The 123,899-nt window shown below is 48.2% G+C and overlaps 1 protein-coding gene across 2 annotated transcripts; it reads left to right on the forward strand.

Annotated features, from left to right (window-relative positions):
• Positions 1–29,676: 29,676 nt before the first annotated feature.
• LOC127585189 (nuclear receptor ROR-alpha A-like) lies at positions 29,677–121,675 on the forward strand. 2 transcript variants are annotated; one of them, XM_052042420.1, is made up of 11 exons: positions 29,683–29,824; positions 37,823–37,940; positions 91,792–91,877; positions 99,247–99,388; positions 101,889–102,275; positions 105,305–105,426; positions 105,508–105,640; positions 109,447–109,554; positions 111,086–111,196; positions 114,007–114,119; positions 115,955–121,675. In XM_052042420.1, the coding sequence occupies exons 2-11, from the start codon at positions 37,829–37,831 to the stop codon at positions 116,117–116,119; spliced, it is 1,479 nt and encodes a 492-aa protein (XP_051898380.1). In that variant the 5' UTR covers positions 29,683–29,824; positions 37,823–37,828; the 3' UTR covers positions 116,120–121,675. The 2 variants fall into 2 exon arrangements, with proteins under 2 accessions (XP_051898381.1, XP_051898380.1); XM_052042421.1 differs by lacking the exon at positions 37,823–37,940 and having other exon boundaries at positions 29,677–29,824.
• The last annotated feature ends 2,224 nt before the right edge of the window (positions 121,676–123,899 follow it).

Consider the following 123,899-nt stretch of genomic DNA (forward strand, 5'->3'; position numbering starts at 1 on the left):
TTCTGTGATATTCTTGGGCCGTCTTGCATGCACTGCTCTTTTGAGGTCTATCCACAGACTTTCGATGATGTATAGGTCTGGGGACTGTGAGGGCCATGGCAAAACCTTCAGCTTGTGTCTCTTGAGGTACTCCATTGTGGATTTTGAGGTGCGTTTAGGATCGTTATCCTGTTGTAGAAGCCATCCTCTTTTCATCTTCAGCTTTTTTACAGACGGTGTGATGTTTGCTTCCAGAATTTGCTGGTATTTAATTGGATTCATTCTTCCCTCTACCAGTGAAATGTTCCCCATGCCACTGGTTGCAACACAAGCCCAAAGCATGATCGATCCACCCCCATGCTTAACAGTTGGAGGGATGTTCTTTTCATGAAATTCTGCACCCTTTTTTCTCCAAACATACCTTTGCTCATTGCGGCCACAAAGTTCTATTTTAACTTCATCAGTCCACAGGACTTGTTTCCAAAATGCATCAGGCTTGTTTTGATGTTCCTTTGCAAACTTCTGATGCTGAATTTTGTGGTGAGGACGCAGGAAAGGTTTTCTTCTGATGACTCTTCCATGAAGGTCATATTTGTGCAGGTGTCGTGCACAGTGGAACAGTGCTCCACCGCTCCAGAGTCTGCTAAATCTTCCCGAAGGTCTTTTGCAGTCAAACAGGGGTTTTGATTTGCTTTTCTAACAACCCTACGAGCAGTTCTCTCAGAAAGTTTTCTTGGTCTTCCAGACCTCAACTTGACCTCCACCATTCCTGTTAACTGCCATTTCTTAATTACATTACGAACTGAGGAAACGGCTACCTGAAGACACTTTGCTATCTTCTTATAGCCTTCTCCTGCTTTGTGGACATCATTTATTTTAACTTTCAGAGTGCTAGGCAGCTGCTTAGAGGAGCCCATGGCTGCTGATTGTTGGGACAAGGTTTGAGGAGTCAGGGTATTTATAAAGCTTTGAAATTTTCATCACCTGGCCTTTCCTAAGGATGACTGTGAACAAGCCATAGCCCTAACAAGCTAATGAAAGTCTGAGACCTTGGTAAAAGTCATCTGAGAGCTCAAATCTCTTGGGGTGCCCAAACTTTTGCATGGTGCTCCTTTCCTTTTTTCACTCTAAAATTGTACAAAGCAAAAATAATACACTAATCTTGCTTAAAATGTTGAAAAGAATGTTTCATCTTTAACTTTATGACTTTTGGAGATGAGTTCATCTTCTACTCACTTAACTATTCACATTAACAGAAATTTTGACCGGGGTGCCCAAACTTTTGCATGCCACTGTATAATATTTAATCTCTTCTATATTCTGCCTGAATTTGAACCTGAATTTCTACAGCCTCTTGCAGTCAGCAAGAAGACAGCCTGGCACTTTGTCCTCACAACGAATTGTACGTGAAGATGTGCACTGAACTGGTGCTGTGCAGGGGACCTATACCAGCCTGCCCCCCCACCCCCCCCGTCCCTCACACAAACACTTTGTGTATACACCTCTGGCAAGCATGTGTGCAGTTAGGGTGTGCCATTCATGGGTGAGCAGACAGTGACATCTGTACAACGACAGGCTCAGAATAAGGGCTCTGCCATTCAGAACAGAGGCAAGAAGAAATTTCTTCACCCAGAGTCCGGTGAACCTTTGGGATTCTCTACCTAAGAGGGTGAGTTGCTGAATTTATTCAGGACAGCAATCAATAGATTTTGGGATGTTAAAGGAATCGAGGGAAATGGAGTTAGTGCAGGAAAGTGGCGCTGAGATACAACATGTCAGAACCTCACTGACTGGCGGAGCAGGTGAAAAGACCCTCTCTGATTTCTGTCTCTGAAGTGGCTGCCAGTGATTTCACTAGCCCCGTGCCTGCTGCTGTTAACGGGTGGGTGATGTCTGACGTGGACCATCACTCGAGTTCACGGTGCAGCTTGGGGTGTACCATTGCTTGGAAAGGTAAGAGGGACATGGAAGCCCCTCACTCCTCTGATGTCAGTCCTAACCCATTCCCTCAATCTGTCCAAAATCAAGCTGGAGCTTCCCTCCATCCTCCTCAAGGCCCACCCTCCCACCCAGCTTTGTTCCATCTGTAAATCTGGAGATATTGCATTTAATTCCCTCATCTGAACCATTGTGAACAGCTGGGGTGTTAGCACTGATCCTTGTGATACTACCCAGCCATTGCCTGCCACTCGGGAAAAAGGACCCTTTTATTCCTATTGTTTCTTTCCTATTGACCAGCTAGTTCTCTGTCCTTGGTCCCCTGTGCTTTAAATTTGCACACTAATCTCTTACTTGGTACCTTAACAAAAGCCTCCCGGAAGTCCAGATACATCACAACCACTGGCTCTCCTTCATCTGTTAGCTATGATGCTGCGCCTGTGATGCTGCCGCAAGTAAGTTTTTCATTGCACCTGTGCACGCATGGATGTGCAAATGACAATAAACTTTGACTCAGTTACATACTCCAAAAATTTCAGGTGATCTGTCCACCATGATTCACATTGACTTTGCTAATCCTGCCACTTTTTCCAAGTGCTCTGTTATCACATCTTTCATAATATACTCTGGCATTTTCCCCACCACTGACGCCCAGCTAGCCCATGGCTTATGTGTTTTCTTCTGTGAAGACAGACACAAAGTAATCATTTACTTCTTCTGCCATTTGCTTATTCCCCATTATAAATTCTCCTGTCTCTGGTTGTATAAATGACGCACATTAGCCCTTACTCGTCTTTTCTTTTTATGAACATATAAAAGGTCTTACGGTCTTCATGCTTCTTGGAGGCCTGCTCTTGTATTCCATCCTGGCTTCCTTGATCAGTTTCTTGGTCGTCCTTGACTGAAATGCTTTCAGTTCTGCTGCTATTTCTGGTAAATGGATTTGCCTCTTCCTTGGATTTAGCTCTAACATGAACTTCTCTCATCAGCAACAGATGGATTCTTTTGTGTTTTTGTGCCTTAAAGGATTTTTTGTGTATAATTCCTTTAATGCTAACCATTGCCTGTCCCCAGTCATACCCTTCAATGTGCTCCCCCAATCAACTGCAGCCAGCTCCTCTCATACCTCCAGAGTTTCACATATTTAGATTTAAGACCTTTGTTTCTTTTTGGACCACATCATATGAGCAATGAGATCATAAACATTTAACTCAATTTGTTCCATTAATTCACTTACCTTACAGAGGAGGCATCTCTTACAGTGGAGCAGCACGCAGTGAGTGGCCACACACAGTGAGACAGGACTCGCAGGGAAAAGCAGTGGGGGTGGTGTAACCTCTGATTGAGGTGTGATTCCAGGACGGTGGCTGCTTCCCTAATGCCAGGGTCAAGAATGTCACCGAACTGCTGTTGAGGGGGACGGTGAACAGCCAGGGGCTGTGGTCCATATCAGTACCAATAACATGCCTCAGGAAAGGGATGAGGCCCTGCAGGCAGATTTTAAAGAGGCTGGAAGGAGATTAAAACTAGACCTCAAAAGAAGTAATCCCCAGATTACTGCCAGTGCCACAAACCAGTGAGTATAGAGATAGGAGAATACAGCAGATAAAAATGTGGTAGCTGGAAGGAGATTAAAACTAGACCTCAAAAGAAGTAATCCCCAGATTACTGCCAGTGCCACAAACCAGTGAGTATAGAGATAGGAGAATACAGCAGCTAAAAATGTGGTGGATTTAGATTCCTGGGCATTGGGACTGGTTCTGGGAGAGGTGGGACCTGCACCTCAGTAACACTCAGTGTCCTCGCTGGAAGGTGAAGGTTTGTGAGTGGGATGGAGGTGGTGGACGGTGGGGAGGAGGGGGTGGACACTGAGAAGCAGCACTGAAAAGGGGAAAAGGGGCTGAGAGAGATAAATAGTGTCAGAACAAGAAACAGAAAGTTTGTAGACAGGACCAGGCACAGAGAGGGAGCAAAAGGCGGCCTACAGCAAGTATACAGTGCATGCACATAAACACAAGTTATCATAGAATTGTACAGCATAGAAATGGGCCCTTTCGGCCCACCTCATCCATGCTGACCGTGATGCCCATTGATGCTAATCCCACGTGCCCGCATTAGGCCCGTATCCCTCTATTCCTTTCCTAACCATCTGCCTGTCCAAATGTCTTTTAAATGTTATTGTATCTGCCTCCACCGCTTCCTCTGGCAGCTTGTTCCAGATATTCTCCACCCTCTGTGTGGAAAAACCTGCCTGTACGTTCCAGTGAACCCAGTCGATCCAATCGCTCCTTATAACCACAGCCCGCCATTCCAGGCAATGTCCTGGTGGATTTCTTCTGCACTTTCTCTATTGCTACTACATCCTGTAGTGCGGTGACCCAAACTGTGCACTGTACTTGAACTGTGGTCTGATCAATGTGTTGTGCAGCTGCAACATGATGTCCCAATGCCTTGGTCTATGAAGGCAAACATACCAGATGCCTCCTTCATTATCCTACTCACCCGTGTTCCCATTTTCAGTGAGCTAGGGACTTGTACCCCAAGGTCTCTCTGCACAGTGGCATTCCTAATGTCCCCATCATTTACTCGATATGTCCAACTAGAATTTGATTTCCCAAAGTGCATTACCTCCCTTGTCTGGATTAAATTCCATTGGCCACCACTCCACCCAACTGTCCACCTGTTCTATGTACCGCTGTATCCTAAGACAACTCTATCCACTGTCTACGGCTCCACCAATTTTTGCGTCGTCTGCAGACTTACTAATCAGACCCCCTACATTCTCATCCACATCATTTATATATATTGCAAACAACAAAGGTCCCAGTCCTGATCCCTGCAGTACACCACTGGTTACAGCCTTCCAGTCAGTAAAACACCCATTCACCATTACCTTCTGCCTCCTACCATCAAGCCAACTTTGGATCCAGTTTGCTAACACTCCTCAGATCCCTTGTGCCTTTATGTTTTGGACCAGCCGACCATGCAGGACCTTGTCAGGATCTGGTGACTGTAGGGACAGAGAACCACAGTTTTGTGGCAATAACAGAGACCCAGACACAAAATGGGGCAGGAATGAGCTCTAAATATTCCTGGATTGAAGGGATTATTCAGGAACGATGAGGAAAGGAAGAAAGGAAGGGAAGAGCCGGTATTGATCCTGGAGAATATTGAAGTGCTGGAGAGAGGATGTCCTGCAATGACCTAGGACACATTCTACAGGCCACCCACTTTGCATGGAGATTGCAGGCTTGTGCAAAAGCTATAGTGTAGTGAAAACTTAGTATGGACTGGGATAACAATAACATAAGAGGCAAAGAGGGTGGTTTCTGAAACGTGTTGATCAGTATGTTTCTGGCCCAATGTATTGCTGGACTTGGTTCCGGGAAATGAACCAGAGATAAATATATTAAGTATTACTTACTAGAGTCTTTGGATGAAGTAACGGAGAGGGTTGATAAGAAAATGCTGGTTGCATCATAGCCTGGTACGGCAATTCCAACACACAGGAACACAAGAGGCTACAGAGAGCAGTGGACACAGCCCGGTCCATCACGGGCACAGCCCTCTCCACCACTGGCAGCAGCTACAGGAGGCACTACCTCAAGAAGGCAACATCTATCATCGAGGATCCCCACCATCTGGGTCAGGCCCTCTTCTCACTGCTACAGTCAGGCAGGAGGTACAGCAGCCTGAAGTCCCACACCAGCAGGTTCAGGAACAGCTACTTTCCTACAACCATCAGGTTCTTGCACTGACCTGCACACCCCTAACCCTACCTCAGCAACGGAACACTACGGACCACCTCTTGCACTACCACGGACTTGTCTCTGATTGGGTCTTGTTTTTGTACACTTTTTTCTCTCGTTCTTCACTACCTTGTATAACTTATATTCTGTGTGTTGTCTGTACCTATGTGCCTGTGATGCTTCTGCAAGTCTTTCATTGTACATGTACTTCACTGTACTTGTGCACATGACAATAAACTCAACTTGACTTGACAGGTAGAATTCCAAAAGCAGTTGATAAGTAGTTATAGAATGGGAGTGTCCTTGAGATTGCAGGAGCTGTGGCAGTGGCAGCATGGACAAAAAATGTTGAAGTCACAGAGAAGTGGTGAAAGGTTGCGATTCAGACTGTAGGGCAGTGTACGGACGTTTGAATTGGGACTACTGCTTTTGTTAATGTATGGACTTGGATGTGGTTGTGCAGTACACAATTTCCAAATTTGTAGATGACACAAAACCTGATGTGGTGAATTAAGGATTAATAAAGACTTCAAGGCAGATAGAGAGGCTAATGGAACAGGAAGGTGGCAGGTCAAGTTCAATGCTGAGAAGTGTGAAGGATTATGTTTCAGTGGGAAGACTGAGAAGAGGCAGTATAAACCAGAGGGCATGATTCTAAAGGAGGTGCACGAACAGAAAGATCTGGGGGTATACGTGGATAGTTGAAAGCAATGGGCAGGTGGGGGGAGTGGTTGAGAAAAAAGCATCTGGGATCCTGGGGTTTATAACCAGAGGCACTGAGTACAGGAGCCATGGTTACGTTCAAGAATCAAGGGCCTGGTGAGAATGAGGATCTGAAAGAAGTAACTACTAGTTGGAAAAATATACAAGAAAAATTGGTGAGCTTGAAAGCTGATAAATCCTAAGGACCTGATGATCTATATCCCAGGGTTTGAATGAAGTGGCTTTACATACACAGAACATAGATCCAAATCCCTCCATTTTCTGCAGATTCATGCATCTATCTAATTAGATCAGACTAAACTCCATCTGCCATTTCTTCGGCCATACCTGTAAATGATCTATATTCTGTTGTGACAACTTTCCACACACCACCAATCTTTGTGTCATCAGCAAATTTACTAACCCACCCATCCACATTTTCATCAAGTCATTTATATACATCACATACAGAGGTCTCAGCATGGATCATTGTGGAACACCCCTGGTCACAGGCCTCCAGCCAGCATAACACCCTTCTACCACTACCCTCTGTCTTCCATGGGCAAGCCAATTCTGAATCCAAACCACCAAGTCACCATATATACTTTTGGATCAGCCCACCATGAGGAACCTTGTCAAATGCCTTACTAAAATCCACGAGGACAACATCCACTGCCCTAACCTCATCAATCACCTTCATGACCTCCTCAAAAAACTCATCTGTTTGTAAGACATGACCTGCCCTGCTGACTGTCCCAAATTATCCCATGTCTTTCCAAATGTATGTAAAAGCTACCTTCTCCAATAGCTTCCCTACTAACCTGAGGCTCAGCGGTCTATAATTTCCTGAATTATCCCTATTTCTGTTCTTGAACAAAGGAACAACATTGGCTATTCTCCAGTCCTCTGGGACCTCACTTGTGGCTAGTGATGATACACAGATCTTCGTCAAGGCCCCAGCAATCTTGTCTCTTGGCTCTTTCAGTAACCTGTGATAGATTCCATCAGGCCCTGGGGTCTTACCCACCTTGATGCTCTTCAAGAGACCCAGCACCACCTCCTTCTTGATCTCAAAATGCCCCAGCACATTAGCATGCCCCACACTGCTCTCACTATCCTCCATGTCTTTCTCCTTGGTGAATACTGATGCTAAGTGCTCATTTAGAACCTCACCCACATCCTCTGACTCCAAGCATAAATTCCCTCCTTAATCATTGATTGGTCCTACTCTCTCCTTAGTTCTTCTCTTGTTTTTAATGTAAGTATAAAATACTTTGGGATTCTCTTTAATCCGATTTGCCAAGGACATTTCATAGCCCCGCTTGGCCTTCCTAATCCCCTGGTTGACCTCTTTACTGCTATCTTTATATTCCTTAAGGGCCCTGTTTGATTTTAGCTTCCTAAATCTTATATATGCTTCCTTTTTCATTTTGACTAAATTCACAACCTTTCTCATCATCCAATGTCCCCTTCCTTACCACCCTTGTCCTTCCTCCTTACTGGAACATGCCGGTCCTGAGCTCTGATCAGCTGGTCTTCAGACAACTCCCACATGTCAGATGTGGACTTGCCCAATAACAGCTGCTCCCAATTAATTCCTCCCCCTCCATCTCCTGTCTAATAATGTAATTTGCCCTCCCCCGATTTCCCACAAGGTCCAGACTTATCCTTATTCATAAGTATCTTAAAACTTAATGAGTTGTGATCACTGTTCCCAAACTGCTGTCCCACTGAAAGGTCAATCACCTGTCCGGGCTCATCTCCTAAAACAAGGTCCAGCATGATCCCTCCTCCACTTGGACAATCTACACATGCTTTCAAGAAACTCTCTTGGATGCACCCAAGAAATTCTGCCCCATCTGAGCTTTTTGCAATAAGGAAATCCCAATCAATTTTGGAGAAGTTAAAGTCACCCACGATGTCAAACCTGTTGCTTTTATATCTTTCCATAATCTGTCTACATATCTGGCTGTTGGGAAGTCTACAGTATAACCCCATCAGAGTGACTGCACCTTTATTATTTTTGGACTCAACCCACATTGCCTCAGTGGATGAGCCCTCCCGGATGTCCTCTCTGAGTGCAGTGACATTCTCCCTGATTATTAATGCAGCTCCTCCGCCTTTCCCCCCCATCTCATCTAAAACCTACATCAAAACCCAGGAATGGGGAGCTGCCAGTCCTGTTCCTCTCACAAACAAGTCTCTGTAATGGCCACAACATCATAATTCCATGTACTGATCCAGGCTCTAAGTTCATCTGCCTTCCCCATAATACTCCTTGCATTGAAATAAACCTACTTCAGCCCATCAGTCCCACCGTGTTCATTTCCCTGGCTCTGCCTGTCCTTCCTTTCAAACTTACTGGTCATAACCTTCCCCTCCACCCCTCCACTTGTTGCCCTGCTGCCCTGGTGACCATTCTCCTGCCACTCAAGTAGCACCAGCACTGTAAGGATAATGGTTCCCCACCAGTTAAGGTGCAACTCGTCCATTTTGTACAGGTCCCACCTGCCCTGGAAAAGAGCCCAAGGATCCACGTATCTGAAGCCCTCCCTCCTGCACCAGCTCCTTAACCATGCATTGAACTGCACTATCTACCTACTTCTTGCCTCACTAGTGTGTGGCACGGGTAGTAATCCAGAGATTACAACCCTAGAAGTCTTCCTTTTTAACTTACTACCTAGATCCCTAGAATTACTTTGCAGGACCTCATCTACCTTCCTGCTTATGTCTTTGGTTCCAATATAGACCCCAGTCTCTGGCTGCTCACCCTCCCCTCTCAGAATGTCCTGTGCTCGCTCAGAGATATCCTTGACCCTGGTACCAGGGAGGCAACATTCCATGCTGGAGTCTCACTTGGTGTGACAGAAATGCCTGTCTGTGCCTCAAACTATCAAGTCTCCTATCACTGTCTGGCTCCAGCCTTCCCTGCTGAGCCTCAGAGCCAGCCTCGGTGCCACTGATCTGGCTGCTGCCGCTGCCTTCTGAAAGGGTTTATCCAACCGTTGGGGTGGATGGTCTTTCAGAGGGTAGCAGCAGCAGCCCAGTCGCATCCAACTTGGCTTCGTGGCCAAGTTTGCTGATGATACAAAGATAGGTGGAGGGGCGGGTGGTGTTGAGGAAGCAGGGAGTCTGCAGAAGGACTTGGACAGGTTGGGAAAATGGGCAAAGAAGTAGCAGATGGCATACAGCGTAGGGAAGTGTATGGTCATGCACTTTAGTAGAAGCAATAAAGATGTAGACTATTTTCTAAACAGGGAGTGAATTCAGAAAGGGACTTGGGAGTCCTAGTGCAGAATTCCCTAAAGGTTAACTTGCAGGTTGAGTCAGTAGTCAGGAAGGCAAATGCAATGTTAACATTCATTTCGAGAGGACTAGAATATAAAAGGAAGGATGTAATGCTGAGGCTTTATGAGGCATTGGTCAGACCACATTCTGAGTATTGTGAGCAGTTTTGGGCCCCATATCTAAGGAAGGATATGCTGGCATTGGAGAGGGTCCAGAGGAGGTTTACAAGAATGATCCCGGGAATGAAAGGGTTAACACATGAGGAGCATTTGATAGCTCTGTGCCTGTACTCACTGGAGTTTAGAAGGATGAGGGGGAATCTCATTGAAACCTATGGAATATTGGAAGGCCTGGATAGAGTGGACATAGAGAGTATGTTTCCAGTAGTGGGAGAGTCTAGAACCAGAGGATGTCCCTTTAGAACAGAGATGTTGTCTTTAGCCGGAGGGTGGTGAATCTGTGGAATTCATTGCCACAGGCGGCTGTGGAGGCCAAGTCATTGGGTATACTTAAAGCGGAGGTCAATGGATTCTTGATTAGTAAGGGCATCAAAGGTTACAGGGGTTGGGGTTGGGAGGGAAAAATAAATCAGCCATGATCGAATGGCAGAGCAAACTCGAAAGGCCGAATAGTCTAATTCTACTCCTATGTCTTATGGTCAAAGAGGTATACCTGTTGCTGAGGGGAATGGCCACAGGGGACCCTTTACAGTCTGCATACTCCCTTTGTCGTTCCTGGTGGTGATCTAACTACCTGCAGCCTGCACCTTAGGTGTGACCACCTCTGTAAAACTCTCATCTACCATGCTTTCAGCATCCCGGATAATCCTGAGTGCACCCAACTCCAGCTCCACTTCCTTGATAGTCCATCAGGAGCTGCAGCTGGGCGCACTGGAAGTTTCCCTGATCGCCCACATCCTAGGTAGAGGATGTTCTGATTATCAGCTTCCAAATTTCTATAGATTCTGGAATGATGCCTGTGAGTTGGAAGGTAGCAAATGTGACCCCACTGTTTAAGGAAAGAGGGAGACAAATCACAGGGAAGAACGAATCAGGTAGTCTGGCATCAGAGGCAGGGAAAATGCTGGAACCTATGACCGGGTGGTCCGGTTTCCTCCCACATTCCAAAGACATATGGATTAGGAATTTGAAGGCATTCTATGTTGGCACTGGAAGTGTGGCGACACTTGCGGGCTGCCCCCACTCTACGCAAAAGGTGCATTTCACTGTGTGTTTCGATGTGCATGTACTAATAAAGATATCTTATAGGATTGATCAGAGTTAACATAGATGTATTAAAGAAAATCACATTTGACTAATCTTTGAGGATGTGGCTTGAGGAGCAATGTGGGAGTCAATGGATGTGGTATATTTGGATCTTTTGAAGGCTTTTGATCAGGTCTCACACAGAAACATCATGAACAAAGTTAGAGCACATGGAATTAGGGCTAACACACTGAGATGGATTGTGAGTTGGTTATTGGACAGAAAGCAAAGAGCAGGAATAAACAGGTCCTTCAAGGGTTGGCAGACTATGAACAGTGGAGTATCTTGGGGACCAGTGCTTGGGTCCAGTCTGGAACAACAGTTTGGCTGAGGAGACAGAACATCTTGTATCCAAGTTTGGTGATGATACTGACTGGGTGGGAATGGGGCATGGAAGAGGGTGTAAAGAGAGTTTGGGGAATATGGACAAGCTGAGTCAATGGGTGAAAACATAGTGGATGGAATATAATGTGGAGGAACATAAGGTGATGCACTTTGTGCACATAACAGAAAAGCAAAGAACTTGTTAAGTGGTGACAGATTGGGTGGTGCTGATGCTTGAAAGAACCTGGGTCTGCTTTTATGCAAGTCATCTAGCATGCAGGTGAAGTAAGCATTCGGGAGAGAAAATGGTATGTTAACCTTAGGTACAAAAGGTAAGAAACGGAAAATGCTGGACATACTCAGCAGGTCAGGCAGCATCTGTGGAAAGAGAAGCAGTGAACGTTGGACCTGAAACATTAATTGTTTCTTTTTCTACAGATGCAGCCTGACCTGCTGAGAGTTTCCAGGAATTTCTGATTTTATTTCAGATTTCCAGCATCTGCAGCATAATTTGTTCATTTATTACATGAGGGTTTGATTATGGGAGTAAGGACGTCTTATTACAACAGTAAAGGGCCTTAGTGAGACTATGACTGGAGTATTGTGAATGGTTTTGGCCTTAGCTAAGACAGAACGTACTTACCATAGACAGAGTGCAGTGAAGATTCACCAGATGGGTCCCAGAGATGGTGGGTTTGCTGTACGTAGAGAGACTGAGTGGACTCGGATTGGATTCTTTAGAATTCAGAACAAGAGCAGATCAAAATCTACAAAATTCTTTTGGGGCTTTACAGGCTGGATGCGGGATGTTTTCCCTGAGAAATCTAGGACTGGGGGCACACTTTGAGAACAAGGGGTTGGATGTCTAGGACTGAGATCGGGAAAACCTGGGTAGAAAACTCTGCAAGTATTAATGTAGAGGAGTCACCCCCAATCCCGCAGAACCAGAAGGGAAGAAACTCATCTCAATCCCTATGGAACACTGAAGAGGAAGGTGCCTCAGCGTGTGTGTGGTGCCACAGTCATGTGGGGCCACACTGCAAATAGTGCCCCTGCATGTGGAGTCTCATTCTGTGAAGTGCCTGACTGTACCTGCCGTCCCAGTGTGTGTGCTGTCACTGTTTTCCTAGCTGTCCTGGTGTGTGTGTTGTCTGTCACTCAGTGTGGGATCTCACAGTTTGTGGTTTCTCAGTTTGTGAGTGGACCAGTGTGTCTGCTGCCTCCCTGTGTGAGAAATCTCAGCATGCGCTATCGTACTGTGGGTGGTTCCTAATGTGTGTGTGTGGTTGTTGTGTGAGTGGTGTGCTCTGTGTGTGGTTTCTCACTGTGTAGTGTCTCAGTACACATCATGTTGTTCATATTTCCTTGAGATATAAGAGGAGGCCATTCAGCCCATCGCCTGTGCCAGATCTCAGAGCAATCCCATCTGTGCTCAATTTATATCTTTGTAACATATTCTCTCTCACCCCTCCTGATGCTTCCAACACCCAGTTACAGGGGTAGTTTACAGCAGCAATTAACGATCCAACTCATCCTTGGGATGTGGAAGGAAACCAGAGCACCCGGGGCAAACTCACACGGTCACAGGGAGAACCTACCATCTCCACACAGGCAGTCCCAGAGGCCAGGATTGAACCGGGGTCAGTAGTTCTGAGAGCCAGCAGTACTACACGCTGCGGTGTGCCTCAATATAAATGATGCAAGGGAGTGTGGAAAGAGTAAAATTGAACTAGTGTAGGAGTGGTGTAAATGGGTGCTTGGTGATCAACACTTACTCGGTGGACCGAAGGGCCTGTTTCCATGCTATCTGACTCTGGCTATGACTCTACAAGTAGTGTCAGATGATGTGTGGTGTCTATCTCTACACTGTTTCCCACTGGTGGTGGTGTGTAACTAGTGTAGGAGTGGTGTAAATGGGTGCTTGGTGATCAACACTTACTCGGTGGACCGAAGGGCCTGTTTCCATGCTATCTGACTCTGGCTATGACTCTACAAGTAGTGTCAGACGATGTGTGGTGTCTATCTCTACACTGTTTCCCACTGGTGGTGGTGTGTAACTAGTGTAGGAGTGGTGTAAATGGGTGCTTGGTGATCAACACTTACTCGGTGGATCGAAGGGCCTGTTTCCATGCTATCTGACTCTGGCTATGACTCTACAAGTAGTGTCAGACGATGTGTGGTGTCTATCTCTACACTGTTTCCCACTGGTGGTGGTGTCCCACAATGTCTGCTGTCACTGAACCTGTGGCACCTCACCGTGTACACTGTCTCACTGTGTGTGGTGTTTCACTATCTCATAGAACATTAAACAGTACCTAGACCCACGATGCCAGTCTAACTGATCCCATCTGCCTACACAAATAGTCCATATTCCTCTACTCCCTGATTGTTCATGTGTCTGTGTAAATGCCTCTGAAATGTTGCTATTGTATCTGCTTCCACCACCTCCACTGGCAGCACATTCCAGGCACCTATCACCCTTCCTGTAAAAAAAATTGCTTTGTAAATCTCCTTTAAACTTTCCCCCTCTCACCTTAAACCTATGCCCTCCAGTATTTGACATTTCCATCCTGGGAGAAAGACTCTGACTAAATGTCTGCCTCTTATAATTTTATAAACTTCTATCAGGTCATCCTTTAGCCTTCGATGTTCCAGAGAAAACAATCCAAGTTTGTCCAATCTCTCTCAAAGCTAAAACACTCCATCCAGGCAACATCCTAGTGAACCTCTTCTGCGCCTTTTCAAAGACTCCACATCCTTCCTGTAGTGTGGCAACCAGAACGGCATGCAACACTCCAAATGTGGCTGAAGTAAGGTCTTATACAACTGCAACATGATTTCCCGACTTTTATACTCAACACCCCGACCGATAAAGGCAAGTGTGCCAGGAGCATCCGGACAGGAAAGACACCGATGTTAGACTATTGTTTATTGACTACAGCTCCGCCTTCAGTACTATAATTCCAAGCAAACTCATCACCAAACTCCAAGACCTTGGACTCAACATCTCCCTTTGCAATTGGATCCTTGACTTCCTAATCAACAGACCACAATCAGTAAAGATAGGCGCCAACACCTCCACCAAGATTATCCTCAGTACTGGTGCTCCACAAGGCTGTGTCCTCAGCGCCCCACTCTACTCCCTATACACTCAAAAGTGTGTGGCCAGATTCTGCTCTAACTCCATCTACAATTTTGCAGATAACACCACCATAGTGGGCCGTATCTCAAGTAATGCTGAGTCGGAGTACAGGAAGGAGATAGGGAGCTTAGTGACATGGTGTCATGACGACAACCTTTCCCTCAATGTCAGCAAAACAAAAGAGCTGGTCATTGACTTCAGAAAGGGGGAATGGTGAACATGCTCCTGTTTATATCAATGGTGCTGAGGTCAAGAGGATTGAAAGCTTCAAGTTCCAAGGAGTGAACATCCACAATATCCTGCCCTGGTCCAACCACCTCGACACCAGGGCCAAGAAAGGTCACCAGCACCTCTACTTTCTCAGGATGCTAAAGAAATTTGGCATGTCCCCTTTGACCCTCACTAATATTTACCGATGCACCATAGAAAGCATCCTATCTGGATGCTTCGCGGTTTGGTATGGGAAATGCTATGCCCAAGACCGCAAGAAATTGCAAATAGTTGTGGACACAGCTCAGCATGTCACGGAAACCAGCCTCCCCTCTATGGACTCTGTCTACACTTCTCACTGCCTCACTAAAGCAGCCAACATAATCAAAGGTGAAAAACACAATGATGCTGGAGGAACTCAGCAGGCCAGGCAGCACCTGTGGAGAAAAGCAAGCGGTCAACATTTCGGGTCAGGAGCCTGAAGATATGGAAAGGGGAAGACCAATATATAGGAGGGAAAAGCAGAGCAGTGATAGGTGGACAAAAGAGGGGAGGCGGTAGATGCAGGTAAGAGATAGTGATAGGCAGGTGCGGGGGAGGAGGGGAGGGCAGATCCACCAGGGGATGGGTCGAAGGTAAGGAGAGAGAGGAAAAAAAAGAGGCTAGGAAAGGGAGGAAGAGAAGCATGGTGGGGGGGGGGGGAGGTGTGTGGGGAAGTGGGGGGGTGGGGATTACCTAAGGTGGGAGAATTCAATGTTCATGCCGTTAGGCTGCAAGGTTCCAAGACGGAAAATGAGGTGCTGTTCCTCCAGTTTGCACTTTAATTCTCCTGGCAGTGGAGGAGGCCGAGGACTGACATATCAGTGATAGTGTGGGAGGGGGAGTTGAAGTGACTGGCAATGGGGAGATGCAGATCGCGGTTACAGACAGAGCGCAGGTGTTCTGTGAAACGGTCACCTAGTCTGTGTTTGGTCTCGCCAATGTAGAGGAGGCCACAGTTGGAGCACCGAATGCAGTCGATGATATTAAGGGAGGTGCAGGTGAATCTCTGTCTCACCTGAAAGGACTGTTTGTGTCCCTGGATGGAGGTGATGTAGGGGCAGGTGCAGTGGAAAGTTCCCGGGGTGGGAGCACAATGGATTGGGGGAAAAGGAATGAACTCACAAGTTGCGGAGAGAGTGGTCCCTGCAAAAGGCAGACAGGGGTGGGGAGGGGAAGATATGCTTGGTGGTGGGGTCCCTTTAGAGATGGTGAAAGTGGTGGAGAATGATGTGTTGGATACGTGGGCTGGTGGGATGAAACCAAAAACCCCACCCACCCCGGAGATTCTCTCTTTTAAGCAACTCCCCCCCCCCACCCCCACCGCCAACCATTGGGCAGAAGGTACAAAAGCCTGAAAGCACCTACCACCAGGCTCATGGACAGCTTCTACCCTGCTGTTATAAGACTATTGAACTGTCCCCTCATACGATGAGATGGACTCTTGACCTCACAATCTACCTTGTTATGGCCTTGCTCCTTATTGTCTGCCTGCACTGCACTTTCTCTGCAACTGTAACACTATATTCTGCATTCTGTTATTGTTTTCCCTTGTACTGCCTCAATGTACTGATGTGATGAAATGATCTGTATGGATGGCATGCAAAACAAAGTTTTTCACTGTTCCTCGGTACATGTGACAATAATAAACTAATTTATCAATTTACACAATGAACACCACACAACTGTGAACACCACAAACAGTGAACACTACAATGAACATCACACACAGTGCCCACCACATACAGTGAACATCACACACAATGACCACACACAGCAAAGACCACACACTGTGAGACACCACACACAGCAAACACCACACACAGCGAAGACCACACACTGTGAGCACCACACACTGTGAACACACACAGTGAACACCACACACTGTGAGAAAACAACCCCAGTTTGTGCAACCTCTCCAATAGTACCTGCCCTTTAATCCAGGCAGCAACCTGGTAAACCTCTTCTGCCCACTATCCAAAGCTTCCACATCCTTCCTATGAAGGGGCGATTAGAATTGAAAGCAATATTCCAGATGCAGCCGTACCAGAGTTTTATAACTCAGAATTTTATCTGTGGAAGAATCTGTCTCATCAGTCACTTCAGACCCCACAAAGCCCAAGTGGGAGCAAGTCATCCCCAGTATGAGTGACTAGCAATGGTCAAGGGTGTTTGGGCCCCTGGTGGGACAGGAGGCATGCTGTTCATATTTCGGTAACACACTCTTAGATTTGGCCTGGATGAAGTCACCGGCTATGATGAAGAGGGCCTCAGAGTATCCCATTTCAAGGCTGTTGATCATGGAGTATAGTTCATTGAGTGCAGCCATCATATCCGCTTGGGGTGGGACGTAGACTGTCATTAGGATAGCTGAAGTGAACTCCCGCGGCAGGTAGTATGGGCGACACGTCACCATTAGGTATTCCAAGTCTGGTGAGCAGGAACTCACCAGGATCATCACGTCCAAGCACCACGAGGAGTTGATTAGTAAGCAGACAGTGGACACCATACAGTCCATCCAGTGAATTGAGAAGCCCTCAGGTTGTATCGCGCAGTCAGGTGAAGCAGGTGTAAGCCACGTTTCAGTGTGTGGTGTTCAAAGTGTGTGGTGCCTCTCTCTGTGTGGTGTTCACTGTGTGTGGTGTCTCACTGTGTGTAGTGTCTCCCTGTGTGTGGTGTCCACAGTGTGTGGTGTCCACAGTGTGTGGTGTTCATTGTGTGTGGTATCTTACTGTGTGGTGTTCACTGTGTGTGGTGTGCACTGTGTGTGGTATCTCACTATGTGTGGTGTTCACAGTGTGTGGTGTGCACTGTGTGTGGTGTCCACAGTGTGTGGTGTTCATTGTGTGTGGTATCTCACTGTGTGTGGTGTCTCACTGTGAGTGGTGTGCACTGTGTGTGGTGTTCACTGTGTAGTGTTCCAGATACCAACTACTTTTTTGTAAAAAATTCACCCCTCTGATCCCATTTAAACCTTCTCCCTGTCAGCTTAAACCTCTGGCCTCTAGTTTTAGACACCACTACCATGGGAAACAGACTCTGACTATCTACTCTGTCTGTACCTCTCATAATTTTATATACCTCTATCATCTCGCCCTTCAGCCTATGTTCCAGAGCAAATAGGCCCAGCCTATCAAATTTCTCCTCATACCTCAAGCCCTTCAATCCAGGCAATATCCTTATGAATCTTATTGCGCCCTTTCTAGTCTAATCTCATCTTTCCTAGAATGTTGTGACCAGAACTGCCCACAATACTCCAAGTGTTGTCTCACCAATGTCTCATAGAGCAGTAAGATTACGCCCCAGCGCTTTTACTCAATGCCTTGGCTGACGAAGATAAGCGTACCATATACCATTTTCACCACCCTATCTATGAGTATTCCCATCTTCAGGCAATATGAACTTGTACCCGAGGTTGCTCTGTTCTACAACTCTCCCCAGAGCCCTATCATTCCCTGTGTATGTCCTGGCCTGGTTTAATTTCTCAAAATATATCACTTTGCACTTGTCTGACTTAAATTCTATCTACCATCCCTTGGCCCACTTTCCCAATTGATTTGTATCCTGTTGTAACCTCAGACGACCTTCTTCACTGTCCATTACACCCCCAATTTTGGCATCATCCGTAGATTACTAATAATGCCACCTACATTCTCATCCAAGTTGTTACTGTGTATGACAAACAACAGTGGACCCAGCACCAGTCCCTGTGACACACTGCTGGTTAGAGACCTCCACTACCCTCCACTACCACCCTCTGACTCTGACCTTCAATCTTGTATCCAATTTGCTAACTCACCCTGGACTCCAACACCTCCTCCTTCATAACGTTGCTACGTTCCAGGATATCACGTTTCCCTTCCCTGAACTCCCTAGCTTCCATGACCTTCTCCATGGTAAGTACAGATGAGAAGGATTCATTTCAGACTTCTCCCTTCTCCTGTGGCTCCACACATAGATAACCAAACTGGCCCTTAAGGGGACCTACTCTCTCCCTGGTTACCCTTTTGCTCATAATATAGTTGTAGAATCTTATAGGATTCTCCTTATTCTTTTCTGCTATGGATGCCTCATGGCCCCCTTTTGCCCTCTCAATTTCCTTCTTTAATGTACTCCTTCATCACTTATACCTTGCTTGGAACTTGCATGATCCCAGCTGCCCATAAATGACATAAGCCCCCTTTTTTCTGATCAGATCCTAAATATATCTCATTAAATGTTTTGGTGCATGTGCTATTTCAGTCATCAGTGTCTGAGGTGTTTTGATGTTTACTGTGCTTCTCTCTGTGTGTTGTTGCTGTGTTCAGTTTTTCAGGGAGTGTGGTATTTCAGTGCTTATAAAGTTTGTGTACATATTGTTCAGAACGTTCGGGAAGTTGTTTAACATATTGTTTCACAACATAGGTAGGAAGAGGGATGAAGTCCTGAAAAGTGAGTTTAGGGAGCTAGGCAGAAGGCTGAAGAACAGGACCTCAAAGGTAGCAATCTCGGGATTGCTGCCAGTGCCACACGATAGTGAAGGGAGGAATAGGAGGAGATGGCAAATAAATGCATGGCTGAGAGTTGGTGCAGGTTTTAGATTTTTGGATCATTGGGATCTCTTCTGGGGAAGGTGGGACCTGTACAGAGAGGATGGGTTATACCCGAACCTGAGGGGGGCCAATATCCTTGCAGCCAGTTTTGCTAGGGTGGTTCGGGAGGGTTTAAACTAGTTTGCGAGGTGGATGGGAACCGGAGGAGTAGGTCAGAGGAAGAAGGGGATGGGGAAAAGTCAGATCTAACAGGTAGAGAGGCTTTGAGGAAGGAGAAGCAGAGTACAGGCTATAAAAGTAGAAAGGTGGATGGGCTAAAGTGCATTTACTTAAATGCGAGAAGCATCAGGAATAAGGGAGATGAACTGAGAGCTTGGATAAGTACAAGGGACTATGATATTGTGGCTATTACACAGACATGGCTGACACCAGGGCAGGAATGGATATTGAAGATTCCTTGTTTTCAGTGTTTTAAAAGGGATAGGGAGGGGGGGAGAAGAGGAGGGGTGGCGATACTGGTCAGGGACACTATTACAGCTGCAGAAAGGGTGGATAATGTAGGATCCTCTCTAGAGTCAATATGGGTGGAAGTTAGGAACAAGAAAGGAGCAGTTACTCTACTGGGAGTATTCTATAGGCCCCCCGGTAGCAGGAGCGGATTGGGAGGCAGATTTTGGAAAGATGCAAAAATAACAGGGTTGTTATCATGGGAGATTTCAACTTCCCAAATATTGATTGGCACCTACTTAGTGCCAAAGGTTTAGACAGGGCGGAGTTTGTTAAGTGTGTCCAGGACGGATTCCTGTCACAGTATGTTGACAGGCCAACTCGAGGGCATGCCATATTAGATCTAGTTTTAGATAATGAACCGGGTCAGGTGACAGATCTATCGGTGGGTGAGCATCTGGGGGACTGCTCAATAACCTTTAGCATTGTCATCGACAGGGATAGGAGCAAAGAGGACGGGAAGGTATTTAATTGGGGAAAGGCAAATTATGAAGCTATAAGGCGAGAACTTGAGAGTGTAAATTGGGATGACATTTTTGAAGGGAAATGTACTGTGGAGATGTGGTTGATGTTCAGGGATCTCTTGCAGGATGTTAGGGATAAATTTGTCGTAGTGAGGCAGAGAAGGAATGGCAGGGTGAAGGAACCATGGGTTACAAGAGAGGTGGAACAACTAGCTAGGAAGAAGAAGGCAGCATACATAAGGTGTAAGCACCAAAGATCAGATAGGGCTCGTGAGGAATATAGAGTAGCAAGGAAGGAACTTAAGAAGGGGCTGAGGAGATCAAGAAGGGGACATGAAAAAGCTTTGGCGAGCAGGGTTAAGGAGAATCCCAAGGCTTTTTACTCGTACGTGAAGAGCAGAAGGATGGCTAGAGTAAAGGTAGGTCTGATTAAAGACAAAGGTGGGAAGATGTGCCTGGAAGCTGTGGAAGTGGGTGAGGTTCTCAATGAATAATTCTCTTCAGTGTTCACCAAGGAGAGGGGTCTTGATGACACTGAGGACAGTGTTGGTAAGGGTAGATATCGAGAGAGATGTGTTGGAGCCGTTAGAAAATATTAGGACAGATAAGTCCCCAGGGCCTGACGGAATATTCCCCAGGCTGCTTTGTAAGGCAAGGGAGGAGATTGCTGAACCGTTGGCTAGGATCTTTGAGTCCTCGTTGTCCACGGGGATGGTACCGGAGGATTGGAGGGTGGCGAATGTTGTCCCCTTATTCAAAAAAGGTAGTAGGGATAGTCCAGGGAATTACAGACCAGTGAGCCTTATGTCTGTGGTGGGTAAGCTGCTAAAAAGGATTCTAAGAGATAGGATCTATGAGCATTTAGAGAATCATGGACTGATTAGGGACAGCCAGCATGGATTTGTGAAGGGAAGATCTTGCCTCACTAGCCTGATAGGGTTCTTTGAGGAGGTGACCAGGAAGATTGATTAGGGTAGTGCAGTAGATGTGGTCTACATGGATTTTAGTAAGGCGTTTGACAAGGTTCCGCATGGTAGGCTTCTTCAGAAGGTTAGAGGCCATGGGATCCAGGAGGCTTGGCTGTGTGGATTCAGAATTGGCTTGCCTGTAGAAAGCAGAGGGCTGTGGTGGAGGGAGTGCATTCAGATTGGAGGGCTGTGACTAGTGGTGTCCCGCATGGATCGGTTCTGGGACCTCTACTTTTAGTGATATTTATTAATGACTTAGATGAGGGGGTGAAAGGCTGGGTTAGCAAGTTTGCAGATGACACAAAGATCAGTGGTGTTGTGGATAGTGTGGAGGGCTGTTGAAGCTTACAGAGGGATATTGATAGGATGCAGAGCTGGGCTGACAAGTGGCAGATGGAGTTCAATCCAGAGAAGTGTGAGGTGGTACACTTTGGAAGGACAAACTCCAAGGCGGAATACAAGGTAAATGGCAGGATTCTGGGCAGTGTGGAGGAGCAGAGGGATCTGGGGGTTCATATCCACAGATCACTGAAAGTCGCCACACAGGTGGATAGAGTAGTTAAGGAAGTTTATGGGATGTTAGCTTTCATAAGTCGTGGGATAGAGTTTAAGAGCTGCGAAGTAATGATGCAGCTTTACAAAACTGTGGTTAGACCACACTTAGAGTACTGTGTCCAGTTCTGGTTGCCTCATTATAGGAAGGATGTGGAAGCGTTGGAAAGGGTGCAGAGGAGATTTACCAGGATGCTGCCTGGATTAGAGAGTATGGATTGTGAGGAGAGACTAAAGGAGCTAGGGCTTTACTTATTGGAGAGGAGGAGGATGAGGGGAGACATGATAGAGGTATACAAAATATTAAAAGGTTTAGATAGGGTGGACAGCCAGCACCTCTTCCCCAGGGCACCAATGCTCAATACAAAAGGGCATGGCTTTAAGGTAATGGGTGGGAAGTTCAAGGGAGACATCAGAGGGAGGTTTTTCACCCAGAGAGTGGTTGGTGCATGGAATGTGCTGCCTGGGGTGATGGAGGCTGATACGTTGGTCAAGTTCAAGAGATTGTTAGATAAGCATATGGAGGAATTTAAGATAGAGGGATATGTGGGAGGAAGGGGCTAGATAGTCTTAGGAGTGGTTTGAAGGTCAGCACAACATGGTGGGCCGAAGGGCTTGTGTTGTGCTGCATTGTTCTATGGTTCTATGGTTTCATTGTGTGTGTTGCGTCAGTTTTCACTGCGTTTCAGTTCATGTGGTGTTTTACTGTTTACAGTATTTCAGTATGTGATATTTAACTGTCTAGCATGTTTCGGTGTAGGTAGTGGTTTGGTGTTTACAGTGTTGCATTGTCTTGATACACTGTTTCAGGGTGTGAGCTGTATCAGTGTTTACAATATTCATTGTGTGTTGTATTTTATTGTTTGTACTGTTTCAGATTGTGTTGTTTTAATACTGATTTCTTTTCAGTAGGTGTTTATGGTGTTTCAGTATTTCAGTAATCAGATTTTCAGTGTGTTTTTCAGTGATTACGGTGTTCAGTGCTGACAGAGTGTGTGATGATTCAGTAAATACAGTATCTCCTTGTGTGGTGTTAAGGTAAATACCATGTTTCAGTGTTGCCATGTTTCAGTGTGTTTTGTCTTTCAGTGTTTCATGGAGTCCATTGTTTTGCTTGTACTGTTTTGGGGTACGTGCTTACGCTGTTACTATTGTGTGAAACAATGCACTTGTACTCCTAGATCCCCTGTTCCATTACACTCCCCAGTGCCCTACCATTCATAGTATAAGTCCTACGCTGGTTTGACGTTCCAAAATGCATCACCTCACACTTATCTCTTTTGAAACTCATTTGCCACTCCTCGGCCCATTTCCCTAACTGATCAAGATCCCCCTGTAATCTACGATAATCTTCTTCACTATCAATAACCCCTCCTAATTTTGTGTCACCTGCAAACTTACTGATCAAGCCTTGTGCATTTGTATCCAAATCAGTTATATAAATAACGAATAGCAAGGGTCCCAACACTGACCCCTGCGGCAAACCACTAGTCACCAGCCTCCATTCCGAGAAACAACTTTCAACCACCACCCTCTGCTTCCTACCTCTGAGCCAATTTTCAATCCACCTAACTAGGTCTCCCAGGATTTCATGGGACCTAACCTTCTTGGCAGGAACTTGTCGAAGGCCTTGTCCAAGTGTGTGCGTTCTGCTGTTTTCAGTGTTTGAGTTTTGTTGATTTGGTGTTTTCATTGTGTCTACTGCAATGTGTTGACTTTCAGTATTTATAGGTTTTCAATATGTTAGCTGTATCAGATATTAAAGTGTTTCAGTGTGTTTTTATGGTGTGTTATAGCTTTTTGTGTTTCTGTTTACAGTATTTCAGTTGGTGGTGGTTACAGTGTGTTAGTATGTGTGTTGTTTCAGAGTTTGTGGTGTTCCAATGGTCTATAGCAGAGAGATGGAGCACAGAAACAGGGTTATCAGTCCAGAGAACCCACACTGACCATCAACCAGATGGTGTTTAAGTGTTTACAGTATGTGGGCATATCAGTTATTACAGTGTTTTAACGTGTGTAGTGTGTTGGTGTTTACAGTGGTTTTTGAGTGTGTTTGGTGTCTCAATGTTTGCCTTTTGATGCTGCCGGTGCTTCTGTGTGCGTGGCCTTTCCATGTGTGCCGTGTTCAAATGGCTCACAAGGGAATGGAGCCCCGATGGGTTAAAATGAGTGTGAGAATGAGTCCCCTTGACCTTAAGCATGAACTTGTTTGCTTCCTGTGTCCTGGAAAACCACAGATTCAGGTTGTCAGCTGGAGGAGCTCGAGGCCAGGTTTTGGAAAAAGATCTTCTGTCACTGAAGTCCATCCACCTGACAGTGTTCATGGACAGCACCATTCAGGGGCTGTTACCCCTCAGCTCAGCAGAGCACAGGCAGGTGATTGACCAGTGGATAGGCAAAGCAATTGAGTAGTTCAAGAATCTGTAGACTGAGGGGCACAAAGACCTTTCCATGGCGAGGAAGAGATTTCACGATGGTTTCTCTCCCACACACTTTTACTCACTGTGGCTCTATTTCCCATGTCTGTTACAACTCACCAGTGATCTGTATGAAGAATCCAATGTAATATTTCTACTTTTGCTGTTAACACGATCTGGGTGGGATTGTGTACTGTGAGAGAATGGACAGAGGCTTCGAGGCTATTCAAGACAAGTTGAGTGAGTGACAAACATATGGCAGGTGCAGAGTAACATGGTTAATTGTGAATTATCCACCAGTGGGGATAACAAAAAGGCAGGGTTATATTTACATAGTGACTGATTGGGAAATGTTGACGTACAAACAGACCTGGGTTCCTCTGTAGCCACACACTGAAAGCAAATGGACAGGTGCAGCAAGCAGTTAACAATAGAAACAATATTCTGACCTTCATAGTGAAAGGATTTGACAACAGGAGCAGGGATTTTACAGGACCTTGGTGAGACCACACCTGGAGTATTGTATACAGTTCTTGCTATGGAGGGAATTCAGTCATGGTTCACCAGACTGATCCCTGGGATGGAGACACAATAGATTGCAGATACTGGAATCTGCAGCAACAAACAAAATGCTGGAGGAACTCAGTGGGTCGAGCTGCATCTATGGAGGGAAATGGACTGTTGACATTTCAGGTCGAGACCCTTCATCTGGACTGGATGCAGGAAGGATATTCCCCATGACCAGGCAGTTCAGGACCAGAGGTCATGGTCCAGGAGAAGTTTCTTCTCACAGAGAGTGGTGAACATGTGGAATTCTCTCCCATTGAAGCCAAATCATTACATATATTCAAGGAGTTAGTTGTGGATTGTATGTGCTGTTGCACAGTTTGCAGTAGTTCTGTATCCACAGCGAACCTCTGATAATCTGCTATCTGATTGTTCAGAAATCCCAATAGTTCAGCATCTAACTCACCGGGCGTGAATTCCCACTCTCTGTTTAACACACCGGGGTTCAGGTTCCCGCACTCCCATTAAACTCACTGAGCTCCATTTCCCATGTTCCCTTTAAACTCACCACGTTTTGAGAAATTAGATATGCTCCAGTGTATCATCTTAAAAGAAAGTGAATTAAAAGTGTGTTGGGGTGTGAAGTGGAATAACTTCCAATAGTTTGGAAAACCCACTGGTCAGGTCCCTCTACAATCCTGAAAATGACAGATTAATGAAGTTTCACCCTATGGTGTTTCACGGAGTGTTATCATTCACATGTAACATGCCCATGTTATTAGTGTGTGTGGATAAAGTTTCAGTATGTTGTTTCACTGAATGTGATGTCATGGTAAGTGTGATGTCACAGTGTGGGCATGACATTTCAGGTGTGTGTCTGGTGCATGTGGTCTCTCAAACTGTGTGAGAGGTGTCAGTGTGTGTATTCCCTCAGTGCTTGTGGTCACTCAGAGCGTGTGCAGCTTCAGAGATTCATTGCACGGTCTTTCCTACTTCAGTGTGTGAGGTGTTTCACTGAGTGAGAGGATTTACTGTGATGTTTCAGTGCCTGAATTGTTTCAGTGTGTGAAATCTTTTGGTGTGTGCATGGTGTTTCAGTCTGTCTGTGGTGTTTTGCTTCAATATGTGAGATGTTTTAGGTTGCCAGGTGTTTCAGTGTTTCTGGCGTGTTTCAGTGTGTGATGGGTTTCAGTGTGTGTGGCGTGTTTCAGTGTACGTGATGTGTTTCAGTGTGTGTGGCATGTTATGCATGCAGGGTTATAGCACATAAGGGGGCCAGTTAGCCCATTGTGTCCAGGAGCAAGTGTTAGTTACAACGAGTTAGAATTATCCATATTGTGTTCATGTTTGAAGCACCCAGTGTCATTAATCCTGGAGCACACTGAGTGTTAACTGTACCCAATGCTGACTATACCCAGGGGTGTTCTATCTGTTAATCGTACCCAGTCTGACCGATTCTGGAACACAGAATGTTATTCATGGCCAGTGAGATTGAACCAGGAGCTCAGTGAGAATCTAGTGCTGAGTCCAAGAGCACTCCAAGTCTAATTGAGTACATTTGAATGATCCCACAGTACAGGAAGTAATAGTTGTGCCAGATGTTCCTGATTAGCAAAGATGATGTGTTAATCGTAACCGGTATGCATATTTCCAGAGCACAATGTTAGTTGTGCGTTGTGTGAATGCTTCCTGGAGTGCAGTGAATATTAGTCAAAAACATTACGAATGATCCAGAGCATAGATTGTTAATTATTCCCAGTGTGAATGATTTGGGTGCACAGTGATATGAATTGTTCCCAATGTGAATTATACACCTCTATACTGAGTGCTAATCATGTCTCAGGTAAATGACCCAGGAGCATCATGAGTGTTAACTGCATAATGTTAATCATGCCTTTCCTGAATAAGCTGGAGCACAGAGTATGAATCATGTCTGTCATGCATGGCACATGTGTGCAATAAATGTTATTCTTGCTCAGTGAATATTAAATGTGTCCAATGTGAATGATGGAGCACAGGTATTTAAAGTTGATCAGCTGTGAATAAAATGGGAGCATGGTGTAGGAACAGCAGTCCTGATGTAGGGTTTCAACCCAAAACATCAACAATTACTTCCCCCCCCCCCCCCCCCACAGATGATGGTCAACCTGCTGAGGTCCTCCAGCAGATTGTTTGTCAGCACAGTTTGAATGATGCAAGAGCATGGCGAGTTTGATCTCTGCCGGGTTTGAATGATCCTGCCGGACAGTGAGAGGTAGTTGTACCCACTGTGAACGATCTCAGAGCAACAAGTGTGACATTCACTGTGCTCACCCAGAGGCCAGCGTGCATTGGTTGTGCTCGGTATGAATTATCCAGGGACAATTTGAATCCAGGGAAAGTTAACTCTGTCCAGGGGAATGAGGGGGAGGACAGTGAGGGTTAATTTGTTAAACTGTACAAGGTCCAAGAGCAGTGAGTGGAAGTCATGCTCAGTGGAGATGATTGGGGAACTTACATCGAACAGTACAGCACAGGAACAGGCCCTTCGGCCCACAGTGTTGTACTGAACTTCTTGGCTTCATCCCCATACATTGCCATCCTAATGAATTCTGAGCCTGGCATGATGTTGCACTGTTTTTCTGCAGCATTACCTTTTTTCCCCATTTCTTTGGCCAGGAGTCTTCATCCCTAGATAGAGTAGATAATAGGACACCTTTCCCCATAATAGAGGTGTCCATAACCAGAGGGCCCCAGAGAACATATTTCTTCTTGTCTTCATTCTTTCATCCCTTGTCCAGCCCTTTCCCACCACCATCCATGACCTCTGATGCCCTTTGTCACTCTGGCAGTTCCCAGTTTCCAGATCCCAACTAGCTCATTGTCATCAATGGGCACCCAATCCTTCTGCACCTCCATCCTAAACCAGGGGGGCATGAGGGTCCTTCAGTTCTTTGTTGAAAAGAGAACCAACTGGTTCTCCCATTGAGCAACTTTGCCTTGAACACCCCTCACTTGCTCCATACCAGAGGCAAAGCTGTAGGAAGCTGCCTCAGTCCAAGCTATAATGGAAACCAAAAATGCTTGTACACTTTTCCCCAGTTGTCTTCAACTGGAAACGTTAACTGTTTCTCCTTCCACAAATGCTGCCCGACCTGCTGAGTGTTTCCAGCATTTTCTCTTTAACGGTGCCCAGTGTGGATGATGCAGTGGCACAATGATCAAGGTTACAGCACTCTGGTGATTAGGTTCATTTACCAGTGACAAGAGGCCTAGACTGTTGGTCTAGGGTTCAGGAGTTCAAATCCCAGCATGGCAGCTGGGAAGTTTAAATTGAAGTAGTTAAATTAAACTGGGATTTAGGAAGAAGCGTTGCTCTCAGTAACAGTGGCCATGAAATTAATCTCTTTTGGGGAAGGAAAACTGCTGTCTTTCCCTGGTCTGGCCCACTCCTGACCCCTGATCAGCCAATGCGCTTGGTTCTTGGCCTGTTGACTCTGTACTGGCTCAATGCAAGAACAATGCAGTTACTCCCACCGCCCTGCACTCTCCCCAAAGTCCTGCAAACTCTATCCCTTCAGATACTCTTTTGAACACAACAATGGTATCTCCTCCACTCCACCAGACACTTGCTGTGGAAGAACTTGGCTCCTCACCTTAATGAAGTTAAACCCCTCTATCAGATCCCCTCACAACCTCTGCTGTTCCAAGAACAACTCCAGCTTTACAACAAAAAGCAAACTGCTGGAGGAACTCAAGTGGGTCAGGCAGCATCTGTGGAAGGAACTAGGCAGTTGAATAAACAGTGCTCCCATTGTGGCTGTCCAATGTTAGACAATTCTATGACTGAGTCTGGAACAATGTTTTAAATGTGTTCTGTGCAAATGCGAGTTGAGTGCAGAGTGAATCCCCGGGAACACAGTGAACGTCAACCCATGTCCAGTGAGCATCAGCCGGGACATCAAATGAATTACATCTTTCACCTCACTCACCCTGTCAAGCGGTTCCTGCCGTCAGCGATGGTTCTCATTCAAACCACATTAAATGCAGTGCCAGTGAAAGAATTAAATCGGTGTAAATGAACGGATGTTGCCCAGCAATGGGCAGTAAGCAGGGCAAGGGAGGCTTCGCCCGCACCGAGAGAGCGCCGCGTTTATAATTCGGGCTCAGCGATCATCTGACCTTGATGGGTCCGAGCGAGTCTGGGGCTGTCCGGGGGAGGGCGGCGGATGGCGGATCCCCGTCAGCCTGGGAGCGGCGAACGATGAAGCTCGGGAGGAACGGGGGGGGGGGGGCGCCCGGGGGCAGCGGGGAGCCCGGGGGGGGGGGGGGGGGGGGCGGAGGAGGAGCGGCGGAGCCCGGGCGGCTGGGGGTTGGGGGGGGGGTGGAAGCGGCGGAGCCCGGGCTGAGGGGGGGGAGCGGGGAGCCCGGGCGGCTGTAGGGGGAGGGGTGGAAGCGGGGAGCCCGGGCTGGGGTGGGGGAGGGAGCGGGGAGCCCGGGGCGGGGGGGGGGGAGCGGGGAGCCCGGGCTGGGGTGGAGGGGGGTTGGGGGGTGGCGGGGGGTGGGAGCGAGGAGCCCGGGCTGGGGTGGGAGCGGGGAGCCCGGGCTGGGGTGGGGGGGGGAGCGGGGAGCCCGGGCTGGGGTGGGGGGGGGGGAGCGGGGAGCCCGGGCTGGGGTGGGGGGGGGGGAGCGGGGAGCCCGGGCTGGGGTGGGGGGGGGGAGCGGGGAGCCCGGGCTGGGGTGGGGGGGGGGGAGCGGGGAGCCCGGGCTGGGGTGGAGGGGGGTTGGGGGGCGGCGGGGGGGGGAGCGAGGAGCCCGGGCTGGGGGGGGGGTGGAAGCGGGGAGCCCGGGCTGGGGTGGAGGGGGGGTTGGGGGGGCGGCGGGGAGCCCGGGCTGGGGTGGGGGGGGGGGGAGCGGGGAGCCCGGGCTGGGGTGGGGGGGGGGGGGAGCGGGGAGCCCGGGCTGGGGTGGGGGGGGGGAGCGGGGAGCCCGGGCTGGGGTGGGGGGGGGGGGGGGAGCCCGGGCTGGGGTGGGGGGGGGGAGCCCGGGCTGGGGTGGGGGGGGGGGGGAGCGGGGAGCCCGGGCGGCCCGCGAGCTGCCAATCAGACGCGGGGCGGCGGCGGGAGGGTCACGTGCTGCTCAGGGCCGCGCCGTCGGCGGGGCTGCAGCTGCGGGAACGGCGGAAGGAGGGAGGTGCGGGGATGAGCTGAGCCCCCCCCGCCCCGCAGCAGATGATGCATTTTTTGTGCTCAGCGATGAAAGGTATGTCCGGGGCGGGCGGAGGGAGGGAGGGAGGGAGGGAGCGGGCGCTGCGGCGGCGGTGGCGGCGGCCCGGGCTCCTGTCCCGCTGCAGCCGGGCTGCGGCCATGGGGCAAGGTGCAGGCGGGGTGGGGGGAGGGTGTCCGCCGCTGACCAAGTTGCGGTGGGTGACACCGGCCGCGCACCCTGCCGCATTGGGCTGGCGGCTCCCCCGGTGGTCCCAGGCCGGAGATGGGCAATGCTGCGCTGGGGAGGTGCAGTAGCCAGATGTGTGCCTGAGACACACCCACACGGAAGCAGCGTCCCGGGACGGGTTTGTGTCAGGTGCAGAACGCCATGTACTGGGCATCTGATGAGGGAGAGGACAGGCTGACGGCAGGTGCGGGCCGGCCCGGCACACCTGAACTCCTGAAACTCTGGTCTGCACAGGATTTTGGGCGGTGAAGGGGCAGCGTTTCCTTTATCAGTTAAATGAGGGCAAACATCAGGGGTCAGAAACGCCGTGGGCTGAGTGTGGTTTCTGGGATGTGTTGCGTGGGATCTGGGGGAGAAGGTGCAGTACGAAAGGTGCGGGGTGAAGTCTGTGATTTCAAGGATTTCGGGTACTGGGTCTGGAGAGTTTCTAACCGGAGAGCGGCTTTGCCTTTGAACTGTTGATTTGCCATTAAGCCAATAGAACCGTGAACTGTCAACACCATTGTCTGGGTCACCTCCACAGCCCATGTCCTCTGCTTTCCTGGCGCTACACCCCTTCCCCCCCCACCAATTCTTTATAAACCTCTCTTCATCCACAGCCTGCCCCTCAGTGTCCCCATCCCTGGCCTTGTGGGCATATATCATGTCCCCCTCCCCTGCGCTTTACATTCAGGGTTCCCCTCCCCTCCCCTCCCCTCCCCTCCCCTGTAATCTCCAGCCCAGGAGCTCTGCCAACACTGCCATTGCTTGGTCTTCAGAGGCAGCCGTGTTGTCCGCTGCCTTGGGCCTCCTCCTTCCTGAAACGGAGCCTTCGCCCTGCCCTTCTAACGTCTGGCTTGGCACCTCTGGTTTTGGGCCGTTTGGGATCTCAGTGGATTTACACCAAAGTGCTGGACATTTTCCCTCTGCCTTGGGTGCCGCAAAATTGTTCACCTGTTCCTTGCAAATCATTTTTCTGACCTTGGTACAGTTAGCAGAAAAAAGTTCTCCCCACCTGCTGCCCCTGCCTCTCTGTCCCACTCTGACTGCTCTTTTCCTACACACCCTCTCCATCCCATCACCACTCTGCTCTGTACTCTCTCCACCCTTCAACACCTCCCTCTTTTCCCATCACCCACCCCTCCTATCTCTCATCCTCACCTCCTGTTCCTTTGTTGTCCTCTTGCTCCACCCTCTGTCCCCCTCCCCTCTTCCTCTTGTCCCTCCTGCTCCCTTCTGCATTGAGGTCTTCCATTGTGCAATGGATGACTTGCATCCCCTAGCATTGGGCAGTTATGTTAAACATTCACCGAAGTTCCCTCTACTCAGAGCCTCTCCACCTCGACCAAAGGAGAGCTCCTTCCACTGTCCCAGCTTGGCACTGTTCCATTTCCTGCAGCCTCCTTGCCAGCCTAGCCACTTGCTTCAGGACTGGGGGCTGCTTCCACGCTGGATGTCTGGCCTGGATCTGAGAAACAAAAGTCAATGGGGGTGGACCTGTGTGAAGAGGGGTTCTTACTTCAGGTGATGTGATAAACAAATAATACATTGTCAGCCTCTGGTCTGCTTTCAAAGGTGACAATCAGTCGAACATGCATGTCAAAGCTGGGAATATATTCATTAGTTTGACAAAAATGCGTCTGTTATTTCCTTTATATTTTTTGTTCTGAATCCAGAGGAGACTGCCTCTGAAGGCAGGCTCTTTTGTCCATCTTTATTGTTGGATTTTGGCAGACCCTCCGGCTTAGTAGTTGCAAGACTATTCTTGTGCTACACCTGGCTTTAATAAAATATGTGTGTGCTTTGTGCATGGTACAATGATTATATCAGCTCTGATGAATTTAAGCAATGTAATTTGTGTGCTGATGTTGCCCATGAGATCTTTCAGTGCTTCTTCTTTTGGGTTTCGAACACTAATTCTTATATCACAGAACAAAGTGCAAATGCCTATAGTTTCTTGAGTTCAAAATCTTTATTTTAGATGCTAGAGTGTAAAAGAATTGAAGAAGAAAGTTAAATCTTGGAGAAGTAACTACTTTCTGTTTGTGAGGATGTAAATTGATAATTCCATAATGTCCACATCAGGATGTTCCAGAGCTTTTCACATCTAATCATTTGCCTTTGAAGTTTAGTTTACACCTAATCTAATAGACTCTGGGAGAGAGAGAGAGTGTGAAATGTTTTGAAGGGATAGTTAGGGTCTGTTATGGTGTATTGTGATGGCAGAGTTAGGGTACCAGAGAGAAAGGCCACATGGATGAATTGCCTGGCTTACTGAAGTTCTTCACAGTGTTCATTACGCAATCCTGAATTTCAAGCCATTGACCAGAGTTACATCTAATTTTCAATTTAATTCACATTTTCTAAATTTATATCGAATTCATTTTGCAAATGGGGATTGGCATCTGGAATGATACAGTGTGAATCAAGTGCAGACTCTGTCAGTTCATAGTAAATCCCATCAAAGCTCTCCGCCTCTTGCACAGTAATCACGGAAAGATTAAGAGTAATTTCAATGACAAACAAATTACTTAAAAATCTCTGTGTGCTGGGAGTCAAATCAATGTTGAATGTAGTGTGAGTTGAAGGGAGCTTGGAGCCTCTGGTAATCAGGTGCACACCATAATGTTGGCAGTGATTAGAGCACGTTTCATGGCAGATATTATGACTAGCCTTGGCAATAATTGTAGCTGGGTAAATGCTAGCAAGAACTAAAGCAGTTGGCATGGCATTAATCTCAGCAGGATTTGTGGCAAAACTGATAGCAATAATCAACCCAGTTATAAGAGCTTGAGAAATCGGAACAGGAGTTGGCCATCCAGCCCTTTGAGTCTGCTTACCATTCATCAGGGCCATAGCTGATCTACCTCGGTGCTATTTTCCTGCACTATCCCCATATTCCTTGATGTAATTATGCCACAAACTCTCACAGTAGACACTGTGGTTATTGTGGTAGTTGTGGCACTACTCGTGCAGTGACTATCACAACAGCCACAGCTGCAGTAATTTGGCAGAACCGGTGGGCTTTGAACTTCACCATTGATGGCCGTGCCTTCAGCTGCCAAAGTCCTCTGGTCTGTAATTCCCTTCCTTAAACTCTGTCTCCCTGTTTTACAAAATGATCCAGAATCCCCCTCTCTACATCCAGGCTTTTGGAATATATGCCCTGAGATCTACTTCATGTGGCTCATTGCCAGGTTTAGTTTGCTTAACCCCCTGTTAACACACCTCGGACAGTCCTGTTTCATCAGAGGCACTTTGCAGGTGCTGGAAATGTGAAATAAAAACAGAGCACACTGAAAGTACTCAGGTCGGGCAGCACTGAAAAGAGAGAAATGGTTGTGGTTTCAGGTCAGTGACCTTCATGTAAATGGGAGTTGTTATTGTTGAATTGGTGCCATTACTGTGGCACAGACTGGGCTAGAGTTTGTAAGTAATCACACCAGTAATTGTAGCGTGAATCTTGGAGGGAATGATGGGAAGAACATGGGTAAGATTTGGCAGTACCCATGACGGTAAGTGTTTCAGATGCCGTGGTTGTAACTGTGGCAATGAGCAGAGCATCACAGTTAGAACGGCAGTAATTATAGAGGTGAACATGGTGGTAACCTCTGCAGGATTGGAGCAAGAACTGAGGCTATGATTGTACCTGTGATAACAGGTGTGGGGTGGCAGTAACTGGGATATTAATTGTTCTGATTGTACTTGGAATTGAGACAGAAATCCTGGAGGACATGGTGGCAGTAAACCTGGCTGGATCTGCAGCAATGATTCCAGCAGGAGAGATGGAAGGGGTTATTCCAGGAATCTTTGTATCTCCTGCAAACTTATAAGATTTCTTTATTAGTCACATGAATATCGAACACACAGTGAAATGCACCTTTTGCGTAGAGTGTTCTAGGGGCAGCCCGCAAGTGTCACCACGCTTCTAGCGCCAATGTAGCATACCCACAACTTCCTAACCTGTACGTCTTTGGAATGTGGGAGGAAACCGGAGCACCCGGAGGAAACCCATGTAGATGTGGGGAGAACGTACAAACTCTTTACAGACAGTGGCTGGAATTGAACCCGGGTCACTGGCGCTGTAATAGCATTATGCTAACCACTACACTACCGTGCCTGAAGACAAGACTTCATAATCTTGTCCATCGATTGACATTTTGTGAATAATTTACCACAAAAAGCAGTTTGTATTATGTACTGCATGTGCCACATGGTGTGACCTCTACCACCTTGTTGTATCAGCCACTGGTGGTTTTTGCCTTCAGGTGAATGGTCAGAACCTGCAGCTTTATAACTTGCCTCAGTAAGCAGCAGCATAAACAAATCTGTGAGGTTACACTGGCTGTGACTTTGGATCTTGCTGCTGGAGGAAGTGGCAAGGCAATGAATAAATGTGAGGTAACAGGGAGCGGGGCTCTCTCTGCAAGGAGCCAATAGTGGTAGGTGGTGGAGGGGGTAGATATGTTGATCAGAGGTTGCAGCTGTTTGCCCAGTGTGCAGAATGAATGGAGGTAATCCTGAGAGACAGTGATGTTGTTGAGGTGCTGGGGGAGGACACAGAACAGAGGGATGCAGCCCCATGTGGAAATGAGGAAGGCCTTATTCCAGCTGTTCCAAAGCAGAAAGATTCCTACTGTTATTCACAGAAGGTCCAGAGATGCACAAAGCACTAGTTTGCCCGCACCACAAACTCTAAGCAAGGTCTCTTGCAGGGATGTTGTAAAAACATTGAAGAGCCATTTGAATTGAGTTTTTTCCAAGTTGCACATTCCTCCAAGTTATTTGCAACCAGAGAGCTGAAAAAGGGACCACACAGAGGGTGGTCCATATATGGAACGAGCTGGTAGAGGTGGGTACAGGTACATTTAAAGGACTTTTGGACAGGCACAGACAGGGATATGGGCCAAACATGGGCAAATGAGACTAGCTCAGTTAGGCAGCTTGGCCGGCATGGACGAGTTGGGCCGAAGGACCTGGTTTCCGTGCTGTGTGACTCCATGATCATGTGGTCAGGCTGCAAACTGTGGTGAAGATTGTGCACTGTGTGATCAGTTGATGCATGGACTGATTGATGAGAGGGCGCAGGCAGACCTGCAGCTTGGGGGGACAGATGACTGTTCGGGGTGATTCTGTCACCCACCTGGAGGAGTGCTGATGTCTTTGCCCATTGCATCATGTGGAGTTTTGACTGTGTCTTTGGCAGGAAGTCCTTGGGTCACGGCCCAGAGGGAGCTCAGACACAGCCGGCACACGGAGCTCAGTGCAGTGGAGGGACCCCCACCACCAGTCGTTGTAAGATCAGTGGTGTGAGGGTTGGTGAGGATGGTGGGAGGCACATAAATCACCTGAGGATGGGTTGTGATGTATACAAGCTATTGTTCAGTGCAGCTCCAGCGGGAAGCTGTAGTGTTGTTCTCCACAGAACGTGTTCTCCCCAGAAGGACTGGCAACTCAACGTTCCAGGTTACAGAATCTCCAGGCATGATAGGGGAGGGCCAAGACTTACACTGTGAATGACAGGGCCTGGGGAGTGTTGTTGAACAGTGAGATCTTGGGGTAGAAGCACATCATTCTCTGAAAGGTAGACTGATTGGTGATGAAGGTGTACGGTATGCTTGCCTTCATCAGTTGAGGCATTCAGTATAGGAGCTGGGACATCATGATACAGTTGTGTGATCTATTGTTTAGGCTGCACTTGGAGCATTGTGTGCAGTTCTGATTGCTATGCTACAGGAACGATGTGATTAAACTAGAGAGAGTGCAGAATGTTCCCAGGACTGGAGGGCTTGAGTTACAAGGAGAGATGGGAGAGGCTGGGATTGTTTCCCCTGGAGCGAAGGAGGCTGAGGGGTGACTTTATAGAGGTTTGTAAAATCATGAGGGCATAGATAAGGTGGATGATCACAGTATTTGTCCAAGGATAAGGGGGTCTAAAACTAGAGGGCATGAGTTTAAGGTGAGAGGGGAAAGATTTAAAGGGGATCTGAGAGGCAAGTTTTTTAATTCAGAGGGTGGTGGGTTTATGGAACGAGCTGCCCGAGGAAGTGGTTGAGATGGGTATAATTACAACATTTAAGAGACATTTGGACAAGTATATGGATAGGAAAGGTTTAGAAGGATGTGGGTCAAACGCAGGCAAATCAGATTCATGTAGATGAGCACCTCGGTCAGCATGGACAAGTTGGGCTGAAGGGCCTGTTTCCGTGCTGTAGAACTCAATGAAAAAAATCACAGTGAGGTGTAAGAGTAACAGGGTTACAATAGTCGGGATTTCAACTTGCCCAATATTAACTGGGATCACATTATTTTGGAAAGCATGGAGTAGAATTTTTAAAGTACATCAAGAAGAGCTTCTTCACAAGGTCACAAGACAAAGGAGCAGAAGTAGGCCATTCAGCCCATTGACTCTGCTCCATGAGCTAAACTAATACTATTCCTATCTAGCCCCAAATTCCGGCCTTATCCCCCATCCCTTGATACCTTGACTAATTAGATACCTATCTATCTCCACTTTAAACGCCTCCAATGATCGGACCTCCACAGCTGTACGTGGCAAAGAATTCCATAATTTCACTACTCTCTGGCTAAAGAAATTTCTCCTCATCTCTGTTTTAAACCCGTACCCTCTAATTCTAAGATTGTGCCCTCTTGTCCTGGACCCACCCACCAAGGGAAACAGCTTAGCCACATCTAGTCTGTCCAGTCCCTTCAACATTCTAAATGTTTCCATGAGGTCCCCTCTCATTCTTCTGTACTTCAGTGAGTACAGTCCAAGGGCTGACAAATGCTCATCATATGTAAGCCCTTTCATTCCGGGAATCATCCTTGTAAATCTCCTCTGAACCTTCTCCAATATCTTCCCAAGATATGGGGCACAAAACTGCACACAGTATTCCAAGTGAGGCCTCACCAGTGCCCTTGTAGAGTTTCATCAACACTTCCCTACTTTTATACACTATGCCTCTCGAAATGAATGCCAACATAGCATTTGCTTTCCTCACCGCCGAACCGACCTGGTGGTTAATCTTTAGGGTATCCTGCATGAGTACCCCCATGTCCCTTTGTACTTCTGTACTTGGAATTTCCTCCCCTTCTAGATAATAATCTGCCCATTTATTTCTGTTTCCAAAGTGTACAACTGCACATTTCTCAACATTGAATCTCATCTGCCATTTCCTTGCCCATTCTCCTAAACTATCTAAGTCTCTCTGCAACCTTCCTGTTTCTTCAATACTCTCTACTCCTCCACCTATCTTGGTGTCGTCTGCAGACTTAGCTACAAAACCATTTACTCCATCATCCAAATCATTAATGTACAAAGTAAAAAGAAGCGGCCCCAACGCCGACCCCTGCGGAACACCACTAGTAACCGGCAGCCAACCAGAACAGGATCCTTTCATTCCCACCCTCTGCTTTCTGCCAACCAGCCAATGCTCCACCCATTCTATTATCCTACCGGTAACTCCATGAGCTCTCATCTTATTAATCACTCTCTTGTGCGGCACCTTGTCGAAGGCCTTTTGAAAGTCTAAATACACAACATCCACAGCCTCTCCCTTATCCACCCTACCTGAGGTTTCCTCAAAAAAAACTCCAATAGGTTGGCCAGGCAGGATCTTCCCTTCATGAAACCATGCTGGCTTGGACCTATCTTGCCTTGCACCTCTAGGTATTCCATAACCTCCATTGAGCCAGTCCACAGATAGTCCGACAGGAGAAGGGTCAGTACTGAACCTCATTTTAGGGAATGTAGCTGGGCAAGTGATTGAAGAGTGAGTGAAAGAATATTTTGGAGATGGTGACCATAACTTTGTATGTTTCAAGGTGGTAATGGAGAAAGATAAGGATGATCCACAAATTAAGGTCCCGATTTGGGGGAAGGCCAATTTCAATATCGCAGGACAGGACCTGACGAAAGTAGTCTGGGAGCAGCTTCGTGCAGGTAAACTTACATCCCACACGTTGGGAGTCATTTAAAAGTGAAATGGTCGGAGTTCAGGGCCAAGGTGTTCCTGTAAGGATGAACTGTAAGGTGAGCAAGTCCAAGCAATCCTGGATGCTGAGGGATACTGAGGCCTGGATAAAGAGGAAAAGAACTGAAGCACATGGCAAGGATAGAGAAGCAAAGACTCGGGAGTGTAGAAAGTGTTTGGGGACAGGTCGTAAAAAAAGGAAATTTGTTGGGCAGAGAGGCACCATGAAATATCACTGGTGGACAAGGTTAAAGAAAATCCCAAAGCATTTTATAAGAATATTTATAACAACAGAGGGTAAAACAGGAAAGAGTGGAGTCCACTGGGCAATCTGTGTGTGGAGTCAGAGGATGTCGGTGAGGTCTTAAATGAATACTTTTCATCTGTAATCACTGAAGAGAAAGACATTGTAGTTGGAGGATTCAGAAAGGAGACAGGGAAATTCTAAAATGTGCTATCTTTAAAAGGAGAAGGTACTGGATGTCGGTGGGTTTAACGGTGGATAAATGCCCAGGGCCTGATAAGATTTAGCCAGCTGCTCTTGGAAGCAAGTGAGGAGATTGCTGGGGCCCAGATGGAGATTTTTAAATTTTTGCCATGTTTTATAGTTAAAATTATAAGATCAGGGAGGTTTCAGTCCAACTATAAAATATACTGGTTCGTCCACAGCTGGAGTACTGTAAGCGGTTCTGGTCGCCACACCTTATGAAGGATATGACAACATTGGAGAAGGTGCAGAGGAGATTCGCCAGGATGTTGCCTGGGATGGAGCGTTTCACTTTTGTGGAGAGGCTGGGTTTGTTTTCCTTGGGTTGGAGGAGGCTAAGGGGGAACCTCTTAGAGATGTACAAAATTATGAGGGACATGGGTAGGGTAGACAGTGGGAAACTGTTTCCCACATCCGAGGTAGCTAAAACTAGAATGCATAGGTTTAGGGTAAGAACTTTAGAGGGGATCTGAGGAAGAGTGCTTCACCCAGAGGGGGTTTGGAATCTGGAACGCACTTCTGAGGGGGTGGTGGAGGCAGAGAGACTCACAACATCGGGGAATATCCAGGTGAGCACTTGAATCACCAGGCGTCATCAGCTACAGACAAGCGCTGGTAAATGGGGTTAGTGGATGTGGCCACGATGGATGTAGTGGGCTGAAGGGCCTGCTTCTACACTGTATGACTTCATGACTCCAGAGCATCCCTGTGGCTCCTGGGAGTACCATCCTGCACTGTACAGTCCTGGGACATGGCCAGCAATCTGCAAATGATTGTGACTGGTATTTCAGGGGTAGGTGTGGCGTGAGGTGTTCGGTATTCTCTGGGCCTGGTGTTGGCATGGTGTTAGTGGGTCTGCAGAAGCTTTCGGAGCAGTCGCACATCTTGTCAGCCACTCATACAGTATGATCGTTGGACACGAGGCCCACGTGTGTTCATCTGGGGGGCGAGACCCTTTGTCCTTAAAAGCCCCAGGTGGAGGAGGAGCTGCCGATGTTAGAACCGAACTGGTGAAGATCTGACATATTGACCAGGGAACCACATTGGTGGTGGTCTGCTATATAAACAAAGCATGCCTACGGAGGGAACACAAGATCACTGACCCCGTGACTGACGATGAGCAGTGTCCACTGCCCACCCCACCGGCTATGTTAATGGAACTGGTGGGTTAGGGATAAGTCATGAGGCAAGCTACTCTTGCAGCTAAAGGTGGATTCAGAAAGACAGAGACACCTGACATCAATACACGTACCTCTGTGCTTGCACCGAGCTGCCACTTAAGGCTCAGATTGCTCAGTCTACATCTCCACAGTGGGAAGTATTCAAAGGAGAAATGACAAGAGTTCAGGGTCAACCTGTACAAGTACAGGGAAACCTGGGTGTTGAGGGATATTGAGGATTGGATAGAGAGGAAAAAAAAGGAAGCTCGTAACGGGTATGGGGAACGAATGGCAGGGAGGCCCATCAGGATTATAACAAGTGTAGGAAGGTGCTTAGAAAGGAAACTAGGAAGGCAACGAGGGGTAACAAAATATCATTGGCAGACAGGATTAAGGTAAATCAAAAAGCATTTTATAAGTATATTAAGGACAAAAAGAATAGCCAGGGAATGGGTAGGGCCCATTACGGACAACAGGGACAATGTGTTTGTGGAGCCAGGTGGTGTAGGTGAGGTCTGAAATGAATACTTTTCATCGGTATTCACAAAGGAAACAGACTTTGTGGTTGGAGAACTCAGCGAAGGGGAAAATGAAAGTCTAGTGCAAATCTCCATAAACAAAGAGGAGGTATTTGACTCCTTAGTGAGCTTAAAGGTGGATAAGTCCCCAGGACCAGATGGGATTTATCCCAGGCTGCCGAGGGAGGCACTGGCTGAGATTTTTAAATCTTCCCTGCCACAAGTGAGGCACCAGGTGACTGGAGGACAGCAAATGTGGTCCCCCTTTCTCAAGGGGGGCAGCAGGAGAAAGACCTGTGAGCCTAACTTCGGTGGTAGGGATGATTCTGAGGGGGAGATTTAATGATTACTTGTGTCACAAACCAGCAACAAAAGAAACACACTGAGCATGATTTAGTGTCAAAACTATTTTATTAATCACTACTTATGATAATACGTAAAATAAAGGTAAAAATGTTAGTATGTTAGAATTCAAAAATGTTAAACCTCGAACGTTAACCCCAAAACTAAACTCGTCGTGTGTGTGTGTGACAAAGTCCAAAACTCCCAGTTCCGGAATGGTTCTTAAAGTTCAGTTCCGCAAGCCATAAGGTGAAACATGGGCAAGGGCTTCTTCAACAACCACCGTTGTCTGAAGATAAGACGTAGACGTAGAGAAACATAGGGAGAGTAAATACGAAATCCAAATGTTCTATGATGGAACCCAAACGACACTCCAGCGTTTACTCGGTAGTGACTTCCTCACCCCGAAAAGCATCCGAATCGTGGTCGTCCACACACAAATACCTGTTTCCTTCTACAGGTCAGCAACAAAGTGAACTCCACCGGATTACTTCCAACTTCCATACATGGATTTCAGTGGCAAACACAGTTATTGTTTCTCATCCATCGATAGAGAAAACAAGCAGGCTGGTGTCTCTCTCCCTTCTCTCTCCCTCTCCTTCTTCTGACTTCTTCAACAACGTCATTACGTCCTTTATCTTCTATTGACGTAAGCACGCCCCACACACACATACACACACACTCTCTATCTTAAAGGGACTTTCACTGAGTCCGTAACACTTGGAAAGGCATGGGCCAATCAGAGACGGTCAACGTCAAGGGCAGATCCTGTCTGACCAATTTGATTGAATTCTTTGAAAAGGTAAGAAAGTATATGAATGAGGGCAGGGCAGTGATAGAGGTGGCCTTGGACAGGGTCCCACGTGTGAGACTGGTTCAAAATGTCAGGGCGCATGGGATATAGGACAAGTTGGCAAATTGGATCCAAAATTAGCTTAGTGATAGGAGACAGCATGTGATGGTAGAGGGTTGTTTTTGTGATTGAACCCTTGCTGTTCATAAAATATATGAATTACTTTAATGTAGATGTGGGAGGCATGATCAGTGAATTTGCAGATGACACAAAAATCAGCAGAGTTGTTGACAATGTGGTAGATTGTCTCAGACTGCTGACAGATATCGATGTGTTGGTGAAATGTCTTAAAAATGGCTGATGGGTTTAATACTGATAAATGTTAGATGATACATTTTGGGAATACTAATCAGGCTGGGACATGCACAATGTAAGGTCCTAGGAAGTACTGAGGAACAGGGATCTTAGAGAATGTCCATAGATTCTTGAAGGTGGCAACACAGGTAGATAACATGGTTAGGAGGCAGATGGGATACTGGCCTTCATTAGTCGGGGCATCAAATACAGAAGTAGGGAGGTCGTGCTCCAACTCTATAAAACCTTGGGCAGACCACAGCAGGAGTACTGTGTGCAGTTCTGGTCACTGTTATAGGAAGAATGTGAGTGCCTGGAGAGTGCAGAGGAGATTCACCAGGATTTTATCTCGTTCATTTATATAAGGAGAGACTGCAGAAGCTAGGTCTGTGCAGAGTGGAGCAGGTTGATGGGGACATGACTGAGGTATATAAAATTGAGGGATGTAGACAGGACAGACTGCAGGAAACTTTTCTGTATATCAGAAAACTAGAGAACATAGATTTAGGATAAGGTGGAAGAGCTTTAGGGGGGATCTGAGGGGGAATCTCATTCACCGAGAGAGTGGTGAGCACCTGGAATGCACTGCTGGAGAGAGGTTGAAGCTGGGTTGCTGACAGCATTTAAGAAGTGTCTAGATAAGCACTTGAATCGCTTAGGCCTAGAAGGTTGTAGACCAAGTGCTGGGAGATGGGATTAATGTGGAAGGGTGCCTGCTGGTTTGTGTGGACGTTGGGCCAAATGGCCTGTTTCCATGCTGTACAATTTTATGACTTGGGCTATAATGGAGGAAATGCTGCTGGGGAGTCCAGTACATAATCCAGGGTGATGATCTTGTCACAGAGACCCAATGGGAGCACATGCTTCTGGGGAAGGTGCGTGGCAGGTTGCCAAACCACGTGTGGTTGAAACAGCAAGTGTTCTTTGGGAATGACCAGGGTGGGCAAAGCCCAGACTCCGGAGAAGGTGGCAGCAGTTGTGGAGAGCTGACTGATGTTACAAGCTTTGCTGCAGTCTGGTGATGTTTCAGTGCTTCACGGCTCTAACCAGGATTGCCAATCACACTGAGACTCCTTCACAAACTGTTAAACAGACGGAGAGCCAGGTCCCAGGGTGTGCGAGCTGTGTAGGGCAAAGCCTAGCACTGAATCTGTCCGGGTTCATTTTGACGCAGACATCGTGTAATGTCTGCAACCAGGAGGAGGTAATTGATGGGATTTACAGATGCCTGGAATCCTCACCACAGGGAGCTAAAGCATTTCTGCAGGTGAGGGGATTGCAGAGGAAGGAAATCGGAGATAAATTTCTAGCAGTTAATTGAGTATGAGTACGTAAATATCGAACTGATGTACAATCATATGTAAATAGTTTATTGAAGATGTAATGCCATATATGTAGATATCATCAATATGAATTTCGTCTTTTTTAAGGAATAAGCACTGTAGCATGTGAATCTTAAAGAACTGTGTCGAGTGGCATCAATCTTGGTGCATTGTTGTGTCAGCCACTTGTGAGGTGATGGTTCTCTCCATCACACAAAGGACGGCTCGAAGCTCCATCCTTGGTTCCTGCCTTCCTGAGCGGCAATATAGAAACACTATCACCACGGAGCCCATAGAGCTCTGCAGCGCCCTTCTGACACCGCCTCCCTAAATCACCCCATCACTGTCTCCCTTGCCTTCCTCAATAAGATATATTTTATAAATTCCCAAAGAACAAAGGAAAGCTTATGGAGCTTCTGCCTCTCTGCTTCAGTGACCTGGGTTCGATCCTGACCTCTGTCTGTGTGGTGTTTGCATGTTCTCCCCGTGACCACATGGGCATCCCCAGATGCTCCAGTTTCCTCCACATCAGTAGGGTGTGCTGGTAGGTTCATTGGCCTCTGTAAGTTGCCCCCGGTGTAGGTGAGTGGTAGAATCTGGGGGCAGTTGATGGAGATGTGGGGAGAATAAAATGGAATTAGTGTAAAGGGGTGGTTGGTGGACAGTGGGCACTTGAGGGGCCTGTTTCCTTGCTACGTCACCCCATGGCTCTGAGTAACCAGGTGAGAGAGCCTTTGTAACAAGGCTATGGTGAGTTTTCTCCAATCAATATTTGGATACTGGAGAAGATAGATTCCCAGAGTAATAGAGTTATACAGAAGGAAACAGGCCCTTCAGCCCAACTAGTCTGTGCCAACCGAGATGCCTATCTGCACTAATCCCATTTGCCTGCATTTGGCCCATATCTCTCTGTTACCATTCCTATCCATGTAACTGTCCAAATGTCTTTTAAAAGTTGTAATTGTACCCACCTCTACTACTTCATCTGGCAGCTCGTTCCATATACACACCATCCTCTATGTGAAAAACCTGCCCCTCAGATCCCCTTTAAGTATTTCCCCTTTCACCTTAAACCTGTGCCCGTTAGGTTTAGACTCCCCTACCGTGGGGAAAAGACACTGACTATCCACCTTGTCTCATAATTTTATAAACCTCCATAAGGCCACCCCTCGGCCTCCTTTGCTACAGGGAAAACTTGTAGCCTACCCAATCTCTCCTAACTCCAGCCCTCTAGTCCAGGCAATATCCTTGTGAATCCTTTCTGCACCCTTTCTTGCTTAATCACATCCGTCCTATAGCATGGGGACCAGAACTGCACAGAATGCTTCAAGTGCAACCTAACTAATGGTTGGATGAGATGGTTTGAGTGTGCTAACCTGAGCCTACTCTGAATGTCTTCATGATCCTTAAAGCTGAGAGACTCGGATCATGAAGTATAACCTTTTAAAACATTCTCAAAGGATAACCTCCAAGTTTAACAATAAAACCATGGGCAATGGCAAATGCTGACACCACAGTACAGCACTACTTTTTTTTATACAAAATAAACTTTATTCATAATAAAAGACAAACTATATACAATTACAAAACAGTGCAAACCTGTACATTCTTGTACAGATCATTCATTAGTGTTACCTTTTTTTTATATAGAAAACAGCATCGATGCCACACGTGTGGCTCCCTGGAAACTACCCGGTCCCGTATTTACAATATTTAGGGGCTTTCTCGCCTGTCCCCGCCCCTCCCTCTCCAGTGGCAGAAGAACCCTAAACTGTAGTCCTTCCCCAACAAGCCTTTGCGTTGGCTGCACCCAGCTTCAGTGCGTCCCTCAGCACATACTCCTGCAGCCTGGAATGTGCCAGCCAGCAGCATTCCCTACAGCACTACTGGTCCAGGTACTTGGGTTTGTGGAGAGACTTTGGGGAACCATCACTCCAATTCCCCCTCTCCTTACTTCCCGGTGCCCTTATAACTCATGCCCACCAGCTTTCCTTTCCTTTGTTTCTTTTTGCCATTAACCTATACTAAGGGGTAATTTACAGTGATTAACCTACCAGCGCATCTTTGGGATGTGGGAGGAATCCCAAGTAGTCACAGGAGAATGTGAAAGTTCCAAATGGACGGCACCGGAGGTCACCCACCCTCATTGTTCCCTTCCTAAGATATTCAAGCAGATTAGTCACAGCTTTCCCTTAACAAATTCACGCTGTTTGTCCCTGATTTAATCTGTACAGTTTTAAATGGAGGTTTATATTGTTCCTTAGAATTTGTCCTCCATTGAAGATAAACTAACCGGCCTGTAATTATTCGTTTATCTCTTCCTTTCTTAAAAAGCAGTATGTTCGTGGTCTCCCAACCCTTGGGTACTGCACTGTAGCCAGGGTGGATCAGTGATGTCATCTCACCACAGTGAAGATAACAAGGCTAAAGCTGCCTGCAACTTAAACTGGAGAGCAATCTCCAAGACTCACCTGCTGATGGAGCAGGAGTCCAGTTCTCATATTTCATATTTCCTTGTATAAAAGGAGGCCATTCAGCCCATCAAATCAATGCTGGTATACAGAGCAATGCCATCAGTCCACTTATTTCCCTGTGACCTGCTCTCCCTCACATGCTCACCAACTCTCCCTTGGTTCTCCTGCCACCCAGCTACACTGAAGGGTGGGATTTACAGATGTCAGTTATCTACCCACTGCACGTCTTCGGGATGTGTGAGGAAACCGGAGTAGCCGGGGGAAAGCCATGTGTTCACAGGGGGAACGTGCAAACTCCACACAGTCAGCGCCGGAGGTCAGGATCAAATCGGGGTTGCTGGAGCTGTGAGGCAGGGGCCCTATTAGGTGAACCACTGGGAGCTGAGTGATGGCCCTGCTGGTAGTTTGGAGTCATCTGTATTGGAGAATGGAGCGTGAGGGACGAGAGGTGGAGAACCAGCAATGTCATTGATGTCAGAGTCTGGTTGTTGGTTCCCATTGCGATTGGTATTGCCATTAGAGTAAATCTTTCTAATGTCAGCACTTCAGTGCTGGTACAGAGGCAGTGCCTGCAGGCTTCTGAAGATTGGACATACTGAATGGCCCTTATTATTCACATAATAAATTTTCTTGAAGTCACAGGGTTTGGGGGTAGCCCGTTGTTTCAAACTGTGTGAACTCTGAGAGCCTTGCATTCCCCTTCAGCGAGGTGAGGGACCTGTATGGTAATCGGTGGGGTGGGGGTGGGATGGTGGGTGAATGCCAGTTCCCAGGGACCCCGGTGAAGACAGAAGCTATGGTGGTTGTCTCAGCTTACTAGCTGACTTCCTCTCCTTGGTTCTCCGCTCATTTGCACTGCTTGTAGGAATCGCTCACCGTTTTCCCCCAACCCTTAGCCCTGGCCTTGAGAATGTTCTGGAACGTTGTACATTGACAGTAAATGCCTGGAGCTTGAGATGCCCACCCACGGCTGGTGTCGCTCCCTGCCGGATCCCTGTGGCTCTTTCACAAGGCTCCCCCATTCCTGAAGGAGTCGCTGTGGCCCCCGTCCCTGAGCCAGAGTGAGCCGAGAGCAGAGTTAGGGCTTGGGCGACAGCCTGGCACTCAGCCCCACAACGTCCTGTAGACCAGACACCTCACACTGCCAGAGGACTTTCCCACTGTTCCCAGATGTAAATCAATTTAAAACATCAATATGATTTAAGAATAAAACAAATTGCTTCACTTTTCCGGTGGAGCTGACGACCCAGTGAAGTGAAGGGAGCTGGGTCATAGCTCGAGCTGGGTGGTGTGTCCCAGATGGTGCTGAGCCCAGGGCAGGCTGAGTGGTCAGCGGTGCTGGTCTCTGACCTCCAGTGCAGCTGTAGACGTGAATCCGCCAACTTGCACACTGCGGCTCACTGACCAATGGCCAGCCGAGCAGATGTATGCCGGAGGGGACCCAAGCGGACTTCCCTCCACCTCCACCCACCGAGCTCTCCCTCCTCCCTGAGTGGCTGTGCTACCTCTTTCATTGCCACTCCTGCAGGAGCTTGGGGCAGGCTGCCCCCCCCCCCCCCCCCCCCGCCCACTGCTGATGGCGGAAAGTACCAGAGACGAGGCAACGACCGTCTCGAGTCCTGCCTGAGTCACATGGGTGGGATGGTACAGGCACTGCTGCTGCCTCTTGGGGGCCCTGTTGGCATCCTCCTCCAGCCTTTCCTTTTAAGGGCAGGGATTGCATTGGGTGGGGTCAGTGGTATAGCCATCAGTGCCGAGAGTGGACATGTGACCGACAGTGCATATACCCCCTCAGAATAAGCTCTGCAACTCTTGAATAGTGGTGTTGACCATGGGAAGTATCTGCTCCTGCTTTGTACAGGCTGTTTGTAAGGTGAGTGGTAGCCAGTGCTCTGGCTTCTGCAGTGGAGCACTTCTTTCTTATCATATTCATGTTTGCAATCTGGGTCTCACTGCCAAGGCCAGCATGAACTGATTCTCTCTCGGTACCCTTGAGAAGGTGGGGTTGAGATGCCTTCTTGATCCACTGCAGTTCTGGTGAAGTTCAGACCCAGTGATGGCGAAGGCCCACTGGTGTATTTTTTTTCTTTATTAGTCGCACGTACATGGAAACACACAGTGAAAGGCATCTTTTGCGCAGAGTGTTCTTGGGGCGGTCCGCAAGTGTCGCCACGCTTCCGGCGCCAACATAGCACGCCCACAACTTCCTAACCTGTACGTCTTTGGAATGTGGGAGGAAACCGGAGCATCTGGAGGAGACCCACGTAGTCACAGGGAGAACGTACAGACTCCTTACAGACTTGCAAGCCAGCGCAGCGTGGGTACTGGAGGGGAACCTACAGGTGGGGGTGCTCCCCTGTGCCTGCTGCCGCCCTCCTTCTTGCAGATGGAGGTGCAGGCTGGGGAGATGCTGTTGGAGAAGCCTGAATGAGTAAATGTGTATTTTATTGAGGGCGCGCTGCAGCCACAGTGAAGTAGCAATGGAGAGAGTGTTCAGGCTGCCTTTTGGGAGTGCTGATCAAGTGGGCTGCTTTGACCTGGATGGTGTGGAACTTCTTGAGAGTCGTCGGAGCTGAACTCATCCAGGAAGTGTCTTGTAGAGGGTGCAAAGGCCTTGGGGTGTTACGAGCTGGAAAGAGTGTAGGAAAGATTTACAAAAATGTTGCCAGGACTCGAGGGACAGAGTTACAGGGAGAGGTTGGGCAGGTTAGGACTTTATTCCTTTGGGTGTAGGAAACTGAGAGATGATCTATCGAGCTGTATCAAATCATAAGGGGCAGAGATAGGGTGAATGCTCTTTCTCCCATAGTTGGGGAATCAAGAACAAGAGGGCACAGGCTTAAGGCAAGACGGAAAAGATTTCATAGGAGCCTGAGGGGCAACTTCTTTATGCAGAGGGTGAGGCGTGTATGGAACGAGCTGCCAGACGAAGTGGTTGAGGCAGGTACAATAACAATATTTAAAAGACATTTGGACAGGTACATGGATAGGAAAGGTTTAGAGGGAAATGGGCCCAAACACAGGCAAATGAGACTAGCTTAGGTGGGCACTATGGTCAGCATGGACCTGTTGGGCCGAAGGGCCTGTTTCCATGCTGTATGGCTCTATGACTCCGAGGTGAGCCATGTTGCAGAATACCCAACCCCTGACCTGCTGTGTATCCCTGGTGTTTGTGGCTGGCCCAGGTGAATATCTGGTCAATGATGATTTCCCCCAGGACTTTTTGGTGTTGGAGACTCAGCGATGGTGAAGCCATTGAACGTCAAGGGGACGTGGTTAGACCCTTGGAGTGACTGCCAGAGCCAGCATCTCTGTCCAGACAACACTGGGTACCGTCCCTTCTCTTCCAGACTGCCTCAGCTGGAAGGATCCAGATGTAGAAGGGTAGGGTTGATGGTGACCATGAGCCCTGCAGACATATCCCTCAGCATTGCCCTTGGCCTGTGTGGTCCTCGCAGAGATGGGGCCTCCTCCCTCAAGGTCCTGCGCCAGCGGGACCACCACAGAAGCCCCCACCACAGACGGCAGTGTGCAGAATGGTGGTGCCCAGCTGTCAGCCATGGGAGCCCTGCGAGCAGGTGGCGGGGGGGGGGGAGGTTACTATCAGCCGCGGTGGCAGGAGCTGTGGGGCTGGGAACTGTCTGAGGCAGGAATGTCAGACAAATGGCACTCCTGCCCACGCCTTGCTGTTGGACCCATGCTGGCGAGAGGAGACCCTGGAAAACTCTCCGAACTGCATGGCTCTCCAAGATTCACCAGGTCTGTGCAACCTTCGTCAATGCCCTTGACAACAGCGAGACCTGTTTGTAGCTGGGAGTGGTTCAGAGATGGAGATAGGTGAATGAGTGGTGGGGCCTGTACTCAGTGGGGGAGGGGGTGGTGCCAAGGGGCTGCTCTGGCCTTGGACAACGGTGGGAGGGTCACCGGGCCACTGGTGATTCCACTGTCATTCGCATTTTGAGTCACCACTGAACTGGGATTCTGTGTTAACGTCTTTCCTCGGTCTGTCTGTAGTACGTAGCCTCTGACCACAAACCGAGATGGCCTCGGGTCCTCAGCTCCTGCACCGTACTTAATATGCTGGCCTGGTGTTTATATCCAGTGAGCAGCGGAATGTGTTAGCTCATCGTCCCTGGAATACCCCTTGTGTCTGTCTGCTGAAGGACCACGTTCTGTGTCATCTGGAAGCCACCCAGTGGTCTCAGATTGCAGCCGCGGTTGTTTTTCAGCCTGGATGGAGTCTCCCGGGGGAGCTCAATCCTGGGAAGGGGTTTTAAGGATGAAAGAGGGGGCTTTCCAGTGATGTTATATTTCAGTGGGACTCTCAGTGATGGGGTAGACATCTCCGGCCCTACCTTAAACTGTCATTTCTTTGTCTTCCACCTATCACCCACCTGCCTCTGTCCCCCAACTCAACCCTTCCCCTTCCCCCACCTGACTCCATCTGCCCGTCTTCCTTTACCCCTCCTCAGTCCACCTATCACCTACCGACCTTATCTCCTCCTCATCTCTTTATAACTGTTACATTCCCTTTCTTCTCTCAGTCCTGATGCAGTGTCTTGACACTGTACTACAACAGAGGTGTTTGAGAGGCTCTTAGATAGGCACATGAATGTGCAGAGAATGGAGGGATATGGACATTGTGTTGGCAGAAGGGATTAGTTTGGTTAGGCATTTAATGTTATTGGTTTATTATTGTCACTTGTACTGAGGTACAGTGAAAAACTTGTCTTGCATACAGTTTGTACAGATCAATTCATTGCACAGTGCATTGAGGTAGTACAGGGTAAAAACAATAACAGAACATTGTGGGCTGAAAGGCCTGTTCCTGTGCTGCACTGTCCTGTGTTCTAAGACACGAAATGTCAGCAATTGCTTCCCACCCCACAGATGTTGCTCGATCTGCTGAGTTCCTCCAGCAGGCTGTTCTAAGCCTAAGCTATCATTTGTTCTCTTCTGTCAATTCAGTGAAGTAAGTTTAACTTGATCGGCAGATAGCCAGGGACCAGGTGTCTCCCCCAATTTTGAGCGAAGGTGTCTCCCCCACTGTTTCTGGTAGTGTGTGGACACGGATGAAGTCCTGCCCTTTAACCTCGCGCCTTCCCCTCAGTTGCTGAGTAATTATCGGAACCATGTTTGCATTGGAATGGGTAAGGAAAGATTTTTGATTTGTGCTGATGAGGGAACGATGAGGACATCAACAGCTGTGACTACTTTTAATTCCACGCATGGAGCATTTTAAGTGTCCATCACACGTACACAAGCAGCCAGCTGCTGAACTTTGGACCTTCGTCCAATCCAATTCATCACACCAGACTCAAGGGCAGCTTCTATCCCGCTGTTATAAGACTATTGAATGGTCCCCTAGTACTATAAAATGGACTCTTGACCTCACAATCTGCCTCGTTATGGCTTTGCACCTTATTGTCTGCCTGCACTGCACTTTCTCAGTAACTGTAACACTGTATTCTGCATTCTGTATTGATTTCCCTAGTACTACCTCAATGCACAGATGTGATGAAGTGATCTGTATTGGATGGCACGCAAAACAAAGTATTTCACTGTACCTTGGTACATGTGACAATAATAAACTGATCTACCAGTTGGCTCTGCAGGGAAAGGCAGGTCATCTTTACATAGCCGTGCAGCCCCTGAGTTTAATCTCAGCCCTCGATGGCTGGAACGGTTTTGAACTGCAGTTGAAATCTTGCCTTCATTTCCCAGTGCTTGTTGGCAGTGGCCTGTGTAATCCAGTTACTGCCAAGGCGTTGCAGCTGTTATTTGCTTTGTCCAGATGCTGACTGTGATGGACTGCTCTGGCCTGCAGTATCCAGTTGCCACTGTCTCTATTTACTTGTTTTCTGTGCACGGAAGAATGTGCACGACATTTGTCTGTAGAATGCAGCTGTTGCAGCTGCTGTCTGCAGTACTGTAATGTACATTCAGTCGGTTTGTCGTGCTTTGGTTCTCTGATGCTGCCAGGTGTTCCTGAGCAGCCAGGAGCCACGGCCGAATGTTTTGCTCCCGACCACAGACTGGTGTGTCTATCCACACATCCAACCCAGGGCGTCATGTCTGTGTATCAACCCACGCTAACCATGTCTGGTGTTTATTTAAGTAAGGCAACGATTAAAAAGTAAAAAGGCTTCATTTTCCAACAAAATACCTGCTCAATCTTTAGCAATAAAGTTTGACATATGGTGCGATTGAAAGCTTTCTGTTAACAGTATTGGTTTGGTGTGTCTGTGATATCCCTTCTAGAATGCAGTGCAGCATGCCTGGCAGGTAGGGGCTTTTCCCTGCCTCTGTGCATTGTGGGAGCTACAGTACTTCATTGCTGTGTCATTGACTGAGTGAATCCAAACTAGCAGCTGTGTTTGCCGGGAGCTGTCTGCCCTCTCCTGCGTGCATATTGCTGGGTTTCATTACTTCTGTCCTTTGACCTGAATAATGGTGAATTGGTCTGGGCAGCCCCTACTGTGGGGGTGAGTCTGCTGAGGGTCCTGGCCTCCCATCATTCTGTCTTGATGTTGCAGCACTGATGTATTCCCCTTCCCTATAATGGAGGAGCTCACCTTTCACCCATTTTATGCAACGCAGCCAGTTATGGAAGCTTTTCGTGTGTCTTGGTCATAGTTATACAGCATAAAAATAGACTCCTTGGCCCACCTTGTCAATGTCGACCAATTTGCCTACCTGAGCTAGTCCCATTTGCCTGCATTTGGTCCATATCCCCCAAAGTCTTTTCTATCCACGCACTTGTCCAAATGTCTTTAAACATTGTAATTATACCCACCTCTACCACATGCTCTGGAAGTCACTGTTCTGTTGTGTGACATGAGAAGCCTTGCAGTTGGGCCCCCAGCTTGTTGATCCAACCGACAGGCTCCTGAGGTGCTGAGTGGGGAAATGAGACAGTGGATCTCAGTGGCCAGCTTGGTGAGGGTACTTGCATCCACCACCCACTCAGGCGCTGGGGTCCTGATCCCAACCATTTTCCTCTGGGTGAAAAAAATTCTTCCTTGTCCCCTCTAAATCTCCCACCCCTGGCCTTAAATCTGCACTGTCTGGTTATAGAACCTCAGCTAAGGGCGAAAAAAATTCAGATTTATGCCCTTTATAATTTTGTATACCTCAGACAGAACCCCTCTAGGGAAAACAAACCTAGCCTATCCAGTCGCTGCTCGTAACGGAAACGCTCATCCCAGGCAACATCCTGATGAATCTCCTCTGTACCCCCTCCAGCACTATCATGCGGCAACCAGAACTGTACACTTTAATCCAGCTGCGGCCTAACTAATGTTTTGTATGGTTGTAATTTATATAGATGTCTCCTGTGCAATGCTGCAAACATTGCTGTCTCTTGTAGAGATAAATCTGTTCCCATGGTGGTAAATTAAAATGTTTCTAGAATTGATTTTAAAATTTACAGTATTAATCTGCAATGTTTTTAATTTCACACAATATGGAAACATCCATGTGGTGTGTGATTTGGTGGGGAAACTGTAATTGGTGGTGTTATGCATGCCTGCTGCCCTTGATGGTTGATATGACGGATATGGGAGGCGTTGTCAGACTGGTGTGTTTTGTAGGTGGTACACACTTCAGTCACTGTGCACAAGTACTGGAGGGAAGGAATATTCATGGTGTGGTTGGTGGGTGCTAGTTAAGCAGGCTGCTTTGCCCTGGATAGTGTTAAGCTTCTTGTGAGTTGTTGGCTTTGCATTCATCCAGGAAAGGTCCATCACGCTCGGGGCTTGTGCCTTGTAGATGATAGAAATGCCTTGGGCTTATCTTCATTGCAAAATGCTTTGAATACAGAGGCAAGGATGTCTTGCTGCAGATGTACAGGACCTTGTTTTAGTCTCCTTATTTGAGGGAGTATGACCAAACTTTATTTGACTGGTTCCTGGGATGGCAGGCTTGACTCTTGAGGAGAGATTGTGTTAGTTGGGCCAATGTTCCCCGGAGTTTACAATTTTTAATGCAAGAATGGGAGGGAATCTCAGAAACCCACAAAATTCTAACAGGACTGGAGAAAGTAGATAGGAGGAGGATGTTTCTGGTGGTGGGAGGTCCAGAACCAGGGTCTCTCAGCCTCAGGACACAGGGTATGCAATTTAGAACAGAGATCAGGAGAGATTTCTTCAGCCAGAGGGCTGTGAACCCATGGAATTCTCTACCACAGAGGGCAGTGATGGCCAAGTCATTGAGTATATTCAGAAGGAGGTGGATTGAGTATATTCAGGGAGATAGACCATTGCCCACCAAGTCCGTGCCAACCTTCAAACACCCAATTACACTCATCCCATTTTATTCTCCCCACATTCCCATCAACTCCCCCCAGATTCTACCCCTCACTTACACACTAGGGGCAAATCACAGAGGCCAATTATCCTACCAACTTGCATATCACTGGGATGTGGCAGGAAACCGGAGTACTCAGGGGAAATCTGCATGGTGGTAGATAGAAATTGCAAAGTCCACACAGACAGGAGGTTGGAATTGACCTAATTTGCAGGAACTTATTGTCAAAGGGATCGAGGGATGTGCAGAGAAAACAGAAATTGGGTGAATGGTTAGCCATGATAGGTGAATGGCAGAGCAGGCTCGAATGATCTACTCCCGCCCCTGTTTCTGTGTTCCTGTGAGTCAGTAGGTGACTTGCTCACCACAGGATACCCAGTCATTGACCTTCCCCCAGGCGTTGCTGCAAGACCAGTTCAGTTTCTAGTCAATGAATACTGATGGTGGGTGATTTGGTGATGGGAGTGCCATTGAATGTCAAGGTTAAGTGGTTGCGCTCTCTCTAGTTGGAGGTGGACAGTGCCTGGCAATTTTGCAACATTTGTGTTAGTTGCCACTTCTCTGTCACTGGTCTCCCTTTCTTGCCTTACCCCACCCTGCCTGCTCCTTAACGTACATCCTCAGACGGTGTGGAATTGGGGGGTTCCGCCTCCTCTATGAATGGGAGCATCCCTGCCTGAACCCACCCCATCTCCTTGTGAACCCTCCCACTGCTCAAACACTGGTTCACTTTTGCTAAACCATCCCTCAGCTGAGTGAAGTCGGCCTCATCCCAATGTCGAACTTCCACTCCAGGTTGACCCTTGTTCTTTTCCACAACTATACCGAACTGAGTGAATGATGGTCACGGCCCCCCAACTCCACTCCCACTGCCGCCCTTCCACACCTGGGGTCATTCCATACAACTTGTCCAAATCCCCTCTGCTGCCCCTGCCCCCCTTCCGCGCCCCCCCCATTTTGTCTTCCTACGCACTGATTAAAGCCATCCCTTGAACACATGTCAAGAATTCTGCTCCTTTGATACCGTTCCCCCTGTGGCTGCCCCAGTAAACATTGAAATCCCCGACTGTAACTGCCTTGGTATCTTCACACTTGTCAGAAACCTGTGTACAAATTGTTTGTGTTTTACAGAATCTATTAATTTTGGGGGCTGATGTGGGTGTTGCTGACAAGGTCAGCATTTATTGCCCATCCCGACTGATTGCCCTCGAGCAGAGGGTTTTGCCAGGCCTTTCAGGGGGCATTTTAGAGTTCACCACATTTCTGTGGTCTCGAGTTACACACAGGGTGGATGGAGTAAGGCGGTGGACTGGGTGAGGGCAGCAGACTTCCTTCCGTGAAGGACATGGTTGAACCAGGTGAGTTTTCACAATAGTCCCTCCTTTTGTGGTCACAGTTACTCAGGACAGCTGTTTTTTTAAAAACTGAGTTTATATTGCACCATTGCCATGGTGGGATTTGAACTCGAGTCTCTGGATTATCACTCCAGGGCTTGGATTACTACTTCCAGGATGTGTGTACCACTCTTTTTGTTCCTCAGACAATCCACATGACCTTATTTGTCGAAAACTTAAAAAAGTTACTACTGATGTTGGAAATATGAAATAAAAACAGAAAATGCTGGAAACACTCAGCAGGTCAGGCAGCATCTGTGGATGGATGATGGACCTTTATTAGAAATTATCTTTCTGACATATTCTCCCTGCTCCCAGCTCTCATTGTTTCTGTAGCATGTTTTGGAGTGTAGTTTGTACGTCGCTAGAGATCTGATAATCTCTAACCACAATAATATCTATAAGGTACCAAAGCTTCAAACAAGGGTGGGTACTTTCCTCTAACAACAAGCGACCTACTGTGAAAGCTCTGGTGCTCTCACCATGTGTGACTTATTTACAGATTAATCTTCTCTTTGAAACAGGAGTGCAACCACTTCAACGTGTATACATGATAGATTGTCTCTTCACTGGCCTCCTTAATCAATTCACCCTCCCCAGCTGTACTTTTCCCTGACGTGGGAAATGAAAACGTGTACCCTCTTGTTCTATTCCAACAACAAAAAAAAACTGCAGATGCTGGAAGTCCTGAAATAATAACAGAAAATGCTGGGACCATTCATCAGATCAGGCAGCGTCTGTGCAAAGAACACAAGGAAGCAGGATCTGGAGTAGCCCCCAGGCCCCTTAAGCCTGCCCCACCATTCAATCAGATCATGGTTGATCTACGCTGGCCTCAACTCCTCCTCTCTGCCAGTTCCTCAACCCTCAGTTCCTCAGTTCGAAATATTATCTATCTCCACCTTAACTATTTCTGATGATCTGGCCTCCACCACCCTCGGGAAGAGAATTCCAGGGATTCACCACCCTCTGAATGAAGAAATTAGAACCTCAGTTTTAAATGACCTGCCCATTATTTTGCATCTATGACCCCCTTGTTCAGATAAGATAAGATAGCTTTATTAGTCACATGTACATCGAAACGCATCTCTTTCCGTAGTGTTCTGAGGGCAGCCCGCAAGCACGCCCACAACTTCCTAACCCGTACGTCTTTGGAATGTGGGAGGAAACCGGAGCACCCGGAGGAAACCCACGCAGACACGGGGAAAACGTACAAACTCCTTACAGACAGCAGCCGGAATTGAACCCAGGTCGCTGGCGCTGTAATAGTGTTATGCTAACCGCTACACTACCGTGCCCACACTCTCCCACCAGTGAAAACATCCTAACATATACCTTGTTGAGCCCCATTAGGATCTTATAGATTTGAACAGGGTCACCCCTCATTCTTGTAAATTTCAAGGAATACAGACCCAAACTCTCCGGCCTATCGTGATGGGACAACCTTCTGATCCCAAGAATTAGTCTGGTGAATCTACTTTTTGTGATATTTATTAATGACTTAAATGAGGGGGTGGAAGGCTGGGTTGGCAAGTTTGCAGATGACACAAAGATCGGTGTTGTGGATAGTGTGGAGGGCTGTCGAAGCTTACAGAGGGATATTGATAGGATGCAGAGCTGGGCTGACAAGTGTGAGGTGGTACACTTTGGAAGGACAAACTCCAAGGCAGAATACAAGGTAAATGGTAGGATTCTGGGCAGTGTAGAGGAGCAGAGGGATCTGGAGGTTCATATCCACAGATCACTGAAAGTTGCCACACAGGTGGATAGGGTAGTTAAGAAGGCATATGGGATGTTAGCTTTCATAAATTGTGGGATTGAGTTTAAGAGCCGTGAATTAATGATGCAGCTTTACAAAACTCTGGTAAGGCCACACTTGGAGTACTGTGTCCAGTTCTGGTCGCCTCATTATAGGAAGGATGTGGAGGTGTTGGAAAGGGTGCAGAGGAGATTTACCAGGATGCTGCCTGGATTAGAGAGTATGGATTATGAGGAGAGACTAAGGGAGCTAGGGCTTTACTCATTGGAGAGGAGGAGGATGAGAGGAGACATGATAGAGGTATACAAAATATTGAGGAATAGATAGAGTAGACAGCCAGCGCCTCTTTCCCAGGGCACCAGGGCTGAAGACAAGAGGGCATGGCTTTAAGGTAATGGGTGGGAAGTTCAAGGGAGACGTCAGAGGGAGGTTTTTCACCCAGAGAGTGGTTGGTGCATGGAATGTGCTGCCTGGGGTGATGGAGGCTGATACATTGGTCAAGTTCAAGAGATTGTTAGATAAGCATATGGAGGAATTTAAGATAGAGGGATATGTGGGAGGAAGGGGTCAGCACAACATGGTGGGCCGAAGGGCCTGTATTGTGCTGTATTGTTCTATGGTTCTGTGAATCCCCTTTGGACAGCTTCCCATGCTACTATATCTTTTTTTAGATAAGGGGACCAAAACTGTGCACAGTACTTCAGGTGTGAGCTCAGCAACACCCTATAGAACTGTGGGAAAAAAAAAACCTCCTTATTCTTAAACTACAACCCCTTTTTCCTTTCTCAAAGGAGCTTTATTCAGTGATTACAGCATCACATTGTTACAATACTTCAATATTCCATGATTCATACTACTTACACCAGACTCAAAAGCCCCTGTGACACCCACCACAACAGGATGCTGACCAGCTGCTCTCACAGCTAAAACACCACTCTCTGCTGCCAGAGGAGCAGTCTGATCGGAGGCGACTGTGTCCCAGACTCGTAATAACTCTCGACTAAAAGCCAGGCAGCTCTGCAGGGCAGCACAGCTAGCTCCAATCCTTTTGCAATAAAGACCAACATGCCATTTGCCTTGTTAACTACTTGTTGAACCTACCTGCTAACTTTTTGAGATTCATGCACTATACTACCAGGATCCCTTTGAACTTCACTCAACAAGGTCCCTCATGGGAGGCTCATCCAGAAGATTAAGATGCATGGGATCCATGGTTACTTGGCCGTTTGCATTCAGAATTGGCTTGTCCATAGAAGACAGGGTAGTGGTTGATGGGATTTATTCTAGCTGGAGGTCCGTGACTAGTGGTGTTCCACAGGGGACGATATTGGGACCTCTGCTGTCTGAACCTACAGCACAATTCAGGCCCTTTGGCCCACAAAGCTGTGCCGAACATGTCCCTATCTTAGAAATTACTAGGCTTACCCATAGCCCTCTATTTTTCTCAGCTCCACGTACCTATCCAAAAGTCTTTTGGAAGACCCTATCGTATCCGCGTCCACCACCGTTGCTGGTAGCCCATTCCACGCACTCACCACTCTCTGAGTAAAAAAAACTTACTCTGATGTCTCCTCTATACCTTCTCCCCAGCACCTTAAACCTATGTCCTCTTGTGGCCACCATTTCAGCCCTGGGGAAAAGCCTCTCATCATCTTGTATACCTCTATCAGGTCCCCTCTCATCCTCCGTCACTCCAAGGAGAAAAGGCCGAGTTCCCTCAACCTGCTTTCATAAGGCATGCTCTGCATTCCAGGCAGTATCCTTGTAAATCTCCTCTGCACCTTTCCTATGGCTTCCACATCCTTCCTGTAGTGAGGCGACCAGAACTGAGCACAGTACTTCAAGTGTGGTCTGACCAGGGCCCTATATAGCTGCAACATTACCTCTCGGCTCCTAAATTCAATTCCCCGATTGATGAAGGACAATACACCATACACCAACACTATATATATATATATATATATATATATATATATATATATATATAAATTACTCTGATGAAAACGTGGATGGGTGGATTAGTAAATTTGCAGATGACACAAAGATTGGTGGCATTGTGGATGGTGTAGAAGATTGCCAAAGGATAGACGGGGTATAGATCAGTTGCAGATATGGGCGGGCAGTACACTGTAAATGGCAGGACCCTTAACAGTGTTGATGTACAGAGGGATCTTGGGGTCCAAGTCCATAGCTCACTGAAGGTGGTCGCACAGGTTAATAGGGTGGTAAAGAAGGTGTATGGCGTGCTTGCCGTTATTAGTCAAGGCATTGAGCTCAAGTATCAGGAAATTATGTTGCAGCTTTATAAAACTCTGTTTCGGCCACATCTGGAGTATTGCATTCAGTTCTGGTCGCCCCATTATAGAAAGGATGTGGGGGCTTTGGAGAGGGTGCAGATGAGGTTCACCAGAATGCTGACTGGATTAGAGGGCATGTGCTATAAGGAGAGGTTGGACAGGCTTGGGTTGTTTTCTCTCGAGCAGCGGAGGCTGAGGGGAGACTTGATAGAGGTTTATAAAATTATGAGAGGCATAGATAAAGACAGCTGGTATCCTTTCCCCAGAGTCGAAATGTTTATTACTAGAGGGCATGAATTTAAGATGAGGGAGGGAAAATTCAAAGGAGATGTGCGGGGCAAGTTTTATTTACACAGAGAGCGGTGGGTGTTTGGAATGCGCTGCCAGAGGTGGTGGTGGAGGCAGATATGATGGAGGAGTTTGAGGCTCTTAGACACATGAATGGAGGGAAATGGACCAGGTGTAGGCTGAAGGGATTAGGTGTCATTTGCTTAATTAGTTCGGCACAACATTGTGGGCTGAAGGGCCTGTTCCTGTGCTGTACTGTTCTATGTTCATTCATTTGCATTTTCTCTGCATTTAGGTAATAATCCACCTTTTGATTCCTCTTAGCGAAGTGCATGACCTCACACTTCCCCACATATGCCAGTCTACTGCCCATTCAATCTATTTCCCATTGCAGAACAGTGTCCTCATCACAACAGACCCTTCCACGTATTTTTGTATCATTGGCAAATTTGGAAACCTTGCATTTCATTCCCTGCTCCAAGTCATTAATGTAAATAATAAACCATTGATGGCCCAGAGCTGATCCTGGGAGCACTCGTCCAGTTACATTCCTCTAGCCTGAAAGGGACCCAGTTCTTCCAGTTCTTTCCATTTGGCAGCTGGTCTTCAACTCATTCTAGCACACTTCTTCCAACACCGTGAGCTTTTAATTTATGCACCAGCCTCACGATTTCAACCCAAACTGATTCCAGGGCCTGTTTCCATTCTGCATCTTTCTGTGACTCTATCCATTGCCGTTATATCATGACTCAGCACCGTTCTGCTACTGTCCTTGACTAACAACACCACCCCACCTCCCTTCCATTTTGGTGTGTTCTTTTTGGGACAGTGTATAACCTGGAATATTGAGCACCCAGTCCTGGTCACCTTGCAACCACTTTCCTGCAACAGCTATTACATTATACTGTATGTTGCTATCCATGCTGTCAACTCATCTGTTTTATGTTGTCATAGAGTCATACAGCACAGAAATGGACCCTTCAGCCCTACTGGTCCATGCTGACCAAGATGCCCATTTGCCTGCGTTTGGCCCATATCCCTCTAAACCTTTCCTATCCGTGTAGCTGTCCAAGTACCTTTTAAATGTTGTTAATGTAGCTGCCTCACCCACTTCCTCTGGCAGCTTGTTCCATGTACTGACCACCCTCTGTGTTGAAAAGCTTCCCCTCGGGTTTCTACTAAATCCCTTCTCACCTTAAACCTGTGCCCTCTAGTTCTTGATTCCTCAACGCTGGGACAAAGCGTTTTGTTGTAAATGCGAAGTGCATTCAGATAAGGAACATTAAGCTTTGATTCTTTTATGGAGTTATTTATCACTGTGATTTGCTCTGTTTTCTGTGATATTTTGTCCTGGCCTATCACACTATGACTGGCAGTCTCCCCCTCACTATCCTATACCACTGCTCTTTCATTTCCTCCTGATTTATTAAACCTCACATTCTTGGAGACCCCTGCCCCCAGTTAGTGTAAAGCCCACTCTACAACCCTAGTTATGTGATCCACCAGGACACTGGTCTCGGCATGGTTCAGGTGGAGCCCATCCCAAGGGAACAGCTCTCTCCTTCACAAGTACTGGTGTCGGTGTCCCATGATCAGAACCCGTTTCTCTCGCACCAATCTTTGATCCATGCATTTACCTCTCTGATCCTACCTACCCTTTGCCAATTTGTACATGGCTCAGGTAATAATTTGGACACTACCACCCTTGCGGTTCTGATTTTCATTCTTGCCCCAAGCACCTCCTCGTCCTTCAGCAGAACCTCCTTCCTTATTCTAGCTATGTCGTTAGTGCCCATATGGACAACAACCACTGGTTCATCCCCCTCCCACTCCTAGTTCTTCTCCAGTCCGGAAGAGATGTCCTTAACCCTGGCACCTGGCAGACAACACAGCCTTCAGAGCTCTGTCTTTGCTGCAGAGAACAACGTCTGTTTCCCTAACTATGCTGTCCCTGTGACTACAGCATTTCTCTTCTTCCCCCCCACTTGAATGGCTCTCTGTGCCTTGGTGTTATGGACAGTTCGCGCGTCCCCTCTGCAGTCCCTACCCCCTTCCAAACAGGAAGCAAGAGACCGGTGAATTCATAACAGGAAACAAACGAATGGCAGATGGGTTAAGTCAGTTTTTTGCATCAGTCTTCGCCATGGGGCCCTTTGCCGTGGGCCCTTCACTGTGGTCCCTTTGCCGTGGGCTCTGTGTGGGCCCTTCGCCATGGGGCCCTTTCGCCGTGGGCTCTGTGGGGCCCTCGCCATGGGCCCGTCGCTGTGGGCTCTGTGGGTCCTTTCGCCGTGGGCTCTGTGGGGCCCTCGCCATGGGCCCGTCGCCGTGGGCTCTGTGTGGGCCCTTCGCCATGGGGCCCTTTCGCCGTGGGCTCTGTGGGGCCCTTCGCCATGGGGCCCTTTCGCCGTGGGCTCTGTGGGGCCCTCGCCATGGGCCCTTCGCTGTGGGCTCTGTGGGGGCCCTTTGTTGTGGGGCCTTTCGCGGTGGGCCCTTCACCGCGGGCATTGTTCTCCAATGGTTTATCCCTTATGATTGGGATTTTTACAAGTTTTTGTTTGCAAATTTTACAAGTTCCAACCTGTTCTTTGGAATTAACCCAACTATTATCTTAGGGATATTTGCAGTGTCCTCCGTAGTGAAGAGTAATGCAAAAAATGATTTAACATGATTTGTTTCTCATTATTAATTAACCGGCTGGTTTCTCTACAGGTCCCACACCAGCCTTAGCCACCACCTTCCTATTTATCTATCCATAGACACTCCTACTGCTTGTTTTGATACTACACACAGGTTTACTCTCAAAATCAATTTTCTCCCTTCTTAGAACTTTTTAGTCTTTCTGGATCTTAAAAACCTCCCAATCCTCTGGCCTACCACCAGTCCTTGGCATTTGATGTGGAGGCACAAGAGACTGCAGATGCTGATGATTAAGTAACAATTCCTTTCCCCTCACAGGTGCTGATCAACTTGCAGATTGTTGTTGCCACATTGTATGCCCCACTTTTCAATTTAACGTTATCCTCGACCATTATCGTTAACCACAGATTGTGCCTCTTTCTCATGGAATCCCTCCTCCTAATTGGGATAAATCCTTGCTGAGCTGTTTGAATATCTGCCGCTGTTCACCTACTGCCCTGTACTTATTTTCCCAGCCCACCTCAGACAACTCCACCTTCATACCATTATAATCGCCTTATTTAGGTTGAAGACAGTAGTTTTGGTCCTGTGGTGTTCACCCTCAGACTGCATCTGGAATTCTGTCACATGGTGGTCACTGCCTCCTGGGGGATCTTTAACCACAACAGCTCCCATCAGTTCTTCCTCATTACTCATGACCAAATATAAAATGACCTGTTCCTGGGTAGGGTCCGTAACACACTGTTGCAGGAAGCAATCCCCGACGCACTGCTCAGATTCTTCAACAATGCACTTGCCAGTTTAGTTCGTCCAATCAACATGTAAATTAAAATCTCCCATGACTGTTACAGTTCCCTTCAAACATGTTCTTGATATTTCCCCATTTATGCTCCATCCTGTGGAGAGGTCCCATGTAGGGGGTCTATAGACTACTCCCACCCATGTCTTCGTTCCCCTGCGATTCATGATTTAAACCCAAACCGATTCTACTTCACTATCCACTGCCTCTGTATCACAACTCTGCACCTTTCTGATACCTTTCTTGGTGAACAATGTTACCCCACCTCCTTTCCCTTTTGACCTCTTTTGGAACATCGTATAACCTGGAATACTGAGCATCCAGTACTGGTCAGCAAGCAATGTGTTTGTAATAGCTATTAGATCATTGCTCTTAAAATATTGGTGCTAGTGTGAAAACATGGAATAACAGTGAATGATTCCCAGAAAGGAGTGAAGCGCTGCTTCATTCTCTGGTGTTTGTCCTTCATGGTAATATCATCCTTTGGCTATCGCAGATTTCAGCTCTATAGCATGGACCTTCAAGTAAAGATGCACCAGGTCTGGCTCTGCAAATGCAGCAATTTAGCTTCCCAGTGTAATCAAGTTGCTTCATTACTTCCTTGTCTTGCTTGCACAGACGGCTGTCCGTGTCTGGCAGAATTTTGTCCAGGGTGGACTGAGAGACCTTAATGATGACTTGACCCCACAGCTGGGCATATGCTTTAATGATGTGGAACTCCTCTTGTACAATAGAGATGCACCAAAGCTTTGTAAAAAAAAACTTGAATCCTGTCATGTGTGCATATGGGTCCTGGGAAGAAGGATATTGTTCATTGTCAACTGTCTGAAATGAAGTTACTTTTCAGTGGCTGCATAATTGTACTGTTTGATCCATCCAACTAGCTACAACTGCTTTACCAGTTACTTTTAGTGACCCTGATCAAAACTCAGTTCCTTTCCAATTTCTTTATCTCTTCTTCAATCAGCTCTCCCTGGAGTAGGGAGTGGGCCCTGGTTTGCACCAGACCGGTTTGACAACAGGTTTGTGTGCGTATCTGTGACACCTGTGAAGGCATCTTTAAAATGTTTCATATGTGGGCAAATGGTACCTTCATATCCCTGCAAACAGGTACTTTCAATTGAATTTCTTTCTTGCAAGACAATCTTTGCCCATTAGAAGTTGATATTCAGTGTAGTCTGCTACAATTATTGGTAACTCAAGATTCTAACTATCACAGTGCACCATGCAGAGCATCTGTCCCAGGACAGAGGTATAACCTCTGACCCACCAATGTATCATAAAGTCTTGAAGCACAAAATCAGGCCCACATTAACCCTCAAATACCCGAGTATATACTTTTCCAATTCATCAGCAGTTGGCCTGTAACCATCTCTGCCTTGGTGGTTCAAGTGCTCGTCCAGGTACAGTGACATGCAAAAGTTTGGGCACCCCTGGTCAAAATTTCTGTTACTGTGAATAGCTAAGCGAGTAACAGATGACCTGATTTCTAAAAGGCATAAAGTTAAAGACACATTTCTTTAATATTTTAAGCAGGATTACTTTGTTATTTCCATCTTTTACAGTTTCAAAATAACAATAAAGGAAAAGGGCCCGAAGCAAAAGTTTGGGCACCCTGTATGGTCACAACTTAGTAACACCCCCTTTGGCAAGTATCACAGCTTGTAAACGCTTTCTGTAGCTGGCTATGAGTCTTTCAATTCTTGTTTGGGGGGATTTTCGCCCATTCTTCCTTGCAAAAGGCTTCTAGTTCTGCGAGATTCTTGGGCCATCTTGCATGCACTGCTCTTTTTAGGACTATCCACAGATTTTCAATGATGTTTGGGTTGGGGGGGACTGTGAGGGCCATGGCAAAACCTTGTGCCTCTTAAGGTAGTCCATTGTGGATTTTGAGGTGTGTTTAGGATCGTTCTCCTGTTGTAGAAGCCATCCTCTTTTCATCCTCAGCTTTTTTACAGACGGTGTGATATTTGCCTCCCTTTTTTCTCCAAACATACCTTTGCTCATTGCGGCCAAAAAGTTCTATTCTAACTTCATCAGTCCACAGGTTTCCAAAATGCATCAGGCTTGTTTAGATGTTGCTTTGCAAACTTCTGACGCTGAATTTTGTGGTGAGGACGCAGGGAAGTTTGGAGTTAAAAGGGTGCAGAATTTCATGAAAAGAACACCTCTCCAACTGTTAAGTATTGGGGTGGATCAATCATGCTTTGGGCTTGTGTTGCAGCCAGTGACATGTGGAACATTTCACTTGTAGAGGGAAGAATGAATTCAATTAAATACCAGCAAATTCTGGAAGCAAACATCACACAGTCTGTAAAAAAAAAGCAGGAGATGTAAAGCAGATTGCTTTTGCAACAGGAGAACGATCCTAAACACACCTCAAAATCCACAATGGCACAAGCTGAAGGTTTTGCCATGGCCCTCACAGTCCCCCAACCCAAACATCATTGAAAATCTGTGGATAGACCTCAAAAGAGCAGTGCATGCAAGACGGCCCAAGTATCTCACAGAACTAGAAGGCTTTTGCAAGGAAGAATGGGTGAAAATCCCCCAAACAAGAATTGAAAGACTCGTAGCTGGCTACAGAAGGTGTTTACAAGCTGTGATACTTGCCAAAGGGGGTGTTACTAAGTACTGACCATGCAGGGTGCCCAAACTTTTGCTTCGGGCCCTTTTCCTTTATTGTTATTTTGAAACTGTGAAAGATGGAAATAAAAAAGTAATCTTGCTTAAAATATTAAAGAAATGTGTCAGCTTTAACTTTATGCCTTTTGGAAATCAGGTCATCTTTTACTCGTTTAGCTATTCACAGTAACAGAAATTTTGACCAGGGGTGCCCAAACTTTTGCATGCCACTGTACATTTTAAATGTTGTGAGAGTACCTGCCTCCACCTTCTCAGGCAGTGTGTTCCAGATCGCAGCCACCCGCTGGGTGAAACTACTTTCCCTCAGATCCCCTCTACCCCTCTTACACCTCACCTAAACTGATAGAGGGTATGATTTTAGATGTCCCCATTGTAATGAAAAGTTTCCTGCTATCAACCCCATCTATGCCCCTCATAATTTTGTACCTCTGTCAGGCTCCCCCCTCAGCCTCCTCTGCTCCAGTGAAAACAAACCCAGCCTGTCCAGTCTCCCCTCACAAGTGAAATGTTTCATCCTGGTGAACCTCCTCTGTACCTTCTCCAGAGCTGTACACAACACTCCAGCTGTGGCCTAACCAACATTTTATAGAATTACACCAGGACCTCCATGATCTTGTATCCTATGCCCTGGATACTGGAGGCCAATATCTTGTATGTCAACTTGGGGGCAGTTGACGATGGTTAGTAAATATTGAAGTCACCAGCAATGTACACGTCCCATGAATGAATAAAGAACTTGTACAACGTCTTCTGAGTATCTCCTCAGCCTGCCCTTCTCGCCGGCAGCAGGTGACGGAGCTGGTTATTGCACACGGCATTCCCCATCATGGAGCAGACTGTTATGATGTTAATCAACACACGGATCTTGTGGTCCTGTTGACTCAACAGGTTAACAAACTCTCGGTTGCTTCGGGCACTGATGCATTAATGCAATTCAGAGCAAGTTCTCAGACTGCTGCAGTGGTTGCATTTTAATGCAGATTCCCCGCTTGTGTGAAAAATTTGTTCTGCTGGGCCTGCCCGGAGAGGAGAGGTTTTGTGCGTTACATTATGTTCCGATTTACAAGGTGCAGATCCGTGTGTAATGGTTGAACTCTCTAGAAGAGCAGCCACGTGGGCAGTGCTTGTCAGTAAAACGGGCCCGTGCCACTTGTCCTTGTTCCTGAACCAGAGCTTCAGGAGTCATCCTATGTCTGTGGGCTCCCACTACATTCATGGCTGGCGCAGGATGGAATTCCCTGGCATTCTTGGCTGCCATCTCCCTGGAATTTGCAATCTTGTGACCAAAATCAAACATAACACTTGTGTTTCTATCTGAATTAGACTGAATTCTCTCCTCCTCAGACCACACACAGACCTGTCTCTGGGTATGTAATCTAAAACTCTCCAAAGCTGCAGTGATTTGATAGGCCATCCAGAACAAGGACCACAACCAGTCACCGAGTCCCCCAGCTTGTGGCTGTATGTGCCACGTTTATAGCTGGCTACAACCTCAGATGGGTGTGAGCTGAGGTTCTCTAACTTCTGAACCACCTCTTCAAATGGGATGTCTTTAGCTTTCTACGGAGATACTATGTGATAAGTGGAGACGTGATCCCTGCAAACAGCGTGACTTGCTTGTGTTCCCTCACCACAGTATTCACCTGCGTGTTCCCAATGCCATCTCGCACACTGAGAATGTTATTGGCTGTGATTAGCATCACTACACTCTCCATACCAGATGTGAGTGATTCACACCCTTCATTCTACACCCTGAGTCTCTCTGGTGTTGGCTTCAATCTGAGCTGTGATTTTTCTCTCCTTCCAAAATGCTGCCCCATTAATTGGTCACTGGTTTATTATTGTCACGTGTATCAAGATACGGTGTAAAACTTAGTTTTGCATGCCATCCAGACACATCATTTCAAAACATCAGTACATTGAGGTAGTACAAAGGGAAAAGAATAACAAAATGCAGAATATAGTGTTACATGAGCGTGTGTGTGGGGACTTGGCACCCAGTGTGCCCTGCCCCGTGCAGCGCACTGACACTGCCAGTCTGTGTGCTCCATCCTGTGAGACACAGTAACACTGCCAGTGTCCCTGAGATTTTACTGTAAAGTTGTTGTTGCTCTGAGGCCGAGTGCTGCTGTTTTATGGATTGGTTCATCACTAACACTGGAACATAAAGGAACAATGTTATCACCTTTAATATTATAACCTGGTCTGTCCAAGCATTGGAAAGTTTAATTGTGATTAATCATGCAGCTTTATAAAAACACAAGTAAATTATGGTCTTCGTTACATTATAAAACTATAGTTATAAAACTATAGTATAACTATTATAAAACTATAGTATACCAATATTTTTTGAACAGTACAAAAAGAAAAGACACGTTTAAGAAGTACCTAGATTAGCTCTTGAATTGTCAGGGCGTAGAAGGATATAGACCAAGTGTTAGTAATGGGATTGATCTACTTGGGTACGTGACGGTCAGTATGGACGTGGTGGGCCGAATGGCCCGTTTCCGAGACGGGGGAAGTGGGAGTGGTGGGGGAAGGGAGCGGGGCAGTAGGAACGTTGAGGCAGAGGAAGGGTGAGAAAAGACTGCAAGGAGTGGGGGTCCAGCCCCAGTCAGTGGTCCGAGAATGAGGTGTCCGAGACCTTCAGTCGAGGAGGGGGCCTGCGGGAGTCAGGCCGTTGCACCAACGATCGCTCTGCCTTTTCCTCTCCATCTTTCTCCACCGTGCTCCCATCTCTCTCGTTTCTATCCCTCCTGCCACTTGTCCCTTCCCCATCTCGCACTCTCTACTGACCTTCCCTCTGCTCTCTGTCTCACCTTTTCTAATTCCGTGCCCCTCACTTTCTCTCCCTTGTTCATTTGCTCTAGCCCCTCTCCTCTATTTTGCTCAATGTCCCCTTCCTACTTCTTGCCCTTCTACCCTCCCTCTCTCCCCCCCTTGCTGACCCTCTCATTTCCCCTCCTCTCCCTCACTCCCCATGCTCGCCCGTCTGCCCCCCTCCCTCTCTCCACCCCCTCAGTCTCCACCTCCTCTCCGTCTCCACAGTCCCTCTCTCCCAATCCATCCATCAACCATCACCCCTGCCCCACACTTCTTTCTCCATCTGTGGTAATATATCACCTCTCCTCCTTCGTCACGGCGCCTGAATCCTGGAACTCCCTCCCCTAAGGCACTGGGAACCTTCACCAGAAGGACTGCAGCAGTTCAAGAAGGCAGCTTGCCCTCTCCTCAAGGACATTAAACATTGACAATGACCACTGGCTTAACAGCAATGTGCACATCCCAAAATTAAGAAAATCCACTGCAAGTCAGGCCTGCTCTGTGTTGTGAGCTCATTGAGAGATAATTACACCCCACATCCATGTCATTGAGCTTGTGTAATCGAAATGACTGATAGCTCTTCCAGTCCCTCCGTCAAGTAGCTAAAGATGTTTTCCCTTCAGTCAGCAGTGTGGCTGAGCCTTCGACAGGAAGTTGAGTGATGTTTGTTTGAAGCGTATGCATGGTGCAAAGAGTGCAGTCTTCACTTGTGGTTGTACAGGAGACTTTCCGATTCATCTGGTTGAGTGCCATCACAATTAGTGTGCAAATGTCACAGAAAACCTTGCAGTACGAGACAGCTAATGGCAGGATTATTGTACCCAAATACTGAGTGGATTATTTTACAGCACAGTTTCTGCCAGATTGGGCCAACTCATGCCAGCCATTAGTTTATAAGGTGGATTCGGCAAATTTTAGTGTATCGTGTACACTTAGGAGATTTAGCTGCAGCCAGCAAATATGTATAGGTTGCAGGAAGTGTTACTGAGTATATTCAGAGAAAGTTAATCACATAATCTTGTGCACATGAAATGACTGCAGCGAATTACCCTCTCTGCTCCACGGATGTGTTTTAAAAACCTGGTACGTCAGCTTCTCGTTGGTTATTACTTCCTTGTCTTTTCCTGGACACGGCAGAGAATCACAGTGGCAGGAGCAGTAAACTATTGCGATGTTCTTGCATTTATTCTGCATGAAGTGCACAAGCCCCTATGTGTAAGCTTCAAGGCTCTGTGGGCTGTGGCAATGATTGAACACCCTGCCTGGGCCAGGATAAGTGCTGTGGGTAACTGCTGTGTGTTTGCACAACATGTCTGGTGTGGGATTTCCAGCCAGGTTCCTGAGCCCAGCACTGAGTGATGGAGCCAAGGCAAAACCCTGCTGGAAATGTGAAGTAAAACCAGCAAACACTAGTCAGCATGCTTCTCTGTACAGAGAACCAGACCTCGCTCTCCATCAGAACTGCAAGAATTACAGATTTAGCTGCCTGTTAGCAACACAAATAGTGTGCACCTGTCACTTGTCTGTGACGAATGCATCGTCTGTCACTCGACAGTCTCTGTTCCAAGAGAAATTTCTGTTTGTCTGTAATCCTTATCAACCTCAAGATGTCCCAAGGTGCCTTACCTCCAGTCTAGCATGCGGGAAGGGCAAGCATCGCAGCCGACTTGTGCACAGCTGTATGATTTTTAATGCTTATTTACAGGGACCAGGAATCACTGGCAAGGGCAGTGTTTATTGCCCATCCCTAATTATCCCTTGAGAAGGTGGCGACGAGTTCTCTTGTACATCCCCGCACAGATACGGGGCCATTAGCCCACCACGTCCGTGGCAACAGATTTGCTTGTTCATGCTGATCCCAGTTGCCCGCACTAGGTCCGTATCCTTCTGTGCCTCCCCTATTTCAGTGCCTTTCTACCTGTCTCTCAGACGTAGTGATCGTTTCTGATTCTTTCACCTCCTCCGGCAGCATGTTCCAGATATCTGCGCAAATCCCTTTTTAAAACTCCTTCCTCTCACCTTAAACCTGTGCCCTCTTGGTTTTGATACCCCCACCGTGGGGAAAATGATTCTATCGACCCTTCATATAATGGGGCAACCAGAGCCGCACACAATACAGTGCTGTCTAACCAGTGTTTTGTACAGTTGCAGCGTGATGTCCTTCAATGCTCTGTTCCCGACCCACGAAGGCAAGCATGCCATGTGACTTCTTCTCCACCCCATCTACCCATGTTGTCACTTTCAGGGAACTATGGACTTGAACCCCAAGGACCCTCTGTTCGTCAACATTCCTACCATTTACTGTATACGTATCATCCCTGTTTGACCTTCCAAAATGCATTGCCTTGCACATGTCAGGATTAAATTCTACCCGCCAATGCTCCGCCCAACCTTCCATTTGATCTGTAGTCTACTGTAGTCTTAGACAAACTTCCTCGCTGTTCACAACACCACCAATTTTTGTGTCATCAACAAATTTACTAATCATACCTTCTGCACTCATAGCCAAGTCAGTGATATATATCATAAGCAGCAAGGGGTCCCAGTGCCGATCCCTGTGGCAAACCACTAGGCACCGACTTAACATCAGAACAGCCTCCTATCACCAAGCCAATTAGCCAGCTCGCCGTGGATCCCCTGTGTCTTAATGTTCTGGACCGCCCTACCAATGAGACCTTCTTTAACCACTGCTGTCCTTGTGGTGACGATGCTCCTACGGTGCTGTTGGTGAGGGAGGTCCAGAATTGAGATCCAGTAATGATGCAGGCTGCTGATATATTTCCTAGTCAGGATAGCGTATGGCTCGAAGGGGAACCTGTGCCCTTGACTTTGGTTGTAGAGCTTGTGGGTTTGGGAGGTGCAGTTGAAGTAGCCTGGGAAGACCTGCAGTACATTTTGTGGATGGTCCACATGTAGCCACTGCACTGGTGGTGGGGGAGTAAGTGTTGGGAGTGGTGGATGGGCTGTCAATCAAGTTGGCTCTTTTCCTGAAGACGGTGTCAAGCTCTGCATTCATCCGGGCAAGTGGAGAGCGTGCCATCATGTCCTGATCTGTACGCCTTGCAGATGATGGAAAAGCTTTGGGCTGTCAGGAGTTGAGTCAACTGGTCTCCGACCTGCTGCTGTGGCCTCGGTATTAATGTGGCTAATCCTCCTGAGTCTCTGTCGGTGGTGACCTGGACGATGTTGAGACTTGATGATGATGCCATTGATGATGGTGGTTCAATTCTCAGACCATTGCCTGGCACTTTAGTGGCACAAATGTTACTTGTCACTTTTCAGCCAGTGCCGAAGTGTTATGTTGGTCTTGCTGCTTGGAGGTACGGATGCTTCATTTGCTCAGGAGCTGTGCATGGAATTGAACATTATGCAACCTTCAGTGAACATCCCTGCTGCTGATCTGAAGGTGGACAGCAGATCAAGAGGGGAGAATGTTGGTGGTGGGGTGGGGGGTGAGTGTGTGCCCCAGTACATGTGGATGTCAGACAGTGGCTCTTTTTGTGGTGAACTAATCACCTTGATGGAGACATTTCTGACAGCGCCTCTCCATGGTGCGCGTACCCTGGGCCTGGATGGGTTATTCCAGCCACCTCCTGCCAGGCTCTTTGGCCTCACAACTCCCATCTGTAGCTCTCCCAGCTACGGTGCCGTGTCTTGTAGTGCCCCCACCGCACAGCTGCTAAGGTCAGGACTGAACCCTGAGGCAGGAGTTCTACAAGCTACGTTACCGTGCTGCCCTAAAATCCGCCGCTCCCTGAATAAAGCAGTGATGAGCTTCATTCTGAGCGGGATGACTTTGTGTGTTAGAGAGCAGAAGGTGAGCACTGCTGAGCAACCTCTGCTCAGTGCACTCCCCAGTCCCTGTTGGGATGTAACTCTCCACTGCACTCCCTGTCAGCTTCTGAAATAAAACCAGAAGATGCTGGAAACACTCGTCAGCTTGAGGAGACACTGTCTGATCTGCTGAGCACTCTCAGCATTTTCTGATTTGATTTCAGATTTCCAGTATCTGCAGCTTTTTGCTTTCCAACCTGCCAACATCTGCTGGCTGCTCTGTTTACGCACGTTTCAACAAACTCTGAATGGAGTTATGTGTGAAAGTTGCAAAGTTAATGACGTCTGTGGAACTGTTCCTCAGGAAAAGGTACAGTGTGTAACAGCAGCAGTGATGTTGGAAAGATAGGAAGGCTTTGTGAGCTGCTTGGTTTGGGGTTTTGGTTGTCTGCCTGTGTGGATACCGACACTCAAGGTTTATTTTTTGTTGAATGAGTTGGAGCTTTCAGGTTGTTTTGCGTGATTATTATAGCTGGCCACAGCCACGTTCACCAGTTGGACATCTTGCAGCAAGCTCGTGAAAACATGCTGGTCACATTGTGGAATTTTACTTTCAAGCATTCTGGGACTTGTGCCAATTGCAGTGGTGTGGAGTCACAGTCTGGCTGGGTGTGAATAATATGGCTTGCTTCTGGTTAAATTCCTTGTAATAAGGAAAAAAGAGCAGCGCTTACCATGGCAAAACTGTGCTGTGGATTTGCGCAGAGAATGCAACAAATTTACCCATTAAAACTCTTTCATGCATTCCATGTGCATTACATTGGGGCGTATCTGGTGGGTTACAAATACAGAGTGGCTGCACCTTGGCACTGTTTACTGAATGAATGTTACCTCAGATGCTCTCAAGAGGTCAAGCAGTATCTTATCGCATTGCAGCTAAATAAAGCTCACTCCAGCATTCTGGAGTGCAGAGTACGTGGTACATTAAAGAAAGTCGAGTTTATTGTCAGATGCACAAGTACATGAAGCACAGGTGCAATGAAAAGGTTACTTGCAGCAACGTCAGAGGCATTAGATACAGAGCATTAACAAGAAAAACATAAGTTAACAACATAAATTATACAAGAAGGAGCTTAATTAGAACAAGAAAAAACAAAGTCCTTTGTAGTGCAGAGTGGCCATAGTGTTGCTATACTGAGGTAGTGATTAGGGTTGTGCAGTTGGTTCAAGAACTGAATGGTTGAAGGGAAGTAGCTGCTCCTGAACCTGGTGGTGTGGGACTTCAGGCTTCTATACCATTCGAGCGTAGAGTAGCATTGTCACAGCAAAAAAAAAACCCCAGAATATTGGAAACATTTCTGCACAGGACAAAGGCACTTCCTTCAGTCGGTGCACGATCTTCCTCTTCACTGCTGTGGTCTGCAGGCTGACCGTGGGTCTGTGCTGGTCACGGATCATGACTTCAGCCACCAATTTCCTGCACTGGATTGAAGGTGTTGGGTGATGTATTGTCTGCATCCTCTGATACAGCAACATGTGGTTGTTTATGGCAGAGGATGCTGGGACTCTGAAGAAGTCCTTCCTTAAATTTCGGGGTCTGGTTATGAATCTGCCGATAGCAAAATTGGCCACTGTGTGGTTGACGGTGAGGGGGGAGGCTTTGGACTGCTGGGGAGATAGAGATGGTCTGGTTAGTTGGGTACAAAAGTGGCAAAGGGAATTCAATCTGGGGAAGTGTGAGCTGTTGTACTTGGGAGGTGCAACAAGGCAAGAGGAACAGAGGATAAATGAAGGAATGTTCCTGCAACGGTGCAGTGCTCCCACAGCTGTGCACTGGAGTGGGATGAACAGATTTCCGTCTCAGGATTTATGCCTCTAGTCAGTCGTGTTGCTGTGGATCGAACTGGGTAGACTCTTGCTGCTTTATCTCTGGCCAAGTCTCAGGACACCTGATGTCCAGGATATCTTCAGTAGCACTGGGCCAGTGAGCCAGCATTGTGTGTGGTCACAGAGACAGTGTGTTGTCTGCAGCCCAGCAGTGGCTGGAATGTAGGCTGCTACAGTTTTGATGAAGGTGTAATCATCCCATTCTCCGATTCCTATCCAATGGGGACACAAAAGACTGCTTGACTTGGAAACAGCTGGGGAATGCTGCACATCTGGGGGCTTACTAGAGTCACAGTCTGGCTGTTGGTAACTGATATCAATGTGTTTCTGCAGCTGCTCATTTTTTTTGCTCCGGGTTCCTGGTACAATGTGTGTTACGCGTGGGTAAACAAGCCAGCTTACCACGGTGCCATGCAACCAGTTGTAGAGTCCGACTGATGTCTGGATGCCCCGTGACGTGGCCCTGGCTCAGGATGTGATTCCCACAATTGTTCCACCTCAGTCTCAGGTTGTTCTGGTTAATCACAGTGCCCTACAGAAGGGCGCTTCATTGTATCTCTGGCAATCCTCTCCAAAGGAGCCTCAAATGGCTTTGTAGCTGATGCTACCCAGGCTGATGTTGCAGCCATTTTGGACTGAACAAGATCTCTGAGGAGAAGGTGCAAGCTCCCCACTGATTGCTGGGAATCCATTTCTCACAACCGCTCAGTGTGCCCAAGGAGCGTTCAGAACAGCACTGAGAACCTCGCGTCCGTGTGTTGGGAGCATGAGGCTCGGAGTCAGCAGGGAAGGGAATGCACCACCCACCCCCTCGCCCCCCAAACACCTCCTGCCTCATCTGTGGCAGAGTCTGTGGGCTCGGAGGAGTAGCCAGTTGATGGGCTGTTGGAAAGAGGATGATTAACCAGGGTACTGGTGGGACACCCAGCACAAACTCGGTTCGTGCTGAAGGATCCGTGGAGACAGCCAGGGGGTCCAAAGGCAAGCCCCCAGCTGTGCAGCATTCTCCAGCTATTTCCAACAAGAGACCTGCAAGGGATCTGCATCTGTGACCCTTTTTTACAGAGAGTGTTGGGTACCTGGAATGCACTGCCAAGGGTGGTCGTGGAGGCAAATATGATAGAGGCATTTTAGAGGCTCCTAGACAGGCACACGAGTGTACAGAGAATGGAGGGATACGGACATTGTGTGGGCAGAAGGGATCAGTTTAATTAGGTGTCATTAGCTTAATTAGTTCGGTACAATATGGTGGGCTGAAGGGCCTGTCTCTGTGCTGCACTGTTCTGTGTTACATGTTTAAATAGTAGGGGGTGGGTTCAACAGATTGGAAAAGTGTGGATAAAGTAAAAGGGAAGGAGAGTGCAGGAGAGGTTACTGAAGTCTCCAGAATAAAGAATAAGACAGAAAGTGTAAAAAGAGATAAGAATTTAACTGCAGGCAACATGGAGACTAATTTGAGAAGGGTGGTGAGTGCAGGACTGAAGGTGTTATATTTGAATGCACACAGTATACGAAACAAGGTAGATCAGCTTATAGCGCAGTTAGAAATTGGCAGGTACGACGTTGTGGGCATCACAGAGTCGTAGTTGGAAGAAGATCACAGCTGGGACCTAAACATCCAAGGATACACATCCCATCGAAAAGACAGGCAGGTGGGCAGAGGGGGTGGGGTGGCTCTGTTGGGAAAAAAAATGAAATCAAATCCTTAAAGAAATGACATTATATCAGAAGATGTAGAATCCTTGTTGGTAGAGTTAAGAAACTGCAAGGGTAAAAGGACCCTGTTGGGAGTTGTATACAGGCCTTCGAATAGTAGCCAAATTACAATAGGAAATAGAAAAGGCTGAAACTGTGGAAGACACCAGCAACATGCCTGAAATTCGAGAGGGTCAGGGGGCAGAAATGAGTGTAGTCACTATTACTAAGGAGAAGATGCTTGGGAGACTGAAAGGTTTGAAGGTAGATAAGTCACCTGGACCAGATGGACTACCCCCCCCCCCACCCCCCCCAGGGTTCTGAAAAATGTAGCTTAAGAGATTGTGGAAGCATCAGTAGTGATCTTCCAAGAATCACTAGAGTCAGGAATGGTTCTGGAGAACTGGAAAATCGCAAATATCACTCCACTCTTTAAGAAGGGAGGGAGGCAAAAGACAGGATATTATAAACCAGTTAGCCTGACTTCAGTGGTTGGTAAGATGTTAGAGTCCATTATTAAGGATGAGGTTTCGGGGCACTTGGAAGCTCATGATGAAATAGGCCGAAGTCAGCATTGTTTCCTTTAGGGGAAATCTTGCCTGACAAATCTGTTGGAATTCTTTGAGGAAGTAACAGGCAGGATAGACAAAGGGGAGTCGGTGGATGTCGTTTACTTGGATTTTCAGAAGGTCTTTGACAAGGTGCTACACATGAGGCTGCTAAACAAGATAGGACCCCATGGTATTACAGGAAAGGTACCAGCATGGATAATCAGCTGACTGGCAGAAGGCAGAGTGGGAATAAATGGAGCCTTTTTTGGTCGGCTGCTGGTGACTAGTGGTGTTCTACAGGGGTCGGTGTTGGGTCTGCTACTTTTCATGTCGTACGTTAAATGATCTGGATAATGGAACTGATGGCTTTGTGGCCAAGTTTGTGGATGATACAAAGACAGGTGGAGGGACAGGTAGTGTTGAGGAAGCAGGGAGTCTGCAGAAGGACTTGGACAGGTTGGGAGAATGGACAAAGTAGTGGCAGATGGAATACAACGTAGGGAAGTGTACGGTCATGCGCTTTGGTAGAAGGAATAAAAGGGCAGACTGTTTTCTAAATGGGGAGCAAATTCAGAAATCGGAGGCGCAAAGGGACTTGAGTCCTAGTGCAGGATTCCCTGAAGGTTAACTTGCAGGTTGAGTTGGTAGTAGGGAAGGCAAATGCAATGTTAGCATTCATTTCGAGAGGACTAGAATATAAAAGCAAGGATATACTGCGGAGGCTTTATAAGGCATTGGCCAGACCACATTTGGAGTATTATGAGCAGTTTTGGGCCCATATCTAAGGAAGGATGTGCTGGCTTTGGAGAGGGTCCAAAGGAGGTTTACAAGAATGATCCCAGGGATGAAAGGGTTAACGTATGAGGAGTGTTTGATGATTCTGGGCCTGCACTCGCTGGAATTTAGAAGGATGGGGGGGGGGGGCGGGGGGGTTCTTATTGAAACCTACCGAACATTGGAAGGCCTGGACAGAGTGGACGTGTAGAGGATGTTTCCAGTAGTGGGAGAGTCTAGGACCAGAGGGCACAGCCTCAGAAATAGAAGGATGTCCCTTTAGAACAGAGATGAGGAGGAATTTCTTTAGCCAGAGGGTGGTGAATCTGTGGAATTCATTGCCACAGATGGCTGCGGAGGCCACGTCATATAGTATATTTAAAGCAGAGATTGATAGGTTCTTGATTAGTAAGGGCATCAAAGTTTACAGGGTGAAGGCAGGAGAATGTGGTTGAGGGGGAAAAATAAATCAGCCATGACTGAATGGCAGAGCAGACTTAATGGGCCGAACGGCCTAAATCTGCTCTTATGTCTTACAGTTTGATGGTCTGTTACGGGACTGCTGCTACAAGCAGCCACTTCTTAAACTTATACAAAATGACCCCTATAGGTCCTACCCAGGTTCTGTTTTTACAGACGTCACTAAGCTGATTTTGTCTGTAAATCGGAAAATACACAAAATCACTTGATATGGTGACCACACCTCCACGGTGCTGTAATGATGATGTCAAAAGCACATAGGACTGATGAGAAGAAACAATTCCCAAAACTGGAGAGACGGAGAGGAAACCCATTCTGTCGTTTCTAAGAAGGAATGTGCGTACGAACGTTGGACTTCTGAATCTCATAACATCTATGAGAGCTCATTCGTGTGTAAGGGTGTTTGAGGTCGGGCATTTGTAACCCCGGGGTGACCTGTACAATGTTTTATTAGGACATTGAACTATACGTGGAGAATTCTGGAGGTACCCAGCAGGTCAGACAGCGTCCGTGGAGAGGGAAACAGTCTGTATTTCGGGTCAATGACCTTTCATTTGAAAGGTCACGACTCTATCGCCAAGGGCTATACAACACTGCAGCACTGCAGCAGCTAAACTGTTAACACTTGCAAACTGTCTGAAGCCTGAGATTTAACTTTCCACAAACCATCCTGGAAGTGTTTATTTGATTTAGACTGCAGACTGAGCAATTACACTGTTCCCTCTGCAAAGAGTGCACAGATCCTGTACTGAATATTTGGGATGCACTGTATTGAACACTGTTGGTTGGGGAAAGGCCTCTCAGAAGAAAGCAGCAACAGCCAAGTTTGTGGCACCGCAGTTGGCTCTGCTGCACGGGACAGGAGGAAAAAGACTAGCAGAACCGGAGTGGGAGGGGACTCGCTAGCGAGGGGAGCAGAGCTGGAGTGGGAGGGGACTCGCTAGTGAGGGGAGCAGAGCTGGAGTGGGAGGGGACTCGCTAGTGAGGGGAGCAGAGCTGGAGTGGGAGGGGACTCGCTAGTGAGGGGAGCAGAGCTGGAGTGGGAGGGGACTCACTAGCGAGGGGAGCAGACCGGCATTTCTGTGGCTGCAAGCAATTCTTCGGAATGATATGTTGCCTCCCTGGTGCCAGGACCAGGGATGTCTCAGAGCGGCTGCAGGACATTCTGAAAGGGGAGGGTGAACAGCCACTGGTTGTGGTATTTGTCAGTACCAATGAAACGGGTAGAGAAAGGGAGGAGATCCTGCAATATGAATTTGGGGAGCTAGGTAGCAGACTAAGGAGCAGGGCCCCTCAGTTTGTAACCTGTGGGTTACTTCCAGTGCCACATGCTCCGAGGTGCAGGGACAGGAAGATGGGTCAGATGATTGCGTAGCTGAAGGAATGGTGTAGGAAGGAGGGCTTTAGATTTCTGGATCATTGCGAATGTTTCTGGGGTAGGTGGGATGTGTACAAGCAGGGCAGGGTGCACCTGAACCAGAACTGGTCTGACATTCTTATTGCGAGGTTTGCTGTGCTGTTGGGGAGAATTTAAAATAATTTAACGGGGGGAAGGGGACACAGAGATGTACAGTTGGGCATGAGGTTCAGTCAAATATAGAAGAAAACCTGGGTCAGTAGTAGACAGCAGGCGTGGGAATGAAAGGGGACACGGGAGGATTGGAAGGATAAGTTGCATCTGTTTTAATGCAAGGAACCTGAGTGGTAAGGTGGATGAACCTCGTGCATTGGTCAGCACGTGGGAATGTGATATTGTTGGAATCACTGAGATGTGGTTGAATGAAGGGCAGGGCCGGCAGCCCAACATTCAAAGGTGCAGACCTTTCAGGAATGATGGGGTGGTCTGGAGAAGAGGAAGGGGGCATTGCTTATTGACCAAGGAGACCATCACTGCAGTAATGAGTCTTGTGTTGGGCCTCATTGTAACAGTACAGGAGGCCACAGACCAATAGGTCAGAGTGGGAGAGGGGTGGGGAATTAAAGTGATAGGCAATGGCAAGCTCAGGGTTGGCCCCGGTGGTGTTCCGCAAAGTGATCGCCCAATCTGCGTTTGGTTTCTCCGAGGTAGAGGCGGTCACAGTGTGAACATCGAACGCAGTAAATAGATTGGAGGATGTGCGAGTGAATCGTTGCCTCGCCTGGAGAGAGAGTCTGGGTCCCTGGATGGTGGGAGGGGAAGCGGTGAAAGGACAAGTGTTGCACCTCCTGCCATTGCAGGGAAAGTGCCGTAAGAAGGGAGGGGTTGGTGGGAACGGAGGAGCGGAGCAGGGAGTCACGGAGGGAACGGTCCCTGTGAAATGCTGGAAGGGGAGGAGAGGGGGAGCCGTGTCTGCTGGTGGAATTCCCCCTGAAGGTGTTGGAAACTGCAGAGAATGATCTGCTGACTGTGGAGGTTGGTGGGGTGGAAGGTGAGGACCAGGGAAGCTCTGTCTTTGTCCTGTCCCGGAGGAGAGGGGGTGAGAGCAGAGGTGTGGGAAACGGATAAGATGTGGTTGAGGTTTTTGTTAATGACGGTAGAGGGGAAGTCATGGTTCAGGAAGAAGGGGGACATTTCAGATGCCTGAAAAGTCTCATGACCAGAGCAAATACGATGGAGACAGAGGAACTGGGAGAATGGGATAGAGTCGTTGCAGAAGGCAGATTGGGTCAGAGAGGAGCCGAGATGGCTGTGGGAGTCCACCCCACCAGCCTCCTCATTTAACAGATCGTTCTCCGTAACTTCCACCACCAGACACACCTTCCCCTCTCCTGCCCTTTCCGCATTTCACAGGGACTGTTCCCTTTGTGACACCCTGGTCGACTTTTCCGTCAACACACGTCCTTTCATCTCTTCCCTTCCCACCATCTAAGTTCTCTTCCTAACTGGAGAAACCAAATGCAGATTGGGTGATCACTTTGTGGAACACCAACGTTCAGTCCACAGGGCAACCCCGACACTTCAATTCTCCACCCCACTCCCACTCTGACCTATTGGTCTGTGACCTCCTGTATTCCCGCAAGCCTGAGGAGCAACACCTCATCTTTGCTCACGTTGCAGCCTTCTGGACTTGATGTTAAATTCTACAACTTTAGGTAAGTTGATTTCTGTCTGTGTCAGCCGTCTGTCTGTGGTATTGGCTCCACTTGTTTCTTGATTCTTATCCCTTTTTCTTTCTGGAAGTGGAGGACGTTCCCACCCTGACCTGCCGGGCACATCTTCGTGCTCTGCATTTCACAGCTCCTACATTTCCCTGTCTCCAATTGCTCCCATTGACCCATTAACCAGATAACTTTGTTTGTAGATTATCCCCATGGTCACCCCAGTTTTCTGCTGTCAGAGACACCCCCTCTACCACCCCACCTGCAGATTAACAATCTTCCGTGGTTTCCTTTCCAGTTTTGATATAGATTGGGTGGTAAAGGAGATGTACGGCACGCTTGCCTTCATTGTTCGGGGCATTGAGCACAAGAGTGAGGAAGTCATATTGCAGCTGTATATAACTTTAATTCTGCCGCACTTGGAGTACTGTGTGCTGTTCTGGTCGCCTCATTACAGGAAGGATGTGGAGGCTTTGGAGAGGGTGCAGAAGAGTCCAGGATGCTGCCTGGATTAGAGGGTATGAGCTATAAGGAGAGTTTGGACAAACTTGGGGTATTTTTCCGGGGTAGAAAAGTCAAATACTAGAGAACATGCATTTAAGGTGAGAGGGGGAAAGCTTAAAGGAGATGTGCGGGGCAGGTTTTTTTTACACAGAGAGTGGTAGCTGCCTGGAACAGGTTGCCAGGGCAGGTGGCGGAAGCAGACACAATGGAGGCATTTAAGAGGCTGTTAGAACGTAGATAGACACGTGAATATTCAGGAGATGGAGGGATATGGACCATGTACAGGCAGAAGAGATTTAGTTTCATTTGGCATGGTGTTTGGAGCAGACATTGTGGGCCAAAGGGCCTCTTCCTGTGCTGGACTGTTCTATTTTCTATAAGCTGAACCAGAAAAAAGCACCTGCTTGACCCTCACTGCAGAGTCTCATAGCTCGAGTCACTTGCCGTCCTCCGCTGCCCCCCTCGCTGTCTGTCCATTCCTCCCCACCCACTTCGCTGACTCTTCCCCTCCCCCCTCACCATCTGTCTACACAGCACAGATCGAACACGTCACGTGCAATCACTTTTGAAAGGTTCTTGGTTGAGATGTCAAAAGGTGTTGCCGAGCTGTGACCGGAGGTGCTGTCAGTACGTAGAACCGACAGAGAGGGGGCAGGTGCTGAGCACAGGTTGCTGATGGTTATGATCATTGAAGTCACCTGTTATAATTTAAACAGGAAGACAGGCGACCGTTTTGGATCTGCACTCACAGCGACAAAGTGCCTGAACGCAACCCTCCAGTAAGAGGAAGCAGCCTGCAGGTCACAGTGTCAGCAGGGGGGAGGCAAATGTGATTACAGGTGCGGATAGGAAGTTGGCATTGATGGCTTCAGAGCAAAGAAGGTAAAAGGTGAATTAAAAGAAATATTTTCATTGGCTAGGTAACAATGAACTCAAGTGGCAGCAGAATTGGTCATGACAGCAGCTCGGATACTGTGTTAGGGAAGGGGCAGAGACCTGCTGATAATGAGAGGGAGGCTGACTTCAGGCAGTGACGGGCACTGAGAGAGGACAGGCTGCTGATTGGAGGAGATGCCAGGGGCCATAGACCTGAGGTACCAGAGGACACTTTTTGGTTTAAGGTAAACAAAGGGGACTGTGATTTATGGGAACAAGAAGGCCTGATTTCAGTTTATCTAAAGGACTCTGACTTCAGGATTGCTGGTGTCAGGAGCTGAGAAAGATGCTGATTTCAAGCAGGAAGGGAGAGTGATTGAAGGTGATTCTTCAAACATCTACGGAAGATGAGAATTTTGTATTTGGTAAGTTGTGTGATCTAGAATGTGACACCAAGAACTAGAGGGCATAGGTGAAAGGGGAAAGATTTGATAGGAACTTGAGGGCAACTTTTTTTTTACTCAAAGGGTGGTATGTATGTGGAATAAGCTGCCAGAGGAAGTGGTTGAGGCAAGTACAATAACAGCTTTTAAAAGACAGTTCTACAGGTAGTAGACAGGAAAGGTTTGGAAGATTTTGGGCTAAATGCTGGCAACTGGGACTAGCTTGGATAGGGCATCTTGGTTGGCATGGACCAGTTGGGCAGAAGGGCCTGTTTATGTGCTGTACATGACCTAATTCAGGGCAATTCAGTAATAAATTTCAAGAAGAAATTGGGTAAATATCAGAAAGGAAACCTTGCCAGTTGTGGGGAAAGGGAGAGGAGGAGGAAGGGCTGAATTACCGGCAGTGTCATTCTGTGGTTCAGTGAGTTCTGCAGAAACCACAGTGCTGCCCCTTCCTCTGTGTGCTGTGCCTTGTGTCTGCTGGTTGATCTAAGAGGATTATGGTGGTGTGTACAATCTGTCGCCGGCCCAGTGAGCGAGCCCGGATTAACCTGATCTGATGAAGATCAGCTGCTGCCATATGGTTCACAAAGTGGAAGGCTCCCTGAAGTTCCAGCACCCTGTTTCAGGAGGCTGACTGACTCTGGAGCTCCCAGTTGGTGTGATGGGGACGGGATCTGGGAGGCAGGGAACACTGCACTGTTTGAACCTTCACACTCAGATGAGTCAACGTGATTGTGCAAAGCCCTGTCAGCCAGTGGTTTTATCATAAATCCATTGATCCTGATGGCAAGAGAGGCCCTTCTGTGACCCAGCATCCATTCGACGTGCTGAAAGGCTTCTCGTGTTGTTAGAAAACATGAGCAATGATTGAGTTCGTCCTGGCTGCACAGACTGGGAATGGGGGATCCATTAATTCTCACACTGCCCTTCCCCCTGTCTACACACTTATCCAGCTCCCTCTCGGAGAGCACCATTGAGTCTGCCAGCACTCACTGCAGGAATGTCCTGCTCCTCACTGCTGTGACCAGTGGTGAGGTGCCAGAAGGTGTGGGGCCAGCACTGTACAGCAGCAGTGGAGGAGGCTAAACCTCACCGGAACGGGGATCGACATCGCACACCCCACCTTCGGGTCTGACTCTCCCTAGATACCCCCCAGAATGGGAAAAACTAATTAACTATTGACCTTATCTATGCCTCTCATAATGTTACACACCTCTGTCAGATCACCCCTCAGCCTCCTTCGCTCCAGGGAAAACAAGCCCAGCCTGTCCAATCTCTCCCCATAACTAAAGCCCTCCGTTCCAAGCAACATCTGGGTGAATCTCCTCTGCACTCTCTCCACATAGTGTGGTGACCAGAACTGCACACAGTGCTCCATGCAGTCTAACTAGTATTTTGTAAAGTTGCAACAGAACAACCCAACTCTTTCATTCTGTGCCCCGACCTTTGAAGGGGAGTGAGCCATCCGCCTTCACCACTGCATCTACCTGTGTTGCCACTTTCATGGGACTTTGGGCTTGGACCCCAACGTCTCTCTGTTCATCAACATTACATGTTGGTTTCAGAGGCAGCTGGTAAATGTGGGCGATGAGTGAAGATTTTCAGTTCCTGGGATGGGCTGAGAGCTCTCGGGGCTGCGATGCCCACCCACGTCTCTTCACGGAGAGCCCTCTGGCTGGGCACCTCAGCAGCAATGGGTGGGCTCACTGACATCGGTTCCGGGCTCCGAAACTGCCCTCCGCGATTCCGACGGCATCTGGTGTCCCGGTGCGCCGGTTCATCCCCTGGGTACACCTCGGCAATCCTCCTAACATGTCTGCACCTCCACACAAGCTGTCCCGCAGCACCCAGCTCATGGGGCGAGAACCAGACACCAGTGACAGACACAGTACACAAGAAAGGATTTGGAATCCCTCTGTTTGCAGCAGCCCCAGCATACGTCATCCCTCGTCCCAGAACACTCATCTCTGGCGCTGGGCTGCAGCGGGTTCCCAGACCGGGGCGGTGATGACCCACCGGTCTGGCCCCAGAGTGACACGGAGTGATCGTCCCCCTGCCGCAGCTGTTCCTGAACGTCACCGTCCCTTCCCAGGATCCAGCGTGACTGACGGGGCCAGTGGTTGTTGCTCATCCTTTGCTGTATGTTTCAGAGCATGGTGGGGCTGGGCTCACAGTCCAGGCAGACCGGGAATCTCGGGAAAGGTCAGAGATACCAGGCCTGCTCTGGTTGTTCATTGGAAGTCGTCTGGGAACAGGTGAAGCAACCCGGAGGGTGAGAGAGAGAATGGGGAGGGGGAGAAGAGGAAAGGGAAAGAGAAGGGGTCAAACGGGGGGGGGAGTTAGAGAACAGGAGAGGAGAAATGAAATCACAAGGGCAAAAGGGAGCATGAGAACAGACGATCACTATAAATGAGAGCCCAATGTATAAATATTAAATGCATCTAAATATTAAACTGGTGGTAAGGGGTGGGGTCACAAGATGCAGGTTGTGCCTTTGTCTGACAAGGATGGTGCCCATGCCTCAGTAGAAGGGTAAGTTTCGGAGATAAGGGGCAGGGTGGACATTGATGTGGTACTGGGAGGGTGGTCTATGCTGGGACACGTCCCACCCTAGTCTGGGCTGCTGAGGGAGGCTGTGGTGGAGCTGTGAGAGGACTTTCTATAATCCGCCACTCCTGCCAAGATCCGGGAGAGCAGGGAAAATGGGAAGTGTGTGCTGCGTACAGGGCAAGGTGTGAGAACCTGCTCAGTACCACAGCCAGTCAGTCTGACATCAGCAATGGGGAACTCTTTGAGCACTGATGATAAGAAAAAAAATTCACACTCACTTCAGAATTAGACAGCTCAGTTTTGTTCAAGGCAAATCATGTTTAACTAACTGGATTTGAATGTTTTGACAAGGTAACAGAGAGGGTTGATTGGTGTAATGTGGAAGGGACAGAAGGATTTTCAGTAGCAATTGGCACAGTCTCTCATAACAGACTGGTTTGGAAACCTGAGACCATGGAATAAAGGTGTCAGAACAGAGGTTCCTGAACATTAGAGGAATCTGGGATAGGGCAGGAAGGTGGCAGAGAGTCAAAGATCAGAAGTGATAGTCAATGGCTGAGCATTCTCAAGGGGCTGAATGGTCAAGGCAGTGAGTTGTGGTAAATCTCAGTTACATCACCTCTTGATCTCTCGCACTAGAGGAACAAAAGCCTCTCAGTGCAACATAGAGTCAGAAATTACTCCCGAGTGAAGGTGAAAAGTTTTGACAGCACCAGTGTACTTGTCAGTAATACCACACTCATTCCTGAACCTTCTCACCTGGCCCCTGCTTTGCCAATCACTCTTTCCACAAGCGTTCAGGTGCGGCAGTCAGGAGGGCAGATGGTATGTTGGGTCGGAGTACAGGAGGGAGGATGTCTGGCTGCAGTTGTGCAGGGCCTTGGTGAGACTCCGTCTGGCTGGTGTGTCCAGTTATAGACTGTAGGACATAGGAGCAGAATTAGGCCATTCAGCCCTGGCTGATTTATTTTTCCCAGTTCTGGTCTCCTTGTTTGAGGAAGAATGTTCGACCATGTGGGAGGGAATTCAGTGCAGGTTCACCAGGCTGATCCCCGGGATGGTAGGTCTGGTGTACGAGGAGAGATTAGGTCAGTCAGGCCTGTAGAAACATGAAATTTGAACAGGACTCCACAGACCAGACACAAGGTGAAAGTTCCCAACGGCAGGGAGCCTGGAACAGGAGACTCAGTATACGGCCTCTGCCAGTTACAGCTGAGACGAGAGATGTTTTCACCAAGAGAGTGATGAACCCATGGAATCCTCTACCTCAGAGGGCTGTGGAGGCCAAATCATTACAAACAGAAGGTAGACACAAGAAATTCTGCAGATGCTGGAATCTGGAGCAATACACAAAAAGTGCTGGAGGAACTCAGCAGGTCAGGCAGCATCCATGGAGGGAAATAAACATTCAACGTTTCGGGCTGAGACCCTTCATCAGGACTGGAAAGGAAGAGGGCAGAAGCCAGAATAAGGTGGTGGGGGGAGGGGGAGGAGCACACACAGGCAGGTGACCGGTGAGTCCAGGTGAGAGGGGGAAGGTGTAATAAGCTGAGAGGTGATAGGTAGAAGAGGCCAAGATCGATGTATTTAATGTTAAAAGGATTGACGGATATGGGGACAAGGTGGGATTGGGATACTGAAGGGGGTGATGAGCCGTGATCATATTGAATGTAACAGGCTCGAAAGGGCCGAATGGCTTGCTCCCACTCCCGTTTTCCATGTATTTGTATTTTTCTGTCCCTGTGCGCCTTTCCCCGATCTCCTCGCGGTTGGATCCTGGGAATCCAGCAACGTGGATCCAGCCTACAGTGAACCATTGCGGCTGCCTTTCTTGGCAGCAGTTGTGAGAGCGTTCTTCACTGAGCTAAGGCGAGCGGGGAATGTTGGAGGTACTCAGCAGGTCAGGCAGCATCTGTGAAGAGAGGAACAGAGTCAAAGTAGTGACTCTGCCAAAGCAATGATTTATTTGGGAAGTCGTGTCAAAGACTGACAAGTCAAAGCAGTGAGTGTACTTGGGAAGGTACCCACAAGCTGCCTCAAACAGTGGGTGAGGATAACTCCAGTTGTCCCCTACCCATGTGGAAGGAGATCACTGTGTGTGTGAGAGAGAGAGGCTGCAGGCAATGGGACTGATGGGATTGCTCTGAGATCCAGCATGGACATGATGGTCTGAATGGCCTCGTTCTGCGTTGTAAGGAAATATGAGGAATGTGTGCCTTGTAGCGGCTGTAAAAGCAATGGCCTGAGCCAACCTCATGGGCTCGAACTTGTTCAGGTATGTAGTGGCTTGGCCTGAGCCGGGGAGTGAGGTTGCTGTTGACCAGCACAGTGTGGTGTCTGTTGCCAGTTTTCAGAACCACACTGCCACCTCCTGCCAGCTCCCTGTAACTGCAAGAAACACAGTGCGGAGGGTGTGTGGGCATGACTGGCACTGAACAGCAAGGTAAAATAATTGGTTCAACTGTTTGTTGCAGCTCATCCCTGGCAGTCATTCTCCATTGTGTTAGTGTGTGTGAGTGTGAGAGAGAGAGAGAGAGAGAGACAGCTCCAGGAAAATTGCAACGGTCAGCTGTGACCACTAAATGTGACCTTTTAAGATTTCACAAAATCCTTTCGCTCAAGGACTATGGAGCAGCCTTCTCAAATTTGGTTGCTACCAGAAATTTGCCTCCATCTTATGTCATCATGCTGGTGGCATGTGAGATGTGGTTTTAACCACTGGGTCCAAAAGGAAGCCAGTTCCGGTGCGGACCAGGATCGAGAAAGGCCCCAGCACTTTTCTCAGTCTTTCTCCGCGGGACACCTCACCTCCAACAAGCTTCCCACCGGAATGGAGCTGATCCTCAGGACAAATAGGGAAACTCTTCAACCTATGTCATCTCCAGCCCAGAACTAAGGTCACTCCAAGCTGCCTACCCAGACCATGCTTGTTCTGAGGCCGAGGTCCTTGTCAACACCAGAGATCGCAGATGCTGGAATCTGGAGCAACACACAATCTGCTGGAGGGACTCAGCGGGCCGAGCAGCGTCTGTGGGGGGCGGAGGGAGAATTGTTGATGTTTTGTGTCAAAACCCTGCGTCAGTCCTGGTGATTCCTTTCACCTACAGATGCTGCTCGGCCTGCTGAGATCCTCCAGCAGATTTTGTTGGTCCAAGTCACTGTCGGCCTGTTCACTGGGGTGTACAGGAGGACTATACTTAACATGCACAAAACCAAGGCCGTTGACCACCCTCTGCTTTTGTACTACCCTCCAACAATAAAGTCCAGGACTAGACCCTGGAAAACGTGGCCCAGTCCCACATCTCAGGAACTGCATCTCAGTGAAGGCCACCATCGATGGTCGGATTCACCATTACTTGCAATGCACCAACACAGCTGTTGGCCAACTGAGGAAAAGGGTGTTCAAAGACCAAGAGCTCAGACCAGGTGCAAAGCTCATGGTCCACTGGGCAGCAGTGATCCCGGCCTTCCCGTATGCTTCTGCGGCGTGAACTACCTACAGCCGGCACTCCAAGGCACAAGAGAGATCCCACAAATGATGTCACCACAAAATCCTCCAAATTCACTGCCAGGGTAAGTGGACTGACATCCTCTCCCAGGCTGATAGATCCACCACTAAAACCCTAATCACCTCCATGGGGCAGCCACCCCATTCACATGCCTGAAACCTGAAAAAGACGGGCTTCATCACAGATGGAGATCCCCAGGTGGACAGAGGAACAGATGCAAGGATGTTTCTCAGAACCACCTTGAAGAAATGCAACCACCGGCTCCTGGGAATCTCTGGCCCATGACCACTCAAAGTAGAGAAGGAATATTTGGGATGGCACTGGGATGGATGATAGCAGGAGTATTTTTGGTGAGGGAGGAGAGGAAAAGTCGGAGGTGCTGGGGCAGTAGGAGGGGACAAGGGAAGGGTGGAGCAGGTGTCCCAGGCACAGTGATTCTTCAGGGAACTCCTGCCTTACCTGCTGGTCTCGGGGCTCTGCCTCTACCTCCTCCACCTGTTTCCTGGAGAGAGGTGCTGGCAGTAGAATATTCTGCAACCCCAGTGGCTCCCGTGTTCCCTCCCTGGAATGGAAGCTCTGAGCGACTGACGATATTGTTGAAGATCAGATCTGCTGTCGGCTTACTGAATAAGGGGCCGAATGGTCTTATTCCTGCCGTTCCTCATGTTGTTTGGAGTAAGACGAAGCTGGAATGTTTTCTGCACCCAGTTAATACGTGATTTTAGTTTGGATGCTGGATTGTGAGGAGTTTAAGTATGTGGGCTGTTAATTGAGTCTGCTGTAGCAGATGTTGAGGGCTCGAGGACTAATATAAAATAAAAACAGAAAATCGTGGAAACACTCAGCCTGGCAGGCAACGTCTGTGGACAGCAAAACAGTGAAGACACCCTTCAGCTGAGTGGTGTGGGCAGGTTCTGATGTTCAAGGACAGCTGTAACTTGTGTTTGGAGGGAGATTCCTCCCCCGGGTCCTGGTGCTGAGTGTCTGCAGAGGAACTGCGCAGGTGCTGACCTGCAGGTGGGATGACCAGGTTTCTGATGAGCAGAGTTGAAGGGCACTTCCACTGATGGGCTGCACCTGTGTGTGTGTGTGACGGAGTCCGTGTGGTGGAGGTGGGTGATCCTCAACAGATCTCCGGGTTTCTCAGGCAGTTGGGATCCATTCCTGACCGGACTGAGCAGACACTGTGTAGGAGATGTCTCCAGGTACCTCATTAGCAGACCCGTCTGTAGATCTTGCTGAAACACTGTGGATAGGCATGCTAACAGCACAGCCTGCCCTGAACCAACACACAGAGCAGCATCAGCCCAACAGCCCCGATCCCAGCCTCTTTAGAAAATAATCTCCCTTGCCAATTCAAAATTGTTGATCAAATCAATGAATTGGGGGCGTGGCCAGTGTGGGGCGGGGTCAGTCTGGGGGTGTGGCCCCTGTGACAGACATGGTCAGTTTTTGTCTCAGTCGTACAGCACAGAAACAGGCCCTTCGGCCCACCACGTCCACACTGACCTTTCACCCATCTACACTAATCCCATGTGCCCACGTTAGGAGCAAATCCTCCGTGCCTTGCCTATTTAAGTGTCTGTCTCAATGCCACAAATGTACTGATTGTATCTAATTGCACCACCTCCTCCAACAGCATGTTCCAGATATCCATCACTCTGTGTGTAAAACAAAACCCTCAGGTCCCCTTTAAAACTCCTTCCTCTCACCTTAAACCCATGCCCTCTAGTTTATGATACCCCTACTATAGGGAAAGAGATTTTGATTATCTATCCTATCTATGCCTCTCATAATCTTACATACTTATCAGGACACCCCTTAACCTCTTTCGCTCCAGGGACAACAAGCCCAGCCTGTCCAATCTCTCCCCATAATTACTGTCCTCCAGTCCGGGCAACGTCCTGGTGAATCTCCTCTGCACTCTCTCCAGTGAAGTCACATCTTTCTTGTAGTGTGGTGACCAGAACTGCGCACACTATTCTGTGCAGCCAAACTAGCGTTTTGTAAAGTTGCAACCTAATGACCGATCTCCTCCACGCTGTGCCTCGAGCTATGAAGGCAGGCATGCCGTGTGTCTTCACCACCCTACCCACCTGCGTTGCCACTTTATGAGGTCCAACCGTTCCAGGCAGTCTGACGGGAGCTGCAGCTGGACACACTTCCCACCTGGGACACTGGAAAAGTCCCTGATCTCCCTTTTCTACAGGAGGAGCAGACCACTGCCCTAACTCCCACATCCTCAATCCCCAGTCCCTTCCACGAAGAGAGAGAAGGAGAAAACCCTTACCTGGTCACCACTTGCCCTCCTTGCCAACGGCCATACCTTGCTGTCAGCAGTCCCCTTCGTTGGCCATGCCCACTCTACCCAGTCTCCCGTTCACACCTCGCTCTCGTCCATCCTGCAGGTGCTGCCAGCTCACTCCTGCTTCTCGACAGCGACACCTGCGGCTGTGCCTGGACCCTGGGTAGAGGTCCTCGCAGTCGGATGGGCTAACAGTAGGAGTGGTGTTGGACCCGGGGTGTCTGGGAGCCACTAGACTGTTTGTGACCAGCTTGTATCGTTCCTGTCCCTAAGTCTGGAAGAAGGTCCAGAGCCTGACGTCTGGCATTTTGCGCTCTTGGCCAGGTCTCGCCTGTCTCCACAGCTCACCCTGCCTCGAGCACCAGGTGCGGTGTTCACACTGCCTTTACTTTGGAAGTGTCCTGCTGCACAGTGTTACTCTGTAAGCCCAAAAACATTTCAACCATTTATACGGTGGTCACAGAACGGCTCCCGCAGATGTACACTGATTGAACCTTGTGCAGACTTCATCAATGAGACTCCCGATGGTGTTTGTAGACACGGATTTGCTGGGTCAGTGCAGCCCCTTTGCAAACGTGGGGAACAAATAAACCTGCAGGTGGTGGCGTCTGACACAAAATCAGAAACGCTGGAAGAGAATCAGTCAAGCAGCGCCTGTGGATAGAGAAGCCAGTCAATGTTTCAGGTCGAAGACCCTTCATCAAGAGGGCCCTTTACATTCAAGCTCCAGTCCCTTCTCTGGGAGCAACCTGACAAAATTAAACCTTGTTAAACTCTGCCCAGAGCAGGTAAGAGTCAGGTCACTAGTTGACCAGGTGTTGGTGAAAGGCACGAAGACACTGCAAACCTTGGCTAAACTTTTGCTAAAGTTTTAATAAGCTGAAATGTTTAGGCTCAACATTAATGGTTTGGTGAACGCTGTTGCTTCAGGAATGTTTCACAGGACATGAAAGAAAATTGTGATTAATTGTGTGTTTTTCATTTTCAGCTCAAATTGAAATCATCCCCTGCAAGATCTGTGGAGATAAATCATCAGGAATCCATTACGGTGTAATCACTTGTGAAGGCTGCAAGGTAGTCTCACCGAGGGGGGGAATCTCACCGGGGGGGGGGGGCGGGGGGCGCGGGGGGTGGTGGGAGGGGGCATGGTCTCACCAAGAAGGAGGGGGTTCTCACCAAGGTGGGGAGGGGGTGCGGTGTCTCACTGAGGGGTAGTTGGGAAGGTCACCTCTCAAATGGAACCAACCCGCCCCCCCCCGTTGAACACAACCCCCCACCTCCCCCATTGGACACAACCCCCCACCCCCCACCTCCCCTGTTGGACACCCCGTGCCCAGCCTCCCCTCCCTTTTGGACACGCCCCTCTCCGCCTTCCTTTCAGACATGACCCGGACATATTCCACCCCCCCCCCCGACACGCCCCCTCCTCCCTTGGACACTCCTAATGGGCTGAATGGCCTCCTTCTGTATCAATATGTATAAATTATAATACAAAAAGGAAGTCAATTGTTGATGCGGTAGGCAGGGAGAATGTGGTAGTTCACATCAGGTCATTCTGTGGTTGAGGCAGCTGAGTTGTTCCTGATTTCTGGAATAGTGGTGACTTGGCAATGAACCCCTAAATTATTCCTCATTCCACCATGGTGTCCCACTGGGACTGCGTTTTCGTGATTCTGCAGTGTAGGGGCAAGTTCACGCAGTTTCAACCAGTACTTCCGTTCTTGGCACCAATCCTTTGGGATCTCCCAAAGACCAAACAAGTCTGATTCAATAACATCCACATGAGCAGATTTGAAGTGGAAGTCGGGCTTTGAGATCTGAAGCAGAAATGTTGGACAATTTGTTAATATAAAATTGTGTATAGTTATAACAGACTAGGGTCAATTGGAGAGAAAGGCAACATCAATTACATGGTGTGGAGTCCATGAACCGCCTAGAGCACAGAAGGTAGTTTCTCACACTGGTGACTACTGGTGTACCACAGGGGTCGGTGCTGGGACCTTTGTTGTTCATTATTTATGTAAACGATTTGGATGTGAATGTACAAGGCCTGGTTAGTAAGTTTGCAGATGACACTACAATAGGTGGTATAGTGGACAGTGAAAAGGGTTATCAAAAATTACAGGGGGATCTTGATCTGCTGGGTAAGTGGCAAGTCAGGGATAATAAATCTGATTCTGAAGATTGGCAAATGGCTTTCAATGCAGAAAAGTGCGAAGAGTTACATTTTAGAAAGTCAAACCAGGGATAGTGAATGAACAGGCCCTGGGGAGTGTTGTGGAACAGAGGGACCTGGGTGCGCAAGTACATAGTTCACTGAAAGCAGTGCCACAGGTAGACAGGGTGGTGAAGAAGGCATTTGGTACGCTGGCCTTCATCAGTCAGGGCACTGAGTACAGGAGTTGGGAAGTTACGGTGCAGTTGTACAAGATGTTGGTGAGACCGGACTTGGAGTATTGTGTACGGTTTTGGTCACCCTCCTATAGGAAAGACATCATTAACAAGAGAAGATTTACAAGGATGCTACCAGGACTCGAGGGCCAGAGTTGTAGGGAGAGGTTGGACAGGTTAGAATCTTATTCCTTGGAATGTAGATTAGAGGTGTATAAAATCATGAGGGGTATAGATAGGGTGAATGGTCTTCCCAGGGAAGGGGAACTAAAAACTAGAGGGCATGGATTTAAGAGATTAAAGACTTGAAAGGGACATGCAGGGCAATTCCTTCACACGGAGTGGTAGTGGGTATATGGAATGAGCTGCCAGAGAAAGTGGTTGAGAAAGGTACAAGAAAAACATTTAGAAGACATTTGGATAAGTACATGGATAAGAGGGGTTTAGGGGGATATGGGCCAAATGCAGGCAACTGGGACCGGCTCTGTGGGCAGCATGGACGAGTTGGGCCAAAGGGCCTCTATCGGTGCTGTGTTACTCTATTACTCTCTGACTCTGTGTACCCACCTTCCAACTTTATTGCCGTTTCCTTGCCTCTCCCTGTGACCTCCTTGTAGCCTTGCCTAAGGTCTCTCCTCGTGCTTCTTTGGGATAACCGGTGGGGATACACTGCCACACATAAAATGTACAAGGTTCTTGGCAGTGTTTGCCAGGGTAGATACGGTGAGGATCTTTCCCTTGGCTACGGGGTCTATAACCAGACGTCACAGTCTGAGGAGAAGGGATTGGCCGTACAATACTGAGATGAGAAGAGATGTCTTCAACCTGAGGGCGGTGCATCTTTGGGATTCTCTACCCTGGAGGTTGTGGGAGCTCGGTCACTGAGTTCATCCAAAACGGGAGATTTCCGGATATTGGAGGAATCGAGGGGTGTGGGGAAGTGGTGCTGAGGTGGAAGGTCAGCCACGATATCATTGAATGCGTGAGACACTGGACCTTATCCTGTTTCCTGTATGGGTGTGGATATAGGACTTTCCGTCCTATAGAGGGCTTGGCTTATGTTGTAGACAGTGATATTTATGTGGGCTACACAACATCATTTTATTGGTGAACCAGTGGTTCAACGTGAATGACTAATTACCGTGTCGATTCCGAAGATAGGGATTTAGCCTGGATGTGCTTGGGATGTGGATTGCTTATCTGGAGACCATGCCTGCAAATTGCACATGTTGGGGGATGGCCAGGGATACTCGTGCCCAGACAGCCGCCCTCCCCAGGGGCAGCCGGAGCAAGGGTCCAGTAGGTGGAGCTCGGAGACTGGAACGGCTGTGGGTGTGTGTTCCCCACCCCTGATCGGGTCGCCCTCAGGCTCCCCAAGTCACAGCCATCTCCTGGCGGACCTGGTAACCCTGCACCAGCTGAGCTCAGTTTAGCCACACTGGGGATTCATTGGCCTCAGACACAGAGGAGGGTCTTGCCTCTCCCCATCTCAGTAGGGCCAATGAGCTCCAGGATACGTCCCACCCCACACATAGCTAGGCCGCCGCTGCTGTTGATGAGAACCGCAGATGCCAGAAATCTGAAACAAAACCCAGAAGTGCTGGGAAAACATCTCAGGCAGCATCAGTGGAAAGAGAAACAGTTAACGTTTCAAGTCTGAGACTGGGAAAGAACGGAACGAGTTAGGTCGCAGAGAAAGTGGGGGAGGGGGGGTGGGAGGAATAAAGAAAACTTTAGTGCTTTTAGTGATGTTGGCTCAGGGATAAGAAGTGTCTGTGCCACTGGGTGACCATCCCGTGCCCCTTCCAATTGAGCCACTGCTTTTTTGTGTCGTCTGAGAGGGCAGATAAAGTGGTGCTCAGCCAAAGGTGGCGCCTCCAGTGTTGTGGCTCAGGTACTGCGCTGGAGTGGTCTCTCTGGTCTCCTGAACCTTCCGGCAGAGGTGCGAGTGTCACCTACTGTGCTTGGCTGGTTAAGTAATTGTAAAGTCAATTTCCAATAAATACTGGGACAGTGCTTGGCATTATGTTCACCTCGGTGACACAGTTACCAGGCACACAGACCAGGGCGCTGGGAGGACAGACGTCAACTCTTGTCAGCTCTTGAGATCTTTTGGTCCAGGGAGAGGTATTGGTATTGGTTTATTATTGTCACTTGTACCGAGGTACAGAGAAAAACTTGTCTTGCATACTGATCGCACAGGTCAGTTCATTACACAGTGCATTGTAGTACAGAGTGCATGATGTAGCACAGGTAAAAACAATAACAGTGCAGAGTAAAGTGTCACAGCTACAGAGAAAGTGCAGTGCAGCTAGTCAATAAGGTGCAAGATCACAACAAGGTAGATCGTGAGGTCATAGTCCATCTCATTGTACAAGGTAACCATTCAATAGTCTTAACACAGTGGGGTAGAAGCTGTCCTTAAGTCTGGTGGTACGTGCCCTCAGGCTCCTGTATCTTCTACCTGATGGAAGAGGAGAGGAGAGAAGAGAGAATGTCCCGGGTGGGTGGCATCTTTGATTATGCTGGCTGCTTCACCAAGACAATGAGAGGCAAAGACAGAGTCCAAGGAGGGGAGGCTGGTGTCCGTGACATGCTGGGCTGTGTCCACAACGCTCTGCAGTTTCTTGTGGTCCTGGGCAGAGCAGTTGCCGTACCAAGCCATGATGCATCCAGATAGGATGCTTTTTACGGCGCATTGATAAAAGTTGATGAGTGCCAAAGGGGACAAACCGAATTTCTTTAGCCTCCTGAGGAAGTAGAGGCACTGTTGAGCTTTCCTGGCCGTGGCATCTACATGATTTGACCAGGACAGGCTGTTGGTGATGTTCACTCCCAGGAACTTGAAGCTCTCAACCCTCTCGACCTCAGCACCTTTGATGTAGACAGGTGCATGTACACCGCCCCCTTTCCTAAAGTCAATGACCAGCTCTTTTGTGTTGCTGACATTGAGGGAAAGGTTGTTGTCATTAGTTGTCATGGCAACTAAATGGAAATGGAATCAAAGGCCACAGGCCCTTCAGCCCACTATGTCTATGCTGACCATCAAGTACCCATCTAGATTAATCCTATCGTCCAGCACTTGGTCCACTGCCTTCTACGCCTTGGTGATTCAAGTGCTCATCTAGGTACTCCTTCAAAGTTGTGAGTATACCAGCCCTCACCAACTCTGGCAGTGCGGTCCAGATTCCAACCATCTTTGGAGTGGAAAAAGTTCTCCCTCAGATCCCCTCTAAACCGCTTGTCCTGAACCCGTACTATCTACCCTGTCTGTGGGCTCATTTGACACAGCTGTGAGAATGTTTGTAACGATGGGGAGGGCTGATTTACGGTTCCCGTCTCCCCGTTGTTCTCTGCAAACACACATGTTCTGGATGTATCTTGGCAGCTGTCAGCTGCTATTCTCCTAATTAAACAGCAAGTATCTCACTGATTAAAACATATGGGCCTGTTGTGGCAGGACCTCATGATGATTAGGTGTTAGTGTCAATTCATTTAGCTAATATCATTAGTCTACCAAACAATGTCAACTTTTAACCCTCCCTTTTTCAGACAGGGAGCAGTGAATGTGCTTGAACTGGTGGCCCACGTGGTCAAAGCCCAGCCCTCCACATGTGTTCATGTGTACCGACACCTGGGGCAGGCTGGAGAGAGTGGTGCAGCTTAATTGAGCCACTGCCTCACAGCTCCAGTGAGCCAGGTTCAATCCCAACCTCTGGTGCTGTCTGTGGGGAGTTAACACCTTGTCCTTGTGACAGCCTGGGATTCCCCCTGGGTGCTCCGGTTTTCTTCCACATCCCAAAAACACACAGGTTGGTGGGTTAATTGGCCACTGTAAATGTAGGTGAGTGCTAGAAACTGGGGAGAATAAAATGGGATTAGTGTAAATGTGTTCTTGATTGTCGGTGGAGACTCGGTGAGCTGAAGGACCCGTTTCAATGCTGTGTGACTCAATGTTTCTATGAAGTTCTCCGAGTGTGAGGGTATCACTGTGGGAACACCAGAGTGAGAGGCAGGAGCATGAGGTGGTTGCCAATTAATCCAGGGAGAATGCAGGAGAACTTGCTTCCCCCAGAGAGAGGGAAGACAGAACTCCCAGAGGGATTGAAGATCCAGAGGTATGTAAGGGGAAGCTGAGTAAACCAACAATGACAGGGCAGAGGGAAACAGCAGAGAGGTGCGATCTGGCAGGAGGGATCTTGTATGGGGTGCAGCGACTGCTGGGAGCACAGTCCTGGTATACACAGGACAGTCACACGGGACACGTGTGTTATGGGTACCAGGAGGTCAGGCTTCCATTCCTCCAGAGAACTGGGACAGAGGGTGGGGGTGGAGTGAGAGGGGGCACGGTCAGGAGACAGGGCTGAACATAGAGCAGAGACACAAGAGAGTGCAGATGCTGGAATCTGGAGCAACACACAGCTGGTTGAGACCCCAGCGGGTTGAGCAACGTCTGTTGGGGGGGAAGGGATTGTCGATGTTTCAGGCCTGATGCAGGGTTTCGACCCAAAATGTTGATAATTCCTTCCCTCCCACAGATGCTGCTCAACCGGCTGAGTTCCTCCAGCAGACTGTATGTTGTATGTGACTGGGTCAGGGGTCCGTGCTTGCAGCCAAGCAATAGAGTGGGAGTGTGTAGACAGAAGCAGAGAGTCAAGGGGTTTGAGGTCCTGCCTCTCGATGAGTCAGAGGGAAGCTGTGTGACCCCAGGGTCAAAGAGCAGGGACAGGGTGAAGGAGTCAGGATCATGGTGATGGCTTCAGATGGGTCACTGTGAAGGAGTCAGTGGGTCAGAGTGAATGACCCTGAGGTCGGTGTGGTGGGGTCGACAGGTCAGAGTGAATGATTCAGGGATGATGAGCTCTGTCACTGTGCAGGTGTCAGGGTCAGAGTGAAGAGGTCAGTGCGACAGATGGAATGGAGTCAGACCATGAAGGAGTATCGGGTCAGAGGTGAGAGTGGAGGAGTTGGGATCAGAGGGTCATTGTGTACAAGTTGGGGGTCAGTAGGTTGGAGGGAAGGGGTTAGCGGGGCAGGGCGATGGGATCGGTGTGATGGACTGTGGGTCAGAGTGATGAGGTCAGGCGAGAGTGAGTACTTTGTGCTTGTGATGCTGCTGTAAATCTTTCATTGCACCTGTGCATACATGTACTTGTGCATGTGACAATAAACTCGACCTTGACTTTGATTCAGAGGTGAAGTGTTGAAGTCAGAGAATGACTGTGAACAAGGCAAGGGATCAGGGGAGGGGTCGCTGGGTCAGAGTGAAGGTCAGAGAAGGGGTTGGGGGTCGGAGTGAAGAACTAGCCTAGGGATCTGTACGAAGCAGGTTGGATGTTCACTGGGGAGGGGTCACGGGGGCAGCAGGACAGAGAGCAGCTCTCAGAGGATCACTGATGACAAAAATAACATGGATGCTGGAAATCTGAAATAAAAACAGAAAATGCTGGAAACACTCAGCAGGTCAGGCAGCGTCTGTGTGGAGAGATTTAACGTTTCAGGTCTGAGACCCTTCATCGGGCATCGGAGTGATGCAGTCAGTGGGTGAGCGTTTAAAAACTTGGTGGGTTAGGGCATCAGATTGGTGGGTTCAAGAGGTCAGAATGAAGGGTCACCAGGTCAAAGTGAAGCAGGTCAGTGGGTCAGAGTGGTCTGCTGGGGTCAGAGTGAACAGGCCAATGTGTCCAAGGAATTTGTGGAATTGAGTTAAAAGTAAATATATAAAATCCTGGATATCATTGATACTCAGTGTGAGTGATATGGAATAGCTTTCCTTGATGTTGGGACTAGCTGGGTGGGCACCGTGGTCAGCATGGACTGGTTGGGCCGAAGGGCCTGTATCTGTGCTGTATTGACTCTGACAAGTCAAGAACTAATGTAGAATGTAAGTTGTTGATGTGTTTGGAGAGTTGATCCGCAATGAGTACAGGACGGCCTTTCCCAATCTGCTCCCACCAGGTACTGCACTGAGCCCTGGTTTTCCGGTGAGGCCACTGTGGTTGGTCCACGTGTGACCCGTCTAATGATGATCTCTTGTTTGCTTCAAACAAAGGGGTTCTTCCGGAGGAGCCAGCAGAGCAATGCCACCTACTCGTGCCCGCGGCAGAAGAACTGCCTGATTGACCGAACGAGCCGGAATCGGTGCCAGCACTGTCGGTTACAGAAGTGTCTGACGGTGGGAATGTCTCGCGATGGTAAGCTGCAAATCCCAGTGATGTGACGGCCCTTCGCATCCTGATCCCTCACGGATCACCCGCTCCCAGGGGCACCACATGTAATGGTGAGAGGCAATGTTAAAGTGGAAGTTGAGCCCCAGGCTTTGTGCTTCATTCACACTGTCCTGCCTTGTTCTCTTAAAGAGAGTGAAACACTATTTTAAAAAAAGAAACATGTCTCTTTGTGTGTAGGGTAAGGCTTGTCTCAAAGACTCTGCAGTTCACAAGTTCAGGGAGATGGGTGGGTGAAGGTTGGGAGTTGTCTCAAACACACATTCCCGGTGGCTGAGGTTTATGAAAGGAGTTCTTAAAAACACTTCTTAAAAAATCTTAACAGTAGTGCTGCTGAAACACAGCTCCGTGCAGCAATTTTCTTGACAATCCAGAATTGTAAAGTATCACCACGGTTCAGCATTTGTGATTATTCTCATGCAGAGTATTTAGGAATAATCAATATTTTGATGTTACACTACAGAGTAAATTAACTTTGCGCTGATGTACAAATTGTGGACCACTCTCAATGATGCAGGGGGTGTCTGGTTAATGTGTTTGCTGTTGAGAATGTGCTTGGCAAGCTGTTTGTGAGTGTTGTAGTTGACAATCCGCTTGAAAGGTCAGTTTATGCCCTTACTGATCTGACAGCTCCACGGGGACCCGGGGATATTCCACTCTCAGAGGCAGTGTGGAAGTTGGAAAGTTATTTCAATCCATTGCCATTTGAAATAGCAGATGTTACAAATTCGGAATAGAGAATTGAAGAGCAGCAGAATCTATAGTGTTATATTGAAAGATTTATCCCGTCTAGCCCCTTTGGAATGGAATCACCTCTCATTCTTCTAAACCCAAGTGAGCAAAGACGCAATCTGCTTAATCTCTCTCAAAGGGCACATCCTCCATCCTGGGAATCAACATGGTGAACCCTTGTTACAGTCCATCTACCACAAGTATATTCTTCCTCAGAGGGACCAGGCCTGTGTCATTGGGTCCATGCCGGCTCACAGAGGAACAATCCCATTCCCCCTCTCCCTCTCTCCCTGTGCTGCTGCAACTTTTCCCATTTCACACATGATCTTCATCTCCCCTTTGATTCTTTTTCTCTGCCATCATCTTCCACCAGGTGCAGTTTGCAATCACCATTATGTCTCTGGAACATGAGAGGAAAGCAGATCACCCGGGGGAAATCCATACAGTCACAGGGAGGATGTGCAAACTCCACACAGACAGCACTGGAGGTCAGGATTGAACCAGGGTTTCCTGGGTAGCAAGGCAGCAGACCCACTAGATGCTTTGTGCCGACATCTCTTGGAGCAAGATGTCTCTCATGTTGTGCTCAAACTTTGGTGAATTCTTAAACCATGTATAGATAGGATGAATGCGCTCAGTCTTCTTCCCAGGGTCAGGGAATCAAGAACTGGAGGGCATAGGCTTAAGGTGAGAGGGGAGAGATTTAATAGAAACTTGAGGGGCAACTTTTTTTTACACAATGGGTAGTATACGTGTGGAACGAGCTGCCAGAGGAAGTGGTTGAGGCAGGTACAACAACTTTTAAAAGACCATTGGACAGGTACATGGATTGGAAATGTTGAGAAGGTTACAGGCCAAACACTGGCAAATGCGACTAGCTTGGATGGGGCATCTTGGTTGGCATGGACCAGCTGGGCTAGTCTGCGACTCCATTTGAGAATAGTGGGGAAAAGCACCTGCACATGTCTGCAAACCAATGCCTTCTGAATGGTGTGCTCTGTTAGCAAGGATAGGTTCTTTGGGCTGAATGGCCTCCTGCTGTGCCATAAGGAAATACAATGATGAACCTTTCCCATCAACCTGAGTGGAAGATGGGACCTCCATTAACATCACATATACAAGAGGGTACTTTCTACAGTGCAGCACTCTCTGCCGACTGCATTGGACGTATGTGCTTAAGTAGCCAGGGTGAAGGGCAAATTGTGGGGTTTCCCCAGGTCCTCTTTGTGGATTTTGATGCCTTTGTTTAGAATTAAAATGCAGAGATTTGAATTCATGCGAAACTTAAATGAAATTCATTCCCCAGCTGTCAGTCAACATAAGAACTTTAAAACTTTGAGGGTAATGTCAGATGAGAAGTGTATTTACAACTTGTCAGAGTGTTACAGAGGGATTTTGTGTGAAGTCCATGCTTTTGGAAGACTTCAGTACAGCAGAGACTTCATAATAAAAACTGAAAATGCAGGTCAATGGAAAGAGAAATTGAGTTAATGTTTAAGACCCAAAACATTACCTCTGTTTCTCTCTCCACAGATGCTGCCTGACCTGCTGAGTGTTTTCAGCAGCTTCAGTTTTTATTTCAGATTTCCAGCATCTGCAGTCTTCTTCAGATTTTCACAGACTTCATGAAGCAGAAGAGAGCATGTCTGATACAGAGGTGCATGTTCCTCGTCACATCTGATAAATAGGTGTGTGTTCCTTGTCACGCCTGATAGGTGCGTGTTCTTCCTTGCAGCTGTCAAGTTTGGTCGGATGTCCAAGAAGCAGAGGGACAGTCTGTATGCCGAGGTGCAGAAGCATCGCCTGCAGCAACAGCAGAGGGACCACGCGCAGCCGCCTGGTGAGGCAGAGCCCCTGACCCCACCTTACAGCAGCCTGGCAGAACTGAACAATGACCTCAGCAACTTGTACATGGACGGGCAGGCGGCAGAAGTGGGCAAGGCAGACTCAGCCATGAACAACCTCTACCTGGACATTCAGCCATCTCCCGACCAGTCTGGTCTGGACATCAATGGCATTAAACAGGAACCAATTTGTGAATATGTAACGGCCCCGGACTTCTTCCCCTACTGCTCCTTCACGGATGGTGAAACGTCTCCGACTGCCTCGATGGCAGAGCTAGGTAAGGCGGTCACGCAGAGAGGCGGAGTGTGTGTCTGCAGGGGAACTGGGGAATGGTGCATTTGTCGAAGTGGGTTGTGGTGCACGGGAGTGTGGGGAAGTGGGCTCCTGACCTCCACAGTCCCTTGTGTTCGAGCAGCTAGTCTCCGAAGCCCAGGGGAGACGCTCCTTGTGAGGGTGGCGTTGCCTGCTGTGATCTAAGACCAATGGGTGAGCTTGTCTGGACCTTCATCTGCTGTACTCCCCGTGTTTAAGCACTCCACACGGCTGTTAGAAACAGGAGCACTCATCTGACCTTGACCTTGCTTCCACTTTCCTACCTGTTGCCCAGAACCCTTCACTCCTGATAGACCAGAAACCTCTCTTGGCCTTGAACGTAACACAACATAAGATAGGTCAGAAATAGACCTGGGAGTAGGCCATTCAGCCCCTCCCACCTGCGCCACCATTCAATGTGATCATGGCTGATCTTTTACCTCAGTGCCACTTCCCTGCACTAACCCCGTATCTTTTGATTCCCTGAAGATCTAAAACCTTTCCATTCCTAGCTTGAACACGGTGACTGACCCTCCGCAGACTCTTGAGTAGAGAATTTCAAAGATTCATCAGTCTCTGGCTGAAAAAAATTATTCTCATCTTCACCCTGAATGGCTGATGGTTTATACTGAAACCGTGACCCTGGTTATAGATTGGTGGAGCACGGAAACAGGCCCTTCGGCCCAACTCATCCATGCCGACCAAGATGCCTATCTAAACTAATCCCATTTGCCTGCGTTTGGTCCATATCCTTTCAAACCTTTCCTGTCCATGTACCTGTCTGAATGTTTTTTAAACGTTATAATTGTACCTGCCTCGACCACCTCCTCTGGCAGCTCCTTCCACATACCCACCATCCTCTGGGTGAAAAGCTTGCTCCTCAGGTCCCCTTTAAATCTTTCCCCTCTCACCTTAAACCTATGCCCTCTAGTTTTAGACTCCTCTATCCAGGGCGAGAAAGATTGTGACCTTCCACCCTAACTACACCTCTCATAATTTTATAAACCTCCATAAAGTCACCCCAAGTCCCCTTCGCTCCAGGGAAAACAGCCCCAGCATCTCTGGTCTTTCCTTATAACTCAAGCCCGCCAGTCCCGGCACCATTCTTTTGAATTTTTTCTGCACCCTCTCTATCTCAATCACATCCTTCCCATTCTGTGGCGACCAGAACTGGACACAATACTGCAAGTGTGGTCCAACCAACATCCTGTACAGCTGCAGCTTGACGTCCATGTCGTACTCAATGCCCCGACCAATGAACGCCAACATGCCAAATGCCTTCTTCACCGCCTTGCCTACTTATGTCTTCACTTTCAGGGGACTATGTACTTGTACCCCTGGGTCTCTCTGTTCCCCAGGGCCCTGCCATTCACTGTGTGTGCCCTGGCCTCCCAAAATGCATCACCTCGCAGTTGTCTGAGTTAACTCGACCTGCTATTCCCAGTTGATCCAGATCCTGCTGTAACTTTCTTGTTCTTCTATCCTGTTCTTCACTGTCCCCCACACCACCAGTTTTAGTGTTATCTCATCCAATTTGTTAATCTGTGTGACAAGCAACAGGGGAAAGTTCAAAGGAGATGTGCGGGGCAAGTTTTTTTACGAAGAGAGTGGTGGGTGCTTGGAACGGGCTGCCAGGGGTGGTGGTGGAGGCAGATACGATGGAGGTGTTTAAGAGGCTCTTACACAGGCACATGGTGCTGCTCGACCCACTGAGTTCCTCCAACAGTTTGTTGCTCTTCATTCCTGGGACGGACGGTTTGTTGTATAAGGAGATGTTATGCAAACTGTGCCCAGGCTGTCTGGAGTTTAGAAGAATGAGAAGCGATTTCATTGAAATGTACCCATTTGTCATGGGGTTAGACCAGGTGGATGTTTCCCCTGGCATCGGCACTCAATGGGGAGGTGACCAGGTTGGCGAGGAGATGATCGGTGGTAGGGGAGTGTGGTCAGTGCCTGGGATTGGAGGGGCAGGGGAAGTCTGGTGGGTTGGCTGAGGGAGTTGGGACCTGCAGTGCCAGGGCGGAGACCATTGGGAACAGAGTGGGAGGGGCGAAAGGACAGAGAGGGCTCCCACTGCAGCGTGACAGGTCGCTGACCTCATTCTCCCAGGACTGCCCAAATATGGTCGCTCCCAGGACCCAGCCTCGCTGCCGAGGCCCTGATGAGGTCTCCGAGCACCGGACCTGACCTCCTGGATCTGGGCCTGGTCCATCCCAGAATATCCTCATCCAGGGAAATACAGAGCGCTCGGCCACAAGTTCTGCCACAGATCCAGCGGGCGCACACAGGACCCTGGCTCACCATTGCTGGGGCCACCAGCACACGAGGGTACTCAGGTCTCCAGGCATGGCCTCTGGGAGAGCAGGAGACCCTATCTGGGGCACTCACTCGCTGGGTGTGGAGAGCATCAGTACCAGCAAGGTGCTTTATCCCCAGTTAGTGATGGGGTCATAGAGAGAAAGACAGCACAGAACCAGGCCATTCAACCCACCGAGTCCGCACTGACCATCAACCACCCAGGTACACTAATCCTACATTAATCCCACTTTTTATTCTCCCCACATTTCCATCAACTCCCCCCAGATTCTACCATTCACCCACACACTAGGGGAGTTTACAGCGACCGAGTTAAACTGCCAACCTCCGCTTCTTTGGGGTGTGGGAGGAAACTGGAACATCCTGGGCTCACAGAGGGAACAGGCAAACTCCACACACACGGTGCCCAAGGTCAGGATCGAAACCGGGTCTCCGGCGCTGTGAGGCAGCGGCTTTGCCCACTGAGACGCTGTGCCTCCCTGGGTTGGATGAGACTCCTGTACTTGCATGGAACTCCTCGCCTCATTGGTTTAAGGAGAAGGCTGGCATTGTTCAGCAGGTCAGGCAGCGCTGTGGGGAGAGAAACATTCACCCATCAGGTCAGTCATTTGTTTGGCGTTCTGTGACCATTGGCCTGATTGTCTGCTGTGTCTTCAGTAGCTCACTTTTCTCCTCTAGAGCACCTTGCACAGAACATTGCCAAGTCCCACATTGAGACCTGCCAATACCTCCAGGAGGAACTGCAGCAACTGATGTGGCAAACGTACGTCCGGGAGGAGCTGGAGATTTACCTGAACAAGGTAAGGCCAGCCGTGAGTGACTCTGGAACAAGCTTCATTTTCTTCAGTCCTGGACGTTAACACAGTGGTCTTCTCACCCAGCCCAGGGAGGTGATGTGGCAGCTGTGTGCGATCAAAATCACCGAAGCAATTCAGTACGTGGTGGAGTTTGCCAAACGCATTGATGGATTCATGGAACTGTGTCAAAATGATCAGATCGTACTTCTGAAAGCAGGTACCCAGTTTTCACAGCTGGTGCTCCTTCCTTGAGAGTGGTGTGGGAGTGACCTGAGGGGGGAGAGAGGGAGGAGGAGGAGGGGCAGAAGAAAGGATGGGAGCGAGAGCTGGGAGTAAGGGCTTTAAGACAGTGAAAGGACTTCATGGTGTATTCACTTGGGTGACACTATAACCAAAGATGTTCGCATTGATCACTAATAAATCCAGTAAAGCAGGAGAATCCAGAGATTGGTGAGAATGTGGAATCTTTCCCATAGAGTGGCCCAAAGGAAAAGTCTGGATGAATTTAGAGGGAGCAGGTTATGTGCAAGAGGGAATAATGAATAGGTAGACCTTGCTGGGGTTAAATGGAGGGGGTTTATCAACCAGTGTGTGGGTTCGCCTGCTTTTTGCTGTAGGTTCTGTAAGGATGCCAACTGTGGACGGGGAAACTTCCTTGACTCTGTTACTGGCTGTGGGAGGCATTGACAAGGAAAGGCCCCGTGCTGATTCCCTCTCCTAGTTTCTATCCCCTGCTTCTCTCCCCCTCCCTTCCCCCTCTCTCCCTTCCCTCTCTCTCCCCCTCCCTTCCCTCTCTCTCCTCCCTTCCACCTCTCTCCCCCTCCCTGCCTCTCTCTCTCCTAACTCTCTCCCTCTCCCCCTTCCCTCCTCCCTCTCCCCCTTCCCTCCTCCCTCTCCGCCTCCCCTCTCTCCCCCTCCCCGCCTCCGCCTCCACCCTCCATCATTGCTTGGACATGCTGGGGACAGTGTGCAGCCGAGTGAAGTTCATGGATCAATTGCTGTCCTGTCCCCACTTGCGGTCACGATCCTCGTTTTGGGAAATCGGGCATCACGTGGCTCCAGTCGTAACCATGCAGCGTGGAAACAGGCCGTCCGGCCTGCCACGTCTACGCCCAGCAGTAGCACCCATCCCATCTCCCACCAGCTGGCCCATTCCCTTCTCTGCCTGGGCCATTCAAATGCTCGTCTGGACATTTCTTAAATGCTGTCAGTGACCCTGCTTCCACCACTCTCTCCGGCAGTGTGTTCCAGGTTCTCACCGCTCCCTGGGTGAAAAGGTTCCCCTCAGATCCCCTCTGAATCTCTTTCCCCTTACCCTAAATCTATGCCCTCTAGCTTTATTCACCTCTGCTGTGAGGAAAAGTTACCTCCAGACTACGCCATGTATACCCCTCATAATTTTATATGCCTCAGTCATTTTCCCATTTAACCTCCTCCGCTCCGGGGAGAACGGACCCAGCCTCTCCAGTCTCTCCCTGTTACTGAAATGGTCCATCCCAGGCAACATCCCAGTGAATCTCCTCTGCACCCTGTCCAGTGCAGTCACATCTCTCCCATAGTGTGGTGAACATGAATGTTTAAAGAGACATTGAAACTTTGCGTCCATGCTGTCAATGATCTTTAGCTGTGATTCACCGACCAATGGGAGCCAGTTTCCTCTGTTCATTGACGCACCATTCGATGCCTCAGCCCCTCTATCTGATCTCACTCTTTGATGTAGTGTGCAGGCACGGTAGTGTAGCAGTTAGCATAACACTATTACAGTGCCAGTGACCTGGGTTCAATTCCTGCCACTGTCTGTAAGGAGTTTGTACATTCTCCCCGTGTCTGCGTGGGTTTCGTCCGAGTGCTCCGGTTTCCTCCCACATTCCAAAGACGTACGGGTTAGGAAGTTGTGGACATGCTATGTTGGCGCTGGAAGCGTGGCGACACTTGCGGGCTGCCCCCAGAACACTCTACGCAAAAGATGCATTTCACTGTGTGTTTAGATGTTCATGTAACTCATAAAGATAGCTTATCTTAATGCCCAGTGTCTCTTAATCTCTCATAACTGATGTCTCTTCACTTGCCTGATCTCTCTTTCCCTTTCTCCATGGCCCCAAACAACATTCATCACCCGAATACATCCTGAACATACAAATAAAACTCCACCTTTCAGACCTCTGATGTAACTTTTAAGAAGGCAAGAGTCACGGGTGTTTTGTGATCTCAAGACATCCCAGAGTACCTTCCAGCCAGTGAGTTGCTTTTGTGTGTCTGCAGCTTGGAAACACAGCTAACATCAGTGCACAGCAAGCTCCCACAAAGAGCAACATTGCTGGAGAGATAATTTATTGGTAGGTGGAATATGTCAGGGAATGACTCCATCTGCTTTTAAATCGTGCGGTGAGATTTACTGTATAACCTCACTTCAGCCTGGGCTGATTGAAAGGGTGGCACTTCTGACACTGCAGCACTCCCTCAGTGCAGTCCTGGGGGATCAGTCTGCATATGGATCAGTCTTTGGAACAGTGAGTTAATCCACACCCTCCTGACACCGAGACGAGAGTGAGCCAATCAAAAGTGGAGTGGACGCACTGCTCAGTTATTTAATCTCCCCTCTCTACTTCTTTTATCCTTTAAAAGTGCCAGCAGTTACCTGGCATTCACCTGCCCAGATTATCCTTGCCTCTCAATGTTTTTCCCAGAGAACCACCACCCCCAGTAATGTGTCACCGCACCTTCTGTTCTAGAATGGAAGGGGGGTGAGGAGGTGGTGGGGGATGGACGGGATGAGGTGGGTCAGTGAAAGGGCTTAGGATGGCTTGGGATGTTGTGGGGTTGGGGCAGAGTTCAACATCGAACAGCACAGGAACAGGCTCTTCAGCCCACGACATCTGTGCCGACCATGATGCCAAATTAAACTAAACCTTTCTGCCTGCACGTGATCCATATCCCTCCATTCTCTGCCCGTTCATGTGCCTGTCTAAATGCCTCGTAAACATCGCTATATTGTCTGCCTCCACCACCACCCCGGCAGCACATTACAGGCAACCACCACCCTCTCTGTGTTTAAAGAAAAACTGCTCCGCACATTTCCTTTAAACTTTCCCCACCTCACCTTAAAGCTATGCTCTCTAATGTTCGATATTTCTACCCTGGGAAACAGATTCTGACTCTCTATCTCTGCCTCTCATCATTTTATAAACTTCTGTCAGGTCTCCCCTCAGTCTCTGACACTCCAGAGAAAACACGCCAAGTTTGTCCAACCTCTCCTTGTAGGCCTCTAATCCAGGCAGTCTCCTGGTGACCCTCTTCTGCACCCTCTCCAAAGCCTCCACATCCTTCCTGTAATGGGGCGACCAGAACTTCACACAATACTCCAAGTGTGGCTTAACCAAAGTTTTATACAGCTGCATCATGACTTCCTGACTCTTATGCTCTGTGCCCCAATCAATGAAGGCAACGTAGGGTAATACAATAGTTGGTGGGAAGATGGCCGCAGTTCAAGTGGGGAGGGGGTTTAGTGCGAATGCAGTCAGTGGAGGTGATGGGGTTGGGGAAGAGTTGGTGGGATAATGGGTACAGTTCAGGTGGGGAGGGTTTAGGGTGTACTGTGTGTGTTTCTCACCTCTCACATGGTCCTTTTGTTATGTAACATGGAATCCTGGGACCACTGTACCTCACAGGGCAACTTCTTCCCCAGGTTGGCTGATGGGTTGGAGCAACAAACAGCTTTGGAAGTTTAACCTCTCTCCTCCAGTGTGGCAGAGCCTGTGTGCTCTGGCTGCAGTGTGTGGGTGGCAGGGAATGATCACACTGACCAGAGGCAGCCGGCTGTTTGTCCAGGCGGGTGAAAGACACTTTGCTGCAAAGTCGGTCAGAGCTCGGAGTTTCAGCGGGAGGGGAAGTGATTTGCCGAGTTAAAGGGAAAGATTGGGAAATGGGTTTTGGTAATGTTCTCTGCCGAGACCCGGTCTCCGGTGCTGACTGGGTGTTGTCGAGGTCGGTCCTAAGTTGTTGATCTTCTCTCCACGTCTTCAGGTTCTTTAGAAGTTGTGTTTGTCCGAATGTGTCGCGCGTTCGACTCCCAGAACAACACCGTGTATTTTGACGGGAAATTCGCTGGACCCGACATCTTCAAATCGCTGGGTAAAGGAAGACTTCTCGTGTTGTCCGTCTGCCTGACCCCTCCCCACCCTCCAACCCCGCCACAGCCCTGACCCCCCAACTCACCCCTCCAACCCCTCCACCCCACGACCCACCGACCCTCCCCCAACTCACCCCTCCATCCCTCCCCCCCCCCCCCCCCACCGGACCCCTCCACTCCGCTGACCAACCCCTCCACACCTCTGACCCTCCCCCTGACCCCTCCACCCCCTGATCCTCCAACCCCTCTTTCATCTGTTCCTTCCTCTCCCCACCACTCTCTGCCACCTCCTTACCACCACGGATGCATGTATTGATTTAGTTTTCAGGATGTGGGAGTTGTGGCCCAGCGGAGGTTTATTTGCCGAGAGGTTGGGGGTGAGCCCACACCTACCGCAGCAGTCCTTCTGGTGACCATGCTCCCGGGGAGGGAGTTCCTGGCTCTAGACTGCATGGCGATGAAGAACCGGGGTTATATTTCCAAGTCAGGATAATGTCAACTTGGAGGGGAACCTGCAAGTGGTGGTGTTCCCCTGCACCTGCTGCCCTCGTCCTTGGTAGTGGTCGAGGTTGTGTGATCGGGAGGTGCTGTGAGGGTGGTCTGGGTGAGAGCCGCAGTGCGTTGTAGATGGTGCACACTGCAGCCGCCGGTGGAGGTGATAGCCCACCCCACCCACAGCCCTCCTCTAACCCAGCACCCCTCCCCACCCTCTCCCTCTCTCCTCCCCTCCCTGACTCACCCACCCCTCCTCATCTTTTCCAACCCCATCACATCACCTCCAATATCGAAGGAAAACTGGGAAGCAGTCAGGAGGCACAGCTGATGGACTTCCTGAGAGAGACATCTCCAGCCAAGGCAGGAATCACATTCCAGGAGCCGGGAAGAATCATGGCCTTCCCGCAGTTGCCTGGTTGGTTGTGATTCTGTCTGGTTCAGTGTTTACCACAGACCACATATTGGTACCGTGTCCCCAGTAACTTCCACATCACTTGCCGGGAAATTTTGTAAGCATCCATCTCTCCCCAAGGAGAGATTGAATGCATTGTTGTCAGAGAGAAGCTTCAAGGCAAGGGAGCGAGATGTCTGGCCCCAGAGACCAGCAAGGTCCATGGGTTAAAAGGAAGCTTAGATTTTAAAGGGAGGCGGAGCAAATTGTTAACCAGAGTAGGCGTGGTGAAGGGAAAGGTGCAACTAGTGGAGCGCACAAACCAATCAACAACGTGTGGGGATTTACAAACCATACAGAATCTCTGAATGGTCCGAACCCACTGGCTGGGTAACGCAGTAACAGCATTATTGGTCCCATCATTAGTGTAGTATGTCACAGAAGCTCTCATGGGTTCAAGCACACTCCCCTCCCATTGGTCAGTTTCTGGATTGCCTGACAAATCATATTCTGAGTGATTTATTTGGATCATTTTGGAATTCCAACATTTACACCAATCTGCAAAAACAGCGCCCCGCGGGCCGGCTGACAACGAAAGGTCACTCGCGGGGTGAGATCTCATTCTCCATTCACCTCCTCTCCTGCAGGTTGTGATGACTTGATCAACTCCGTCTTTGAAACTGGCAAAAGTCTGTGTGCGCTGCACTTGGTGGAGGATGAGATTGCCTTGTTTTCTGCTTACGTGTTGATCTCAGCTGGTGAGTTCCTCCATAAGTGAGGACGGTCACCCTTAGTGACTGTATAATTGTCTACTTCATGATGTTTCCACTGCACTCCAGTTACCCTTCCTCCCTCTTTATAAACCAGATGTTTCTAAGGTAGGTGGGCCAATCAGAGATTCCAGAGAGCCTGGCTCAGCCATTGTGTGACACCTCAGACATTGCTGCAGGAAGGGTGATTCGCTTTGGCCAGTGAGACTCCCCACCCCCAGAGCACTGATTGGGAACATTTGTCCTTGTGTCCACAACAATTAATGCAGACTGAGAAAGCCAGGGATTAATCAAAGGTGGCCAGCATATCCTTCGTAGGGGGAGATCACATCTGACCAAACGGATTCAATTTTCTGAAGGTGTATTGATGAGGGTGGTGCGTTTGATGTGGTCCACAGGAACTTCAGTAAGGCTTAGGACAGAGTCCCACATGGGAGACTGGTCCAAAAGGTTAGGGCCCATGGGATCCAGGGTAAACTGGGTACATTGTGTCCAAAATTGGCTTGGCAATTGGAGACAGAGGTAGGTGGTGGAAAGTTGTTTTTGTGACCGGAGGTGTGCTACAGAGAGCGGTGCTGGGACCTTATTGGTTGTCATATATTAATGATTTGGATAAGAGTGTAAGAGGTATGATTAGCAAGTTTGCAGGTGACAGGAAAATTGCGAGTGTTGTCGATAGTGAAGAGTCTTAGGCTACAGGACGGTTTGATCATTCGGTAAGATAGCCAGACCAATGGCAGATAGAATTCAATCCTGATAAGGGGAGGACACAAGGAACAAAGGGACCTTGGTGTGCAAGTCCATAGGTCCCTGAAGGTGTTGGCAGAGCTAGATGAGATGGAAAGAAAGTCTAAGGGTTGCTTGCTTTTGTTTGCTGGGTCATAGAACATAAGATCGCTGAGGTCATAGTACAACTTCATTAAAATATTGGTTGGGCCACACCTGGGGCACTGTGTGCGGTTCTGGTCACCACACTATAGGAAGGATGTGATTGCGGTGCAGAGGAGATTCACCAGGATGTCGCCTGGGATGAAGTGTTTCAGTTATGAGAGACTGGAGAGGCTGGGCTTGCTTCTCTTGGAGTGGAGGTGGCTGAGGGAGGTGTACAAAGTCATGAGGGGTACAGTTAGGGTGCAGAGTGGCAAACTTTTCCCATTGCAAAGACTTCATAATCTAGAAAGCATAAGTTTAGGGTAAGAGGATAAGGGGGGATCTGAGGAAAAATCTTTTCACTCGGTGTACAGTAGAGCAGGTATCCTGGCGATATTCAGACATCGAGACGATCAGTTAAACCAAGAAGGATTAGAACGTAACAGACCAAGGGCTGGTAACTGGGATTATTTTAGACAGATACTTCATGGTGGATGACAGGCCTGACTCTGTGGCTGTGTGTTCACTACAAGAGCACCCACTGGAAATAGGTACCCAGGGGTTCACACCTGGGGCAGTGACTGGGGACGTAGTGATATACACACCAGGAACTGTGATGGCAGGTGAGTGTCTAGGTGTCCATAGCTGGACTGACGTGCGGAAAATGGAGGGTTGTCTGTCTCGATGAATTACAGGGATAGAGCAAATCAAGATTCTGGAGAGATTTGGTAATAGAAATGGGAACTGTTGTATCCAGTTCCACCTCTCTGTCTCAGACAGAGGGTTCTGCATCATCAGAGAGAGTTCCACAGTGTGACCTCAGTGTGTTAAAGTTCCATGGTGTAACCAGATTCCCTGGAGAACCGGCTGTGTTGGCTATTGAACCACCTTGTGGGTTTACAGTCTGCTCCACCACTTCCACATCCAGTTTTGGGTCACCCTGCTTGCAAGATGTGAGATTCGAACTGACTGTATACTGGTCATCGGGATGGAGGATGAGGGGGGACCTGATTGAGGTGTATAAGATGATGAGAGGTATTGATAGGGTAGATAGTCAGAGGCTTTTCTCCAGGGCTGAAATGGTGGCCACAAGAGGACATAGGTTTAAGGTGCTGGGGAGTAGATACAGAGGAGATGTCAGGGGTAAGTTTTTTACTCAGAGAGTGGTGAGTGCGGGGAATGGGCTGCCGGAAACAGTGGTGGAGGCTGATACGATAGGGTCTTTCAAGAGACTGTTGGATCGGTACATGGAGCTGAGTAAAATAGAGGGCTATGGGTAAGCCTAGTAATTTCTAGGGTAGGGACATGTTCGGCACAGCTTTGTGGGCCAGAGGGTCTGAATTGTGCTGTAATTGTTCTATGTTCTAAACAAAGGTGTTTTTCTGATGTTCCGCTCAGTAGATGATCACTTCTGATTCTCTTCTTGATTGCTGATTAACTTCATTGACTGGGCTTCAGTTGTTCAGCAGGCATTGTGACAGGTACTTGGCCTGCGTGCTTCCAGTAACATCCCCACACTACTACTGTTCCCAGTATCTTGTTCACTGACTGTGCGGACTGTTTCCCTTTGTTATATTTGGTTTTAGCAGCGTTGATCAGGGTTATCGGTGTGGCGTGTATGTGGGCGGGTGTGTGGTGTGGGTATGGGTGTGGAGTGTGTGGGTGGGCACAGGGTGTAGGGATGAGTGTGGGGTGTGTGTGTGGGCACGGGGTGTGGGTTGTGTGTGTGGGCACGGGGGTGGTTGTGGGATGGGTACAGGGTGAGTGTGAGTTGGTGTCAGATGGGCACAGGAGGATGTGCCCTGTCTCCCCACACCCATGGTAGCACACAGAGTGCATTAACAGTCTGTGGTCCCAGTCATGTGTGGATTGAGGCTGGGCTGGGCTGCCGACTGCCGGGTTGACTGTGCTGCGATCTCAATCCCCAGATCGCCTGTGGCTTCAGGAGAAAATCAAAGTGGAGAAGCTGCAGCAGAGGATCCAGTTGGCCCTTCAACACCTCCTGCAGAAACATCACCGAGAGGATGGCATTCTGACCAAGGTACCGCACTTCTCTATCCACTGGTGCGACCCAAGCATCACTGGCAATGTCGGCACTTATCACCACCTATAATTCCCCCTGAGGAGGCAGTTAGGGGTCAACCCCATTATTGGGTGTGGAGTCATGTATGATTGAGAGAGGGTTCGGGCAGGAGAGCCCCTGGCCCGAGAGAAGGAGAGAACCCGGTGCTTTCATGGTCAGCATTCCTGATTTGGCTTACTTAAAACTCCAGAAGAACTTAACATCTTGTATTTAAATTCCCAGCCACCGCAGTCTCTGCTTCAGTGATCAGGACTTTGGCTGCTGGTGCAGTAACCTCCATGTTACTGTACCCAGGAGGAGAGTGGTGGGATTTACACTCTGAGCTCTCTCACGTTAGCCCTCTGAGTCACAGTTAAATAATTCACAGCCAGAAATATCAAGAACAGAGATTAGTACAAATTACGGGCTCGACAGATGCACAGCTGTTGTCTATCTGTCACCACAGCACCGTTGTGGTTTCTTTAGATCACCACCATAGTCTGTGACTCCAGCACAGAGATCGGCCTAGCACACAGCGCTCAGCCGATGACAGCACTCTGGTCCGACAGGGTGTCAGTGTGGCTCTGAGGCAATGGAACGTTGGTCTGAAGTCTCCAGTTCTTGGACTCTCCCATTTGCTGCTATTGACACTGTCTGTTCCTCTGCTGCCACCTCATTGTCTGGGGCTCAGATGTGGCCCCTCCCCGTTGGCCGCTCGGACCCGGCGCCCCCCCGTCCGCTGATCAGACGCGAGGGTATCACCTGTCACCCTGATGTACAGACACTCCCCGGGTTATGCATGGGCTCTGTTCCTGAGAACTGTGGTAAACCATTTTCTCTGTGTCAGAAATGGCTGCTTTCTACAGCTACCCAAATCGAATCACTATACATACACTTACTGTAATTCTTTCATTTTATTAAAGAATCACCCTAGCTTTACCCATAATTAAATTAATGGAAAATATACTGTCCAGTCATGAATGAAGCATTTTATTTATTTCTGTTATTATTATATACTTTATTATTGTTACTACTATTTTGATAAATGCTTTAAAATGTATGAGAGAATTTAATAAAATTGGATTTCTGTAAGTCATTCATCCGTCACCCGGGGAGCTCCTGTACTGACAATCGGTCCGACGTGGTGCACTTCCTGCTGCCCTGACACTCTGCCATTTTCTGTCTCTGTGACGTGGTCTCAACAGGCGCAGCCTGACTGTTACACTGATGTGATGCCGTCGTCTGTCCCTTCACTGCATTGCCACTTCCCATCAGTCCACTCTTGCTGCTTCACAGTGATGTGATGTTTGAAGATTTCTTCAACCTGTCCAGCATCAGTTGTCTTCAGTGCAGCTCCACGTGTGGTGAAATGATTGTGCTGAAAAGCTCATTTCAGTCTTGGTGTCTACCCTCGTCTGCTTTGTGGTAGTGCTGGGTGTTGGCCATCTTCCCTCTTGCTTTTACGTGGTGCATTGTCCACCCGTCCTTCTGCTGATTAGCTGAAGCCTGGACTTTAACTTGAAGTGGAAAATGCTGGAAAACCTCAGCTGGTCAGACAGTGACTGTGAAAAGAGAAATGGTCAATGTTTCGGATCTGCAGCCCTTTGTCAGACCTGAAACCTTGACTGTTTCTCTCTTCACGGATGCTGCCTGACCTGTCCAGTGTTTCCAAAATTTCCTACTTTATTTCAGGTTTCCAGCATCTGCAGTTTATGATTTCCGTGACTTTATCCTGTTGTTACTTCCTCTCTGCGGGCTTTCCACTCACACTGACAAAGGAAATGCTCTCTAATCGTTTCCCCTTCTCTTTCCAGCTCCTATCTAAAGTGACCACATTACGAGCACTGTGTAACCGACACACTGAGAAGCTCTCCACGTTTAAAGCAATACACCCAGACATTGTGCGTGTGCATTTTCCTCCGCTGTACAAGGAGCTGTTCAGCTCTGAGTTTGAGCAGATGATGCCAACAGACGGTTAATCTTTGGCACCAGTGGACATCGGCACCTGGAAGTCCTGCCGCGGGTCACGTGATGAGACTCAGTCACTCAGTGCACCAGCCGTGTGCACAGCCCAAGAGATCAAAGAGGCGGCAAGGTCCTGGGGGACTTTGGAGGGTTGGGGCGGGGGGATTAACATTAGTTTCCTAGTGAAAGTTGAACCTGTTTTTCTCATGCATTTAGTTTGTGTAGAGCACAGCGTACAGTGACATTATAATGCTGAGAAGCTTCTTTAGAGCAAATCTTTTACAGGGTATATTGAGTAAATACAGTGAATATAACATTTAATATCAGTATATCATTTTAACTTTGATGTGCTGTGAGATGATATATGAATCTATATTTTAAGCACCTTTTCCCAATTTGTACATGATATGTTGGTATTTATTAACTCTGTTAAAGGACATGCACAAGAAATACAAGTTTAATTGTTGAGTGTACAGGAGGGGGTGGGAGTTTCAGATGCTGCTGTTTAAGTTGATGTTTGTGTGTTGTAGGAATGCCCACACAATTAGTTTGGTTTACAAACGCACTCCAGTTTCCATTGTCTGTGTGGCTGAACAGTGTGTAACTGATTCAGATCCAGAATAGTACGGTGAAAGGTGACGGTATCAAATGATTTATAAAATACAAAGCCTTGTCTGGACCACTTAAGAAAGAGTTCTATTTTTATAACCCTCGTATGAATATTAGGAAGCACTTAAAATATTCCGGCAATAAAAGAGATGTGATTTGTGTAAAATGTTTTTTTGTAAGGCAAGACAATAATAGAAAGAAATGTTATTTTCTAAAGGCTTGGTATTATTTTCTTCTGAGACCATGTCTGATTCTGTCTAGTGAGATGTTTTCATCTGATGTGCCACAGTGTTTATATGTTTTCTGGCAAATATCCTTGAAATGGAGGTTTCCTTGTGAAACGACATTCCAAAAATGTGTGAATATGTAGAAATGTCTAAAGCACACGTCTGTTTTTGGGTGTGGAGAGTGGGTGTGTGTGGACAGCCGTGAGGTGTAGATGTTGGGTGTACATGGGGTGAGGAGTGTGAGTGTATGTGTGGTGTGCGTAGGTGGGAGTAACAGTTTGTGTGCGTGTCTGAGTGTGTGGGTATAAGGGTGAAAGAAAGGGTGTGTGTGTGTGTGTAGGTGAGTGAGTATATGTGGGTGGGTGCATGGCAGTGTGAAAGTGTGTGCGTGTGGCAGTGTGCGCACGCTTGTGAGTCTGGGTCACTGTTGCTTTTTGCACGTCTCATTGCTCCGTAGTGCAATATGTAAAAGGGCACTCACTGGTGCACATTTAACCCCTCAGGGAAGTAAACCGTGTGTTTCTACAGTCTCTTATTGTGCTAAGGGCTGTTGTCTGAATTATCTGTGTGTCTGTGTGTGAGGCAGTCCCGGAGTTAGTCTGGCTCTGGGATCTCTCTGGATCCGGGATGATCTGAACCTTGCAGTTAGGCCAGTGTTTGTTTGAAATGTGGTGAGTGTGGTCAGTTACCAGTTGTGACACGTGGCTGGCGATTGCTGTTACTGTGAAAACAATCCAGGATTCTGACTACATCTGAAGAATTGTAGGAAGAAATTCCCCGTGGTCAGATGGAGGATTTGAAATTTTAGCTCAGGGAGGATGTTTGGTTACAATGAGGGTACGAAATGGTCAGGTACTTCCATTAACAGTAACAGAGCAAGGACATGCATGCTCAAAGAGGTTGCAAACTGACTTGAGGATAAAATTGCTTACAGTTACTATTTAGTTGCTAATCAATGTCTTTCAAAACCTCAGCCATTGTACAAGAATGGTTCAGGCTTTGCTTTTATAGTGGGACTGCTTTTTTTGGTGGACACTTCTATGGAATACTGATAGATGCCTGACTTTATCATCACACTGTTCAGGAGACAGACCTGCTCTCCCAACTGTTCCGACTGCCCTGATGTGTGTTCTGAGAGTTTATACCGCCCACACCTTGCTACTGTTTATCAGGACAGCGCAGTGCCAGCCTGCCAACACACAGCCTGTCTGGGGGAAAGCAGGGTCAATCTCAGAGGGGCATTGCCCAATTGGGACAGAGAACAAACTCCTCGACCCAGTCTGACAGCAGAAGGAAAACCTGATCCTGGAGAACCCACTGTAAGAGTAAGGCCCTGTAGGATGGGCATTAGCCTTCAGCTGACGCATCAGCTCCCAGCCTTGACACCTTCCCTGCCTGCTGTGAGCTGTAAATCCCAGGGCATTGCCACTCCCTGCTTCTCCTCGAGGAGCTGCCACTGGGTGTCAGGGCGGCAGGGGCAGGCTGCAGTTACCCCAACAGTTTGCACGAGGTTGGGTCCGTCCACTGAACGCCCTCACTGAATTCACCACAATTGTGTTCGGGAGCCTCCATCCCAGGGATGTGCCCTCCTGTGCCCATCACCCACACTGAGTGCCCATCCGCTCATTCATACAGGACTCCGCACCCACACGTACATAACACCCGTTCTCGTAGCCGTGTGGCCCATCCACAGCTCCCCTTCACGTGTTCAGCCCTGGTTCCATTATCCCAATGGGTGACTGTCAAACAGCCTCTTGTCTGATCTCTAATATTTCCATAATTAATAAACAAGTGTTCAAAGTAAACTCTTTCCTTTTTACTGCCCCAATTTTTATTCACTTTCATTGTTTTACACCTTTTCCCAGATGATTGGTCTTCATTTCCCGAAATCCTCAGGATAATCCCAAAGACTTGTCAACCCCAACAGGTCGGGTGTTTAAGGAGGAATTAAAGGCCAGTGTTCCAGTCATTAATTGCTACACTCTCCCCCTGAATATGTTTTGTGCTCCAGCTCAGTGTTCTGGCAGCCAAAGGACGGTGTGCAACTCCTCACAACTCTGAATAAATAACCTCAAACAGATCCTGCAGTGCCCGGCTCTCATCTGCGCAAGGTCACAGGGCACATGCGTAAGGTCACGGGACTTCCCCGAGAACAAGCAATGTTCACTGCTGTCACCGTAAGGCAGGGTCTTCAAATGAAAGGGAAAAACTGCAGATGCTGGCATTCTGAAATAAAAACATAAAACGCTGAACACACACAGGAGATCAGGCAGCATCTGTGCAGAAACAGTCGACACTTCAGAACTGATGAAAGGCCTTGCATCTGAAACGTTGACTGTTTCTCCATCCACAGATGCTCCCTGATCCGCTGAGTGTTTCCAACGTGTAATGTTTTTATCTTTGAGTAAAAGACAACACCCTCCATCCTGGCTCTCTGCCTGTGTACGGCCTCCTGCCACCATCCCAGCTTCTCCCCCACTCACATCCCCCTGCTCTACCCCATCAAGGGTTAACATTACCTGCACCACAATAGCAAAAAGCAACAAAATCAAAATGCTGTAAGACCATCGCAGGTGGTCTGGACCAACAAAGGAACAGGACAGATTGATGATTCAGGTGAAACTTTGTTCAGAGCTGGTCAACTGCAATTAATGGTAACTTAGAAACCAAATCTCCAGTTTCCCACTGTCTCCTGTTAGACCTGTGCAGGTGTGACCTCTGCCAGTCAGTCATTGCCTCTGCGCCATTGCTCGGTTTCCCATCTGATCAATTACTCAGATAAAACAGAGCTTCCCAACAACTTTGTGCAGTTTATGAGAGGTTCCTTTCTGCGACCTTGGCATCATGCAGAATTATACTGCCTGTTTGACAGAACCGGGAACGGTGACTGGCCAGTGAAAGGGTTCACGTTATCATTTACAGTATCAGCATCAGTGTTGCTCAGTAGGTCATCAGGGTCCATTTACACTGTAGCTCAAGTGAGGTACTCTGCTGGAGTTGGCAAGCCTTGTGAGACTCACCAGCCCGTTTCAGAGCTGAGGGATACCGAGTACAATACACCGTTGACATTAATGGGGCACTGCTTTTTCTTATTCTTACTCCGAATAAGCCGTCATCTGTCTCAAATGAGATTTCTCCACTACTTACATCTATGATTGTGTATTAAAACTGCTTAGACACGGCCACCTGCACTTGTTAATGGTAGGCATGGACTCGGTGGGCCGAAGGGCCTGTTTCCCTGCTGTATCTCCTCCACTTTCCTCAGTATTTGTACCCCACTCAGCAGGTACCTCACTGCTACCATTCAATCCCATTTTGGTGTTGTCTGCTCACTAACACCTGCTTTCCCACTGCGCAGTATCCATAGAGGTGTTCTCTGAGAGTTCATTTGCACAACGTAGTTCAGGCTCCTTTACATTGACAGAGAGTATGGATTTTTAGAACACTTCAAACCAGTTTTTAATGTGCAAACAATTTTTCAATCACAAGCAATAAAAGATATTTTGTATGGTGAAAAATTAAAGTTTTCTTAAAAAGTTTTTACCTAGATATCTGTTTGAGTTGCTGTGGGCGTTAATCTCATCCAAACAATGGCCTGGTGTTTGGTCATTAAAGTGTCAGATTTAAGCGGACTGTGTCCCTTGTGTGTGTTGGTCCTCATGAGGGAGGTGTTTTGTGTTGTGGGTTGGGCCAATGTTGACCTTTGCAGCTGTATTATACTTCCCCAGTCTAAAGAGAAGTGTTAATGGGGCAAGCCCAGACAAGGCTTTTACTGTTAGTGTCAGCTGGGAAACTTTCAAATAGAATTTTATCCATTTTTATAAAATCTTAGCAATTTTTGCCTCCAAAGTTCAAACAATAAAAGCTAAAACTCTAGCCATAACACCATGTCAAGCAATAAAAGATAAAAGTAATCACTTTCTGTGCATAGTAAGTCTTAGACCTGGGCTTGTAAATGCTGCCTGCTATTTATCACCTACATCGCTGTAAGTTACTAACTCTTTGGTTCAGAAGAATTTGCAATGGCCCATTTAGAGTCCCTTCTCTCTCCTTTTCTCTTACAGTATTTAATGTTGATTCACCATGTATACAGTTATCCTTTTAAAATTCTGTTTGTTTCTGTATAGGTAAGGAAGAAAATGGTATTATCAAGCTGCTCAGAGCAAATATTTAACTGTTTATTAAATAAAGCATTATAACTGTATAATATCTTTATGTATATGCTATTTTAGCCATAGTTACAAACTAAGGTGTACTGTTTGTGTTTCCTGCTGTGTGGTGCTAGATGAGTTGCTTTCGTGAAGAAATATCATTGTTCCTAAGTAATGCCACCGTGCAGTCACCTTAATTTCACTAAGTAGGTCAGCCACAGATACACATGTTAAAAGGCAAAACTTGGGATACATAACAAAGACTGGGGTAAATTATCCTTCTTGGCAAAGGACTGTGTTACTTCCTTTAGATACACCTTTTTTGATTCTCTTGCCTACAGTCTGTCAATCCTAGATAGTCTTGCTCCTTCACTGATTCCTAAATAAAACAAGTATTTTGATCTGTTTTGTAAATAAAACTGTAAAAAGAGAGATTTAATGTTGTCTTTTAAAAATTCAGATTTTCATTCTAATATGAATGTTGTTATATTGTACTTAGAAACTGTTACCTTTAATAATCCCGATATAAAAACTGCAGTTGGCACATCAGTTTCAGATGTGTTCACGTGCGGTTACCCCACAATAAAATCATTGCTTATAGTGGGCTCTGCCTGGTGTCATCTTCTTTCTTTCCTCGTCAATGAACTGTTGTGAATTCTTTCCTGAAGCCCACCCAACCCAGGAGCCTCCTGCATCCCCTCTCCATGATCTAGTACATCTGCTTTTCATCTCACTTTCATACCACCTCACTCTCTTCCTCCCTTCCTCTCGCCCTCTTCCTCATCACCCTCATTCCAGCTTGCCTTCTCTGCCACACTTCACCCTCTTTCCCTGCACACATTCCCCACCTTGCCCTTTCTCCCCCCCCCCCCCCCACATCTTGGCCTTGCCCACACCACCTCGCCCTCCCTCCCCTCCTTCGGACCCTTAGCTTCACCCTCTCCTCACCTTATCCCCACATCACCGTCCCCTCCTCCGTCCGCCTCACCACCTTGATATCCCCGTCTCACATTCTCCCCCTCGCACTCCAGGTCTGCCCCTTACCGTGTCGAGGACTGCCAGTTTTCATACAGCTGATTGTTCTGTGACATGCTCCCTCCGATGCTGGAGAGAGTAACATCGTGCTTCCAAAGTTACAGTTCCACCTGAGCTCTGGACTCCCACTCCAGACGATAGGCTCCCTCTGCCTCAATTCCTTTATTGTCTGAAATACTTATATAAGGACATCACTTATCCTTTTATTACATGCTTATTCATGTGTTCCTTAGATATAAAGAGAGAATGTTGGAAATACTCAGCAGATCAGACAGCATCCGTGCAGAGAGGAAAAACTCAGTAATCTCATGGGTTTACATCAGAACAAGAGAGGCTGGTTACTGAAATTGTTGTATTCAACATTAATTCCTGAGGCCCATAATGTACTTAGATAGAAGATGAGGAGCTAGAGAAACAAAGGACCGCAGATGCTGGAATCCAGATGAAAAACACAATGATGCTGGAGGAACTCAGCAGGCCAGGCAGCATCCGTGGAGAAAAGCAGGCGGTCAACGTTTCGGGGTCAGGACCCTTCTTCAGGACTGAAGATAGGGAAAGGGGAAGCCCCATATATAGGAGGGAAAAGCAGAGCAGTGATAGGTGGATAAAAAAGGGGAGGTGGGGTGGGCACAGGGTGGTGATAGGAAGATGCAGGTAAGAGATAGTGATAGGCAGGTGCGGGGGAGGAGGGGAGGGCAGATCCACCAGGGGATGGGTCAAAGGTAAGGAGAGAGGGGTAAAAAAATGAGGCTAGGAAAGGGAAGAAGAGAAGCATAAGGAGGGCGGGGGGAGGTGTGGGGAAGGGGAGTGGGGATTACCTAAAGTGGGAGAATTCAATGTTCATGCCGTTAGGCTGCAAGGTTCCAAGACGGAAAATGAGGTGCTGTTCCTCCAGTTTGCACTTGGAATTCGATGAAGAGCTGGTCCCTCATTTACATTGGGCTTTATTGGAACAGTGTTGGAGACCAAAGGCAGAGAGGTCTGAGTTGGATGATGAATCAAGGTGACAGGCGACTGGAAGCTCAGGATCTCCACTGTGGACTGAAGAGAGGTGTTCTGTAAAACTGTTAAGCAAACTGCATTTGGGTAGAATTTTTAAAGGGCATCCAGGAGAGGTCTTTGTGCCAGTATACAGATAGTTTGACCAGGAATGGGGCTGTGCTAAACCGAATCCTGGGGAATGAAGTCGGCCGGGTGGATGAACTGTCAGTGGGTGAGCGCTTTGGGGACAGTGACCATTGCTCGGTAAGTTTCAAAATAGTTCTGGAAAGGATAAGGATAGTTCTGAAATTGTGTTTGATAGACACATGAATGAGAGAAAAATAGGGGGCTATGTGGGAGGGAAGGGTTAGATCTTAGAGCAGGATAAAATGTTGGCACAACATTGTGGGCCGAAGGGCCTGTACTGTGCTGTAGTGTTCTATGTTCCATATGTGGGAGGGATGATTTCAATATCATTAGGCAGGACTTGGCAAATATAGACTGGGAGAAGTTACTTGCGGGTAAATATACATTTGGGAAGTGGGAGACTTTTAAAAGTGAAATAGTGAAGGTTCAAGGTCACTTGTTTTCTCATAAGGGTGAAGGGAAAGGAGAGCAAGACCAGGGAACCCTGGAATGTCAAGGGATATTGAGCATTTAATAATGAAAAACAGGGAAACTTTGACAAGGAGGCTGAGCGGTAAGTGCACGGTAACTCAAGGTGCACGGAGGGTGGGGGTTCTTAAAAAATGAATTGGGAGGCAAAGCAGGCCACAAAATGTCACTGGCAG

The sequence above is a fragment of the Pristis pectinata genome, chromosome 32 (assembly GCF_009764475.1).
Source record: "Pristis pectinata isolate sPriPec2 chromosome 32, sPriPec2.1.pri, whole genome shotgun sequence".
Lineage (NCBI taxonomy): Eukaryota > Metazoa > Chordata > Chondrichthyes > Rhinopristiformes > Pristidae > Pristis > Pristis pectinata.

Bases quoted from the DNA above. Each gene is read 5' to 3' on its own strand.
- LOC127585189 (XM_052042420.1), top strand. From the start codon at position 37,829: ATGGAGAAAGATAAGGATGATCCACAAATTAAGGTCCCGATTTGGGGG. The intron at 111,197-114,006 runs GTGAGTTCCTCC...CTCAATCCCCAG, and splicing joins TTACGTGTTGATCTCAGCTG to ATCGCCTGTGGCTTCAGGAG. The intron at 114,120-115,954 runs GTACCGCACTTC...TTCTCTTTCCAG, and splicing joins AGGATGGCATTCTGACCAAG to CTCCTATCTAAAGTGACCAC.